At 32.6% G+C, this 144,179-nt stretch overlaps 3 protein-coding genes across 4 annotated transcripts; all 3 read left to right on the top strand.

Moving 5' to 3' along the window:
• The first annotated feature begins 27,376 nt into the window (after positions 1-27,376).
• LOC134699843 (4-galactosyl-N-acetylglucosaminide 3-alpha-L-fucosyltransferase 9-like) lies at positions 27,377-29,969 on the top strand. Its single transcript, XM_063561251.1, has 2 exons — positions 27,377-27,406; positions 28,867-29,969. Exon 2 carries the CDS (start codon positions 28,875-28,877, stop codon positions 29,967-29,969), a length of 1,095 nt encoding a protein of 364 aa, XP_063417321.1. The 5' UTR covers positions 27,377-27,406; positions 28,867-28,874.
• A 38,419-nt stretch (positions 29,970-68,388) lies between these two features.
• Positions 68,389-141,516, top strand: LOC134699723 (cingulin-like). Of its 2 annotated transcripts, none has more exons than XM_063561153.1 (31): positions 68,389-68,524; positions 78,332-78,549; positions 80,281-80,566; positions 83,617-83,867; positions 86,571-86,615; positions 95,458-95,508; positions 96,233-96,346; positions 98,354-98,427; positions 99,182-99,231; positions 99,597-99,636; positions 102,436-102,497; positions 105,459-105,566; positions 106,643-106,746; positions 118,908-119,018; positions 119,859-120,054; positions 123,083-123,156; positions 123,991-124,054; positions 124,620-124,723; positions 125,567-125,697; positions 129,085-129,274; positions 130,142-130,196; positions 131,059-131,201; positions 131,957-132,079; positions 132,326-132,408; positions 133,361-133,448; positions 133,691-133,804; positions 137,673-137,775; positions 138,668-138,842; positions 139,224-139,455; positions 140,294-140,382; positions 141,142-141,516. In XM_063561153.1, exons 1-31 carry the CDS (start codon positions 68,470-68,472, stop codon positions 141,236-141,238), a joined length of 3,630 nt encoding a protein of 1,209 aa, XP_063417223.1. In that variant the 5' UTR covers positions 68,389-68,469; the 3' UTR covers positions 141,239-141,516. The 2 variants fall into 2 exon arrangements, with proteins under 2 accessions (XP_063417223.1, XP_063417222.1); XM_063561152.1 differs by lacking the exon at positions 99,597-99,636 and adding an exon at positions 99,378-99,417.
• Positions 90,427-93,020, top strand: LOC134699791 (uncharacterized). Its single transcript, XM_063561206.1, has 3 exons — positions 90,427-90,920; positions 91,457-91,698; positions 91,836-93,020. The coding sequence occupies exons 1-3, from the start codon at positions 90,427-90,429 to the stop codon at positions 92,522-92,524; spliced, it is 1,425 nt and encodes a 474-aa protein (XP_063417276.1). The 3' UTR covers positions 92,525-93,020.
• Positions 141,517-144,179: the final 2,663 nt, after the last annotated feature.

The raw sequence follows: 144,179 nt of genomic DNA, 5'->3' as shown, positions 1-144,179 counted from the left end.
CTTGGAAAAAATCGTCCCTTTGAATATCATAAAGAGGGCATTCTAATAAAACATGAAGATCATCTTCAACTTTACCGAGTGAGCAATTAGAGTGTGTTCTTAACATACTGGCATAAAGAACTCATTGATTGGTCAAAATTTGGTAATTCAATCTCTCTCTGAATATAATCCCTTCTTTCAAACTTTCCAGTCTATGACAATATTTTAACATTGATAAAATAATAGTAAAATACATAGGAAATCTACCAATCTCTGACATTACAGCTATATTACTTGACTTTCTGTTTACACCAAGAATATATTTCACATGACCTTTTTCAGAAGAATCCTGACCAAAAAATTGTTCCTTAAGAACGTTCTATACTATAGTAGATACATATATATAATATTCAGACAACAAGGGATCCTGGTAGACTGCGAAGGGGTCCTGTAGAACGTCCTTTAGTGTATACATGATAAACAAACAATATAAGGGATCCTATAGAAAGTTCTGTAGTAGATATATAAGGTTCAGACAACAGGGAATCATGTAGAACGGCCAAGGGAGCCTGTAGAACGCCCTAACAGTAGCTTTATTACAAACAAGTAACAATGGTTCCTATAGAACGTTTAGCTATAGTAGAATGGTCAGACAACAGGGATCAGATTACAGATTCGTTTCTTTAAACGCAGACCAGTTTAAACATCCTCTCACACTCATGTAAAGCCTTAGTACGTGTAATAAGTTTAAACGGATAATAAAAATATTATCGAATCCATAGTATATCCAAGGCCATGGGACCACGTGCATGTGACATTTGCAGGTCTTTAATTAACATAATTAAGGCACTAAGTAATATACTGTTTATCATATCTATATGACATGTATCATGTGTATTTTAGAAAGGAATCTGTATATATATAATTTTGCACAATGATATATGCTACTGTAATGCGGTACATTTTCCTTTTTTTTCATGTGATGAAAAAATAAATAAAGCAAATTCATCGTGTTACATGAAAGTTAATGATTTTGAATCGTTTTTTTTTTTTATAGTTGTACATGTTGAGAATATTCTATTTTTAGAATAAGTATTTTCAGAATCGTTTATAAATAGCCTATAAATAGAATATGCATAATTCATGAATCGTGACGTAGGGCGGTCTACGGGATCCCTTCTTCCGCTTTATATTACGTTATGTCGATGTTGTCACAACGTCATACTTCAACGTTGTGGTGACGTAAAATCACGTTTTAACAACGTTATTCCTGACATTACAACAACGTTAATATCTCATTATGTCGAAGTAATCTATATGCTATATAATTGGTCCAAAATTATCATATGTATATACACACATAGTATCAGCTGTGTTTGGGTCCATGACGTGACCTCTAGATGATACCTGTTTGTGCTACTCTCTGAAGGAATTCATATATTCTGCATCATTTTTTTGTAGCTTTAATCGAGTAACTGTTTCAGTAATTGTGACATAACAGAAATGAATCCTGGGTCCATCCATAGCTGATCGAGTCGCTGCCTATTCATATGCAGTTCTTGATAGTTATTGCTTGTAAAAATAATATGCATATATCATATATGTTTCTCTATAAGGGGGGTGTTCCCCCTGTCTCTTCTAACTCATCTTTAATTGATGCCTATATGATATGTAATTCGACCATTATTGAAGGCCGTACAGTGATCTCTATACCTCTATAGTTAATTTCTGTGACTGGTATCTTGTGGAGAGTCTCATTGTCAATCATACCACATCTTCTTTTTTATACTAGTATCTAATTTATTTCATCGTAGTATACATTTCTCATTTAGCATGTTCACGTTCTAGATATAATACCCACCAAGGCCATGAAAATTTTATAAAAAAAAGTTTATGACAAGTAAATTATGCCTGTATATAAAAAAAATGAAGATTTGATCATCGTTAACTTTGTTTATTTTAAATGTTCTCCTGTGTCCTTCGTAGTGGTATAAAGGCCGGATCTGCTGGAATAAGCCTCTTAGCAATTGGTTCCTGCAATGACAATACAAAAACTTATTAGTACACATAATTTATATATTCAGTTCTATTTAATGTTACACTTTATTGTCGCAAAGGAGTATCTTGATCTTCACAATGCTAGTTACAAATACATATCTTTAATAACAATTTAGTACTGAATTAAAAAAAATATCAACATAGACGAATACAAACAATAATAATTTTGGTAAATATAAATCCAAGATAGGTTGTACTATACTGGGGAAATAAGAGTATTCTTACCTTATCATGCTTATAGCGTGTTCCGCCTGGTTTTGAGGGTGCATGTTTTAGGGTTTCCCCAATCAATTCTTCATGTAAGACTCTACAAAAATTGACATTAATAAAATTTGCATCGTGATATTTAATTTAATCTAAAAATAAACCTTAGACTGCTGGGGAGCAACAATTTAATTTCAAGCTTGAAGGAGGGTCATGGTGTTTGCTTGAATCAGAATTTTTTCGTGCAAACAATTTTCTTTCATTTTTCAACGATATCACTCAAATTATTTTGTTCAAACCTAACACTATAAGGTATGGGAGGAATCGGGATTCAGAATATTTTTTGTCCTGTACTCGAACAGAATATTTTGTTTCATCAATTTAGAAATCAGAGGAAAACAATTTTAAAAATAAAGAAAAATATCCATGACCCCCCCTTTTATTAAAGTTAAATGGTGATTCCCTGATTTCAAAGACAAATTCTGGATTTTCATTAAATATTTATGATTTTGAAGAGCAGGCTACATTCATTGGACAAAAGTCAGTTACCAGTATGAGTTAAAAAAAAAAGTCCTATCATTTCAACTAAAACCGACAACTAAAACCGATATTTTTCAAAAAAATATTACGAAGTAACTGTATGAGCGATTTTCATAATATAGATACCAAAAGATGCGGAAATGTCTGAAGTTTTATTGTTTATTTGGTTATAATATTATTCATGCCCATTTTAATTTTCTGCCTGTGCCGAGATGGACACAAAGAAAAAAAATTCTTGAAAAGTTTGCTATTATTCTAACCAATTCAAAATCGTTAAAATTTGCATTTGTGTTTAACTCATCAAATAATGAAAACGAAACTCATGAAAATTATGACTAAATAAACAATAAAACTTCATGCATTTTTACATCTTTTAGTGTCTATTTTAAAAAAAAATCGCTCAAACGGGACTTGGTAATATTTTTTTGAAAAATACCGATTTTAGTTGAAATGATAGGACATTTTTTGAGTGAAAACTCACTTTTGTCCCATCACCAGTCCATGACTGTAGTATATCGTTGATTTTGCAAGATGACATAATGATTTAGTTTAAACAATATTCATTAATAAACAATTTCAAGACAAATATTACAATGTTACATAAAGTACAAATATGGGATTCGGAAACAAGTTTGGAAAAACTTTTATGATTTATAAATCCGTCTCCCTAATGATTTTATTAATTATCAAATTTAAAAATGCATAGCTCCTTATTTGTTATTGTTAATTTCTACATTATGACAATGACTGATTTATCTTTTTAAACTTCACAAAAAAAACCGTAAAAATAACAAATTCACAGTATTTTTATACTAAGCTAGCTTTTAATCGAGATATTTTAATCATATCATAACTACTGTTTCACCGGCAAAATAGCCACTGCCAAAATATATATATAAAAAATATCATTGAAAATTATGATCAGTAAATCTACGTTTTACATATTTGACATATATATATATTCCAGACCATATGAGTATTTGGACCGCACGAGTACGGTCCGACCCGTTTAAGTATACGATGTGGATTCGTACGGTCCGACCATACGTGTGCGGGCGGACCGTATGAGTAAACGCATATGGTCCAGTACGAGCTGACCATACATGTATTTGGATCATATGGTTTACATTTAGACCACCATTATCACAATCTTTATTTTTAGTATTACAAATTGTTATTATTACAGTCAGATGGACGTAAGTTTCATGCTCTAAACACAAAATCCTGTATTTTGACATTTACCCGCCGCTTGCAACAACTTTTGACAATACCTTTTCCATTGTGGCGTTCCTTTATAATAGAAACTATAAAAAGTAAAAAGAAAAAACAACAGTTATAAAGAATACAGATAAATGTACTTACATTTAAACTAAGTGGTGGCTTGGTGAATGGCGTTGACTTTGAATATGACGTCATCACTGAAATAGCGTCACAACTAAAAGCCCTAACAACGAACCAAAATCGGAAACGTTACGGTATTTCCGTATCTTTTTTTAACATGTTTGAATCAAAAGACTTCGTTCCCTTTCACACTGACAGGTAATGCCTGCCTCATATCAAATATCGTTCATTAGTTCTATCAATAGAAACAAGACAAATTAAAACTAAATTCAGTGCATAATAAAAAATAATCTTGCTATTGTAAATTTTCGGAACGTCGGTAAATTACGTTGCAACAACGTTTTAATTACGTGATTTATTTGATCGATGTACAGTACATATTGCAATTATTTATTTTTTATTTTTTTATTATCACGATGTATTATTGATTACAAAAACATATATTAATAGCTTAAAATCAACTTAATACTGTAACAACCAAAAATATGACGACGTTGCTATAACGTCACACATACGTGACGGATGCGTCGCAATATGACATTGCAACAACGTAATATAAACGTTATTAAAAACAATAATAACGTTGTCCTGACGTCGGTTCTACGTCGTATCTGACGTGACGTAAAATAACTTTCTCACAACGTTGCAACAACGTCGTACTTACGTAACGTCAGTCACGACCTTCAAGCGACCAATACATAACGTCGCAAGGACGTCATGTGTTTCCTGGGTAGATATCGAATATGACAATATTCTGGGAAATCCTTCAAATACAGCCTTTATATATACAGAGTCTATGATTTTTTCAATTTTATGGACATTGAAAGACCCTCACCCTCATTTAAGCGGTCTTAGGTAGGTTTTCACTATATATTTTAAATATCCAACTGGCACTTTGGGCGCTCAGTAAGCATGAAAGACAGGAAGTGTACCTAAATTCTTTTAAGTCACGTTTGTATCTACCTGTTGACTAAATGTCTGTCAAATATTAGGCAGATTGAGAGATCAGGGAGCTAACGCTATAGCCCTGTGCCCTTTGTTCTAAAATTTTGATAATTTTTAGCTGAAAAGTGACAATATAAGCCCTCATTAGATATCTAATATGACAATATTCTGGGAAATCAGGCAAAGCCCTGTGCCCTTTGTCCTAAAAATTTGAATTTGTTTAGCTGATAAGTGACAATATAAGCCCTCCATAGATATCGAATATGACAATATTCTGGGAAATCCTTCTAATACAACTTTAATATATACAGAGTCTAAGATTTTATTCTATTTTATGGACATTGAAAGACCAGGGGCGTCTCACTCGCATTTAAGCGGTCTCAGGTAGGTTTTCACTATACATTTTGAATATCCAACTGGCACTTTGGGCGCTCCGCAAAAATGAAAGACAGGAAGTGTACCCAAATTCCTTTTAGTCACGTTGGTATTTACCAATTGACTAAATGTCTGCTTAATATTAGGTAGATTAAGAGATCAGGGCACTATCGCCATAGCCCTGTGCCCTTTGTCCTAAAATTTTGATAATTTTTAGCTGAAAAGTGACAATATAAGCCCTCTATAGATATCGAATATGACAATATTCTTGGAAATCCTTCTAATACAACCTTTATATATACAGAGTCTATAATTTTTTCAATGTTATGGACATTGAAAGACCAGAGGGGTCTCACCCTATCTTAAGCGGCCTCGGGTTAGTTTTCACTATATATTTTGAATATCCAACTGGCACTTTGGGAGCTCAGTAAACATGAAAGACAGGATGTGTACCAAAATTTCTTTTAGTCATGTTTATATCTACCTGTTGACTAAATGTCTGCTTAATATTAGGCAGATTGAGAGATCAGGGAGCTTTCGCCATAGCCCAATGCTCTTTGTCCTAAAGTTTTGATAATTTTTATCTGAAAAGTGACAATATAAGCCCTCCATAGATATCGAATATGACAATATTCTGGGAAATCCTTCTAATGCAACCTTTATATATACAAAGTCTATGATTTTATTCTATTTTATGGACATTGAAAGACCAGGAGGTCTCACCCTCATGTAAGCGGTCTCAGGTAGGTTTCACTATATATTTTGAATATCCAACTGGCACTTTGGGCGCTCCGTAAACATGAAAGACAGAAAGTTTACCTAAATTCCATTTAGTCACGTTTGTATCTACCTGTTGACTAAATGTCTGTTTAATATTAGGCAGATTGAGAGATCAGGGGGGCTATCGCCATAGCCCTGTGCCCTTTGTCCTAAAATTTTGATAATTTTAAGCTGAAAAGTGACAATATAAGCCCTCCATAGATATCGAATATGATAATATTCTGGGAAATCCTTCTAATACAACCTTTATATAAACAGAGTTTATGATTTTAATCAATTTTATGGACATTGAAAGACCAGGGGGGTCTCACCCTCATTTAAGCGGTCTCAGGTAGGTTTTCACTATATATTTTGAATATCCAACTGGCAATTTGGGCGCTCAGTAAACATGAAAGACAGGATCTGTACCCAAATTCCTTTAAGTTACGTTTGTATCTACCTGCTGACTAAATGTCTGCTTAATATTAGGCAGATTGAGAGATCAGGGAGCTTTCGCCATAGCCCTATGCCCTTTGTCCTAAAGTTTTGATAATTTTTATCTGAAAAGTGACAATATAAGCCCTCCATAGATATCGAATATGACAATATTCTGGGAAATCCTTCTAATGCAACCTTTATATATACAAAGTCTATGATTTTATTCTATTTTATGGACATTGAAAGACCAGGAGGTCTCACCTTCAATTATGCGGTCTCAGGTAGGTTTTCACTATATATTTTGAATATTCAATATTCGTACCGTAAACATGAAAGACCGGAAGTGTACTCAAATTCCCTTTAGTCACGTTTGTATCTACCTGTTGACTAAATGTTTGCTTAATATTAGGCAGATTGAGAGATCCGGGGGCTATCGCCATAGCCCTGTGCCCTGTGTCCCAAAATTTTGATAATTTTTAGCTGAAAAGTGACAATATAAGCCCTCCATAGATATCGAATATGACAATATTCTGGGAATTCCTTCTAATACAACCTTTATATATACAGAGTCTATGATTTAATTCAATGTTATGGACATTGAAAGACCAGGGGGGTCTCACCCTCATTTAAGCGGTCTCAGGTAGGTTTTCACTATATATTTTGAATATCCAACTGGCACTTTGGGCGCTCCGTAAACATGAAAGACAGGAAATGTACACAAATTCCTTTTAGTCACGTTTGTATCTACCTGTAGACTTAATGTCTGCTTAATATTAGGCAGAATGAGCGATCAGGGGGCTATCGATATAGCCCTATGCCCTTTGTCCTAAAATTTTGATAATTTTTAACTGAAAAGTGACAATATAAGCCCTCATTAGATATCGAATATGACAATTTTCTGGGAAATCCTTCAAAGACAACCTTTATATATACAGAGTCTATGATTTTTTTCTTCAATTTTATGGACATTGAAAGACCAGGGGGGTCTCACCCTCATTTAAGCGGTCTCAGGTAGGTATTAACTATATATTTTGAATATCCAACTGGCACTTTGGGCGCTCCGTAAACATGAAAGACGGGTAGTGTACCCAAATTCCTTTTAGTCACGTTTTTATCTACCTGTTGACTAAATGTCTGCCTAATATTAGGCCGATTGAGAGATCAGGGGGCTATCGCCATAGCCCTGTGCCCTTTGTCCTAAAATTGTGATAATTTTTAGCTGAAAAGTGACAATATAAGCCCTCCATAGATATCGAATATGACAATATTCTGGGAAATCCTTCTAATACAACCTTTATATATACAGAGCCTATGATTTTTTTTCAATTTCATTGACGTTGAAAGACCAGGGGTCTCACCTTCAATTATGCGGTCTCAGGTAGGTTTTCACTATATATTTTGAATATTCAACTGGCATTTTAGGCGTACCGTAAACATGAAAGACCGGAAGTGTACTCAAATTCCCTTTAGTCACGTTTGTATCTACCTGTTGACTAAATGTTTGCTTAATATTAGGCAGATTGAGAGATCCGGGGGCTATCGCCATAGCCCTGTGCCCTGTGTCCCAAAATTTTGATAATTTTTAGCTGAAAAGTGACAATATAAGCCCTCCATAGATATCGAATATGACAATATTCTGGGAATTCCTTCTAATACAACCTTTATATATACAGAGTCTATGATTTAATTCAATGTTATGGACATTGAAAGACCAGGGGGGTCTCACCCTCATTTAAGCGGTCTCAGGTAGGTTTTCACTATATATTTTGAATATCCAACTGGCACTTTGGGCGCTCCGTAAACATGAAAGACAGGAAATGTACACAAATTCCTTTTAGTCACGTTTGTATCTACCTGTAGACTTAATGTCTGCTTAATATTAGGCAGAATGAGCGATCAGGGGGCTATCGGTATAGCCCTATGCCCTTTGTCCTAAAATTTTGATAATTTTTAACTGAAAAGTGACAATATAAGCCCTCATTAGATATCGAATATGACAATTTTCTGGGAAATCCTTCAAAGACAACCTTTATATATACAGAGTCTATGATTTCATTTAATTTTATGGACATTGAAAGACCAGGGGGGTCTCACCCTCATTTAAGCGGTCTCAGGTAGGTATTCACTATATATTTTGAATATCCATTTGGCACTTTGGGCGCTCCGTAAACATGAAAGACGGGAAGTGTACCCAAATTCCTTTTAGTCACGTTTTTATCTACCTGTTGACTAAATGTCTGCCTAATATTAGGCCGATTGAGAGATCAGGGGGCTATCGATATAGCCCTATGCCCTTTGTCCTAAAATTTTGATAATTTTTAACTGAAAAGTGACAATATAAGCCCTCATTAGATATCGAATATGACAATTTTCTGGGAAATCCTTCAAAGACAACCTTTATATATACAGAGTCTATGATTTCATTTAATTTTATGGACATTGAAAGACCAGGGGGGTCTCACCCTCATTTAAGCGGTCTCAGGTAGGTATTCACTATATATTTTGAATATCCAACTGGCACTTTGGGCGCTCCGTAAACATGAAAGACGGGAAGTGTACCCAAATTCCTTTTAGTCACGTTTTTATCTACCTGTTGACTAAATGTCTGCCTAATATTAGGCCGATTGAGAGATCAGGGGGCTATCGCCATAGCCCTGTGCCCTTTGTCCTAAAATTGTGATAATTTTTAGCTGAAAAGTGACAATATAAGCCCTCCATAGATATCGAATATGACAATATTCTGGGAAATCCTTCTAATACAATCTTTATATATACAGAGCCTATGATTTTTTTTCAATTTCATTGACGTTGAAAGACCAGGGGGGTCTCACCTTTATTTAAGCGGTCTCAGGTAGGTTTTCACTATATATTTTGAATATCCAACTGGCACTTTGGGCGCTCTGTGAACATGAAAGAAAGGAAGTGTACCCAAATTCCTTTTAGTCACATTTGTATCTACTTGTTGACTAAATGTCTGCTTAATATTAGGCCGATTGAGAGATCAGGGGGCTATCGCCATAGCCCTGTGCCCTTTGTCCTAAAATTTTGATAATTTTTAGCTGAAAAGTGACAATATAAGCCCTCATTAGATATCAAATATGATAATATTCTGGGAAATCCTTCTAATACAACCTTTATATATACAGAGCCTATGATTTTTTTTCAATTTCATTGACGTTGAAAGACCAGGGGGTCTCACCTTTATTTAAGCGGTCTCAGGTAGGTTTTCACTATATATTTTGAATATCCAACTGGCACTTTGGGCGCTCTGTAAACTTTAAAGAAAGGAAGTGTACCCAAATTCCTTTTAGTCACATTTGTATCTACTTGTTGACTAAATGTCTGCTTAATATTAGGCCGATTGAGAGATCAGGGGGGCTATCGCCATAGCCCTGTGCCCTTTTTCCTAAAATTGTGATAATTTTTAGCTGAAAAGTGACAATATAAGCCCTCATTAGATATCAAATATGATAATATTCTGGGAAATCCTTCTAATACAACCTTTATATATACAGAGCCTATGATTTTTTTTCAATTTCATTGACGTTGAAAGACCAGGGGGTCTCACCTTTATTTAAGCGGTCTCAGGTAGGTTTTCACTATATATTTTGAATATCCAACTGGCACTTTGGGCGCTCTGTAAACTTTAAAGAAAGGAAGTGTACCCAAATTCCTTTTAGTCACATTTGTATCTACTTGTTGACTAAATGTCTGCTTAATATTAGGCCGATTGAGAGATCAGGGGGGCTATCGCCATAGCCCTGTGCCCTTTGTCCTAAAATTTTGATAATTTTTAGCTGAAAAGTGACAATATAAGCCCTCATTAGATATCAAATATGATAATATTCTGGGAAATCCTTCTAATACAACCTTTATATATACAGAGTCTATGATTTTAATTAGTTTTATGGACATTGAAAGACCAGGGGGGTCTCACCCTCATTTAAGCGGTCTCAGGTAGGTTTTCACTATATATTTTGAATATCCAACTGGCACTTTGGGCGCTCCGTAAACATGAAAGACGGGTAGTGTACCCAAATTCCTTTTAGTCATGTTTGTATCTACCTGTTGACTAATTGTCTGCCAAATATTAGGCAGATTGAGAGATTAGGGGGCTATCGCCATAGCCTTGTGCCATTTGTCCTAATTTTTTTATAATTTTTAGCTAAAAAGTGACAACATAACCCCTCCATAGATATCGATTATGACAATATTCTGGGAAATCCTTCTAACACAATGCTTTATATATACAGAGTTTATAATTTTATTCAATTTTATGGACATTGAAAGACCAGGGGGTCTCACCCTCATTTAAGCGGTCTCAGGTAGGTATTCACTATATATATTTTTCTTTTTTGGGCTTTCCATAAATATTTCTATTTATATTTCTTAATGATTTCTAGAGTAAGCGGATTTTCTTTTTGTTTTAAGAAATATCATGTTTAAAAGCAAATCTTTGAACCTTTTCTTTTGACAACAATCTATATTATATAAAGACAAATATGCATCTTAGCCGAAAAGGGTTTATATTCTCGGACAACGAGAACTTACAACAGCTTGAAGAGGTCATTTTTACGATTTCCTACGTATCTTATCAGTCCTCTTAACTATGAAAATCATGTTTTTAATGTTATCAAGTATTTCTTTTTTTATGATTTTAAACAAAATTTTGAATATCCAACCGACAGCTAGCAGCCGGTTGGATAATTGAATATCGAATATCGAATAACGAATGAGGGGGGCAAGGGGTTTAACTGTTATGCTGTTATGGGGCATTTTAATTCTTTGTTATCTGTTATTCTAAAAATATATTTACTGTTAGCTGTTATTGTCTTATTCTTTGTGAGCTGTTATAGGACTATTATCTATTTTGTTATCTGTTATTGTGAGAATCTATTTGCTGTTAACTGTTATTGAAAATTGGAATGTTAGCATTTTGACAGCCAATCTTCCGTAGAAATTAAAAATAATTGAAAATTGTGATTATAATGGATAATAGTCTCATTGGCTCGCTTACCATATCTTCTTACAATGTATATCTATTGGGGTCTTTCTATTGGTAATGTTTGTACAAACTATAATTCACTTATTACTTGTACAATAACTTATAGACTGTATTTTGTTATAAAAAAAAGCATTGGTACACCCTATAGATTTATTTATTCAATGACCACATAATAATCTTTATGTTGTACTATTACACCACTGTCCCTGATTAGTGGAGATTGGACACCAACTAGCATTCTTAAGTTGACGCAGTCACATTATGTATGTGCCTATTTCCAAGTCAGGAGCTTGGATTCAGTAGTTGTAGTTTTTTTACTGTGTTACTAAGTTTCTCGTTCACTATTTTGTGGATAAATTAGGCAGTTAGTTTTCTCCTTTGAATTGTTTTACATTACTAAGTGGTGTGGGTTTGAATAAAGGCTTTTTCTTTTAGAGTCTTTACTATATGTGATATTCCCTCTCTTTTCATTTACATGAAAGAGAACCCTATAACCACCATATTTTAAAAGCTTTTTTAACTGCTTGACATGGCAATCGAAAATTGAAGCTCAGAAACAATTCATGCAAATACAGATGTGTTTTCGGTTTAATTTTTCGACAAATAGATATAGGAAGATGTGGTGTGAGTGCCAATGAGACAACTCTCCATTCAAATAACAATTTAAAAATAAGTAAACCATTATAGGTCAATGTACGGCCTACAACACGGAGCCTTGGCTCACACCGAACAATAAGCTATAAAGGGCCCCAAAATTACTAGTGGAAAACCATTCAAACGGGAAAACCAACGGTCTAATCTATATAAAAAAACGAGAAATACCCTTTTTAAAATCCTACAGCTTCTCCAATGCTGTACCCAAATTTTCCATATTCTGTAATTTCACAAAAGATACATGATTGTTGTTTCACTTGGTGTCATCCAAATTTTTGCTAGGTTCAATTTCTATTTTACTATCAGAATTGTCACTTGAGTCAATTTCTATTATCAGAATAACCATTACTGGCATGCGTGTTTCAGTTACATGTCCTGTCTCCACTCATCTGGGTATTTTTGTATTTTATAAGTAAGTTTTATCATGAGGTCATTAAATAAAAAAAATATACTGTGCAACAGTGTTTTTTTTTTATTACTTGTAAAGTATATATATATTTTCAGGAAAAAAATCTAAAACTCAAATTGATATCTAGTGACACTGGCTGCACTTTTTTCAAAAATTAAATAAAAAAAACCTAAAGCATAAAAAATTGATCCCTCAAATGCCCTAGATTAAAAATTTCCCTATATCAAAAACAGAAACTAGTAATTTCGTTCAGAAAAATTCAACTTCCATACTATAACTTATTGTACAAGTAACGGGAAAAAATCAACCAAGGCAGAACTGTCTCAACGGCCGAAACATCTTGTTTACACAAATTTCTATTTTCTAGGTCCATACCACAAGTTATATACTAAGATCTACGGGTCATCTACTGAATTGGTCCTGGACAGATTTATTTTCATATTTCATTTACTGTTATCTGTTATTATCCCTTTTCAATTCCTTGTTATCTGTTTTTCACCAAATCAATTCACTGTTTTGCTGTTATGGGGACCCCCCTTGCCTCCCCCCAACGAACCGGCTGCTAACTTCACGTACATCTTTAATGAATGTATTTCTTTCTTTTTCTTTCTTTATGCATAGAAAGAGATAAATAAAACGATATAATTTTTCTCTCCATAGTGTCGCTTGTCTTTTTATTTCCCGTCTTATTATACCATTAATCTTAAACACAATACTCCAGATATGTTTACATTATTTTAGACTTTTATTGACAAATTTCATTTCATTAATGTTTACGTTCGTATTTTTTAACCGAATAATTCGTTTTTCAAAAATATTCGAACAAACTTTAACATATTTTATCAAAAAACACTTTATATACCTTCTTGCATGGATTGTACCATATCGATTTAAGTGGGTACATGTATGCAGACTTGTAACTGTAATCGTTAATCAGCTGTAAATCTGATTACAAATTGAGTCCAATTTTTCAATTAATCATTGACATCAGGGGCGGATTTAGGCGGGGGCGTGGCGGGCGTGCGCCCCCCTAAAATTTGCAAAGCATGGGTTGACCTCAACATATTTGAGCATCAGAAGAGACCATTCAATCTTTTTTAACATTCAAAGTATATATAGAACAGTCAGTTTCACAGAATCAAAGTGATTACTAATTAACTGACCTACGCTTTATCAAAGTTCTATAAATAATTTGAAAGGAATGTGTCAAACGCGGACCTGCGTTTGATGACAGATATAATAGGTTTTTAGCTGTTAAAGTAAAAACAGCTAAAACATTGTGTTTACGGTTTTTATAATCAATTTGTTTGATAATCGAAGTTCCAAAACATCCCTAAATCACTTTCACAATTTCATCATGACACGGTCCAGAAAACAGTCGGCAGGTGAGATTCTTTTATAATATCCGTAATGAAAGGTAGAAATACTGTTTTAAGCGAAAGGTTAGTTTATTAATTTGTATCTCTGTGTCTATATTTATTTCTCCCTTGCAACCTAAATATTTTGCCGAATTCTGTACCGTATTACCGTATGCTTGGGATCCCAAGTAAATAAAAATATCTGCGTAAATGCATCTCATTCTGATTTTAGTTGTTTGTGGCGAACACAGTGAAGTCTGGCACGACCTCCGAAAATCGAAAAAGTAAAAAACAGATAGTATGAAAGGACAATTAAAAATCGCTGGTAAAAGGAGAACTTTTCGTTTGAAAAATATATTGGTTAGGTGAGCAATTGTGATCTGTCTCGTCTCACTTTGCGTCCGTCTGTCCGCCCGTCTATCTGTAGATTGTTGTCAGGTGTGGATTAAGGCTGTTTCAGCTTTAAACTTGAATTCCTCGCTTATTTCAACACACAATAGTTCGAGCTATCTACATTTCACTCCTTAAGAAGAATATTTCAATAATTTTACCTAAAAAAAACTCAATTTTTTTTTCGCCTCGATCCGCTAACTGAAAATACTGGATCCGCCCCTGATTGTAATCAGTAATCAGCCATCAATCTGATTACATATAATTTTATTAAATTAATCACTTTTCAATATACCCTGTAATCCGGATTACTTTTTGATAACATTCTAATTACATTGAGAAATATCTTAAACTGTGTTTATGGTCATATTTAGCATGTTAAAATATTTTTGTTTACTTTAAGCATGTTAATTGATTTGTATACTTCAGTGAAAAAATAAGCTCATTTCGTGTTACAAACTATATTAAACAATAGTATCAAAATTATACTTAGTTTTAAAATGGTAACTTATATTCATTAACATTTTAACTTCCAGAAACTGCACCTTGTGAATTTAATATTTTAACTTCCAGAAACTTCACCTTGAAATACTTGGTTTAATCAGGTTGAAGTTAGAATCAAATGAAGCGTTTGTACTAACAATCGACAAACTGCAGACTTATTTTTAGCGTGTGCATAGGTTGTTAAAGCTTATGTAAACTTTGCAAACGTATGTTTGAAAGAAAGGATCAAAATATGTGCCCGCTTAGCCGTTTGCATCGTTTGTGTTAGAAAGAAATGCACTCTATTTACCAATAATTGTTTCAAAAATATTTTTAAAAAAACAGCGTACAAGTTTTTCTATTATATTTCAAAAACCAAGCATGAAATAATTAAGGTACATGTATTCAAGGAAAATCAGATAGGTTTTATTTAGAGTGCATTTCTGTCTAACACAAACGGTGCAAACGGCTAAGCGTGCACATGTTTTTTATCATTTGTTTCTAACATACGTTTGCAAAGTTTAAATAAATTTTGAATACATTTCTTTCTAACAAAAACGACACAAACTGCGAAACGCGCACACGTTTTGATCATTTGTTTCTAGCATGCGATTGCAACAGATGTCAAGTTGGTTCAATATTCCACATTCAATATTCATTTTTTTTGGTGATGCATTTCAACATTCAACATCCCATTACAGCATCCAATTTTCGACATTCAATTTCGTTTTCAACAATCGATTTTCAACTTAAAACATTCGTTTTCAACATTCGGTTTACCACAATTAACATTCATTTTCAACATTCGTTTTCAACATTCGATTTCCAACATTTAACATTCGTTTTCAACTTTCAACATTCGTTTTCAACATTAAATTGTCCTCTTTCAACATTCGTTTTCAACATTCAACATTCGTTTTACAAATTCAACATTCGTTTTCAGCATAAGGACTTCGTTTTCGTTAATATTTGTTTTCAACACTCATCATTCGTTTTGAACATTCAGTTTTCAACGTTAAACATTCCATTTCAACATTCGACATTCGTTTTCAACATTCGACATTCGTTTTCAACATTTAACATTCGTTTTCAACATTCAATTTTCCAATTTCAACATTCGTTTTCATCTTTAAACATTCGTTTTCAACATCCAACATTCAACAATCGTTTTCAATATTCGCATTCGTTTTCAGCTTTCAACATTCGTTTTCAACTTTCAATATTCGTTTTGAACTTTCAGCATTCGTTTAAATTTTTAACTTTCAACATTTAACATTCGTTTTCAACATTCAACATTCGTTTTCAACATTCAACATTTTTTCTTATCATGCACCATTCGTTTTTAACAATCGATTTTCAACATTCAACATTCGTTTTAACCTTCAACAATCGTTTCTAATATTCAACATTCGTTTTCAACTTCAATTTTCTACTTTCAACATACGTTTTCACCAACTCTCGACATTCGTTTTCAACATTCGATTTTCAATATTCAACATTCGTTTTCAACATTCAACATTCGTTTTCAACATTCGTCATTCGTTTTCAACATTCGTCATTCTCAATTAATTTTGGAGCACTACCCAAAGGGTATAGTTTGGGCAACTATGTACACATTAAAACATAGGGAAACAATTAATTATATACAGATGACTGAATTTAGTTATAATGATCACTAAATAAAAGAAATCATAATTAATTCTTAGGATTGTCATCATAAAGTTTTTAAAAAAATTATAATTATTCATATGTGCTGGGGTGTAGGAAAATGTTAGGAAACAACTGCATATATTTACAAATAAGAATTAAAATGGTCAAAAATTAAAATTACTTATAATTATTAGTTGAGAGTGCTATACATACATCAGGAAAAATAATGAAAATTTTTCTTATAAGACTTATGTAAAATGGTTGGGGTTTGGACAAAATTTAAGCTATAATATGTACAAAAATTTTCTTCACAGTTTAATTTCTATATGGAGGTCTTGTCATTACTCTTTAAAATATAACTGATATCTTACAATTTTAAAAGGAGCATTTATGATTTATTAAACATTCAACATTCGTTTTAAATTTTCAACAATTGTTTTCAACATTCAATATTAGTTTTCAACATTCAATATTAGTTTTCAACATTCAAATTTCAACTTTCGTATTCAATGCGTTTTAAGCGATCTGGAGCTTGGTCTGACTCAATCGACAATAATGTTCGGGGTGGTGTACCCTGGTCTTCATCGGTCTGACGTTCTTCCCGTGAGTTTTTGACATGTCGAAATCATTTCCGAGTAAGGATCCAGAAGTCAGTTACTCGCCAATAGATCGAAAATTTGTCGAGTAGCGATCGAATTGATCGGGACAGAAAGATCGAGTCTGGTCGGGATACAAATAATTTACCGATCAGTACGCGATCTTTTCGATCTTTTCTCGACTGATCGATATCCGATTATTTCTCGATCAACGCCAACCTGTTCGATATGTGGTCCAGATAAACGCAGCCAGTGGCATATCGCTCCATAGTCACTGCGACTTCTATATGTTTTTCATCCCAGACAATTTACCAATACCCGATCCTTACGCGACCACATTCGATCACTCTTCGATCTCTACTTGGCCATACACGATTCTCTAAACATGTGTGCATCTCTGATAAAGCTAGGTTCACACTGCCGATCAGACCAACTCGAACAAGACAAATTAAGTGATCGGGACACCATGATTTGAATCAATCGACAATAATGTTCGAGGAAGTCTACCTTGGTCGTCATTGATCTGACTTTCTACTCGAGAGTTTTTGACATTTCAAAAACATTCAAGTAAATCCAGGTTCACAGTGCCGATCAGATCAACTCGATCAAGCCCGTTCAAGACAAATTAAGTGATCGGGCAACTGGTCTGATTCAATCGACAAGGATGTTCGGCATGGTCTACCTTAAAATAGGTTCACACTGCCGATCAGATCAACTCGATCAAGCCCGATCAAGACAAATAACGTGATCGGGATTCCTGAACTGATTCAATCTACAAGGATGTTCGGGATGGTCTACTTTACTCTACCCGAGAGTTTTTTTTTGAAATGTCAAAAACAATCGAGAAAGGACCGAAAAGCAAGCCACTCGATTGTTTTTGACATGTCAAAACCTCTAGGGTAGAAAGTCAGATCGATGACGAGAAAGGTAGACTATTCCGAACATCCTTGTCGATTGAATCAGACCAGTGTCCCGATCACGTAATTTGTCTTGATCGGGCTTGATCGAGTTAATCTGATCGGCAGTGTGAACCTAGCTTAAAGACTGAGAAGCCAGTCACTCGAGAAGACATTGAAAATTCGTCGAGTGGCGGTCGAATTGATCGGGAAATGCTCGTGTAGAGATTTTGGTCGGAATAAAAATAGTTTAGGTAGCAATACACAGTTAGAAGTTTAGTTTCGCATTATGGCCCCTGTGAATTTTTTAAATATGAAAGTTTTTGTACAATAAAATTGATTTTTAGATGATTGAAGAATAATATACCCTTCTTAGTGGGTTTATATGAACATTTAGATTGATTTTAACATGTTTCAATGATTGACAGTCCGTATTTTCCTATCCGTACCGTTCATAGGTCCACAAATTATTGTAGTGTTTATCAACAAAGATTTTGCGCTCGATCTTTTCAATTCAATTTTATGGAAAAACGAGCAGGTAGACACATGATTTTTTTTGGACCACTTGATAGATATAAACCTATGGATTCAGGAAAGGTATCACTGTAATTCATTGAAATTTTCCTTTAGACCAAATTTTGGAGACTTTTGTGACATGTTTACCCCCCTTTTTTGCTATATTTTGTATCTAAGAAAGTAGAGTTAAAGGATATTGCTAACTTCTTATCTTTCTTCCTAAGAAGTTCCTGCATGAAGTCAGCCTCATAATAATAAAGAAACAAGTCAGCAAGTAGAGGGGCACAGTTTGTTCCCATTGGGATGCCGACAGTCTGTTGAAAAACACGTCCTCCGAACGTAACAAATATGTTGTCAATCAAGAAATCAAGCATCTTGATAATATCGGTTTCAGAGAATTTTTTGTTTGAATCAGAGTGATTCTTTACAAAGTAGGATTTATCCCTCCCTAAGACAAGATACTTGTATCTACGTTGGCCATTCTTTTTTATGAAGCAAAGTAATACCAACTCTTTTAATTTGTCTTTAAGTTTGGAATGTGGAATACTTGTGTAAAGAGTAGAGAAGTCAAATGTTTTAATACTGTTACAAGATGAAAGAGAGTTAGATTGTATGTACTCTAAAAGATCTTTGGAATTTTTAAGTATCCACATCTGATTCACGCCACCTCTAGAATAGGCAGTTTCACAATAACTTTGAAGCCCGTCTTTGATTGCTGATAAAATGGATGTTAATAATTTAGAAAGAGGTTTTGTGGAGCACTTGGAAGACCCAGCAATATACCGCTGTTTGTAAGGACACTTATGTAGTTTAGGTATCCAATACAGTGATGGAAGATCCAGTTCTTCATCTTTGGTTGAAATACCAAAGGAACAAAGAACAGACCTATGATTATCCAGGATTTCCTCTTTGGTAAGTGTCGTGAGGGTATATGTTGAGTTTCCAAGTGAATTGTCTATACCTAATTCGTTTATCAAGCAATTAATGTAATGACTTTTACAGAAAAAAACGATGTTATTTGGGGCTTTGTCTGCGGGGACAACAACATATTTATCATGGAAGTCGGATAGGTGTTTAGCAACATTTGGGTCTTTAAAGATTGACGTAGCATGGGCATTGATGGACCCATTCAGTTTCTTAATTCTGATTTGTATTAAGGATCTCTCTGCCTTTATCCATTCAGATAGAGTGTCTACGTCTTCCTTCTCGCGCTTAGCCCATTGCCTGGCATAATCCTCGACTGAATCCATCAAAATTTTAAAGTTGTATTTCCAATTGATGGATTTAGGCTCACGATATTTCGGACCTTTCGATAACACGTTTCGTAGAGAAGTGTTATTAACAATGTTAAGGTCATCGGTAATAACGTGGCCAGCGGGATTATATGTGAATTGGGAACTAGCACAAGTGCAATCAGGAGGTTTAGACTTGAAGTCGTCAATATCGAGATCCTGCAAAACGCGTTTGTAATTGAAAATTTTAGTTGCAATAGGTTTGGTATAGGTATAAGAAATTATTGGTACAGACTGGTCTTTAAAATAAGGAGGTATTTTCGATTGAATAAATTATGATGAAGGATATTGCCAAGGTTGACGCCATCGAGACCTTTGTTGGCAAAGGAAAGATTTAGAAAAGATCTTTTTCTTTTTCATCTTTTCCAATGCGAACTGGCTTGAAAAGTCTGTGACTTGCAATATCCGAAATTATAGCTTGAAGTTTGTACTGGTTTGAATGAGGGTTTGTAACAGTGGATTCCAAACATAAATTGAACAGAGAATGAAGTTTTGAAAGGGGTAATGAATAAAGTTTCGTGCGAATGAGATGAATACCAACCGGTTCAATACGCTAAAACCGCGCCTCGTCCGCACAAGACCCACCAGTGACGCCCAGATATAAAACATGTAAAAAATCGAAAGTGAAAAAAGTACAAAGTTGTACAGCAATGAAGATCAATAGTTGAAAAAAGACCAACACAGAATAGACACACCCGACACAGTCTAGTACTCAACCGTTTAAATCATAAAAATGACGTCACATACGAAGTAGTGAAAAGACACATTTGACGTTATGAAATTTCTGAGAATGTGAAACAGCTAAAAAATGACGTCACATATCTCAAAAATAAGATAGAATTAGGATTGATTTAAGATTACAATAGAACTAAATAATGATATTACATTTAAACACAACGCATATTGCAATACTTATTAATAGCAATTAACTATAATATATACATATATACATATATATAATATATATGTCCAGTTTGTTATTAATCCTACGTCAAACGTAAATTATCGTACTGATGACGTTGAACAAAATCAAATCTAATAAATGAAGGCGGTGATTAAATTTTCTTTCCATAACACATACATACAATAAAAAAGACGTCAACACATTTGACAAAATCCGATGAAAATTACAAATTTAACATTAAACATTTAAACTAAATACATGAATTTGGGATAGACAAGTACCGTAACACGTCTTAAAGTAATGCGAATTCACACTCAGCAAAACAGTCATAGTCGGGAATAAGCCACGTTTGGTAAATAAAAGATTAGACGACATAATGAAAAACCACAATCTACCATATGGTAAAAACGTCCTTAGCTAGTTTGGTCAAAGACACATCGTATGGATCCACCAATTCGTAATGGTGTCCATTAAATTTACGGAGTGTCAATTTTATTCTGTCCTCCTCATAACTTTGTTGGAGCAGTTTCTGCGTAAGGAGCACACTCTTGTATATGAAATCCGTATAGTGTGAACAAGCACGTGAATAACGTATCAATTGTGATATGTAAACACCATTCGAAGGGGCAGAGGGTATGTTACTGCTGAGAAATGGGAAATTATTAATTGGGAAGTTGAAATCGTCCCGTTTATCATAGATTTTCGTTTGAAGTCGTCCATGTACGTCAATATTGCGAAAAAGATCAAGGTATGAAGCAGTCCTTCTAGTATCAGTTGTATTCTTAATTTCAAGTTCACTGGGATATATGAGATGTAAGTATTGGCTGAAATATGGGTAATTCAATGATAGAACATCATCAATATATCGGAAAGTAAAATGAAAGATTTTCGCAAGGTGCTTTTTCTTTTTGTCCTTTAGAAGGTTTTGAATGAATTCTGCTTCATACGAGTACAAAAACAAATCAGCCAGCAGGGGCGCACAATTAGTACCCCCCAAGGGTGACTGGGGAATAGAAATATGGTCACTTGGTCTTCTCCCGACCGGCAGTAAAACGCTTGCCGAAGTGGGGCGTCCGTTTGGCTGTGCGGGATGTATCAAGTTCGCAGTCACGTCCGGTCAGAAGGGGGACGTTAAATCCGATGCCTCGTGTAAGGAGAGTGCCACGCTCTTTGCACGTTAAGAACCCTTGCGACAACTCTTTGAGGGGTCCGTAGGTGGCCTGTTGCAAGGCAAAATTTCTGTCCCTATCCAATATACCCTCATTTTCCAGTGGCAGTCCAAATTTCCCCGACCATCATCCTAGATGGCCTCTATTACAACAACCTACCTATTGTATTTATTGTTAACTTGTTCTCGTCCTGAATATGCATGAAATGTTTGCCACTGGACGTTAAGCAACCAACAATCAATCAATCAATCAATTAGTACCAATTGGAATACCGACTGTCTGTTGAAATATAAATCCTCTAAACTCAACAAATATATTGTTGATCAAAAAGTCTAGCATTTTGATAATATCATCTTCTGTATATTTTCTTGAAGATCCAGTGTTTCTTCACAAAATATGAATTATTGTAACCCAAACAAGAAATTTGTATCTACGATTCCCATTTTTATAGAAAAAGCTCTGTTTTATGAGATGGTGAAGTCGATCTTTCAACTGAGCATGGGGAATAGTAGTATATAGCATAGACAAATCAAAAAATTGTGATGGAAGGTTAAGCAGTAGATCTTTCGAATTTTTGAGAATCCACATCTGGTTAACACCACTGGCAGAATATATCTCCTCACAATATTTTTAAGCCCATCTTTAACGGTAGAAAGAATAGTAGTCAATACTTTAAAAAGATGTTTAGTCGAACATTTTGAAGACCCAGCTATGTATCGTTCTTTATATGGAGTTTTGTGTAATTTAGGTATCCAGCATAATGAGGGCAATTTTTCTTCGTTTTCTTTGATGTTGATACCAAAAGAAAGAACGACAGATTTATGATTTTGTAAAATTTCGTCCTTGGTAAAGGATGTTAATGAATATGTAGGATTACCAGTAGTTTTATCAATTCCAAACTCTGTAGTGAGTCATTGCAAATAACGTTTTTTACATGTGAAGACAATATTATTGGAGGCTTTATCTGCTTAAACAACGACATATTTGCATAGAGGATAAAGCAACCACAACCTCCGGATTCTTGAAAGGGTTAGAAACTCTAGTACTCATATTACATCGTAGTTTTTGTAGAGTGGCCGAATAGTAATAACTATTCGATATCATACGCAAAAAAATATATAAGCGACATCTTGCGATGACTTTCTTCTTCCACTACTTCCGGTTTTCGCAAGGTCTTTTCCGGTTGTCATTTTGAAAGTCATATGTCACCCAACCTTTCGTTAAGGTCATATGGCTATATAATGAACCAAGTTGAAGTAATAATCAATTAATCTTATAATTAATCATTTCAGGAACAGTAACTTAAGGGTTATACTGTTAACGGTTTATGAGTTAATAACACATACCGATCAATCTAGTAAAAATGATAGACAATTGCATAAATTATATCTTTCTCGTTATATCTGGTATAGGTTGAGTTCTTTACATAATCCAAACAAAGTAGAATTGCTTATAATGGCTATGAGGATGAACGTATATGTCTAAGTTTTAAAAATGAGAGACCTTTTCAATGTATCTTTAGAAAAATACATATTCTCTCGTTATGATTTATTAAGAATCAAAGGAAACAGAAGAAAAACTTTTAATCGATTTTCGTGCATCTATATTATGCTCATCACGTTATAAAATAGAGACATTAAAAATAACACAGCTTGAGTGTAACATGTGTAAATACACGTAAAATACACTGAATTCTGTAAATGACTAGATAGTAATTATCCATCAATTTTATAATTACACAGTGGACCATACCTTTGTTTATATAGAGGTATGTATTTACTTTTATTGTTATGCTCAAAGCAACAGACAATTCTGAGGTATCTATTCTATTGGTTATTTTTTAACAAGATCGGCAATTCAATAAAAATACAGTCCTAGATTATGAAACTTCTTAGGAAGAAAGATAAGAAGTTAGCAATATCCTTTAACTCTACTTTTCGCTATATAGATGACGTTCTTTCACTAAACAATTCAAAATTTGGTGACTATGTGGAACGCATCTATCCCATCGAATTGGAGATAAAGGATACTACAGATACAGTTAAGTCAGCTTCATATCTTGACTTACATCTAGAAATTGACAATGAGGGTCGGTTGAAGACCAAACTTTACGACAAAAGAGATGATTTCAGCTTTTCAATTGTGAACTTTCCATTTCTAAGTAGCAACATTCCAGCAGCACCTGCATACGGGGTATATATCTCTCAATTGATACGATATTCCCGTGCTTGCATTTCCTATCATGATTTTCTTGATAGAGGGTTACTGCTCACAAGGAAGCTATTAAATCGAGAGTTCCATATGGTGAAGTTGAAATTATCCCTTCGTAAATTTTACGGACGCCATCACGAGTTGGTTGACCGTTATGGAATAACCGTTTCACAAATGATATCGGATATGTTCCTTACGTCGTAACTACAATCCCCTTCCCTTTCATGAATTTGACCTACCGAATTAGACTATTTACCGGATTTGTAATCACATAAGCAACACGACGGGTGCCGCATGTGGAGCAGGATCTGCTTACCCTTCCGGAGCACCTGAGATCACCCCTAGTTTTTGGTGGGGTTCGTGCTGCTTATTCTTTAGTTTTCTATGTTGTGTCATGTGTACTATTGTTTTTCTGTTTGTCTTTTTCATTTTTAGCCATGGCGTTGTCAGTTTGTTTTAGATTTATGAGTTTGACTGTCCCTTTGGTATCTTTCGTCCCTCTTTTTTTCCAAGTGTCACAAAATCATAATTTTGTTGGCAAAAAATCACATAATTTTTTTTAACAAGATCGGCAATTAAATAAAAATACAGTCCTAGATTATTAAATAATGAAATAATCATTAAATATTTGGTCTGGTAATCATAAATTCAACCGCAAAAATAATTCACATAGTCAAACACCTTATGAGCAGGATCGTTTCTGTTTGTATTATGTGCTTTTTATTCACAAATCCGTAGCACATCATTTTATACTACATCGTGTACTATACTGGTTTTTTTTAAACTGACGAAAACATTATGTTGCAAAATTCTGAATACCCTTCCTGAGTAACTTCGATCATCATCAGTTTAAGGTTTACAAATAAGTGTTCATACATTTCAATGTAGTGTTTCGAGGATATTGGTTTTTGTGCTACTTTTTCGCTTTGGGCATGGTGTTATTTGTGATTCTTCGGCTATATAATGGTACTACCTCCTTGTTATCTTCTGGCAAAGAAACGATAACCGTTCAAAATTTAGTGAATGAATGAAATCACAGCAGACCTTAATACACAGATAGCGATGTGTATATGTGCGCGTTTGATTAGCCTGAAATATGAACAAAAATCACTGAACTCTGAAGAAAACCCAAAACTGAAATTCCTTATCAAATAGCAAATCAAAATCTCAAACATTCAAATAAATGGACACAACTGACTAGGAACAGGCAGTTTTTTTATGCAAAAAATGGCAGATAAAACCTGGTATTACAGCTAGCTTAAACTCTTTACATAAATAAAAATTTCCTACAATTTTCTATCTAAATGTTTAAGCTGAAGAATACTTTATTGCGATCAAATATACATAAATTAACATTTCGCACAACTGTCTATTTAAATGTTTATAAAGCTTTAACATATTTCATTGTGATCAAATACGTTAAAATAAACATAAATAAACATTTCGCACAACTGCTTTTTTATATGTTTTTAGCTTAAGCATATATCATTTTGATCAACTATACATAAATATTTCTCGCTACATTGAAGACCTGTTGGTGACCTTCTGTTGTTGTTTTTTCTATGTTCGGATTGTTGTCTCTCTGATACATTCCCCATTACCGTTCTTTATTTGATTTCCACGACTGTTTGTCTGAAAGTTGCAGCTTTAGAATATTTCATTGTAATCAAATATACCCTAGTTCTAAATGTATTCGATGAAGCTTTCAATATGTCAATTTATACCCAATGCTTGACAATACATCTGTTTAAATAAAACTCTCTCTGAATAGAATATGAATGGAAATTGGTAATATACGAAAGAGACAACAACCCGACCAATGAGCAGAAAGTGCCGAAGGCCACTAATGAATGGGTCTTCAACGCAGCGAGAAAATTCCGCATCCAGAATCAGGGCTTAGCTGACCTCTAAATAAAAATGTGTACTAGTTCAGTAAAAATTAACGTCATATAAAATTCCAAAACATATAAATAAATGACAATAAAAAAAATTACAAGACTAACAAAGGTCAGAGGCTCTCTTTAATGAGAATATTAGGTGGCGCCTTCGCCATAAAATGTTTAAGCAAAATCATGACAAAACACATATGATCAAAATTTGTCCAACTTTTGTCCAAATACATAATTAACTCAGTTTCCAAATATGTTTAGTGCATGTAGTGTAGCTGTGGTAAGCGGCAATATCGAATATGCTATGTTTTGTCGGCGATTTTTTGCATAATAAATTTCTCATTAAAGCATGTACCTTAATTGTGTTTATCATCTCTTTTTGCATTTTTTGAATTTGTATTCCATCAAGCTAATAGTATTGACAACATACATGCATTAACGTGAAACAGACGAAATGCATTTTATTTTGGGCAGAATGTGTTTCTGATTGACTAAATGATTCGCAAGAAACGTGATTGCAGTAATTTCAAAAGCTAGCAATTATTTTTTTTTATCTTTTAGACACCCTTACTTTAGATATTTTAATATTTATGCTTACTTGTTTGGAAACATTTGTGTTACATGATAAATTTAGACGGTGTGTGTGAATGAATAATTAATCAAATTAACATATAACAGATATACAACTTTTTGGGATTTTGGGGTCCTCAATGCTCTTCAACTTTATACTTGTTTGGCTTGCTATCTATTTTGACCTGATCGTCACTGATGAGTCTTGTGTAGACGAAACGTTCGTCTGACGTATCAAAGTATAAATATAGAAAAAGAAGATGTGGTATGATTGCCAATTAGAAAACTCTCCACATGAGACCAAATGACACAGATATTAACAACTATAGGTCACAGTACGGCCTTAAATAATGAGCAAAGCCCCAATCCGCATGTAAAACAATTCAAGAGATAAAAAATGACGGCCTTTACTATGTACAAAAATGGAACGAAAAACAAACTAAATTACAGGCTCCTGACTTGACAGGCACCTGCATACAGAATGTGGCGGTGTTAACATGTTAGCGGGATCCTGGGAGAGTGGTATAACAGAACAACATAAGAATGAACTTTAAATTTAAAATAAGTTGAAAAAGGCTTAAATCATCAGATGGACAAAAAGATAAGCCTAGTACCTATAACTATATACATATCTTCTATTTCTTGTGTCAATTAATTAGTTTGTTTGTTTTGACAAAGCTCAATAAACCCGAAAGATTATTTTACAAATTTTGTCTTAATTTGTTTTTAAGTTAGTCAGCGATGCTGCTTACATTAGTCACTAGATACAGTTTAGGTAAGTTTGTTAAATTCTTATTTTGCATTATCGCTATATTATCCATATTTCCTTTGATATTTTTTTGTGATACTTTTTCATATCATGCTACTCGCTAGAACTGGTAATTATCACAAGAAACTAAGGAGCCACGTGGCATTGCTAATGAAATTGACATGAAATTGACAACGTCGTCATTGGTAAAATAGCGATATACAGTTTTTGGCTTATATCTCTGAATCTAAAACATATCTAACCAGGAATGCATATGTTCATCAGGTCAAGACCTATCTGACATGAAATTTTCAGACGCATCAGACAACATGTTAATGGTTTGCTGTCTCAAAATTAGTAATTTTATAGAAATTTTACAGTTTTTTGGTTATTATCTAGCAAAGTCAGATCTAAAAATAAACCACGTGATCAAAATAGGCAATTGACCCCTTTAGGACGTTTAATCCTTCATAGTAACTTTCTTTATAGTACAAAATATCTTAAAGTGGAACGTAAGGGTACAAAGCAAGTGGTGTCTATGATATTTTGAACCGTTATAAAAGAGAAGATGTGGTATGATCACCAATGAGCTAACTCTCCACAACAGACTAAAATGACACAGAAATTAACAACTATAGGTCACCATACGGCCTTTAATAATGGGAAAAAACCAACCGAATAGTAAGCTATTAAAGGCCACAAAATGACGATGTAAAACAATTCAAACGAAAAAAGTAACGGCTTAATGTATGTACAAAAAATGAACGAAAAGCAAATATGCAACACATAAACAAACGACTTGGGACAGACACATGCATAAAGAATATGGCGGGGTTAAACATAATAGCGGGATCCCAACCATCACTCTAACCTGGACGGTGGTGTTACAGTACAACATAAAAGTGAACTCTAAAAATCAGTTGAAAAAGGCTTTACTCATCAGATGTCTTGTTTATAGCTTATTGAATTTAGAGTAATAAACTTTAAATTCAGACGAACAGGGCGGGGGATAGTTTAAGTTGCCAGGAAACTGTTGTTCTTAACGAGTGTAAATATATATAGAAATTATCGTAATACTTGCATCATGATGGTACGATGATTAAAAGGGTATGGAGAGTTGTCTCATTGGAACTCACGCCACATCTTCCTATATCTATGAATTGAGGGGAGACGTCTATCAATTCTTTAATTTTCTCTCATTACTATTTTTAATCTGTTAACAAAACCGCTACTTTGTAAGTATTTGATACCTGTATATATTCTGGAAACTGAACCTGTCTTTGATCTGTCTATGATTAACCAATACTTTGTTTTAGCATTTGTTATTTATATTTAAGCACCCAATTATTCTTTATTCTTTATTTTGACCATTTTTCTCTTTTCTCTTACTAGTATATCGTTGCCCATTCTACTATTTTCAGTAAACATCATCCACATCCTTATATATGACCATTCAAATACTTCAATGGTATTCTCTTCTATTTTAGCCAAGAATATGTGCATAGGCGTTATAACATTTTTATTTGGGACATGGATACTTTTTACCTTAGGATCAATCAGCTATTTTGGAGGACCATATTTCAATACTGTAAAAAAACAACTACAACCTTTAAGGAAAAATGCGTCTGAAAAGCAATTTACCATTTTATTTCATGCTATACCTACCTGGTTTGATCCTAAAACGTTCAATGTTGATGATTGTAGTTACAAAAACTGCAAATTAATAACAGACAAAAAGCTACTTTTAACAAGTGAAGCTGTCATCTTTCATCACAATTCATTCTCAACATTGCCTGATAAGCCAAGTGGTCAAATATGGATATTTGCTACTCTCGAGAGTCCATATCATACTCGTGAGTCTAAAAAATTGCAGATGAAATTTAATTGGACAATGACATACCGAAGAGATTCAGAAGGATTTTCACCGTATGGATTTCTGAGGAAACAACTCCACAAACCTGTAAAAAATTACAACGCTATATTCATGAATAAAACAAAAAGTATTGCTTGGGTCGTGAGCAACTGTCGATCTCCTTCAAAGCGACATGCTTATGTGAAAGAATTATCGAAATATATTGATGTTGATATTTACGGAGGATGTGGGAAACCTTGCTTATTCGAAGGAGAAGATTGTAAAATACATCTAAGTAAAAGTTACAGGTTCTATCTTTCTTTTGAAAATTCATTATGCAAGGACTATATGAGTGAAAAAATCTTTAGAATGTACAGTGATAGTATAGATTTTATTCCAATCGTTCGAGGTGCTCCTAATGCGAAAGACTATTTGCCACAAAAGACATATATTTCAACGTCTGATTTTCAGTCACCACAAAAACTGGCGGCATTTCTTAAAACTATAAGCAGAGATAAAACACGCTATATTTCATATTTAAAAGAAAAACACAAATATTTGGCAGATAAAAAAGAGATCTTTTACTTGGGATTATGTGATATATGTTATCATTTAAATGTTAAAAAACAAAAGTCTAAAACCATCGATCTACATAAATGGCTATGGAAAAATCAGTGCCATATGCCAAATGACATACATGCAGAGATGGGTCTGATTACTTTCAATGTAATTCATTAAATTATATAATTACTTTGTCCTTTGTACGATTAAAATAAATCAATGATTACATCATTCCTCAAAGTATCTGATTTAATTAATGATTACATTGGCAAAGTAATCATGATTACATCTGATTACAATGAATTATTTAAAAAAAATCAGCAACATTTGAATGATGTGGATAAATAAATGTTTAATATAACTATACCATTTTTGAAATAGGATTTTATTTGATATATGATAAAATATCTAACTTCAAACTTCATCTTTTTAATAAACCATAAAAATTCACAACACATAAACATGAACATTGTGTAACTGGTTATGGCCTGTTACTCTTTATCAGAATTGAATTATTTTTACTTCAATTGAATAAAGGTATATAAAGAGTTTTGTGAGTGTGTTCTGTCAACACTAAAAAGTATTTCAAGGTGAAGTTTCTGGAAGTTAAAATATTAAATTCACAAGGTGCAGTTTCTGGAAGTTAAAATGTTAATGAATATATGTTACCATTTTAAAACTAAGTATAATTTTGATAGTATTGTTTAATATAATTTGTAAGCACGAAATGAGCTTATTTTTTCACTGAAGTATACAAATCAATTAACATGCTTAAAGTTAACAAAAATATTTTAACATGCTAAATATGACCATAAACACAGTTTAAGATATTTCTCAATGTAATTAGAATGTTATCAAAAAGTAATCCGGATTACAGGGTATATTGAAAAGTGATTAATTTAATAAAATTATATGTAATCAGATTGATGGCTGATTACTGATTACAATCAGGGGCGGATCCAGTATTTTCAGTTAGCGGATCGAGGCGAAAAAAAAATTGATGTTTTTTTACGTAAAATTATTGAAATATTCTTCTTAAGGAGTGAAATGTAGATAGCTCGAACTATTGTGTGTTGAAATAAGCGAGGAATTCAAGTTTAAAGCTGAAACAGCCTTAATCCACACCTGACAACAATCTACAGATAGACGGGCGGACAGACGGACGCAAAGTGAGACGAGACAGATCACAATTGCTCACCTAACCAATATATTTTTCAAACGAAAAGTTCTACTTTTACCAGCGATTTTTAATTGTCCTTTCATACTATCTGTTTTTTACTTTTTCGATTTTCGGAGGTCGTGCCAGACTTCACTGTGTTCGCCACAAACAACTAAAATCAGAATGAGATGCATTTACGCAGATATTTTTATTTACTTGGGATCACAAGCATACGGTAATACGGTACAGAATTCGGCTAAATATTTAGGTTGCAATGGAGAAATAAATATAGACACAGAGATACAAATAAATAAACTAACCTTTCGCTTAAAACAGTATTTCTATCTTTCATTACGGATATTATAAAAGAATCTCACCTGCCGACTGTTTTCTGGACCGTGTCATGATGAAATTGTGAAAGTGATTTAGGGATGTTTTGGAACTTCGATTATCAAACAAATTGATTATAAAAACCGTAAACACAATGTTATAGCTGTTTTTACTTTAACAGCTAAAAACCTATTATATCTGTCATTAACGCAGCTCCGCGTTTGACACATTCCTTTCAAATTATTGTTAGAAGTTTAATAAAGCGTAGGTCAGTTGATTAGTAATCACGTTGATTCTGTGAAACTGACTGTTTTATATATACTTTGAATGTTAAAAAAGATTGAATGGTCTCTTTTGATACTCAAATATGTTGAGGTCAACCCATGCTTTGCAAATTTTAGGGGGGCGCACGCCCGCCACGACCCCGCCTAAATCCGCCCCTGATGTCAATGATTAATTGAAAAATTGGACTCAATTTGTAATCAGATTTACAGCTGATTAACGATTACAGTTACAAGTCTGCATACATGTACCCACTTAAATCGATATGGTACAATCCATGCAAGAAGGTATATAAAGTGTTTTTTGATAAAATATGTTATAGTTTGTTCGAATATTTTTGAAAAACGAATTATTCGGTTAAAAAATACGAACGTAAACATTAATGAAATGATCAATAATGTCTTTAATTTGTCAATAAAAGTCTAAAATAATGTAAACATATCTGGAATAATGTGTTTAAGATAAATGGTATAATAAGACGGGAAATAAAAAGACAAGCGACACTATGGAGAGAAAAATTATATCGTTTTATTTATCTCTTTCTATGCATAAAGAAAGAAAAAGAAAGAAATACATCAGTTAAAGGTACGACAAAATGATAAAATGAAAAAAAATACATCTTCTTGTGTCTTGGAAATTGAATTGACGTTATGTTAAGTTAATATTATACAGTGAAACATGACTTAACCGAATCCTGCATAAACCAAAAACCTGCAAAAAAAAAAACCCAACATGTTCTTAAGCACCATCATATCAAATTGTATGCGATGATGAACCTGATAAAACATAACATCGGCCAAAACCGAACAAAATCTTAAGTCCCGAATAGGTTCGATTTAGCAAGTTTTCACTGTATAAACCAACTTTATCAAATTACATTGTTTTCTACTGAATTGAACACAATCAAGTGACAAGTTGAGACATTTCAACTTTACAATGGAAAAATGAATTAAAAGAAGTAAATAATTCGGCAAAATCTATACAATAAAATAAAGAATAAACAAGGGTGAGAAAGGTGGGTGGTGTGTAACCATGGGTATGTATATGTGAGTATTTATCATAGCTTAATTGAGTGAGGGAATCAACGGATGTATATAAATCATAAGTCTGCTAACGATAATCATGCTCACTTTTCAGAATTAAGGTAATGTTTTCGTTTTTGTACCTTTCTGCATGGATTGGCTCATATACTATGTAAGAATATACAGTTAATAGTTATCAAAGGTACCTTTCGTCTATATATTAAGACTCATCAGTGACGCACATATCAAAATATTTATAAAGCCAAACAAGTACAATGTTGACGAGTAATGAGGATCCAAAATTCCAAAAAGTTGTGCCAAATACGGCTAAGGTAATCTATGTTGGGGTAAGAAAATCCTTAGTTTTTCGAAAATTCAAATTTTTGTAACAGGAAATTTATAAAAATGACCACATTATTGATATTCATGTCAACACCGAAATGTTGACTACTGGGCTGGTGATACCCTTCGGGACGAAACGTTTACCAGCAGTGACATCGACCCAGTCGTGTAAATAGTTATCAAAGGTATCAGGATTATGATTTCGTACGCCAGACGCGCGTTTCGTCTACATAAGACTCATCAGTGACGCTAATATCAAAATATTTATAAAGCCAAACAAGTACAATGTTGAAGTTAAACCTGACTAACCCGAATCCTGCATAAACCGAAAAACCTGTATATACAAAACATGTTCTGAAGTACCGTCATATCAAATTGTATGCGATGTGAACCTGACAAAACCGAACATAATCTTAAGGTTCGGTTTAGCCAGGTTTCATTGTATTTGAAATTTGTTAAATTTCATGATTTTAAAAGATAACCTTTTAAATGTTTATAAATCCTTCTGTATTGCTAATGATAAATTATTTTCAGAAAGTAATTATTGAATATGTAGTAGAACATCAAACTTCATATGTTTGATATTTTCATCTGAAATCTAGGATCTGTTATTTCTGTATATGATATCCATAAATGAACCAGACTTATCATGTCTGAAAATTGAATAAGTTTTGAAATCTAATGACAATCATTTCATGCTAAAAGAGAAAATACAAAAGCATGTTAATAAAATCTATTAGTTATTTGTGTATTTTTTTTTATAACGGCATTTTTCATAGGATTAATAGTCACTTATCATTGATATTATGGTGATAGTCCTAAATAAAAAGCTTTATTACAACTGTCACATAAACTTAACATTAGCCAATAAAACTTAACATTGACCAATGAACCATGAAAATGAGGTTAAGGTCAGATGAACCATGATTATAGAAAAACAGACAAAAAACACAATAAACTGTTATCACAGAGATATGTCTCGCCTTTTTGTAATTTTGGTAATGTTTGATCTATTGCTTATAGTATTTGATATATGGACCTGACCACTAAAACTTAACCTTGTTCACTTTTGAGAAGTTAGCTAACACCGCCGCCGCCGCCGGATAACCCTCCCTATGTCGCGCTTTCTGCAACTTAAGACGCAGGCTCGACAAATAAACTATTTGTGTCGACTTTTTTTTTAAAAGGAATGAGTTATCCTTTCTTTAGGATTATTTGCAATAGGAGATACAGACTTACCTACATAACCTTACCCTTAATTTCTCATCCATAAAAACCTCGATCACTCATCCACGAAATGAGGACAAGGTCAGGTAAATCCTGCTTGGTTGACATAGAACTTGAAAATTTCTCATTTACCAGATATAGTAACAGTGAAACCTGACTTAACTCATTGGCCCCTAAGAGATTTCTGGAAAATCAGGCAATTTCGAAAATTTGCAATAATATGCAAATTATATGCAAATTAGCAGACTCTTGGTGCTGTAACTGCTGCTCATCTATTGAACTATGTATTGAAATTTGGGGGCGGATGGCATGGGTGGGGGTTGGGGGGGGGGGGGGGGGAGGTGGAAGATTTTCTCGTGGGTTTGAACCCACCCCCACTGAAAAATTGTCAATTTCCGTCTATTTTCCGATTTTAAAACGACCTTGAGAGGTGAACATTAACCAGACTGTGTTTCTTTGTCATTCAAGTATTACCCTATAGTTACAGCAATCCATGCATGCTAACTGGGAGTATATGGGACTTCAGTGTCTTGATGGCGAATTATTATCGTCAAGTCAGGTCTGCCTAAATGTCCGTTTTTACGGATTTTTTACAAAACGGTGACCTAGATTTTACAGACTATATTCCTATTGGCCATATTATACCTCTTTGTGTTCCTATACCACCTTTGCATGCATTTACGTTAATAGTGTATACCTACAATGACTACCAGTTAAGAAGGGGCCATCAAAAGATGCCCACCTCACCTGATTTTGGCTACTTTTCACGTTTTTCCGATTTTGAACTCTTAAACGGCTTTCAAAGTGCCATATTTTCATAAACAGACGTCTGAGAAGAGTTAATGGACCATGAACTGCTTGGTTGAAGTCCCTGCTATCATGACAGTTAAAGTTGGGCAATTCAAAAAAGGTATGGAGGGTCATACGGGCCATCAAAGAATAGTTGTCGCCATGACGCCTATATGCGTCATTGGGGGTTAATGGGTTAAACGAATCCTGCATAAACCGAAAACCTGTAAACAAAACCAAACATGTTCTGAAGCGCCGCTTATCAAATTGTATGTATTGTGAGCCTGATAAAACTGAACATCGATCAAATATAATAAATAAATTTCACAGGACCCCCCCCCCCCCCAAAAAAAAAACATCTTTTTTTTCCAAACAGACACTCACTCATGGAAATGAGGTCTAAGAAAATGGACAAAAAACAAACAGAACTTCGTTACATAGGGCATTTGCATACAAGATATGACACATCATGGTTTTCAACCTTTTCAAATTGAAAGCTATTAGTACCGTGAAACCTGGCTAAACCGAATCCTGCATAAACAGCAGACCTATAAAAAAGAAACATGTTCTTCAGCAACGTTATTGTATGCGTTGTGAACCCGATAAAATCGAACATTGGCCAAAACCGAATAAAATCTTAAGTCCGGAGAGGTTCGGTTTAGCCAGGTGTCACTGTATATATGAATAGTAAAGTCAGTTGATCATGACTGTTTTCCCTTTGTGCTGCACTCTAAAACATTCATCACAGAAGAGACAATAAAAACATCAAGTCATTGTAGCAAAACTTAGGGGTACATGAACCTCAAATGCATGGTTGCTAATGCAAGTTATATCAAACGCGCGTCTGGCGTATTAAATTATAATCCTGGTACTTTTGATAACTATTTACACCACTGGGTCGATGCCACTGCTGGTGGACGTTTAGTCCCCGAGGGTATCACCAGCCCAGTAGTCAGCACTTCGGTGTTGACATGAATATCAATTATATGGTCATTTTTATAAATTTTCTGTTTTCAAAACTTTGAATTTTTCGAAAAACTAAGGATTTTCTTACCCCAGGAGTAGATTACCTTAGCCGTATTTGGCACAATTTTTTGGAATTTTGGATCCTCAATGCTCTTCAACTTCGTATTTATTTGGCTTTTTAACTATTTTGATCTGAGCGTCACTGATGAGTCTTATGTAGACGAAACGCGCGTCTGGCGTATTAAATTATAATCCTGGTACTTTTGATAACTATATATATCAATGATATAAGGAAATAAAGTTTGATTGATAAACATAACTTATCAGAAAAAGAATATTTGAACACTGGATAAAATACATCAAAGTCGCTGATACAGGAAGAAAAGGCATGCTTCATTTTCTTAAAATGAAAGGATTCAAAAGAATATAAAAAACCTAAAGTTTTGTTTCGTTTTTTACCCCGTTTCTCTGTTTTTTTTGTGTGTTTTTTTCATGTTACTTCTTCATTGTTTAACTCCTATCGGTTGATTATTATTATTATCTTTTTATCTATTTTTCATTTAAAAAAAAAAAAAAAAAAACTTTTTTCTTTTCACCTATGTAATAGAAAATGTGAAATATTCTAAATTATGATTATTAATAATAATGACATTGTATATATCTTTCATGCTTTATATTGTATGTATGTCATGTATATGTTTTAAATGTTGGAAATAAAATAAATCAAAAGTAAAACAAAAAACAAAAAACGCAAGTCCAGATTAAGTTCTTTTCTATCAATAAATAATTTAATTGTGGATGTAACGTGTGTTCTGATTGGCTGACAAGTGTTTTGTTTATCATCTCATAGACATAATTATGTCATGTGACTGTGAAATGATTAATGTTTTTCCATGACTTACGCCAGTTTAAAATGGAATTTAGAATTAAATTATAAGAAATGACTTATATTTTTCTGTTAATGAAGAAATAACATAAATTAACTGTTATTACAGAAATATGTCTCGCTTTTTTGTAATTTCAATAATGCAAATGTTGAAATTAAAATAGCAACACTTTCAACAGATAAGATTTGCAAACAATCAAAGTCAATGAACCATGACTGAAGGAACAATGCTAAACAATCTCCATGGAAATGTGATGTGCCAATACTAATACAACTGCATACCAAATACCATTGACAAATCTTTACACAAACTAAAGCTTTGACCTTGACCATATTTTCTTTTTTTGGACCAAGGACCTCAAATCAAATGACCCCAGGTCTCTATCACTTATGGGTTACCATTAACAATTACAATTAACTTATTTTAAATGCAGAAGGGGTAAAAACTCTCATATGGATTGTCCAGACCGCTTCGGTCAAAATTATTTTTAAGAACCTGAGGATATAACAAGCAAAGCGAAGGAGATTTGTACACAAGGAAACAGTGTTTGGGGAGATAACTCTTACAATAAAATATGTTCGGCCTAACAGGGTCAGTTTTAAATAAAGGCAACAGTAGTATACCGCTGTTCAAAACTCATAAATCCATGGACGAAAAACAAAATCGGAGTAACAAACTAAAACCGAGGGAAACGCATTAAATATAAGAGGGTGGACTTTTTTATCAACAATATATTTGTTGAGTTTGGAGGATTTATATTTCAACAGACAGTCGGTATTCCAATTGGTACTAATAAAGTATATAAAAAAAAATAAAAAGTATTGCAATATGCGTTGTGTTTAAATGTAATATCATTATTTAGTTCTATTGTAATCTTAAATCAATCCTAATTCTATCTTTCTTTTGAGATATGTGACGTCATTTTTGTGCTGTTTCACATTTTCAGATATTTCATAAAGTCAAATGTGCCTTTTCACTACTTCGTATGTGACGTCATTTTTATGATTTATTGCGTTGAGTCCTAGACTGTTTCGGGTGTGTCTATTCTGTGTTGGTCTTTGCATTATGTATTCGTGTTTTGTTTTCTGTAATTAGTTAATACTTCAGTTTCATTATGTATATCTTTTAAATATATTTTATAAAAATTTCCTGTTTGCAATAGCATTAATTGTTTTAAATAATAAGGATGTTCTTATCCCAAGCATAAAACATAGCCGTATTTGACGCAACCTTTTTTCAACTATTGATCTTCATTGCTGTACAACTTTGTACTTTTTTTCACTTTCGATCTTTTACATGTTTTTTATCTTGGCGTCACTGGTGGGTCTTGTGCGGACGAGGCGCGGTTTTAGCGTATTGAATTTTAAACCTGATGCTTTTTGTTATCTATTAATCATGTGTTTCTCTGTGTAAAACGTTCACCTATTTATTTGTATTGTAGTCCTGTAATATTATGTTGTCATTAATGTTATAATAACATTGCCATTAAAGTACGAGGTTTGGCATGCCACAAAACCAGGTTCAACCCACCACTTTTATTCCCCTTTAGAAATGTCCTGTACCAAGTCAGGAATATGGCCATTGTTTTATTATTGTCCGTTTCTGTGTGTGTTACATTTTAATGTTGCGTCGTTGTTCCCCTCTTATATTTAATGCTTTTCCCTCGGTTTTAGTTTGTTACTCCGATTTTGTTTTTCGTCCATGGATTTATGAGTTTTGAACAGCGGTATACTACTGTTGCCTTTATTTAAAACTGACCCTGTTAGGCCGAACATATTTTATTGTAAGAGTTATCTCCCCAAACACTGTTTCCTTGTGTACAAATCTCCTTCGCTTTGCTTGTTATATCCTCAGGTTCTTAAAAATAATTTTGACCGAAGCGGTCTGGACAATCCATATGAGAGTTTTTACCCCTTCTGCATTTAAAATAAGTTAATTGTAATTGTTAATGGTAACCCATAAGTGATAGAGACCTGGGGTCATTTGATTTGAGGTCCTTGGTCCAAAAAAAGAAAATATGGTCAAGGTCAAAGCTTTAGTTTGTGTAAAGATTTGTCAATGGTATTTGGTATGCAGTTGTATTAGTATTGGCACATCACATTTCCATGGAGATTGTTTAGCGTTGTTCCTTCAGTCATGGTTCATTGACTTTGATTGTTTGCAAATCTTACCTGTTGAAAGTGTTGCTATTTTAATTTCAACATTTGCATTATTGAAATTACAAAAAAGCGAGACATATTTCTGTAATAACAGTTAATTTATGTTATTTCTTCATTAACAGAAAAATATAAGTCATTTCTTATAATTTAATTCTAAATTCCATTTTAAACTGGCGTAAGTCATGGAAAAACATTAATCATTTCACAGTCACATGACATAATTATGTCTATGAGATGATAAACAAAACACTTGTCAGCCAATCAGAACACACGTTACATCCACAATTAAATTATTTATTGATAGAAAAGAACTTAATCTGGACTTGCGTTTTTTGTTTTTTGTTTTACTTTTGATTTATTTTATTTCCAACATTTAAAACATATACATGACATACATACAATATAAAGCATGAAAGATATATACAATGTCATTATTATTAATAATCATAATTTAGAATATTTCACATTTTCTATTACATAGGTGAAAAGAAAAAAGTTTTTTTTTTTTTTTTTTTAAATGAAAAATAGATAAAAAGATAATAATAATAATCAACCGATAGGAGTTAAACAATGAAGAAGTAACATGAAAAAAACACACCAAAAAAACAGAGAAACGGGGTAAAAAACGAAACAAAACTTTAGGTTTTTTATATTCTTTTGAATCCTTTCATATTAAGAAAATGAAGCTTGCCTTTTCTTCTTGTATCAGCGACTTTGATGTATTTTATCCAGTGTTCAAATATTCTTTTTCTGATAAGTTATGTTTATCAATCAAACTTTATTTCCTTATATCATTGATATATATAGTTATCAAAAGTACCAGGATTATAATTTAATACGCCAGACGCGCGTTTCGTCTACATAAGACTCATCAGTGACGCTCAGATCAAAATAGTTAAAAAGCCAAATAAATACGAAGTTGAAGAGCATTGAGGATCCAAAATTCCAAAAAATTGTGCCAAATACGGCTAAGGTAATCTACTCCTGGGGTAAGAAAATCCTTAGTTTTTCGAAAAATTCAAAGTTTTGAAAACAGAAAATTTATAAAAATGACCATATAATTGATATTCATGTCAACACCGAAGTGCTGACTACTGGGCTGGTGATACCCTCGGGGACGAAACGTCCACCAGCAGTGGCATCGACCCAGTGGTGTAAATAGTTATCAAAAGTACCAGGATTATAATTTAATACGCCAGACGCGCGTTTGATATAACTTGCATTAGCAACCATGCATTTGAGGTTCATGTACCCCTAAGTTTTGCTACAATGACTTGATGTTTTTATTGTCTCTTCTGTGATGAATGTTTTAGAGTGCAGCACAAAGGGAAAACAGTCATGATCAACTGACTCTACTATTCATATATACAGTGACACCTGGCTAAACCGAACCTCTCCGGACTTAAGATTTTATTCGGTTTTGGCCAATGTTCGATTTTATCGGGTTCACAACGCATACAATAACGTTGCTGAAGAACATGTTTCTTTTTTATAGGTCTGCTGTTTATGCAGGATTAGGTTTAGCCAGGTTTCACGGTACTAATAGCTTTCAATTTGAAAAGGTTGAAAACCATGATGTGTCATATCTTGTATGCAAATGCCCTATGTAACGAAGTTCTGTTTGTTTTTTGTCCATTTTCTTAGACCTCATTTCCATGAGTGAGTGTCTGTTTGGAAAAAAAAGATGTTTTTTTTTTTTTGGGGGGGGGGGGGGGGTCCTGTGAAATTTATTTATTATATTTGTTCGATGTTCAGTTTTATCAGGCTCACAATACATACAATTTGATAAGCGGCGCTTCAGAACATGTTTGGTTTTGTTTACAGGTTTTCGGTTTATGCAGGATTCGTTTAACCCATTAACCCCAATGACGCATATAGGCGTCATGGCGACAACTATTCTTTGATGGCCCGTTTGACCCTCCATACCTTTTTTGAATTGCCCAACTTTAACTGTCATGATAGCAGGGACTTCAACCAAGCAGTTCATGGTCCATTAACTCTTCTCAGACGTCTGTTTATGAAAATATGGCACTTTGAAAGCCGTTTAAGAGTTCAAAATCGGAAAAACGTGAAAAGTAGCCAAAATCAGGTGAGGTGGGCATCTTTTGATGGCCACTACTTAACTGGTAGTCATTGTAGGTATACACTATTAACGTAAATGCATGCAAAGGTGGTATAGGAACACAAAGAGGTATAATATGGCCAATAGGAATATAGTCTGTAAAATCTAGGTCACCGTTTTGTAAAAAATCCGTAAAAACGGACATTTAGGCAGACCTGACTTGACGATAATAATTCGCCATCAAGACACTTAAGTCCCATATACTCCCAGTTAGCATGCATGGATTGCTGTAACTATAGGGTAATACTTGAATGACAAAGAAACACAGTCTGGTTAATGTTCACCTCTCAAGGTCGTTTTAAAATCGGAAAATAGACGGAAAATGACAATTTTTCAGTGGGGGTGGGTTCAAACCCACGAGAAAATCTTCCACCTCCCCCTCCCCCCCAACCCACACCCATGCCATCCGCCCCCAAATTTCAATACATAGTTCAATAGATGAGCAGCAGTTACAGCACCAAGAGTCTGCTAATTTGCATATAATTTGCATATTATTGCAAATTTTCGAAATTGCCTGATTTTCCAGAAATCTCTTAGGGGCCAATGAGTTAAGTCAGGTTTCACTGTTACTATATCTGGTAAATGAGAAATTTTCAAGTTCTATGTCAACCAAGCAGGATTTACATGACCTTGTCCTCATTTCGTGGATGAGTGATCGAGGTTTTTATGGATGAGAAATTAAGGGTAAGGTTATGTAGGTAAGTCTGTATCTCCTATTGCAAATAATCCTAAAGAAAGGATAACTCATTCCTTTTAAAAAAAAAGTCGACACAAATAGTTTATTTGTCGAGCCTGCGTCTTAAGTTGCAGAAAGCGCGACATAGGGAGGGTTATCCGGCGGCGGCGGCGGTGTTAGCTAACTTCTCAAAAGTGAACAAGGTTAAGTTTTAGTGGTCAGGTCCATATATCAAATACTATAAGCAATAGATCAAACATTACCAAAATTACAAAAAGGCGAGACATATCTCTGTGATAACAGTTTATTGTGTTTTTTGTCTGTTTTTCTATAATCATGGTTCATCTGACCTTAACCTCATTTTCATGGTTCATTGGTCAATGTTAAGTTTTATTGGCTAATGTTAAGTTTATGTGACAGTTGTAATAAAGCTTTTTATTTAGGACTATCACCATAATATCAATGATAAGTGACTATTAATCCTATGAAAAATGCCGTTATAAAAAAAAATACACAAATAACTAATAGATTTTATTAACATGCTTTTGTATTTTCTCTTTTAGCATGAAATGATTGTCATTAGATTTCAAAACGTATTCAATTTTCAGACATGATAAGTCTGGTTCATTTATGGATATCATATACAGAAATAACAGATCCTAGATTTCAGATGAAAATATCAAACATATGAAGTTTGATGTTCTACTACATATTCAATAATTACTTTCTGAAAATAATTTATCATTAGCAATACAGAAGGATTTATAAACATTTAAAAGGTTATCTTTTAAAATCATGAAATTTAACAAATTTCAAATACAATGAAACCTGGCTAAACCGAACCTTAAGATTTTGTTCGGTTTTGTCAGGTTCACATCGCATACAATTTGATATGACGGTACTTCAGAACATGTTTTGTTTATACAGGTTTTTCGGTTTATGCAGGATTCGGGTTAGTCAGGTTTAACTTCAACATTGTACTTGTTTGGCTTTATAAATATTTTGATATTAGCGTCACTGATGAGTCTTATGTAGACGAAACGCGCGTCTGGGGTACTAAATCATAATCCTGATACCTTTGATAACTATTTACACCACTGGGTCGATGTCACTGCTGGTAAACGTTTCGTCCCGAAGGGTATCACCAGCCCAGTAGTCAACATTTCGGTGTTGACATGAATATCAATAATGTGGTCATTTTTATAAATTTCCTGTTACAAAAATTTGAATTTTCGAAAAACTAAGGATTTTCTTACCCCAACATAGATTACCTTAGCCGTATTTGGCACAACTTTTTGGAATTTTGGATCCTCATTACTCGTCAACATTGTACTTGTTTGGCTTTATAAATATTTTGATATGTGCGTCACTGATGAGTCTTAATATGTAGACGAAAGGTACCTTTGATAACTATTAACTGTATATTCTTACATAGTATATGAGCCAATCCATGCAGAAAGGTACAAAAACGAAAACATTACCTTAATTCTGAAAAGTGAGCATGATTATCGTTAGCAGACTTATGATTTATATACATCCGTTGATTCCCTCACTCAATTAAGCTATGATAAATACTCACATATACATACCCATGGTTACACACCACCCACCTTTCTCACCCTTGTTTATTCTTTATTTTATTGTATAGATTTTGCCGAATTATTTACTTCTTTTAATTCATTTTTCCATTGTAAAGTTGAAATGTCTCAACTTGTCACTTGATTGTGTTCAATTCAGTAGAAAACAATGTAATTTGATAAAGTTGGTTTATACAGTGAAAACTGGCTAAATCGAACCTATTCGGGACTTAAGATTTTGTTCGGTTTTGGCCGATGTTATGTTTTATCAGGTTCATCATCGCATACAATTTGATATGATGGTGCTTAAGAACATGTTGGTTTTTTTTTTACAGGTTTTCGGTTTATGCAGGATTCGGTTAAGTCATGTTTCACTGTATAATATTAACTTAACATAACGTCAATTCAATTTCCAAGACACAAGAAGATGTATTTTTTTTCATTTTATCATTTTGTCGTACCTTTAACTGATGTATTTCTTTCTTTTTCTTTCTTTATGCATAGAAAGAGATAAATAAAACGATATAATTTTTCTCTCCATAGTGTCGCTTGTCTTTTTATTTCCCGTCTTATTATACCATTAATCTTAAACACATTACTCCAGATATGTTTACATTATTTTAGACTTTTATTGACAAATTAAAGACATTATTGATCATTTCATTAATGTTTACGTTCGTATTTTTTAACCGAATAATTCGTTTTTCAAAAATATTCGAACAAACTTTAACATATTTTATCAAAAAACACTTTATATACCTTCTTGCATGGATTGTACCATATCGATTTAAGTGGGTACATGTATGCAGACTTGTAACTGTAATCGTTAATCAGCTGTAAATCTGATTACAAATTGAGTCCAATTTTTCAATTAATCATTGACATCAGGGGCGGATTTAGGTGGGGTCGTGGCGGGCGTGCGCCCCCCTAAAATTTGACAAACATGGGTTGACCTCAACATATTTGAGTATCAAAAGAGACCATTCAATCTTTTTTAACATTCAAAGTATATATAAAACAGTCAGTTTCACAGAATCAACGTGATTACTAATCAACTGACCTACGCTTTATTAAACTTCTAACAATAATTTGAAAGGAATGTGTCAAACGCGGAGCTGCGTTAATGACAGATATAATAGGTTTTTAGCTGTTAAAGTAAAAACAGCTATAACATTGTGTTTACGGTTTTTATAATCAATTTGTTTGATAATCGAAGTTCCAAAACATCCCTAAATCACTTTCACAATTTCATCATGACACGGTCCAGAAAACAGTCGGCAGGTGAGATTCTTTTATAATATCCGTAATGAAAGATAGAAATACTGTTTTAAGCGAAAGGTTAGTTTATTTATTTGTATCTCTGTGTCTATATTTATTTCTCCATTGCAACCTAAATATTTAGCCGAATTCTGTACCGTATTACCGTATGCTTGTGATCCCAAGTAAATAAAAATATCTGCGTAAATGCATCTCATTCTGATTTTAGTTGTTTGTGGCGAACACAGTGAAGTCTGGCACGACCTCCGAAAATCGAAAAAGTAAAAAAACAGATAGTATGAAAGGACAATTAAAAATCGCTGGTAAAAGTAGAACTTTTCGTTTGAAAAATATATCGGTTAGGTGAGCAATTGTGATCTGTCTCGTCTCACTTTGCGTCCGTCTGTCCGCCCGTCTATCTGTAGATTGTTGTCAGGTGTGGATTAAGGCTGTTTCAGCTTTAAACTTGAATTCCTCGCTTATTTCAACACACAATAGTTCGAGCTATCTACATTTCACTCCTTAAGAAGAATATTTCAATAATTTTACCTAAAAAAAACTCAATTTTTTTTTCGCCTCGATCCGCTAACTGAAAATACTGGATCCGCCTCTGATTGTAATCAGTAATCAGCCATCAATCTGATTACATATAATTTTATTAAATTAATCACTTTTCAATATATCCTGTAATCCGGATTACTTTTTGATAACATTCTAATTACATTGAGAAATATCTTAAACTGTGTTTATGGTCATATTTAGCATGTTAAAATATTTTTGTTTACTTTAAGCATGTTAATTGATTTGTATACTTCAGTGAAAAAATAAGCTCATTTTGTGCTTACAAATTATATTAAACAATACTATCAAAATTATACTTAGTTTTAAAATGGTAACTTATATTCATTAACATTTTAACTTCCAGAAACTGCACCTTGTGAATTTAATATTTTAACTTCCAGAAACTTCACCTTGAAATACTTTTTAGTGTTGACAGAACACACTCACCAAACTCTTTATATACCTTTATTCAATTGAAGTAAAAATAATTCAATTCTGATAAAGAGTAACAGGCCATAACCAGTTACACAATGTTCATGTTTATGTGTTGTGAACTTTTATGGTTTATTAAAAAGATGAAGTTTGAAGTTAGATATTTTATCATATATCAAATAAAATCCTATTTCAAAAATGGTATAGTTATATTAAACATTTATTTATCCACATCATTCAAATGTTGCTGATTTTTTTTAAATAATTCATTGTAATCAGATGTAATCATGATTACTTTGCCAATGTAATCATTAATTAAATCAGATACTTTGAGGAATGATGTAATCATTGATTTATTTTAATCGTACAAAGGACAAAGTAATTATATAATTTAATGAATTACATTGAAAGTAATCAGACCCATCTCTGCATGTATGTCATTAGGTATATGGCACTGATTTTTCCATAGCCATTTATGTAGATCGATGGTTTTAGACTTTTGTTTTTTAACATTTAAATGATAACATATATCACATAATCCCAAGTAAAAGCTCTTTTTTTTATCTTCCAAATATTTGTGTTTTTCTTTTAAATATGAAATATAGCGTGTTTTATCTCTGCTAATAATTTTAAGAAATGCCGCCAGTTTTTGTGGTGACTGAAAATCAGACGTTGAAATATATGTCTTTTGTGGCAAATAGTCTTTCGCATTAGGAGCACCTCGAACGATTGGAATAAAATCTATACTATCACTGTACATTCTAAAGATTTTTTCACTCATATAGTCCTTGCATAATGAATTTTCAAAAGAAAGAAAGAACCTGTAATTTTTACTTAGATGTATTTTACAATCTTCTCCTTCGAATAAGCAAGGTTTCCCACATCCTCCGTAAATATCAACATCAATATATTTCGATAATTCTTTCACATAAGCATGTCGCTTTGAAGGAGATCGACAGTTGCTCACGACCCAAGCAATACTTTTTGTTTTATTCATGTATATAGCGTTGTAATTTTTTACAGGTTTGTGGAGTTGTTTCCTCAGAAATCCATACGGTGAAAATCCTTCTGAATCTCTTCGGTATGTCATTGTCCAATTAAATTTCATCTGCAATTTTTTAGACTCACGAGTATGATATGGACTCTCGAGAGTAGAAAATATCCATATTTGACCACTTGGCTTATCAGGCAATGTTGAGAATGAATTGTGATGAAAGATGACAGCTTCACTTGTTAAATGTAGCTTTTTGTCTGTTATTAATTTGCAGTTTTTGTAACTACAATCATCAAAATTGAACGTTTTAGGATCAAACCAGGTAGGTATAGCATGAAATAAAATGGTAAATTGCTTTTCAGACGCATTTTTCCTTAAAGGTTGTAGTTGTTTTTTTACAGTATTGAAATATGGTCCTCCAAAATAGCTGATTGATCCTAAGGTAAAAAGTATCCATGTCCCAAATAAAAATGTTATAACGCCTATGCTCATATTCTTGGCTAAAATAGAAGAGAATACCATTGAAGTATTTGAATGGTCATATATAAGGATGTGGATGATGTTTACTGAAAATAGTAGAATGGGCAACGATATACTTGTAAGAGAAAAGAGAAAAATGGTCAAAATAAAGAATAAAGAATAATTGGGTGCTTAAATATAAATAACAAATGCTAAAACAAAGTATTGGTTAAACATAGACAGATCAAAGACAGGTTCAGTTTCCAGAATATATACAGGTATCAAATACTTACAAAGTAGCGGTTTTGTTAACAGATTAAAAATAGTAATGAGAGAAAATTAAAGAATTGATAGACGTCTCCCCTCAATTCATAGATATAGGAAGATGTGGCGTGAGTGCCAATGAGACAACTCTCCATACCCTTTTAATCATCGTACCATCATGATGCAAGTATTACGATAATTTCTATATATATTTACACTCGTTAAGAACAACAGTTTCCTGGCAACTTAAACTATCCCCGCCCTGTTCGTCTGAATTTAAAGTTTATTACTCTAAATTCAATAAGCTATAAACAAGACATCTGATGAGTAAATCCTTTTTCAACTGATTTTTAGAGTTCGTTTTTATGTTGTACTGTAACACCACCGTCCAGGTTAGAGTGATGGTTGGGATCCCGCTATTATGTTTAACCCCGCCATATTCTTTATGCATGTGTCTGTCCCAAGTCGTTTGTTTATGTGTTGCATATTTGCTTTTCGTTCATTTTTTGTACATACATTAAGCCGTTACTTTTTTCGTTTGAATTGTTTTACATCGTCATTTTGGGGCCTTTAATAGCTTACTATTCGGTTGTTTTTTTCCCATTATTAAAGGCCGTATGGTGACCTATAGTTGTTAATTTCTGTGTCATTTTAGTCTGTTGTGGAGAGTTAGCTCATTGGTGATCATACCACATCTTCTCTTTTATAACGGTTCAAAATATCATAGACACAACTTGCTTTGTACCCTTACGTTCCACTTTAAGAGATTTTGTACTATAAAGAAAGTTACTATGAAGGATTAAACGTCCTAAAGGGGTCAATTGCCTATTTTGATCACGTGGTTTATTTTTAGATCTGACTTTGCTAGATAATAACCAAAAAACTGTAAAATTTCTATAAAATTACTAATTTTGAGACAGCAAACCATTAACATGTTGTCTGATGCGTCTGAAAATTTCATGTCAGATAGGTCTTGACCTGACGAACATATGCATTCCTAGTTAGATATGTTTTAGATTCAGAGATATAAGCCAAAAACTGTTTATCGCTATTTTACCAATGACGACGTTGTCAATTTCATGTCAATTTCATTAGCAATGCCACGTGGCTCCTTAGTTTCTTGTGATAATTACCAGTTCTAGCGAGTAGCATGATATGAAAAAGTATCACAAAAAAATATCAAAGGAAATATGGATAATATAGCGATAATGCAAAATAAGAATTTAACAAACTTACCTAAACTGTATCTAGTGACTAATGTAAGCAGCATCGCTGACTAACTTAAAAACAAATTAAGACAAAATTTGTAAAATAATCTTTCGGGTTTATTGAGCTTTGTCAAAACAAACAAACAAATTAATTGACACAAGAAATAGAAGATATGTATATAGTTATAGGTACTAGGCTTATCTTTTTGTCCATCTGATGATTTAAGCCTTTTTCAACTTAATTTTATAGTTCATTCTTATGTTGTTCTGTTATACCACTCTCCCAGGATCCCGCTAACATGTTTAACACCGCCACATTATGTATGCAGGTGCCTGTCAAGTCAGGAACCTGTAATTTAGTTTGTTTTTCGTTCCATTTTTGTACATAAAAAAGGCCGTCATTTTTTATCTCTTGAATTGTTTTACATGCGGATTGGGGCTTTGCTCATTATTGAAGGCCGTACTGTGACCTATAGTTTTTAATATCTGTGTCATTTGGTCTCATGTGGAGAGTTTTCTAATTGGCAATCATACCACATCTTCTTTTTCTATATTTATACTTTGATACGTCAGACGAACGTTTCGTCTACACAAGACTCATCAGTGACGCTCAGATCAAAATAGTTAGCAAGCCAAACAAGTATAAAGTTGAAGAGCATTGAGGACCCCAAAATCCCAAAAAGTTGTATATCTGTTATATGTTAATTTGATTAATTATTCATTCACACACACCGTCTAAATTTATCATGTAACACAAATGTTTCCAAACAAGTAAGCATAAATATTAAAATATCTAAAGTAAGGGTGTCTAAAAGATAAAAAAAAAAAATAATTGCTAGCTTTTGAAATTACTGCAATCACGTTTCTTGCGAATCATTTAGTCAATCAGAAACACATTTTGCCCAAAATAAAATGCATTTCGTCTGTTTCACGTTAATGCATGTATGTTGTCAATACTATTAGCTTGATGGAATACAAATTCAAAAAATGCAAAAAGAGATGATCAACGCAATTAAGGTACATGCTTTAATGAGAAATTTATTAAGCAACAAATCGCCGACAAAACATAGCATATTCGATATTGCCGCTTACCACAGCTACACTACATGCACTAAACATATTTGGAAACTGAGTTAATTATGTATTTGGACAAAAGTTGGACAAATTTTGATCATATGTGTTTTGTCATGATTTTGCTTAAACATTTTATGGCGAAGGCGCCACCTAATATTCTCATTAAAGAGAGCCTCTGACCTTTGTTAGTCTTGTAATTTTTTTTATTGTCATTTATTTATATGTTTTGGAATTTTATATGACGTTAATTTTTACTGAACTAGTACACATTTTTATTTAGAGGTCAGCTAAGCCCTGATTCTGGATGCGGAATTTTCTCGCTGCGTTGAAGACCCATTCATTAGTGGCCTTCGGCACTTTCTGCTCATTGGTCGGGTTGTTGTCTCTTTCGTATATTACCAATTTCCATTCATATTCTATTCAGAGAGAGTTTTATTTAAACAGATGTATTGTCAAGCATTGGGTATAAATTGACATATTGAAAGCTTCATCGAATACATTTAGAACTAGGGTATATTTGATTACAATGAAATATTCTAAAGCTGCAACTTTCAGACAAACAGTCGTGGAAATCAAATAAAGAACGGTAATGGGGAATGTATCAGAGAGACAACAATCTGAACATAGAAAAAACAACAACAGAAGGTCACCAACAGGTCTTCAATGTAGCGAGAAATATTTATGTATAGTTGATCAAAATGATATATGTTAAGCTAAAAACATATAAAAAGGCAGTTGTGCGAAATGTTTATTTATGTTTATTTTAAAGTATTTGATCACAATGAAATATGTTAAAGCTTTATAAACATTTAAATAAACAGTTGTGCGAAATGTTAATTTATGTATATTTGATCGCAATAAAGTATTCTTCAGCTTAAACATTTAGATAGAAAATTGTAGGAAATTTTTATTTATGTAAAGAGTTTAAGCTAGCTATAATACCAGGTTTTATCTGCCATTTTTTGCATAAAAAAACTGCCTGTTCCTAGTCAGTTGTGTCCATTTATTTGAATGTTTGAGATTTTGATTTGCTATTTGATAAGGAATTTCAGTTTTGGGTTTTCTTCAGAGTTCAGTGATTTTTGTTCATATTTCAGGCTAATCAAACGCGCACATATACACATCGCTATCTGTGTATTAAGGTCTGCTGTGATTTCATTCATTCACTAAATTTTGAACGGTTATCGTTTCTTTGCAAGAAGATAACAAGGAGGTAGTACCATTATATAGCCGAAGAATCACAAATAACACCATGCCCAAAGCGAAAAAGTAGCACAAAAACCAATATCCTCGAAACACTACATTGAAATGTATGAACACTTATTTGTAAACCTTAAACTGATGATGATCGAAGTTGCTCAGGAAGGGTATTCAGAATTTTGCAACATAATGTTTTCGTTAGTTTAAAAAAAACCAGTATAGTACACGATGTAGTATAAAATGATGTGCTACGGATTTGTGAATAAAAAGCACATAATACAAACAGAAACGATCCTGCTCATAAGGTGTTTGACAATGTGAATTATTTTTGCGGTTGAATTTATGATTACCAGACCAAATATTTAATGATTATTTCATTATTTAATAATCTAGGACTGTATTTTTATTTAATTGCCGATCTTGTTAAAAAAAATTATGTGATTTTTTGCCAACAAAATTATGATTTTGTGACACTTGGGGAAAAAAAGAGGGACGAAAAATACCAAAGGGACAGTCAAACTCATAAATCTAAAACAAACTGACAACGCCATGGCTAAAAATGAAAAAGACAAACAGAAAAACAATAGTACACATGACACAACATAGAAAACTAAAGAATAAGAAACACGAACCCCACCAAAAACTAGGGGTGATCTCAGGTGCTCCGGAAGGGTAAGCAGATCCTGCTCCACATGCGGCACCCGTCGTGTTGCTTATGTGATTACAAATCCGGTAAATAGTCTAATTCGGTAGGTCAAATTCATGAAAGGGAAGGGGATTGTAGTTACGACGTAAGGAACATATCCGATATCATTTGTGAAACGGTTATTCCATAACGGTCAACCAACTCGTGATGGCGTCCGTAAAATTTACGAAGGGATAATTTCAACTTCACCATATGGAACTCTCGATTTAATAGCTTCCTTGTGAGCAGTAACCCTCTATCAAGAAAATCATGATAGGAAATGCAAGCACGGGAATATCGTATCAATTGAGAGATATATACCCCGTATGTAGGTGCTGCTGGAATGTTGCTACTTAGAAATGGAAAGTTCACAATTGGAAAGCTGAAATCATCTCTTTTGTCGTAAAGTTTGGTCTTCAACCGACCCTCATTGTCAATTTCTAGATGTAAGTCAAGATATGAAGCTGACTAACTGTATCTGTAGTATCCTTTATCTCCAATTCGATGGGATAGATGCGTTCCACATAGTCACCAAATTTTGAATTGTTTAGTGAAAGAACGTCATCTATATAGCGAAAAGTAGAGTTAAAGGATATTGCTAACTTCTTATCTTTCTTCCTAAGAAGTTTCATAATCTAGGACTGTATTTTTATTTTTATTTAATTGCCGATCTTGTTAAAAAATAACCAATAGAATAGATACCTCAGAATTGTCTGTTGCTTTGAGCATAACAATAAAAGTAAATACATACCTCTATATTAACAAAAGTATGGTCCACTGTGTAATTATAAAATTGATGGATAATTACTATCTAGTCTTTACGTGTATTTACACATGTTACACTCAAGCTGTGTTATTTTTAATGTCTCTATTTTATAACGTGATGAGCATAATATAGATGCACGAAAATCGATTAAAAGTTTTTCTTCTGTTTCCTTTGATTCTTAATAAATCATAACGAGAGAATATGTATTTTTCTAAAGATACATTGAAAAGGTCTCTCATTTTTAAAACTTAGACATATACGTTCATCCTCATAGCCATTATAAGCAATTCTACTTTGTTTGGATTATGTAAAGAACTCAACCTATACCAGATATAACGAGAAAGATATAATTTATGCAATTGTCTATCATTTTTACTAGATTGATCGGTATGTGTTATTAACTCATAAACCGTTAACAGAATAACCCTTAAGTCACTGTTCCTGAAATGTTTAATTATAAGATTAATTGATTATTACTTCAACTTGGTTCATTATATAGCCATATGACCTTAACGAAAGGTTGGGTGACATATGACTTTCAAAATGACAACCGGAAAAGACCTTGCGAAAACCGGAAGTAGTGGAAGAAGAAAGTCATCGCAAGATGTCGCTTATATATTTTTTTGCGTATGATATCGAATAGTTATTACTATTCGGCCACTCTACAAAAACTACGATGTAATATGAGTACTAGAGTTTCTAACCCTTTCAAGAATCCGGAGGTTGTGGTTGCTTTATCCTCTATGCAAATATGTCGTTGTTTAAGCAGATAAAGCCTCCAATAATATTGTCTTCACATGTAAAAAACGTTATTTGCAATGACTCACTACAGAGTTTGGAATTGATAAAACTACTGGTAATCCTACATATTCTTTAACATCCTTTACCAAGGACGAAATTTTACAAAATCATAAATCTGTCGTTCTTTCTTTTGGTATCAACATCAAAGAAAACGAAGAAAAATTGCCCTCATTATGCTGGATACCTAAATTACACAAAACTCCATATAAAGAACGATACATAGCTGGGTCTTCAAAATGTTCGACTAAACATCTTTTTAAAGTATTGACTACTATTCTTTCTACCGTTAAAGATGGGCTTCAAAAATATTGTGAGGAGATATATTCTGCCAGTGGTGTTAACCAGATGTGGATTCTCAAAAAATCGAAAGATCTACTGCTTAACCTTCCATCACAATTTTTTGATTTGTCTATGCTATATACTACTATTCCCCATGCTCAGTTGAAAGATCAACTTCACCATCTCATAAAACAGAGCTTTTTCTATAAAAATGGGAATCGTAGATACAAATTTCTTGTTTGGGTTACAATAATTCATATTTTGTGAAGAAACACTGGATCTTCAAGAAAATATACAGAAGATGATATTATCAAAATGCTAGACTTTTTGATCAACAATATATTTGTTGAGTTTAGAGGATTTATATTTCAACAGACAGTCGGTATTCCAATTGGTACTAATTGATTGATTGATTGATTGTTGGTTGCTTAACGTCCAGTGGCAAACATTGCATGCATATTCAGGACGAGAACAAGTTAACAATAAATACAATAGGTAGGTTGTTGTAATAGAGGCCATCTAGGATGATGGTCGGGGAAATTTGGACTGCCACTGGAAAATGAGGGTATATTGGATAGGGACAGAAATTTTGCCTTGCAACAGGCCACCTACGGACCCCTCAAAGAGTTGTCGCAAGGGTTCTTAACGTGCAAATAGCGTGGCACTCTCCTTACACGAGGCATCGGATTTAACGTCCCCCTTCTGACCGGACGTGACTGCGAACTTGATACATCCCGCACAGCCAAACGGACGCCCCACTTCGGCAAGCGTTTTACTGCCGGTCGGGAGAAGACCAAGTGACCATATTTCTATTCCCCAGTCACCCTTGGGGGGTACTAATTGTGCGCCCCTGCTGGCTGATTTGTTTTTGTACTCGTAGGAAGCAGAATTCATTCAAAACCTTCTAAAGGACAAAAAGAAAAAGCACCTTGCGAAAATCTTTCATTTTACTTTCCGATATATTGATGATGTTCTATCATTGAATTACCCATATTTCAGCCAATACTTACATCTCATATATCCCAGTGAACTTGAAATTAAGAATACAACTGATACTAGAAGGACTGCTTCATACCTTGATCTTTTTCGCAATATTGACGTACATGGACGACTTCAAACGAAAATCTATGATAAACGGAACGATTTCAACTTCCCAATTAATAATTTCCCATTTCTCAGCAGTAACATACCCTCTGCCCCTTCGAATTGTGTTTACATATCACAATTGATACGTTATTCACGTGCTTGTTCACACTATACGGATGTCATATACAAGAGTGTGCTCCTTACGCAGAAACTGCTCCAACAAAGTTATGAGGAGGACAGAATAAAATTGACACTCCGTAAATTTTATGGACACCATTACGAATTGGTGGATCCATACGATGTGTCTTTGACCAAACTAGCTAAGGACGTTTTTACCATATGGTAGATTGTGGTTTTTCATTATGTCGTCTAATCTTTTATTTACCAAACGTGGCTTATTCCCGACTATGACTGTTTTGCTGAGTGTGAATTCGCATTACTTTAAGACGTGTTACGGTACTTGTCTATCCCAAATTCATGTATTTAGTTTAAATGTTTAATGTTAAATTTGTAATTTTCATCGGATTTTGTCAAATGTGTTGACGTCTTTTTTATTGTATGTATGTGTTATGGAAAGAAAATTTAATCACCGCCTTCATTTATTAGATTTGATTTTGTTCAACGTCATCAGTACGATAATTTACGTTTGACGTAGGATTAATAACAAACTGGACATATATATATATATATGTATAAAGTAAAAACACAAAAATACCGAACTCCGAGGAAAATTCAAAAAGGAAAATCAAAAATCAAAAGGCAAAATCAAAAGTCCAAACACATCAAACGAATGGGTAACAACTGTCATATTCCTGACTTGGTACAGGCATTTTCTAATGTAGAAAATGGTGGATTGAACCTGGTTTTATAGCTAGCTAAACCTCTCACTTATATGACAGTCGCATCAAATTCCATTAAATTGTCAACGATGCATGAACAAAACAAACATACTCAAAGAGTAAAAATGTCAAAAATAGGGGTACAACAGTCAATATTGTGTTATCATCTTAATATCTCTACATAAACAACAAATGTAACAAAGAAGCACAAAAAGGCATACATTAATTTAACATTCTCATTTTGCTTTTCTTATACGGCTGAATTTATCTATGTAAAGTCTACCCATAATGATAGAAGGTTTCATTACTGGTTTAAAAATGCGCGTATGAAATTCGCACAGGTAGACATAAAAATAATTTTGTCGTATGACGGCATATATAAATGAAGACTTACGTAAAGTTTATATAACAAAAACAGACTTAAAAGTAAAAGTAATAATAATAAATAAAATAATGGTGTGCTTTAAAGTATGACGGGATACATAAGTACAGTTTCACGTCAAATACGCTGAATTTATCTATGTAAAGTCTACCCATAAATGATAGAAGGTTTTCATTACTGGTGTAAAATAACGCGTTTGAAATTCGCACAGGTAGACATAAAAATAATTTTGTCGTATGTCGGCATACATAAATACAGACTCACGTAAAGTAGATATACCAAAAACCAGACTTAACAGTAAAAGTAGTAATAATAAATAAAATAATGGTGTGGTATATATATGTATATATTATAGTTAATTGCTATTAATAAGTATTGCAATATGCGTTGTGTTTAAATGTAATATCATTATTTAGTTCTATTGTAATCTTAAATCAATCCTAATTCTATCTTATTTTTGAGATATGTGACGTCATTTTTTAGCTGTTTCACATTTCAGAAATTTCATAACGTCAAATGTGTCTTTTCACTACTTGGTATGTGACGTCATTTTTATGATTTAAACGGTTGAGTACTAGACTGTGTCGGGTGTGTCTATTCTGTGTTGGTCTTTTTTCAACTATTGATCTTCATTGCTGTACAACTTTGTACTTTTTTCACTTTCGATTTTTTACATGTTTTTTATCTGGGCGTCACTGGTGGGTCTTGTGCGGACGAGGCGCGGTTTTAGCGTATTGAACCGGTTGGTATTCATCTCATTCGCACGAAACTTTATTCATTACCCCTTTCAAAACTTCATTCTCTGTTCAATTTATGTTTGGAATCCACTGTTACAAACCCTCATTCAAACCAGTACAAACTTCAAGCTATAATTTCGGATATTGCAAGTCACAGACTTTTCAAGCCAGTTCGCATTGGAAAAGATGAAAAAGAGAAAAGATCTTTTCTAAATCTTTCCTTTGCCAACAAAGGTCTCGATGGCGTCAACCTTGGCGATATCCTTCATCATAATTTATTCAATCGAAAATACCTCCTTATTTTAAAGACCAGTCTGTACCAATAATTTCTTATACCTATACCAAACCTATTGCAACTAAAATTTTCAATTACAAACGCGTTTTGCAGGATCTCGATATTGACGACTTCAAGTCTAAACCTCCTGATTGCACTTGTGCTAGTTCCCAATTCACATATAATCCCGCTGGCCACGTTATTACCGGTGACCTTAACATTGTTAATAACACTTCTCTACGAAACGTGTTATCGAAAGGTCCGAAATATCGTGAGCCTAAATCCATCAATTGGAAATACAACTTTAAAATTTTGATGGATTCAGTCGAGGATTATGCCAGGCAATGGGCTAAGCGCGAGAAGGAAGACGTAGACACTCTATCTGAATGGATAAAGGCAGTGAGGTCCTTAATACAAATCAGAATTAAGAAACTGAATGGGTCCATCAATGCCCATGCTACGTCAATCTTAGTAGCAATAAACAGTTAGGAAAAAATACTAAAATTTGCCCTTATGAATTTTACCATTCCCTTTTCATTGCTTTCTTGCAATATGAAGCTTACTGTTTGTGTCATATATGGGCATATGTATGTAATCAGAATCTTCCATAGATTTTATTTCCAGTATATAAAATGGTAAAATATAATTTCTTTTTGGTGTATCCATGGCAACAATCTGCATTTATTTGTTATAAAATATTGCAAAAAGGGGGGGAAAGATGTCACATATTTCCCCAAAAATTTACTAAAAGTAGAATTTCAATTGCTTGAAGTAATACCTTTTCTGAAACTGTGTACATATATCATTCAGCAAATCCAATGAAAATCATATGTCTTTCATCTCATTTTTTTGTAAAATTGCGTCAAAAACTTCGTGTAGAAAAAGAGTTTTTGTAAACAGTACATTAATTTCTGGACCGATGGCCGGTCTAGCTATGAAAATACGGACTGTCAAACAGAAAACAGCCCATAAAACATGTAAAAAATAATCTTGATGCTCTTATAAACCACATTTGAAGGCTAAATTAGCACTCATCTGTCTAAAAATGAATTTTATTTCACAATAACTTTCCTTTTTGAAAAATCCACAGGGGCCATAATGCGAAACTAAACTCCTAACTGTGTATTGCTACCTTAATAGTAAATATTTTTTTCAAATTCTCCCTTTTAACTTATTTTCTGAGTTCTGCTAGCTAAAACGAGTAAATTGGCCTTTTATTTTTGAAAATTGGTTGAGTAATGAATATTTTATGAAGGTTAGCAGTTGACACTGAAACGCAAAAAAAACTGATTTTAAGAAAGGTGCCAAGTCAAAGTGTAGAATCTTGTCTCTACCTCAATTTTTAGCCAAATCTTAAAACTTGTACCTCTTTTGTCAGTTTTTTAATGTTGAATATCATAATAAGATCTCTGATGATGCACCATTGTACAAATTTGAGCAATTTTAAGCATAAAAATGTTAATCTTTATGCTTATTGCATACCAAAGACTTGATTAAAAAACTTGGTGATAGGGAATCAATTTCTTACATCTGATTTAACTATACATCTAATATATGCCAAAATGTAACATGAAATCTTGATAAAAACAATAATATGATATATTCGCAAGAAAAAAACCAACGCGTTCAATACTTGGGCTACTACATGCAGCCCAATCCATCAGAAGCAAGCGTTAAGCCGATAGAGAACAAATAAAAGCCTAGTGTCAAAATGTCTAATTTTGGTTGCTAAGGACTGTAAACAATAAAATTGACACATATTGTCATTGTTAAACACTTAATTTACTCAGAAGTTGATTTTGAATCTAAATATCAATAGATTTGTGGCATGAAAAGTCTTAAATTATACAATTCTGAGCTTGGTAAGTATGCCATAAGGTAGCAATAAACAGTTAGGAAAAAATACTAAAATTTGCCCTTATGAATTTTACCATTCCCTTTTCATTGCTTTCTTGCAATATGAAGCTTACTGTTTGTGTCATATATGGGCATATGTATGTAATCAGAATCTTCCATAGATTTTATTTCCAGTATATAAAATGGTAAAATATAATTTCTTTTTGGTGTATCCATGGCAACAATCTGCATTTATTTGTTATAAAATATTGCAAAAAGGGGGGGAAAGATGTCACATATTTCCCCAAAAATTTACTAAAAGTAGAATTTCAATTGCTTGAAGTAATACCTTTTCTGAAACTGTGTACATATATCATTCAGCAAATCCAATGAAAATCATATGTCTTTCATCTCATTTTTTTGTAAAATTGCGTCAAAAACTTCGTGTAGAAAAAGAGTTTTTGTAAACAGTACATTAATTTCTGGACCGATGGCCGGTCTAGCTATGAAAATACGGACTGTCAAACAGAAAACAGCCCATAAAACATGTAAAAAATAATCTTGATGCTCTTATAAACCACATTTGAAGGCTAAATTAGCACTCATCTGTCTAAAAATGAATTTTATTTCACAATAACTTTCCTTTTTGAAAAATCCACAGGGGCCATAATGCGAAACTAAACTCCTAACTGTGTATTGCTACCTTAATAGTAAATATTTTTTTCAAATTCTCCCTTTTAACTTATTTTCTGAGTTCTGCTAGCTAAAACGAGTAAATTGGCCTTTTATTTTTGAAAATTGGTTGAGTAATGAATATTTTATGAAGGTTAGCAGTTGACACTGAAACGCAAAAAAAACTGATTTTAAGAAAGGTGCCAAGTCAAAGTGTAGAATCTTGTCTCTACCTCAATTTTTAGCCAAATCTTAAAACTTGTACCTCTTTTGTCAGTTTTTTAATGTTGAATATCATAATAAGATCTCTGATGATGCACCATTGTACAAATTTGAGCAATTTTAAGCATAAAAATGTTAATCTTTATGCTTATTGCATACCAAAGACTTGATTAAAAAACTTGGTGATAGGGAATCAATTTCTTACATCTGATTTAACTATACATCTAATATATGCCAAAATGTAACATGAAATCTTGATAAAAACAATAATATGATATATTCGCAAGAAAAAAACCAACGCGTTCAATACTTGGGCTACTACATGCAGCCCAATCCATCAGAAGCAAGCGTTAAGCCGATAGAGAACAAATAAAAGCCTAGTGTCAAAATGTCTAATTTTGGTTGCTAAGGACTGTAAACAATAAAATTGACACATATTGTCATTGTTAAACACTTAATTTACTCAGAAGTTGATTTTGAATCTAAATATCAATAGATTTGTGGCATGAAAAGTCTTAAATTATACAATTCTGAGCTTGGTAAGTATGCCATAAGGTAGCAATAAACAGTTAGGAAAAAATACTAAAATTTGCCCTTATGAATTTTACCATTCCCTTTTCATTGCTTTCTTGCAATATGAAGCTTACTGTTTGTGTCATATATGGGCATATGTATGTAATCAGAATCTTCCATAGATTTTATTTCCAGTATATAAAATGGTAAAATATAATTTCTTTTTGGTGTATCCATGGCAACAATCTGCATTTATTTGTTATAAAATATTGCAAAAAGGGGGGGAAAGATGTCACATATTTCCCCAAAAATTTACTAAAAGTAGAATTTCAATTGCTTGAAGTAATACCTTTTCTGAAACTGTGTACATATATCATTCAGCAAATCCAATGAAAATCATATGTCTTTCATCTCATTTTTTTGTAAAATTGCGTCAAAAACTTCGTGTAGAAAAAGAGTTTTTGTAAACAGTACATTAATTTCTGGACCGATGGCCGGTCTAGCTATGAAAATACGGACTGTCAAACAGAAAACAGCCCATAAAACATGTAAAAAATAATCTTGATGCTCTTATAAACCACATTTGAAGGCTAAATTAGCACTCATCTGTCTAAAAAAGAATTTTATTTCACAATAACTTTCCTTTTTGAAAAATCCACAGGGGCCATAATGCGAAACTAAACTCCTAACTGTGTATTGCTACCTAAAGACCCAAATGTTGCTAAACACCTATCCGACTTCCATGATAAATATGTTGTTGTCCCCGCAGACAAAGCCCCAAATAACATCGTTTTTGTCTGTAAAAGTCATTACATTAATTGCTTGATAAACGAATTAGGTATAGACAATTCACTTGGAAACTCAACATATACCCTCACGACACTTACCAAAGAGGAAATCCTGGATAATCATAGGTCTGTTCTTTGTTCCTTTGGTATTTCAACCAAAGATGAAGAACTGGATCTTCCATCACTGTATTGGATACCTAAACTACATAAGTGTCCTTACAAACAGCGGTATATTGCTGGGTCTTCCAAGTGCTCCACAAAACCTCTTTCTAAATTATTAACATCCATTTTATCAGCAATCAAAGACGGGCTTCAAAGTTATTGTGAAACTGCCTATTCTAGAGGTGGCGTGAATCAGATGTGGATACTTAAAAATTCCAAAGATCTTTTAGAGTACATACAATCTAACTCTCTTTCATCTTGTAACAGTATTAAAACATTTGACTTCTCTACTCTTTACACAAGTATTCCACATTCCAAACTTAAAGACAAATTAAAAGAGTTGGTATTACTTTGCTTCATAAAAAAGAATGGCCAACGTAGATACAAGTATCTTGTCTTAGGGAGGGATAAATCCTACTTTGTAAAGAATCACTCTGATTCAAACAAAAAATTCTCTGAAACCGATATTATCAAGATGCTTGATTTCTTGATTGACAACATATTTGTTACGTTCGGAGGACGTGTTTTTCAACAGACTGTCGGCATCCCAATGGGAACAAACTGTGCCCCTCTACTTGCTGACTTGTTTCTTTATTATTATGAGGCTGACTTCATGCAGGAACTTCTTAGGAAGAAAGATAAGAAGTTAGCAATATCCTTTAACTCTACTTTCTTAGATACAAAATATAGCAAAAAAGGGGGGTAAACATGTCACAAAAGTCTCCAAAATTTGGTCTAAAGGAAAATTTCAATGAATTACAGTGATACCTTTCCTGAATCCATAGGTTTATATCTATCAAGTGGTCCAAAAAAAATCATGTGTCTTCCTGCTCGTTTTTCCATAAAATTGAATTGAAAAGATCGAGCGCAAAATCTTTGTTGATAAACACTACAATAATTTGTGGACCTATGAACGGTACGGATAGGGAAATACGGACTGTCAATCATTGAAACATGTTAAAATCAATCTAAATGTTCATATAAACCCACTAAGAAGGCTATATTATTCTTCAATTATCTAAAAATCAATTTTATTGTACAAAAACTTTCATATTTAAAAAATTCACAGGGGCCATAATGCGAAACTAAACTTCTAACTGTGTATTGCTACCTAAACTATTTTTATTCCGACCAAAATCTCTACACGAGCATTTCCCGATCAATTCGACCGCCACTCGACGAATTTTCAATGTCTTCTCGAGTGACTGGCTTCTCAATCTTTAAGCTAGGTTCACACTGCCGATCAGATTAACTCGATCAAGCCCGATCAAGACAAATTACGTGATCGGGACACTGGTCTGATTCAATCGACAAGGATGTTCGGAATAGTCTACCTTTCTCGTCATCGATCTGACTTTCTACCCTAGAGTTTTTGACATGTCAAAAACAATCGGGTGGCTTGCTTTTCGGTCCTTTCTCGATTGTTTTTGACATTTCAAAAAAAAACTCTCGGGTAGAGTAAGGTAGACCATCCCGAACATCCTTGTAGATTGAATCAGACCAGTCTCCCAATCACGTTATTTGTCTTGATCGGGCTTGATCGAGTTGATCTGATCGGCAGTGTGAACCTATTTTAAGGTAGACCATCCCGAACATCCTTGTCGATTGAATCAGACCAGTTGCCCGATCACTTAATTTGTCTTGAACGGGCTTGATCGAGTTGATCTGATCGGCACTGTGAACCTGGATTTACTTGAATGTTTTTGAAATGTCAAAAACTCTCGAGTAGAAAGTCAGATCAATGACGACCAAGGTAGACTTCCTCGAACATTATTGTCGATTGATTCAAATCATGGTGTCCCGATCACTTAATTTGTCTTGTTCGAGTTGGTCTGATCGGCAGTGTGAACCTAGCTTTATCAGAGCTGCACACATGTTTAGAGAATCGTGTATGGCCAAGTAGAGATCGAAGAATGATCGAATGTGGTCGCGTAAGGATCGGGTATTGGTAAATTGTCTGGGATGAAAAACATATAGAAGTCGCGATATGCCACTGGCTGCGTTTATCTGGACCACATATCGAACAGGTTGGCGTTGATCGAGAAATAATCGGATATCGATCAGTCGAGAAAAGATCGAAAAGATCGCGTACTGATCGGTAAATTATTTGTATTCCGACCAGACTCGATCTTTCTGTCCAGATCAATTCGATCGCTACTCGACAAATTTTCGATCTATTGGCGAGTAACTGACTTCTGGATCCTTACTCGGAAATGATTTCGACATGTCAAAAACTCACGGGAAGAACGTCAGACCGATGAAGACCAGGGTACACCACCCCGAACATTATTGTCGATTGAGTCAGACCAAGCTCCAGATCGCTTAAAACGCATTGAATACGAAAGTTGAAATTTGAATGTTGAAAACTAATATTGAATGTTGAAAACTAATATTGAATGTTGAAAACAATTGTTGAAAATTTAAAACGAATGTTGAATGTTTAATAAATCATTAATGCTCCCTTTAAAATTGTAAGATATCAGTTATATTTTAAAGAGTAATGACAAGACCTCCATATAGAAATTAAACTGTGAAGAAAATTTTTGTACATATTATAGCTTAAATTTTGTCCAAACCCCAACCATTTTACATAAGTCTTATAAGAAAAATTTTCATTATTTTTCCTGATGTATGTATAGCACTCTCAACTAATAATTATAAGTAATTTTAATTTTTGACCATTTTAATTCTTATTTGTAAATATATGCAGTTGTTTCCTAACATTTTCCTACACCCCAGCACATATGAATAATTATAATTTTTTTTAAAACTTTATGATGACAATCCTAAGAATTAATTATGATTTCTTTTATTTAGTGATCATTATAACTAAATTCAGTCATCTGTATATAATTAATTGTTTCCCTATGTTTTAATGTGTACATAGTTGCCCAAACTATACCCTTTGGGTAGTGCTCCAAAATTAATTGAGAATGACGAATGTTGAAAACGAATGACGAATGTTGAAAACGAATGTTGAATGTTGAAAACGAATGTTGAATATTGAAAATCGAATGTTGAAAACGAATGTCGAGTGTTGGTGAAAACGTATGTTGAAAGTAGAAAATTGAAGTTGAAAACGAATGTTGAATATTAGAAACGATTGCTGAAGGTTAAAACGAATGTTGAATGTTGAAAATCGATTGTTAAAAACGAATGGTGCATGATAAGAAAAAATGTTGAATGTTGAAAACGAATGTTGAATGTTGAAAACGAATGTTAAATGTTGAAAGTTAAAAATTTAAACGAATGCTGAAAGTTCAAAACGAATATTGAAAGTTGAAAACGAATGTTGAAAGCTGAAAACGAATGCGAATATTGAAAACGATTGTTGAATGTTGGATGTTGAAAACGAATGTTTAAAGATGAAAACGAATGTTGAAATTGGAAAATTGAATGTTGAAATTGGAAAATTGAATGTTGAAAACGAATGTTAAATGTTGAAAACGAATGTCGAATGTTGAAAACGAATGTCGAATGTTGAAATGGAATGTTTAACGTTGAAAACTGAATGTTCAAAACGAATGTTGAGTGTTGAAAACAAATATTAACGAAAACGAAGTCCGAATGCTGAAAACGAATGTTGAATTTGTAAAACGAATGTTGAATGTTGAAAACGAATGTTGAAAGAGGACAATTTAATGTTGAAAACGAATGTTGAAAGTTGAAAACGAATGTTAAATGTTGGAAATCGAATGTTGAAAACGAATGTTGAAAATGAATGTTAATTGTGGTAAACCGAATGTTGAAAACGAATGTTTTAAGTTGAAAATCGATTGTTGAAAACGAAATTGAATGTCGAAAATTGGATGCTGTAATGGGATGTTGAATGTTGAAATGCATCACCAAAAAAAATGAATATTGAATGTGGAATATTGAACCAACTTGACATCTGTTGCAATCGCATGCTAGAAACAAATGATCAAAACGTGTGCGCGTTTCGCAGTTTGTGTCGTTTTTGTTAGAAAGAAATGTATTCAAAATTTATTTAAACTTTGCAAACGTATGTTAGAAACAAATGATAAAAAACATGTGCACGCTTAGCCGTTTGCACCGTTTGTGTTAGACAGAAATGCACTCTAAATAAAACCTATCTGATTTTCCTTGAATACATGTACCTTAATTATTTCATGCTTGGTTTTTGAAATATAATAGAAAAACTTGTACGCTGTTTTTTTAAAAATATTTTTGAAACAATTATTGGTAAATAGAGTGCATTTCTTTCTAACACAAACGATGCAAACGGCTAAGCGGGCACATATTTTGATCCTTTCTTTCAAACATACGTTTGCAAAGTTTACATAAGCTTTAACAACCTATGCACACGCTAAAAATAAGTCTGCAGTTTGTCGATTGTTAGTACAAACGCTTCATTTGATTCTAACTTCAACCTGATTAAACCAAGTATTTGTTTCTACGTTTGTAAAAAAAGTATGTTTACCAAAAACATGTGTATGCATTACTGAAAGTCCAAACAGGGCCAGTGAAGACTTATTAAATGATGTATTTGTTTCTACTTATGCATCGTTTAGAAAACAACAAAAAACGCGACACAATGTTTACAAAATTATGGTTAGAAACAAATAATTGGTAGACTGAGTGACCCATATTCGCCACATACGTCTTTCATCCGACCTACTTTCGAATATTTGGAACTTGACAATGTTATAAAATTGAGAATGGAAATGGGGAATGTGTGAAAGAGACAACAACCCGACCATAGAACAAACAATAGTAGAAGGTCACCAATAGGTCTCCATATATATAGCGAGAAATTCCCGCACCCGGATCACGTTTCAGAAATTTTACTATAAGAAAAAATGTTTGATAAAGGAATTATCTTTTCAAAAAAAATTTGCTAATTGTTCCGTAGTAAAATTAAATGCAAACTCTTCAGGGAATCAAGATAGATGTTTGAGAACCATAGGAACACATTTTTGCCGCAATGTATGGTAGGACTATCCTTATTATCATAATGAATGTTGCAATTACATGAATTAGCTTGAGAGATCATTCCTATAATAATATGATTTTTCTCATGCACAAATATATATTTTCTCTATGAACAAATACAATTGAATACAAATTAACACAATATAACAAAAAAGGTTGATTCAATGAATATGTTAATATATATATATATGTTACAGTAAATAGGTGAAATTAGGAATTACATATCAACCCCTAGCTGGAGATGGGTTATCGATGTATTAAGCTATTAAAATTGTAAGGGTTTTGCAGAACAAATAGTCTCGGCTACTTTTGGTGTTAATCGCAGGCTCAACAAAAATGAGGAAAAAATATTAAAATTTTCCTCTAGATACTATCGTTTGACTAGTACTGTAAGAAGCTTCAGTCAAAATTAGATAAAAATCCAGGATGGTTTATAAAATCTAATGTTTTAAAAACTTTAACTACAGAATGTTTGAAATGTTAACTGGGGGAAAAACTAGTCCAATTATAATTAAGTAATATACGAAATTCTTTTTACAAACTTTACTTTTGGATATTATCTTATGATCATAAACATCTAGCTTCTGTCCAAGTTCGGTAGAAATCCAAGATATTTGAAGAAAGTTTTTTTTTAAGTTTTAAACCACAGTGCATGATGGCGATTTTAGTTAGATTTTGGATTGATATCATTGTCTTGCATACACATATTTACGGAGTTTCAAAACCTATAAAACAACCATTTTCCAGATTCAATTCACAAACACTAAAGAGCATGTACTTTTGGTGTGCATTATATTCCTACATCCTCAAGTTAGCTCCCATAAAATCCCCATTAGTGGCAAGGTTTCGGTGCAAAATATTATAGTTAACATGCATTTTGTGTCCGGACAAATGGACACAACGATAAATTACAAATATTGAATATACTGAGTAATTCAGTTTAAATGCTTGGTTTAATATAAATGACCTAAATGACAAATGACACAATTGAAAAGTCAATCAGATTCAATTTTCTTAAGTATAAATTATACTGCAAATTTCTTTTTGCATTGTGTTAAAAGAAAGATATTGCGTTGTGTCCACTTATGTCCGCCTGTGTCCCCTCATTTCTAGAAGTTTTATATTGAAAAAGCACTGTGTCCAGCTGTGTCCATCTGTAGCCAGCAGATTTTATAAGTTTTAAATATAAATTGCGTTGTGTCCACTTGTGACCACCTGTAGCCCCCCCCCCCCCCCCCATATTAAGAAGTTTTATATAGGAATAGTACTGTGTCCAGCTGTTTATATGGTTACATACATACGTGTCCATATATCCCCGGGCACAAAATGCAAGCTAACTATATTTTGCACCGAAAATAGGACATACATGTATCTATCTGGCGTTGATGACGTCGTCCTGAGACACGGATGACTGTACATTTATCCGGGTGGAAACACATTTGCCACTCCTTTTCTAATTTTTCCAGCGAGGTTAGGTCTTTTTGCAGCAAGTCTGCATCTTCTGTATTCCTAATGTTGCGGAAGAGTAGACAGTCATCAGAAAACAGTCTAGTGCTTGATGTTGTTGCTTCAGGGAGGTCATTGGAGAAGGCCAGAAAGAATAATGGGCCCATAATAGACACAGTGCCCTGAGGTACTCCAGATACCACGTCAAGACGGTCCGACTTATGGTTTTCAAGAATCACAGCTGACTGAGTTCTGTTAGACAGAAACTGTTTAATCCAACCGAGCTGGGAACCTCTTATCCTCTAATAATCCATTTTACGAAGAATTCTGGCATGTGGTACCTTATCAAAGGCCTTGGCGGAGTCTATAAACAGGATGATGTCTGTCTGGTCGCCGTCTGGGCGGTCCTCCATAAGTTCTCAGCTATTTCATGTATAGTTATTACCAGCTGAGACTCGCATGACCGTTTGGTTTTAAACCCATGTTGTTCATCGCAGAGACTCAGTATGTTATGCCTACCCATGTTAAAACTACAATAAATAAAGTATACATGGTATAACCTGCATTAGCTGCGGTATCGTAGCTCTTTAGGTCCTTTTGGTTTTTTTTTGACTATTTGCGGACCCCGGTCCAGACCATGTGTTGTGTGTTGTTATATTTGTTTGTCTATTAACTCTGAGTAGTCAGGTCAAGACCATGTGTTGTTAGTTGTTATATTTGTTAGTCTATTTACTCTGAGTAGTCAGGTCGAGACCATGTGTTGTGTGTTGTTATATTTGTTTGTCTATTAACTCTGAGTAGTCAGGTCGAGACCATGTGTTATGTCCGCAAATAGTAAAAAAAAAAAAAAAAAGGACCTAAAGAGCTACGATACCGCAGCTAAACCTGCATCAGTTATTTCTTGAATAAACAACAGTCCGCTTAAAGAACTACAACGAAATGTAACAATTTCATTAAAGACAAATCACTTGAGTTTTTGCGTTTTAAAATGTTTTACATTTACGCAGCCCTCCGATTGCCGATGTTCAAATGTAAATTTCATTATTCTACTATAACATGTATAAGGCCGAATCGATTTTGGGACGAAACTGCAGGGGGCGGGATCGCTTTCGGACCACGTTACGCACGCACACGGTAACCGGATTTCACGTCGGATCGTTCCGAGATCGTTTTTTATAAGACAATTATTTATGACGTCGAGCCATCACGTGTAACCAAGGAAGTCTCTTTTTTGAGAATATGGGCTGATATGGTCATGAAAAACTCAAAGCAAACCTATATAAAACGAAGAAGACCAACGAAAGGTAGACAATAACAATCATTTTTAGAAAAACTTTGTACAGTAAGCAGTATAATTAAGACAGAACTAACGTTTAATAGAGGTAAACAGATTGGACATATTTTTATCACAGGCGCTTGGGCAAAAATGTGGGTATAAAATACAATTTTTTTTTGTTGTTGATTAAAATATTCAATTTTCTATATTTATAATGCATATATCTATCACTTATGTGCATGTCTCACCTATAGTTTCGAGTGATTTAAACGATTTAGTGAAAATACCAAATTTTACTATCCATACTAAGAAACAAAATTGTGCTGAGTAAATCAAGATGAATTGCAATTAATCCTGCATAGCTATCAAGCAGCAAATTGTCAAATATATTTGAGTCAAAAGGCCATGGCAGGGTCATAACTAGCCTCTTTTAAAAGTGAGGCAAAATATGTGAAGCTTTGAAAAAAATGACACTAAAACGCAATTAAATTGAATTATATTTTTCCACAATATTCTGGTCTCAAATCAAAATATATAGATTCCTATAATTTAAGACCTTTAGGTCATTGTAGATCTAATTTCAAATAGTCTTACAATTTAATGTAGTTTTTAGCTCAATGTTCGAAAGGGAACGGTTAGCTTTAGCCATCACTTGGTTGTCGTGGTCCATGATCTGGTGTAAACTATTTCAAACATCTTCTCCTCTGAAACAACTGAACCAATTCCAACCAAACTTAAGCTGAATGATCCTTAGGGTATCTAGAATAAAGTTTGTTTTTTTATTATCCGATTCGTTAAAAAAGATGGCAACAATGGCTAAAAATAGAACATAAGAATAAAATAAAATTTTTGGCTTATATTTCAAAAACCAAAGCAGTTACAGCAAATCTGACATTGGGTAAAAGTGTTAATAAGGTAATGTTCTATCAGCCCTGAAATTTTCAGATGAATCTTATAACCCATTGTTGGGTTGCTGCCACTAAACTGGTAATTTTAAGGAAATTTTGCAGTTTTGGGTTATTATCTTGAATAGTATAAAATGATGAAGATAATTAAAAGCTGTAAGCAGCAAATATCTTCAGCAAAGTCAGATCTACAAATAAGTTTATATGACCAAAATTGTCAATTGACCCCTTAATTTGGCTTAAAGAGTTATTGTCCACACAATTTATTTTTTATGTTTTCAAACTTTAAAAAATCTTCTCCTTTGAAACTACTGATTCGAACCGATTCAAAGCAATCTAAATAACTATAATGAAATTGAACACTTAAACTCTTAAACAAAAGATAAATGCCAAAATATCAAGGTGAGTGATTTAGGCTCTTAAGAGCCTCTTGTTTAATAAGATTGAAGGTCCATCAGTATTAGAAAGCAAAATTACTTAATACAAATGAAAATTAACACTTACATTGTAAGACTAGGCCTAAATTAGAATATTGTTTGTTTCCCTAATCCCGACCCTGCCAAGCCTTGTGTGGGCAGGTAGGTAGGGAAATCATTTTATTTTTCCAAAAAGCTTGAACATTATCAGATGATCCTGCAAGCCTGAAAATCCAAAATGAATAAAATAATATTTGACTTAATTTTGACAATAAAATTTTATGAGTAGCACCATTTTTGCAGGGTCGGTTGGGATTGGGGAAACAAACAATATTTTATTTTAGGCCCTATAGTCACAAAGTTGGACAATAAATGAACAAAAGGCAAATTGGGGTACAGATAAGACACATAACTACAAACAATAGACCACCAACACTGAAAGCTGAAAGTAAATAAGAAACATGGATCACAAATAATATGCAGAAGTGAAGTCAGAGAGTGAGGAGAAGCTTTTGTTTCAACTTTTCTTTTTGAAATTTGCAACATGAGACATTCAATGCCTCATTTGTCTCCATGTAGTTACGGCCATATGATATGTTTAATAAAATTTAGCATTGAAACACAAAATGGCCTGGGCTGGTATATAATCCTTAACCAAAACATAAAACAAACCTATCTAAGTTTATCCATGACTTTTCGGGGTTCAAAGTTACAGGTCAAGTGAGCTTTACTCATCACTTGGCGTCTGTCGTCTGTCGCCTTGCGTCCGTCATCCGTAAACTTTTACAAAAATCTTCTCCTCTGAAACTACTGGGCCAAATTCTACCAAACTTGGCCACAATCATCCTTGGGGTATTTAGTTAAAAAAATATGTGGCGTGACCTGGCCGACCAACCAAGATGGCCACCATGGCTAAAAATAGAACACAGGGGTAAAATGTATATTTTGGCTTATGTCTTTGTAACCAAAGCATTTAGAGCAAATCTGACAAGGGATAAAATTGTTGATCAGGTCAAGATCTATCTGCCCTGAAATTTTCAGATGAATCCGACATCCTGTTGTTGGGTTGATGCCCCTGAAATGGTTATTTTAAGGAAATTTTGGAGTTTTTGGTTATTATCTTGAATACTATTATAGATAGAGATAAACTGTAAACAGCAATAATTATGTTCAGCAAAGTAAGACCTACAAAAAAGTCAACATGACCAAAATTGTCAGTCAACCCCTTAAGGAGTTATTGCCCTTTACAGTCAATTTTTAACAACTTTTCGTCATTTTTTGTAACTTTTCTAAAAATCTTCTTCTCAAAAACTACTTTACCAAATTTAACCAAACTTGGCCACAATTATCATTGTGGTTTATAGTTTAAAAAATGTGTCCGATGGCCCATCCTATCAAACAAAATGGCCAACATGGCTTAAATTAAAACATAGTGGTAAAATGCAGTTTTTGCTTTATATCTTTGAAACTAAGACATTTAGGGCAAATCTTTCAAGATTAAAATTTCCATCAGAATAAAATATATCTCCTCACAAATTTTCAGATGAATCTGTCAACCTGTTGTTGGATAGCTGCCCTAAAATTGGTAATTTTAAGGAAATTTTGCAGTTTTTGGTTATTAACTTGATTACTATTATAGATAGAGATAAACTGTAAACAGCAATAATGTTCAGCAAAGTAAGATCTACAAATAAGTCAGCATGATCAAAATTGTTAGAGGACCCCTTAAGGAGTTATTGCCCTTTATAGTCAATATTGAACAACTTTTGGTCATTTTTGTAACTTGTATAAAAATCTTTTCTAAAACTACTTGGCCAAAGGAGTATGTTCGATAAGGTCCTAAAATGGCCCCCTTTTTTAGCGTAAATTTAAATTTCGGATTTATCAACCAATATCAAAATAAATTATAGCTAACATATTGACTAGCTAGGATATAAACCATTTTGTTGAAAATTGAACGTTTCTACGTTTCATTATTACGTCACAAGTTGTACTCATATTGATTTTTCACGAAAAAATCAATAAAAATGGGTGAATTTCCATAGATTATTGGACAGGAAACATAGAGCGCATTAGTCGACAACAAAAATCTTTTAATATAATGTTTGTGAAAACATTTCACATGTCTTATTTGAATATTAAGCTTGTCGATGCCTGCGCTCTATGTTTCCTGGTCCTTTATTTGGTTGAAATCAAGCTGATTTTGTCAAATTTCATCAAAATCCCTTATCTTGACCTTTTTTGGATGTAAAAATCAACGTGTTAGAATTAAATTTTGACAAAAACAGTTCTGTTTAACTTTCTTACATGTCTTTAAAGCAACTTAAAACATTTATTGTCTTGTAACTATGAACTTTATAATTACCGAACTTACTCCTTTAACCAAACTTGGCCACAATCATAATACTAGGGTATCTATTTAAAAAAAAAGTGTCTAATGACCCCACCTACCAACCAAGATGGATGACATTAGTAAATACAGTACAGCCAAAATCAGTTAAATGGGACCATAGCAATTACCAAAACGGCGAGAATCAGCCTAACACTTTCACAGTTATAACTTATTTTTTTTCAAAGCGGTATATTTCAACTTCTTATTTCTTGATTATGAGCACCAAATAGTCTCATTTTATATTTTTTTCAGCAACTCATTTGAACCATGTTATTACGTGTTGTGAATTACGTTACTTGCTCTGCTCTAATCTTTCAAAAGAAATTACCAATATGACAATCCGAGATAACCATAAATCGAGATATTAAAAACTTCAATCACATATAAGTTTTCGAAAAACATCGATCTTTGTAGACATTTTGCATCTCTAATTTTTTTCCCAGGTTTTTTTCCGATGTCATAATAAATTATCTTCGGATGTTTTTCTAGAAATTAAAATACATATTTTTCACGTTTGAATATATAATATATAATCGCAATTGAATGCTAGAAATATTTTTTCAAATCAATATAAGTACATATTTTATTCCATTTAAAAAAAAAAATCTGTCCATAATTTCATTGCATTAACTGAACTTTTCTGCATTGGAACAGCATCAATCAGGTAACGTAATTCACTCGAATACTAAAATGTTTTTAAAATGCAATGTTTGACTTAAATGAAGTATATATATATATGTAGCAATATATTATGAAGTTTGATTCTTTGTTTTATGAATACATAATGATTAGTCGGTGTCTGGAATGTGTTCTGGTTTTACAGTATCATATATGAATAAACAAATAGTATTCTAATTTGATTTAATCAACAAAATTCAAGAAATAAACTTTATATCAACAATTAAAATATGAAATTCATAACGTAATAAGATAGAATTTGAATATTTAAACCATTTAACATATATATTATCTATATTATACGACAAATGCACAGAAACAATATTCATGAGTCAGTGGTAACGTAATTCACTCAAATTCAATTAGACAACATAGTAAAAAAATCAGCAAAAACGCCAAATATCTCAACGTATATAGGGATAAATTTGATAAATGGTCGATATTACACTTAATCTAACATTCATAAATGAACAGATAATCATTAACATTCACTTTTTGTGAATTACGTTACCACAAATTCATGAATAAAGCACATGTAATGTTTGTTTTTATAAAAGACTTTCAATTTTATTTACATCATCCGGCAATAATTTGTACATTCGGACAGGTTTTCTGCCTACTGGAGCCGGGTTGTTGACCTGACAAATGATGTCTGTCTCTGTAACCCACAGTTCTTCAGGTCTTGTTGGCCACTTCATGGTGTGGGATACAGGATTGCTCTTAGTCATGAATGCCAATTGATATTCATTATCATTGTTGTCAAAATCAAGCACCTTACAAATGTACCAAACATTGTCATATACACTTGCCACAAACGTGTCCTTTTGGTAGCTCTGCTCAAACACTATTGGCGGTTGCGCTTGTAATGACTCTCCTCCTTCTACGTGTCGCTCTACTTCTTCTTCCTGTGGTTCATTTGCTTGTAATTCAATCTCGTTGGTTCCAGTCCCAGGTGCATTTCTTTTTTGTTTTCCCTCCAGAGAAACAGACCGCCAGCCGTCACAAGCAGGATGAAAGCGTCCGTCACTAAAACAAAGTAGACAGAATCATGAGGTGTTTCTTATGCTAATTACATTTCTTGTAATAGGAACAACAGCATGTAATTCCATGGTGCCTTTCACTGCAACAGCATTCCATTCTTTCATTTCGTTGTTTGCGCTCTGACATTTGGATTTAGGAACGAAAACGTAAGTTATGTTACTTGTTTCTTGAGACTTCCCCCAGTTGAAGAAATCTACTGGTGTTTGGATTACAACCTTTTTTTGTCTTACGGCCATGTCTGCAAGTCGTTTTGCCGTTCCACCTACCCCGTCGCAGGGTCCCTTTCCGTGTCCAGCTTCGAAGTAATGCCAAGAGGCTGTGATTCCATCAAACAACATACCATGTAACGTTACTAAATGAAAAATATATTTGTTCCTGTATTGTGATGTTGGCGAATCTGTGATGTAGTGTACAGCTTTAGTTCCAGGAGCTATTTGCAAAATCTTTGGTATCAAGTCCTTTATGAATGCATATACCGTTGATGAATTGTGACCTGGTTCGTCGGAAACGAACACGAATGATTTATGATGAAGATTAATATCGCCGTCAACTTTATAGTATAAAACAACCGGATGTAATGTAACGGAAGCTTTGTCGAAATAAGCGGATTGAACTTCATCTGCATGCACGCATGAATAATTTTCCGCGAAGTCCATTTGACATATGACATTATATTTTGGTAAGTTCTCCTTTAGTGTTCGTATTTGTTCATATTGAGTTTGTACCCTGTATAAATGAGCTCGAAACTCATTTAACGATGTTCTGATCAGTGTGCCGAATTCCTGTTTATTTGCCTCACATTGCACAACATTCATTCTCTTTTTCATCATTCCCTTCTCCTCTACATCAACCCTTTTCCATTCAGAGTATTTTATTTTCTCATCTTCCAACTCAGTTATTTTTGCTAAAACTTCCTCATCTGTCAGCTGTCTTATAAGTTGATCTGGGTTTGATGTAGTAGTAATATTTAGTGCTTTCAATGTTCTAACTTTTAATGCCATATTTTGATGGCGCTGACAAAGGCACGTTCTCCTGTTTCCAAAAGATGCTAATACATAATTTGCTGGCCGAAAACGTCTGAATACAGAAACACTTAATTTTGTGAGTACATTCTCTGACAAAAATTTCTGATGTAGATTGTCTAAATAGTCATTTAACACTCTTTTTTGCTTTTTCTCTTTTCCGTCTTTTTTGTTGTCTCTTTTTCCCGGAAGACAAGTACTGTTATCGTCCCTCTGGAGAAAGACTATTACTTTTGAACGAAGATCTTCTCTTGCAGCCTTCATGCGGGTTTTCTTTTTTTCCTTATCTTTTTTTGATTTTATTTTCATCAGCTGTTTCCGGTTTACCTTGTTGTCATAGCTTAGCCTTCTAATGCATTTATGATCTCGTATGGCCTTTCCTGTTATAACTTGTAGTACAGGGAATTTGTTTTTCTCGTGGCTTACTGATTCTTTAATTTCTGATATAAGGCAGTTGTGATACGTAAGTTTCTTTTGAAGGTCCGGATATTTGGTCGGAGAAAGATTAGCTTCTCTCAAATCTTGATTTGCTTTACGCATAGGGCTTGAAATCGTTTTTATTTCCAGATTGTTCTTATCATCTTTATTTTCTCTTGTCATTCTTCTTTGTAATCTTTTTGTAATAGTCCAGTTGCGTCTTTTCAACTCTTGAATTTTCTGTGTCATTTTATTCATTTTATAATTAGCTTTGGCAACTGCTCGACTTGTTCTCTTTCTCGTCTGAATTTTGCTTCTTGACTTCAAAGGAAAATTTAGCTTAACTAGCATTTGAGGTTGTTGATGTTGTTGTTGTTGTGTGTTAGATCTTGTTGAGCACTCTGGTACTTCGTCTTTGTCATTTTGTGGGACTCTATCTTTAGCTCTCTTTTTTGCCATGCACTGTCGTATTTTCGTCCTTCTCTGTTCTAGTTTTTTCTTTGATAGAGCGGATGTATCAACATAATAACGTTTTACTCTTTCTCTCTCTTTCTGGAGATACGCATTTCCATCATTTTCCTTTTTGCGATCTCTGTAGGCTTTTTGGATTTCGGCTCTGCTTTTCCCCATTTCAAGCAAATCTAAAAGGAAAAATATATATATAAAGTTCTTTTTTGTCTATATGTTAAATATGATTACTCATGAAAGACTTATCGTTAATGTATAAAAAAAAAATATGCACTTATTTTCATATCACTTATGTATTGTATTGCATATATGTATGTGTATGTATGTATGTTTACATATGGTATTTACTTTGAAGTGAGCAATATTCAAGCTATATCATGAAAAGAACAAGGTGTAATAAATGCAAGTATCCGCCATTGTATAGGACTTGCATATGCACCCTCTTTTATAAATCATTGTGTGTAAACAATTGTGTTTTTAATGAATGGGGATAGCAAAACCGTTGTTTCTTTTATTTCGATACTCCCGTTACATTACAATAACATTATCTCATAGATAAAATCACTGAATATCCTTACTTAATTTAAGTGAATTACGTTATAAGAAGTGTGAATTACGTTTTCTCGATAAATGAATACGACCCATCACCTTACAGAACTTTCAGTGCTTTGATTTTTAATGCATGTAAGTTTGACATATTTTTTAACCCCTATAATAGGTTTTGAATCTTTCATGTCAAATTTATGACTTATTTATGTCAATTTTAATATTTACCTACCACAGAAAGTAAATACACTTTTGTTTAATGGTGTGTTTTTGCATTTTCCCAAAGCACAAAATTCGTCTGCTACAGTTTCCGGTTGTGAGTTATGAATAAAGGAAAGAGTTTTGCACAAAACACAAGGTTAAAAGAAAGATTTTGTTTTGACATGGTAACGAAGTTCACATCACGTATTTCACATTTTATGATGGAACAAGATTTTTTCCATGAATAATTGCCTCCAACAATGTCAACCATACATATTTTTTATTAGGCTTATGGTATTGTTAAAATACTGGGTTCGTTTTATGTCTTGTGAATACCTTATTATGAAATATTGGCGTAACGTAGTTCACATTCTTAAATAAATAAATAAAAAATGTTAAAATAAGTTTGTTTATATATAGACACATATCTATATTACAAATTAAATGATACACATGTTTTTAAAAGGGTAAATGGCTATTATTTTATTCTTTTTAGACACATGTTCTCGGCAATATTAGATGGTAGACATGAATTCTACATGTCCGTAACGTAATTCACATAAAATGACTGGACATTCGATAAAAATTTATTTTTGATGGAATTTTAACTTATACACCTACCTTGCTATTTTTATCTGATTCTGTAACTGTAGAAAGGTAAACAGCACGCAAATTGTACCGCTATCGATCATATTTTGATACATAAAATGCAATGTCCTTTTTTGCAACCGCTCTTGGACACAGCGTTTTGAGTTGGCCTTCAAACTTCAAAATATCATAACTTTTTAGTCTGTCATCAGAATATCACATAATTTGAGGACTTTTTTGTATTTTTTTATTTTATAAGAATACACGCCGTTGTTAGACCAACTAGTTTTTTATATGATCTAAAGCATCAATGAGATGCGCTGGACTCGTTTATGTGGTATTGGTTCCATTTAACTGATTTTGGCTGAGTAACAGGTGAGCGACACAGGCTCTTGAGAGCCTCTAGTTATATAAATTAGCACACCCTTAAAATCCTTTGATTATGTGGTTCTTTCTTTTGTTACACAATAAGTACTTTAAAAATTTAAATCTGTTTATACATTTACCAGTAATAACTTCGTATTTTGTACACTATATTTTATCAGTCTCTTCTTTCCAACATATTGTCCAATAAGCACAAAAAGTTAAGTTCATGCTGTAACTTGATGAAAATACAAACATGTTTAAATATATATGACTACAGAGAGATTTTTATTATGCACGACTGATATATATGACCTCCTCAATTTAAAGCACATAAGGGATATTATCCAATGTTATCAGGTTTTGAATTTATAGGAAGTTGACACTTTTTCTGTGTCGGTATATCTCTTTATCTAGATGTCTCAGGTTATTTTTAAAGTTGGGTTGACGTCTCAATTAAAGTTAACCCTTTAAAATTGTATTCTTTTATTCATACACTTGATTAAGATTAGGTTTCAAATAAAATATTGTTTGTTTCCCCAATCCTGACTGTTCCTGCAAGAATGGTGTGACTTACAAAGCTAAGTCAAATATCATTTTATTCATTTCTCATTTTCAGGTTTGCCGGATCAACTGATATAGTTCCAGCTTTTTAAAATAATTTCCCTACCTTAATACCAACCCACACCTGGCTTGGCAGGGTTGGGAATGGGGGAAACAAACAATATATTAATCTAGGCCTTTATTACAAAATTTGTAATTAACTTTTTTAAACATTAAATGTATTTATTCCTGCAGGATGGAGAAAACGTGTGAGATTTGCTGATGAAAAGAAAACTCCGGATTCTGAAAGGTCTAATGAGACACCAGAAGCTGATGGAAAATCATCTTCAAAATGGAAAAGAATACAGAAAAAAGTCAAATCAGCTAAGCCTCCAGACACTTCTCAGCCCTCAAAGCCAAATTTTTCTTCAATAATAGACAATGCCATTGCTAATGCACCAACATTTAAAAAGGTTTGTTGCATGTACCCAGGTACATTTTAAAGTCCCCTTGGCTGATTGGTCAATATAAGTTACATCGGCCCTCAATAGTTCAGTTGCATTTAGTAGGAATGGTTGTAGAGTGTGTTTCTAGAATGTATTTTTATCATACAGTGTTTGCTGTATGCCCTGTGCAATGTATGCTGTTTTTGACCTTGGAAAAGCTAAACACAACAGTATTTGCGTGGAAACTGAGAAAATTCAAATTTAAATTAATATAGCTGACTATATATGTGGTATGAATTTTGCTCATTGTTGAGGGTGACCTATAGTTGTTAATTTCTGCGCCATTTGGTTGCTTGTGGAGAAATGTCTCATTGGCAGTAACCAACATACAATTTTTTTGTATATATATATAATATGTCATAATGATTAAGTTTTTTTAATCACAAATCCTTAAAAATGTTCCATTGATGATCTATTTTATATATTACATATGGATTAGGTAATAGATGTGTAATAATATGGTTTTAGGCCACACTTCAAAACATTTTGGTTTGCCCAAACCCTTACCCATAGCCATAGGTAGTTAGTGAAAGTGGGTATAGGTAGGTACATGTATGCATTTTCCGTTTTTTTTTCAGCAAAGAGTAATTGAAGTGTCGGATGTACGGATGTATTAAGTATTCATGCTATCTAATTAAAAGAAAAACAACTTTTTCACATCAGTACAATAATAGATTTTGAGTAGGCAGCTATTTCTTAGTTTGTCCGTCAAACATATTCTCTTTAATGACCTTAATTGAGATCTCAATGGTTACGCTTGCTTAGAATTTCAGAGACACAAACCATTGATAATTCAAAAGTGCTGAAAATGGGGCAGCAAAGGAAGCTTGGACCTACACAAGGTTATAGTGACTAAGATGTAGTTCACTCACATTGAATTTCTCAAGCATTCTTGCCTTGGTGAAAAAATCACTGTTTTAAGTGAATTTTAAGTGAATTCCTTAAATTTGTTGTACTGGTGTATCATAGTGCCACCATTCAAGTTAGTTAACAACTTAGATGTAAACATTTAAATGTTTGCAAAAAAATAGAATGTCTGAATGCTGCTGGATTAATTATTATTTTATTTTATGTCCCAACAACTTGACAAAATTCCGTCCATGACTAATTAACCATCCTTAACAGAAAACCACTCCTCTTTGTACTTGCATACAAAATTTTCAACGATCATTAAAGTATGGACATAAAATCGTGTATTTTTACATTCAGCCTTCCATTTATTTATGATACTCTTCGAAAAACTTTCACAGAATCAGCTGCAGTGCCATCTTGAATCGCAGTGGCTTGAGAAAGTAATGTGATTTCCAGCAGATGAAAACATTAGTAATAAAACAATTTTCCTGGGCATGAAAATGTTTAGATTTAACTGCTATAGATATATAGGAAGATGTGGTATGAGTTCCAATGAGACAACTCTACGTCCAACCGGTAACAATTTATAAAAGTACACCATTATAGGTCAAGGTAAGGCCTTCAACTTGGAGCTTTGGCTAACATCCAACAGCAAGGGCCCCCAAAAATTAATGGGACTAGTGTAAAACCATTCAAACAGGAAAACCAACGGTCTAGAAACTGATGAACCATAAAAACAGACAACAACCACTGTACCTCAGATTTCTGACTGAGGACATGATATGACATGACATTTATAGCTATTCTTGTTGGTTTAACTGAATATCATAAATAATTTATTTTTAGAAAAGCAAATGGAGAACAGATGCCCTAAAGAAATTAAGAAAACCACCAAAGAAAACAGTAATTTTACTACAGCCACTTTCTCCTTCACCAAGATATCAGACAGGTCCTACTGTAATTAAACGACCTTGGCCTTTAGGGCAGACGACACCATCACCTTCATCATCTGTAAAGTTGCCTTTAATCAAGAAATTGTTGGAGGGAAAATCACAATATACGGAGTATAAGGATATTATACCTGTTCAAAGTCTGAAGAATAATAATCAAAACATGCAAGCGGTAGAAAAAGGTAAAACAATGGTGTCTTTATAACATAGATGAAGAGATGGGGTATGATTGCCTATGAGACAACTCTCTGCACCCAAGTTGCAATGATTAAAAAGTAAACAATTATTGGTTATAAGTATGGTCTTTAACAAGGAGCTTAGGCTCACACAGAAAAGCAAGCTGTATAACAGGCCCCAAAATGACGCGTAAAACAATTCAAACAGGTTAACCAACAGTCTAATCTATATAAAAAATGATAATTGTCAGATATTCATTCGCATACAGTTGATTTTTGTCAGATGCAGCTCATTTGTTCCAGTGGAAATAGCATTCCAAAATTTTTCTTCCTTATGGACTTTTATTACAAGAAACTTATATTTGATGACTTACAAAAGTTCTTATTTCACAGATACATTTTTTAGCTCACCTGGCCCAAAGGGCCAAGTGAGCTTTTCCGATCACCTTGTGTCCGTCGTCCGTCGTCGTTGTTAACTTTTAGAAAAATCTTCTCCTCTGAAACTACTGGGCCAAATTAAACCAAACTTGGCCACAATCATCATTGGGTATCTAATTTAAAAAATGTGTCCGGTGACCCGGCCAACCAACCAAGATGGCCGCCATGGCTAAAAATAGAACATAGGGGTAAAATGCAGTTTTTGGCTTATAACTCAAAAACCAAAGCATTTAGAGCAAATCTGACATGGGTAAAACTGTTTATCAGGTCAAGATCTATCTGCCCTGAAATTGTCAGATGAATCACACAACCTGTTGTTGGGTTGCTGTCCCTGAATCGGTAATTTTAAGGGAAATTTTTCTTATTTTGGTATTATCTTGAATACTATTATAGATAGAGATAAACTGTAAACAGCAATAATGTTCAGCAAAGTAAGATTTACAAATAAGTCTGATGACCGAAATGGTCAACTGACCCCCTAAGGAGTTATTGTCTTTTTAAATATAGTCAATTTTTAACAATTTTCATAAAATTTGTAAATTTTTATTAACATTTTCCACTGAAACTACTGGGCCAAGTTCATTATAGATAGAGATAATTGTATGCAGCAAGTAAGATGTACAAACACATCACCATCACCAAAGCACAATTTTGTCATGAATCCATCTGCTTCCTTTGTTTAATATTCACATAGACCAAGGTGAGCGACACAGGCTCTTTAGAGCCTCTAGTTTTGTGTTGAGCCTGTCCTTGCCTCTTTTTTTAGCCAATGGCCAAGTGAGCTTTTCTCATTACTTGGCATCTGTTGTCTTTTGTTTTTCTTTTCAATAATCTTCTCCTCTGAAACTAATGTGCCAAATTTAACCAAACTTGACCACAATCATTATTGGGGTATCTTATTATTAAAAGCATGTCTGACGACTCCCACTGCAAACCAATATGGCCAACATGGCTAAAAATTGAACATAGGGGTAAACAAAGTTTTCAGCTAATATCTCTGAAACTCTATTTCTCCTGTTAGTTCAACAGAAAAAAAGTACCTTATCAAAAATGCATGCTTCTCCCAAAGGTAGATTGTGAGCATTGGCGGAACCAGAAAGGGGCGGGAGGGATTGTGTTCCGTGGGTTGGAATCCCCCTTTTTAGCTCACCTGGCCCGAAGGGCCAAGTGAGCTTTTCCCATCACTTTGCGTCCGGCGTCCGGCGTCCGGCGTCCGGCGTCGTTGTTTACTTTTACAAAAATCTTCTCCTCTGAAACTACTGGGCCAAATTGAACCAAACTTGGCCACAATCATCATTGGGGTATCTAGTTTAAAAAATGTGTGGCGTGACCCGGTCAACCAACCAAGATGGCCGCCACGGCTAAAAATAGAACATAGGGGTCAAATGCAGTTTTTGGCTTATAACTCAAAAACCAAAGCATTTAGAGCAAATCTGACATGGGGAAATATTGTTTATCAGGTCAAGATCTATCTGCCCTGAAATTTTCAGATGAATCAGACAACCTGTTGTTGGGTTACTGCCCCTGAATTGGTAATTTTAAAGAAATTTTGCTGTTTTTGGTTATTATCTTTAATATTATTATAGATAGAGATAAACTGTAAACAGCAATAATGTTCAGCAAAGTAAGATTTACAAATCAGTCAACATGACGGAAATGGTCAGTTGACCCCTTTAGGAGTTATTGCCCTTTATAGTCAATTTTTAACCATTTTCGTAAATCTTAGTAATCTTTTACAAAAATCTTCTCCTCTGAAACTACTGGGCCAAATACTTCCAAACTTTAACTGAATGTTCCTTAGGGTATTTAGTTTGTAAATTGTATCCAAAGTTATGATCTATCAACAAACATGGTCGCCATTGCTAAAAATAGAACATAGCGGTCAAATGCAGTTTTTGGCTTATTACTCAAAAACCAAAGCATTTAAAGCAAATCTGACGTTGGGTAATATTGTTTATCAGGTCAGGATCTATCTGCCCTGAAAATTTCAGATGAATCAGACAACCTGTTGTTGGGTTGCTGCCCCTGAATTGATAATTTTAAGGAAATTTTGCTGTTTTTGTTTATTATCTTGATTATAATTATAGATAGAAATAAACTGTAAACAGCAATAATGTTCAGCAAAGTAAGATCTACAATTAAGTCAATTTGACCAAAATTGTCAATTGACCCCTTAAGGAGTTATTGCCCTTTAAAGACTTTTTTCACAATTTGTTCATCATGTTGACTTACTTTAAAAAATCTTCTCCTTTGAAACTGCTGTATCAATTTCAGCCAAACTTAGGCTAAATGAGTTTCAGAGTATCTAGTATAAATTCTATATTTTATTTCCTTGTATGTCAAGAAACATAGCTCCTATGGCTAAAATAGAACATAGGAGAAAATGATTATTTTTTTGGGTTTTTGAAGAAAATAGGACGATCCAAAAAACATTTAAATAAATTGAAAATCCAAAATAATCATTGATGAGAGATTTAACCAAAAGAATTAAGGTGAGCGATTCAGGCTCTTGAGAGCCTCTAGTTTTCTTTCTATTAAGTATATGAAAAAGATAATTTATAGGGGAAAAAAGTGAGATCATATATTTATTTAAAATTGCAAAATAATTTTTTTTTCAGAAGAAAAGGTTTTTGATCTGCACACAGGGATGTCATGGCCAGGATTGAAGAATAACGAAATAGAGGATGACGGTCTGTCCACATATTCATATTCTGATGAAAGAATACATGGCTTAAAATGTGGATCTGAAACTTCTCTGATTAACCCTGGAGTAATGGGTGTTCTAGAGCGTTTGAAGGAGTTCAAGGGTACTAGATTACAGTCAGATCTTCATCATGAATTACAAGAAATTCGTCGCAGAGTCAATCAGGTAAACAGTAGAGGCAGATCCAGAAGGGGTTCAAAGGGTTGGAACCAACCCCCCTTCCTTCCCCTTTTTGTTTGACAACTAATTATTTTGTATGGGGACATATGATTGAAACTCCCCTACACACACGACCGACCATTCAAGGGCTGTATATCCATCAAAGACGTTTAAAAACTTCCATCATTACACACACTTCTTGATATGACTTGCATGTGTTGGAACCTACCCTTTTATAAATTGCTGGACCCACATGTCCTGAACAATTTGTCAACTGTTGATTTTTTTAGTTTCCAGATATGATTAAGAACAATAATGGAACTATAAAACTAGGGTCAAATCCAAATTCTTGTTTAATTTCATGTTAATTTACTGCACTAGAAAGTCAAAATCTGACAGAGACAAACATGCTCAGAAATTCAATGAATTACTGTGGGTTAACTTAATTTATTTTCGTGGGTACCAATTTTCGTGGATTGAGGAAAACTTGCATATTTGTGGATATCTAATTTCGTGGTTTTAACAAAGTCTGCATACATTCTTTTAGAAAATTGGTAATTTCTTGAACATTTAAATTCATGGTTCCCCTGTACCCAAGAAATCCATGAATATTAATGAATCCACAGTACTGTGACTTGATTGTAAATGTTGCTCACTATCTATGAGGGTTTGGATGGGGTTCAATGATTAAAGAATAATGCCCTTAAAAAATGAAGATTAGAGAATAACGGGCCAAAAAAATGAAGATTAGAGAAAAAAGGGGTTCATTTTTTGAAGATTAGAGAAAAAAGGGGTTAATTTTTTAAAGATTAGAGAAAAAAAGGGTAAAAATTAAATGTTTACAGAATTTATAACAGACCCCCCCCCCATCCAGACCCTCTTCTATTGGCAGTTCATTCTTCTTTTTTATGCCCCACCTACGATACCACCTATCCCAAATTTGACTATTTTCCCTAAAGATATATATTGAGATATTCAACAGTATGTTTATAGTATATATTGAGATATTCAGCAGTATGTTTATAGTATATATATTGAGATATTTAACAGTATGTTTATAGTATATATTGGGATATTCGACAGTATGTTTATAGTATATATTGAGATATTCGACAGTATGTTTATAGTACATGTATATATTGAGATATTCGACAGTATGTTTATAGTATATATTGAGATATTCAACAGTATGTTTATAGTATATATTGAGATATTCAACAGTATGTTTATAGTATATATTGAGATATTCGACAGTATGTTTATAGTGAGATATTCAACAGTATGTTTATAGTATATATTGAGATATTTTTATAGTATATATTGAGATATTCAACAGTATGTTTATAGTATATTATACAAATACAGCCTTTGTATGAGGTCGATACAAGGATATATTGACCTGAAAGAAGTATATTGACTGAGGACGAAGTCCGAGGTCGATATACTTCTTTGGGTCGATATATCCTGTATTGACCTCATACAAAGGCTATATTTGTTATATTATTAATTTCCGACCATATTTGTATCTAACTCGTCATTTAGGTTTGTTTGAATTTTATAAATATTACAATTTGTCTCCTTGACAATAACAACATATTAGTTGTTATTTAATTTACTTTTTTTTTTTTTTTTAAATCTTATGTATTTGAAGATTTTTTCCGTCAAATTATTGATCACAGATATCATGTGTTTCAAAACGTTAAACAATATCATGAAATTCATTACATGACGTCACAAAGTATATCGGTTTTTAGATATTCTAAAAATAACCGTGCCATATGCATTTTGCCGGTCAATATGCTTTTTGCTATACGCCGTTTTCTCTCTACCTTCGAAAATATAGTTTAACATGTGAATTTGCCTAAACGAATCAAATTTGTTAAATAATACAAATTAATAATATATTGAGATATTCAACAGTATGTTTATAGTATTTATACTATATTTAGTACAAAATACAGCTATTTTGTATATCTAATAAAGGCTCTTTTTCCCAGTCTGTATCACCTACCCTGTATTGTATACCCCGTATCGCATGGCTAAACCCGTATCGCATGGCTAAACCTGTATCGCATACCCCGTATCGCATGGTAAAACCCGTATCGCATACCTTTTTTTTTTCTTTTTTTTTTTTTTAAACTAAAGTCAGTTTTTTTTTGTTTTTTTTTTTGCTTAAGAATTTTTTTTCTAAAAATAGGTAATTTTTTTTGAATGACGTCATTGTTTGGTATGTAACGTCACGAACATCAAGTTTTTACAACATTTTTTTGGCACACTAAATGCAACTATAAAAAATACAAAACACTCAAATATATACAATAATAAAAAAAATATTTTCAAAACAACAGATTGTAAGGTAACCTATGTGCTTCGTATAAATAATTGAGTAGTTATTTTAAAGCTTTGAAACAAGACAAAAGCAGAACTGAAGGTAACTCAGCGCTATGGATCAGAAAACAGTTCATATAATATAAAACTCTTCTGTTGAAATATATGATAAAGCGTATAATACATGGCAAAATCCGTATCGCATGCCGTATCACCCTCGACCAATATCATCCTTCGGGCCTAAAGGCCCTCGGGCTGATATTGATGTCTCGGGATGATACGACATATGATACGGATTTTGCCATGTATTATTCTCTATATATTGAGATATTCAACAGTATGTTTATAGTATATATATCATATTTATATTTATCTTTGTAGGCTCTGAAGAATGTGGATTTTATGTTTGAAGATATAGACGATAAGGTATTGCTTAATTAACTTGGTTTTTAATTTCTTTGTGTAATTTATACAAAATATTTGAATTTTCAAGTCTGCCCATGCATATAAAAGTATTGGGCCAAAAATTGGGCCTTTTAAAAATCTTTTTCATAATTCTAGGTATCTATATATAAATTTATATATATATAAAATTTGACCTTTGGTGTAGGACTAATTCTGATAAGTTAATGTTCACTTTGTTATGTCTGATCTTGTTCACAACAAATCTTATTAAATCTTATTAAGGTGGTACGGTACTCCGTATAACACTTTCACTAAAATTAATTTGGCTCTTTTTGTTTTCATAAAATTGTGTCAAAGTATTTACTTTGACACTTTAACAAAAATATAAGATTTTTTTTTTTTTTTAACCAACCGTTTTGTCAGAAAAATTACACAGGTAATATATATATATCAGTAAGCAATTTTGACAACCACCAATTTTGATCATTGAGAAGCTTAATATTCCTTTTACAACACAATGTAATTAAAACATTTAGCTGACTTTACAGATTTATCTCCCTGTAGTGTTAGGTACCACCTTAATGGAGAAATGTTTCAGGGCCTGTCCATTAAAATGGGACATCAAAGTTATATTTTAGAATATGACACAGGTAAAAAAAAAAATGTTTCAGAAAGAGGGTATATCAAATCATCTAGAAAAAAACACAACAGAAGATAGTTTGTCTTATTTGTCTATACAATTACCAATGATAAGGATATGGAGACATGAATAGAAATCTATACACAAAGAAAAGGTCATAATGATTTATTTGCAAGCAGTGAACAATCAATTATCAAAAACACAACAATAAACAGATTCCTTCCAATATTTTTTTTTAATAATGTGATATCATTCAAATAGAAAGGCAAAATTGGTACTAATATAATAAACATATTACATTTTGAAATCTCCTAATCTGAGTTTCACATTCCATCACATGTATGGTTTGACCTGACTATAAAATTAATTTTCAACACATTCTGTTACCAATGAATATTTGTAAAATATGTGACATGTCAGATATTTATTTTAATAAATATTAAATATAAGTTATGAAATCTTCTTCACTTTGAATGCAGTATCAACAACGATAAGAAACAAAAGTAGATGTTATTCAAATTCAAACAATTAACCAAATGAAGATGAAACAATGATTTTTATACGACCGCAAATTTTGAAAAATTTTCGTCGTATATTGCTATCACGTTGGCGTCGTCGTCGTCCGAATACTTTTAGTTTTCGCACTCTAACTTTAGTAAAAGTTAATAGAAATCTATGAAATTTTAACACAAGGTTTATGACCACAAAAGAAAGGTTGGTATCGATTTTGGGAGTTTTGGTCCCAACATTTAAGGAATTAGGGGCCAAAAAGGGCCCAAATAAGCATTTTCTTGGTTTTCGCACTATAACTTTAGTTTAAGTTAATAGAAATCAATGAAATTTTGACACAAGGTTTATGACCACAAAAGAAAGGTCGGGATTGATTTTGGGAGTTTTGGTTTCAACAGTTTAGGAATTAGGGGCCAAAAAAGGGCCCAAATAAGCATTATTCTTGGTTTTCGCACAATAACTTTAGTTTAAGTTAATAGAAATCAATGACATTTAAACACAATGTTTATGACCACAAAAGGAAGGTTGGTATTGATTTTGGGAGTTTAGGTCCAAACAGTTTAGGAATTAGGGGCCAAAAAGGGACCCAAATAAGCATTTTTCTTGGTTTTTGCACCATAACTTTAGTATAAGTTAATAGGAATCTATGAAATTTAAACACAAGGTTTATGACCATAAAAGGAAGGTTGGTATTGATTTTGGGAGTTTTGGTCCTAACAGTTTAGGAAAAAGGGACCCAAAGGGTCCAAAATTAAACTTTGTTTGATTTCATCAAGAATTGAATAATTGGGGTTCTTTGATATGCGGAATCTAACTGTGAATGTAGATTCTTAATTTTTGGTCCCATTTTCAAATTGGTCTACATTAAGGTCCAAAGGGTCCAACATTAAACTTAGTTTGATTTTGACAAAAAATTAATCGGTTGGGTTCTTTGATATGCTGAATCTAAAAATGTATTTAGATTCTTGATTATTGGCCCAGTTTTCAAGTTGATCCAAATCAGGGTCCAAAATTAAACTTTGTTTGATTTCATCAAAAATTGAATAAATGGGGTTCTTTGATATGCCAAGTCTAACTGTGTATGTAGATTCTTCATTTTTGGTCCTGTTTTCAAATTGGTCTACATTAAAGTCCAAAGGGTCCAAAATTAAACTTAGTTTTATTTTAACAAAAATTGAAATTTTGGGGTTCTTTGATATGCTGAATCCAAACATGTACTTAGATTTTTGATTATGGGCCCAGTTTTCAAGTTGGTCCAAATCAGGATCTAAAATATTATATTAAGTATTGTGCAATAGCAAGTCTTTTCAATTGCACAGTATTGCACAATGGCAAGAAATATCTAATTGCACAATATTGTGAAATAGCAATATTTTTTTTTAATTAGAGTTATCTTTCTTTGTCCAGAATAGTAAGCAAGAAATATCTAATTGCACAATATTGTGAAATAGCAATATTTTTTTTTAATTGAAGTTATCTTTCTTTGTCCAGAATCAACTCAAATCTTTGTTATATACAATGTATATTAACTTTTTACTACCAACTGATAAATTAAAATAATCTTTACCATTCAGTGATAACAAGCAGTTTTTTTACATCTTAATATTTTATGATGTATTTAAATGAGTAGTTATTGTTGCAAACTCCATTAGAAATTTAATTGAGATTAGTTTTGGAATAAGGGAAAGGGGGATGTGATAAAAAAAAAATTGGGTTCAATTTTCTCATTTGAAATGAAATTTCATAAATAAAATAAAAATTTCTTCAAACATTTTTTTGAGAGGATTAATATTCAACAGCATAGTGAATTGCTCTAAGAGAAAACAAAAATTTTAAGTTCATTAGAACACATTCATTCTGTGTCAGTAACCTATGCTGTGTCAATTATTTAATCACAATCCAAATTTAGAGCTGAATCCAGCCTGAATGTTGTGTCCATACTTGCCCCAACAGTTCAGGGTTCAACCTCTGCGGTCGTATAAAGCTAGAGCATCTGTTTTTTTTTTACTTTGTTAACATTTGTGACTGAAATTTTGTCAATTGATTTATAATTTGTTAAAAAATTCTCTCAAAGTATTGCCATAAAGTGACAATTTATATTTTACAAATGTGCAGGAAATTATATATGTAACACATCTATAATACTAAAATTACGAGGTCCAATTTGTCAGCCGTCATCACGTAAAAACGACGAATCAAAGACTTCAATTTTATATATAACTAATATAGTACAAAGGTGTAGATTAAAAATTACACCACTCCAGTCCCTTTTGTTTTCCGCGTTATTAAAATTGCGAATAATTTGGAAGTTCCGGGTCGAGTCCAATACCGACACCAATAGTATATTCACCTGTTACCTAGCTATTGCCTTATCTGTATGTTCTGCATCTGACAGGCGCACCTAGACTTGCTTCAATTCCCTTTCTATTATTTTTCTCTCACTAATTTATATGTTTACTGATAAGTGCTAGCCTACTGATTGCCCTTGGAGAAAGGGACTTGTATAATAACATTTTATACCGACCAGATACTGGTCGGTATATCTGGTCGGTAAGAGGTTATAATTTCACATCTGTTGATAATAGATAATTAAGCTGTCATGTGTATATATCCCATGCTGTTCTCCCATATTTTATCTCAAGTAGATTACAATTTTACTTTTCTTATGATTCCAACATCAAAATGGATACAGATGTCATATCTGCTGCAATAGATTTTGGATTACAAAAGTTGTCATTTACTGAAATCAAAATTAACCAGAGAAAAGTTGTAGAAAGCTTTTTGGCAGGCAAAGATGTATTTTTTTGTTCACCAACTGGAAGTGGCAAATCACTAACTTTTGAAATAGCACCTTTTGTATTTAAATATTTACAGAAGAATGATATGTGCATTGTACTTGTTATTTCGCCTCTAACATCTTTAATGCGAACACAGACTCAAGCATTGAATAGAAAAGGGATTAAAGCAGTATATTTGAAGGACATTACCTCACCATCTAATTTTGAAGACAGCCTAACAAATCTTTCCTTAGGAGATGTGAAGGAAGGAAAAATTGACATTATTTTCTCCAGTCCAGAGGCACTTATTGGACACGAAAGAAAATTACTGTTGGATTTGGCAAAGAAAAGTTTTATCAAGACAGTATTTGTAGATGAAGCTCACTGCATAAAAAAGTTGTAAGTATTTATTTTTGTACATATAACAAACAAAAAAAGTATAATACTAATAATAATAATCTGAATCGCTCTAACATAAGATATAACATACATGACATACATAAGAATAAATATGTATATCTTGAAAATAGTACATGCATACAAAAGAACATCATATATTTATAAATGTATATATAATATATATCTGTACATGCACTAACTATTTAATGTTTATTTATTCAAAACATTCTCATTTAATTTTACTTTTAATATTAATCACCCTTTTAATTGAATATTTCTGTTACTATTATGAAAGATTATTCTGCCAATGGTGTCAAATTAAAAACTTTCAATTCATATTGTGATGTTTTGAAAGATGTATGAAATATTTGCTACTGGACAGTTGGATATCTACAATAATTAAGATTATATAAATATGTTTTCTATGGTGCTTACATAATTTTTCTAATGAATACTTCTTTGTAAAGCTAAAGCATTTTTATGAGACCTATGCAGATTTATATTGCAATATGATTAATTAATTTTATTTTTTTCAGTGGGCTTCCAGATAAAAAGAAGAAGAAATTGGCATATAGACCATGTTATGGCCGACTTGACGAAATTCGTTCACTTGTTGGGGGTCATGTACCAGTAGTGGCTCTAACAGCAACAGCTACAGAGGAAACCAAAGCTGTCATTAAAAAGCAACTTTGTATGGATAACTGCTCTGAGATTATGGTAAATCCTGACAAAAAGAATGTGACATACTGGGTACATAATTTACCTTCAGATGATATTTGCACCAATTTCAGATGGTTAGAAAATTTATTAAGAGGATATAAGCAGGCCACTTCAAGGATGATTATATTCTTTAGGCAAATCAAACACATGGCAGACATATACGAATATCTTGAAACATCCCTGATGCTTACATAGACTTCAAAGAGGGAGGACCAAATGATAACAGAAATTATCGCCTTTTTGACATGTTCCACATGAAAACCGATGATGACGTAAAAGATTTTATTTGTACATCCTACATGAATCCAAATGGTAATATTAGAGTTGTTCTATGTTCAACATCCTTTAGCATGGGTCTAGATGTAAAAGGAGTGGATACAGTTATACATTATGGTCCAGCTAATGATGTTGATGACTATGTACAAGAATCTGGTCGTGCTGGTAGGGAACTTTCGCAACTGTTACAATGCAATGCTATTCTACTAACTTACAAAAGATGTTTAGGAAGTCAAAATATATTCCTATCTATGAAAGAATATGTTAAATCTAAAACCTGTAGACGGGCATTTATTCTAAATATATTTAAAACAATTGTTGAACATGCACATATACCTCACTTTTGTTGTGATATTTTTCGTCTCTCATGCAAATGTGCATGCAGTTGTGAAGATGAATGTGTATGTACAAACACTTGCAATCAAGTTCTCCCTAAAATAAACACAGCTATTATGTCAAATGAGGACAATGATGATAGTGATGATAACGATGACAATGACATTACCGATTTCGATGATATGTTTTCAAGTGATAGTGACAGTGATGTTTTAGAATCGTCAACAAGAAAACCACAAGTCATTTACAGTTCAGATGACGAAATGTTTTGAAACAATAAAATTGTTCTGCTAATAGAAATGTTTGTTTTGAAACTTTTTTTAAACTAGCACCAATCCAGTCTCTAACAAACTCCATGTCTAGCTCTGTAAGGGGATTTTCCTTCATGTTTGGATAGGCATAATGTGATCGGCCAGGAATGAAATCGAATAAATTACATGCCTGGAATTGTCTGACCAAAGTTAAAATGTCTATTTCCTTGTCACATGTTTTATGTCGTCCTGATGGAACATGCACTTTACACATTTTGTCAAACTGTTTGATAATTTCGTGGACTTTCATAGCACTCTTACTGACTCTCGAAACCACTTTCTCAGTAAAAACACCTCTGTAACTATGGGCAGAATCTTTAAACACCTTATTACAATGTTCAACATCTAAATCATTTGGATGATTTGTATTTGCGTCCCCCTTATGGTTTACAGTTCTGTTCCATATCAGTCTGTGTGCATGGCGTTCTGTTAACAAAACTTCAGTTTGGGCTATAGTTTCCAAGGTACCAAAGGCGTATTTTGTACAATGACAATATTTATAGTACAAAACCAGGAACTGGTCAATTCTTAACATCCTTGTTCCATCACCCATATGAATTGCATCGTTGTGATCCATTCTTAATAAACCCAATGTTAAAACCAACTTTGTGTACGCACTAACTCCATCAGATTCGTTTTTGTGTCAGTTTCAGTGTCAATATTGAATTCGGAGTCTTCTTCTTTTTCCTCATCTCTAGGAAACAATGATTTCCTACTATTAACAGTTGCACTACCATCCTCGGAAAACTGTCTTTTGAATGAAACCGAGTTATGTCCATGTGTTTCACGTAGTTTTGCCAAAGTATTCTGATAAGACGATTTAAATGTTGTGAAAACATTGTCAATTTTTTGCAGTTCTCTAACACATTTTCTACATGCAGTATCTGCATGTGTCTCTTCTGTAATATTTATTTCCAGATATTTTTCAATAAGAATACAGTATTCAGATTTGATGCTGCCATGAAATAATTTTCTCCTGTAATCACTTTTTTCAATTCTGTTTCCACAAATTACACACAGAGTTTTTTTAGTTGTCGGAGTAAATTTTATAAATCTGAAAAACTTTTTTGGAGTAGAACTTTCTGCCATTGGAACAACATAAACTCTGACAATGATGTGATGTTTGATCATATGTATAAGTTCAGTGACCTTATCTTTCTAGTAAGTTATACAATGAAAATAAATAACAGTATTTGCACAACACTGGAATATCAAGTTTCACTTCCCAACTGTGTTATCTGAAATTCTTATCAATAAATGTCAATCTTAATTACTCTAAGATTAACAGTTTGGTCAAGCCTCAGACAAACTTTACAAGTCCCTTCCTCCTGCAGATGTCAGTATAATTGTAATCTCCTAGTTATAGCAGTAAAACTATTAAAGGGGCAAAATTGAAAAAAAGAAATAAAAACATAATTAGGAAGGGACATGTAGCAAGTCTAAGGCGCACCACCAAACGGTGTATTTAGAATTTTGCTGTATACTATTGAATAAATAATATTCCATTCCAGGCTCTTTTGTTTTCCAAATTATTAATATTACCAATAATTGATAGGTTCCAGGTTGACGGATTCAAACAGAAAGATTTAGAAAGCAGAGAAAACTGTGCATTTTATAATCGGCATTGGGCGGATGACAATACCAATACTAAAATAAGGCATACGCATAGTTATATACTTTAATTCAGTCACAGACCCGCGATATCATGGGTGTGTTCTAGTGTTTAATAAAATTATGAAGGAAGAAGGAAAAAAAGCTATATAATTTCCAACATATGTGACTTAACATTTTGACATCTGATGTAACATATGTGATTTTCTAGATTTAAATTAATTGTAAACGCTTGTTAATTAAGTTTTGATATTTATCCTGGGATTTATAGTTTCAAATCAATATTAAGGTGGTGCCCAACACTTTAAATAAAATTTATTTTGGCTCGTTTAATTTTCATAAAATTTTGTCAAAGTATTAACTTTCACTCCTTAACGAAAACATAAAAATTTCAAAAATTTTGAACCAACCGTTTTGTCAGAAAAATTACATTGGTTACATAGCAGTTTGACAAACACCAATTTTGATCATTGAGAAGCTTAATATTCCCTTTACAACACAACATAATTAAAACGTTCAGCTGGTTTTACAGAGTTATCTCCCTGTAGTGTTAGGTACCACCTTAAATGCATATTTATCATCTTCTAGTATATTTGTTATTACAGCTGAAGACATTTATAATGTTCCACCTCCATCTGCAGTATGATAAAAACCCATTTTGAATTTGATGAATTGAGTAAAAACCAAAACAAATCAATGCAATTGAAACCTGATGCAGGGATGAGGCCAAATAAAAATATATGTGTGGTTTCAGTTACCCTACCTTCCCTACTTTATCGTCTTAAAAATAGCCTACCCTAAAGATTTTATTGTATTTTTGTTAAGCACTGTTAAAGTCAGAATGTTACTACCATAGACTCTGACAATATAAAAAAAAAAACATAGAATTAAAAAAAATCCCTACCTACCTATCCTAACTTTTTTTCAGATGTAACTGGAACCACACATACTTTTTTATTTGGCCTGATGTACAAATGTAACAGTTGAGCTTTGTATGCAATGAACTTAATGTACATTATTCTAATCAGTGTAAAAGTTTTTGGTCAAGGTTACTGTAGTTTTTGATGAAGTTGAAGTCCAATCAACTTGAAACTTAGTACACATGTTCCCAATGATATGATCTTTCTAATTTTAATGTCAAATTAGATTTTTATGCCCCACCTACTATAGTAGAGGGTCATTATGTTTTCTGGTCTGTGCGTCCGTTCAATTATGTTGTAGCTAATGTAAACAAAAATGTTAATTGATGACCTTTATACCAAATGTTTATATTTGTCATTTAGAAAGACGAAACCAAGTTTCCATCCATAGTTGAAGATATACAAAGTCGTGAGGTAAATTCAGGGTTTAGTTCAATATCCTAGTAGTTAAGTAGCTGCTATCAATATCTATGAACACACATGGGGCCACTTTCATTTAAGACAGAAACTAGCTTCCTTAAATTTAAATAAAATGCTAAAATTATGAAGATTTCAGTAATTTAGCATATTTTATTGGTGTTCATTCTTAAAATTGAATTAAAAGTTGTATTTGATAAAAATACATAATATATATAAAGGTTGAGGATGAACACTAATGCGGCCACTTTCATTTTTGACAAAAACCATCTGAAAAGTGACATTTTTTGGCATATTTGATGGATTTTTCATTTATAAGCTTGAATCGGAGCATTTTAATGAGTAAATCAGTCTTAATCTTTCACAAACACTAATTGAATCAACTGAAATAGACAATTTTGTAGATCTTTTTTAAAGAGACTTTTTAATTTCATGGTCAATCACACAATGCCACATGAATATTCATTTCATTAATTAACAATACTGAAAATTCAGAAATAAAGGCGTTTATAAACTTTTGAAAAACCCCTAATTACTAATAAAAATGTGAAAACCACTTTTAAATTCACTGCAAAATTTTCTGAATGTTCATCATTTCTAAAATTATGAATGCAAGTCTTTTATCATTGTGAAACCTGATACTGTCTCATTATCCGCATTAATTAAAAGGAATATCACATAATTTCTGAACTAAAAGAAATATTTATTGGTTCTGTTGCAGCTTGAACGTCAGAAAGAGGTCAATGAACTTATCTCTGGAATGGTAGAAGGGTCGGCCATTACACAAGGACTCTTAGCCGATGTGGATGAATGGTTTCAGGAAGTCCAAAGCATGGTGTGTATGATAATTATGGTGACTGTAGTAGTGAACCTGAGCAAGGCAAAGTATCAAGACAAAAAGATTAACAAAACCTAGATTTTTATGCCCCGCCTACAATAGTAGAGGGGCATTATGTTTTCTGGTTTCTGCTTCTGTTAGTCAATCTATCCCACTTCAGGTTTAAGTTTTTGGTCAAGGTAGTTTCTAATGAAGTTGAAGTCCAATCAACAGTCAACTTGAAACTCAGTAAATATGTTCCATATGATTTGATCTATTTATTTTGAATGGCAAATTAGAATTTTTACCCCTATTTCACTGTCCACTGAACAAAGAAAAAGATAGTGCTGACAGGGCATCTGTGTACTGGGGACACATTCTTGTTTTTGAACTATTTTTTAGATGGGGAAAATTCTATCGTTTTCTGTAATAGTTACTCACAAGCAAGACACAGGATTCATATTGGAAGTCATAACCTGAAAATTGTTGGGTTGCTGAACATATTATGCTGATAATTTGTTAAAAGTTTATGATTAACAGATTAATAACCTTAACATAAAGTGGTAACATTTGGTCAAAGTAATTAATATACATGTTATACATATTTGCTCAAATTATACAACATAATGTAAAAACAGCTAATGTCTCAAGTATACATGGAATGTTAGAAAATTCAGGATAAAAATACACAGATGTGGCAACATAAGTCCAGAACATGTGTTCAGTATATTCATAATTTTATATTTTCCCTCAGTCTGAAAGTCAGCTGGTTTTTAAAAGTTTTACTGTAATTATAACTTCATTTGTGATAAGACATGATTATTTATTTCTAAAATCTGCCAGGCTTGGAACCCCTTCAAAATCAAACAGTTGTCAGCTGACATATCACGAATCTGATTTTGTTAAAATATAATATGATAAACGGATCAATGCATGGTAAAATCTGGTTCGCATGCTGACTTACATCACCACTCAACCAATCTCAGGACTTAATATATTTTGCCATGTATTATTCCTTATCGTACCTCCTAAGATTTATGGGGATATGATTGGTTTACGGACTACATGTGGTGTCTATATATATTTGGTATAGGGTGCCCTTAACAATACATATGATGATAAGTTACCATATAAGGGTTAGCAACCATATGGGGTTAGTAAGGAGTTACTTCCCTTTCAAAACAAAAAAGCAATCTGAAAGATTTAAACAGACGAAGAAACTGGTAATGAACAATTGAAATTCATTCATGAAACAAATTTAAAGCTAACATGCTGTTTTTGTTGGCATTTGTTTTTTGAATAGAAAAATGGAAGTATGTTCAGTGATATTGTTTGCCTTAAATTACTGGAGAATACAGGCTTTTCCCCCTGGAATTTGTAAAAAAAATGGCTCAAAAATATTCCCAAAAAGACAACTTTTTTTCCCAAACAATGCAGCCTCAGTAGTAATTGTGCACTCATTTAAACATTTTTTAGGCCTAAAAATGACTATATGTGCAGATTTGAGGGTCTTTTATGTATCATTACTGACAATAAGGGGTCTGAGTGTTTCAAATGAAGGTTTACCTCTTGAAAGGGGGTCTGCAAATTGAAGTTCCAGTCAAATTCATGGTTTATTATAAATTTCCCAATTTGATACAAAGGACACATATTTTCCCAATAAAAAAGGGTAGAGATAGTTTTGAAAAAAGCCAACAATATCACTGAGGTTCTTAAACATGTTAAAACTAAGTATTGAAGACTTAATCACTTTGATAGACCAATAATCTAAATAACACATGTGAAGTCAGTCAGTAAGATAAATTCTTTACTCGGTGTGCGTGCGCTAGTGATCTTAGACGATATTTATAAGGTCAGTAAATTCCAAATAGGGATTTATTTGGCCTTACATGAAGATTGATTTAAATTTCTCACCGTTTATTTCTCCATTTAGAACAAATTTAAGTAAATAAAATGAGATGGGGTAATTAAGCATCTACATATGACCTTCAACAATAGATAATATATTTTTTTACTATATTTCAGGCACTGGATAAAGGTATGGATGCAGAATTTGAAAAATTTGTCAAATCAACTGACGTCACTAAGATTGATGTTATGTAAGTATTAAGCATAGTCTCTACTTAAAAAGTACAAAAGGATCCATGATATTATAGTTTTCCTTATTTTATTTGGTCAAAAATGAGAATTGATTTTCTTGATTCCCATATTATTTCATATCAAGACTTAAATAACTTTTACTTTACATTATGGGTTTTGCTAATTGTGGAGGGCATACTATGCTTATAGTTACTTACCATTTCCATGCTATGCACTTTTGTACATGTACATAATGTCAGAAGACCAATTTTCATAAATTTTGTAAAATATTACAAAATATTTTAACTTCTGGGCCAAGTTCATTATAGATAGAGATAATTGTAAGCAGTAAGAATGTTCAGAAAAGTAAGATCTTCAAACACATCACTATCACCAAAACACAATTTTGTCTTGAATCCATCTGTGACCTTGGTTTATGATATGCAGATAGACCAAGGTGAGCAACACAGGCTCTTTAGAGCCTCTAGTTATTTCACCCCACAATGCATACATTTTAGATTGGATCTTTCATTTACATGTTCAAGCAATCTTAAATTTACCACCACCCATTAAATTTTAATAAAAATTGCCTTTCTTTCCCCCATACAATTAATTCTGGAAAAGCTCTATTAAGATGAAAGAAGGACGAAAGATACCAGAAGGACAGTCAAGCTCATAGATTGAAAATAAACTGAAAGAGTCTTGATAAAAACTTATTTTGTGTATAAAAAAAATTTGGTAAACAGTCAGTGAATTATAGTTCTTGTTTTGCAGGAAATCTTTGACAGAGTTTGGTGATGCCAGTAAAAAGATGGTTAAACTAGGTAACAAAGTCTTGAAAGAAGCTGGTAATATAATAAAAGAGTAAGTGATACAAGGGTTCATAGGTCAAACTAGGTAGCAGAGTCTTGAAAGAAGCTGGTAATATAATAAAAGAGTAAGTGATACAAGGGTTCTTATGTCAAACTAGGTAACAGAGTCTTGAAAGAAGCTGGTAATATAATAAAAGAGTAAGTGATACAAGGGTTCTTATGTCAAACTAGGTAACAGAGTCTTGAAAGAAGCTGGTAATATAATAAAAGAGTAAGTGATACAAGGGTTCTTATGTCAAACTAGGTAACAGAGTCTTGAAAGAAGCTGGTAATATAATAAAAGAGTAAGTGATACAAGGGTTCATAGGTCAAACTAGGTAACAGAGTCTTGAAAGAAGCTGGTAATATAATAAAAGAGTAAGTGATACAAGGGGTCATAGGTCAAACTAGGTAACAGAGTCTTAAAAGAAGCTGGTAATATAATAAAAGAGTAAGTGATAACTAGGGTCAAAGGTCAAACTAGGTAACAGAGTCTATTGGGCATACGATACAGTTACAGGGGAGGTAATGATGTTGCTAACGTAAAATGTTATTTTCGCGACGTCAAACTGTGACATATCGGGAAAAGATGCATTTTTCGACTGATTTTTATCATTTAAACTGATTTAATTTAAAAACGAGTTCATGGACCCCTATTTTTCAAAACAGCAATTTGTTTCATTTTGCAGGGAGATTATGTGACCAAAATTTTATTAAACTGTAAATAGAGGATTTTTTTACATTTTGATAAACATGCAGCAAAAAATGACGTATTTTCCTCAATTCATGAACATTTGATAATTATGAGTTATTTCTGTATAAAACATGCATAATTTTTTAGGATACTTAAAAAATACAGAAATTACCCATTATTTAACAAAAAACAATTTGTGTTTATCTTTTATAACAAAAAAGTTATGTCTTTCTTTCGAAAAAGAAATTTCGGCCACAAATTTTAATTTTGAGCAAATATACAAAATTTCAACCTCATTTTACTCAAAAAGTAGCACATGAAGGTATATTTTTTATTACATATTTGATTTAATCAGGTAAAAAATAGCCTATATGCAAATTTTCACGAACTTGTAAATACAGAATCAAAACTGTATCGTATGCCCTTAAAAGAAGCTGGTAATATAATAAAAGAGTAAGTGATACAAGGGGTCATAGGTCAAACTAGGAAACAGAGTCTTAAAAGAAGCTGGTAATATAATAAAAGAGTAAATTATAACTGGGGTTAGAGGTCAAACTAGATAACAGAGTCTTGAAAGAAGTTTGTAATATAATAAAAGAGTAAGTGATAATAAGGGTCAAAGTTTAAACTATAGTGAACACGGTCTTTAAAGATGCGACTAATATAATGAAAGAGTAATTCTAATGCAATTTTTTATGTAACAATTATTTTTCATTGGCTTAAAGTTATTGTCAAATCCACTGTTGACCAGTATTAACTAAGGGAGGGCACCATTTAAATTAACTTGATCAACACATGTATGATGACTACAGTATTATTGAAAATAATACAACACCTACCATAAAAACAGTTCTGATGTGATTTTATCCCAATTTGCATAGAAGAGGTAAGGTAATAAATAACCTTCAGTTAGTAAGTTTTTATTTGTACGACGTCACATTTAGCCATCACACCTTTGCGCCAAAATCATTCGTAAAGTTTCGCTATATTTTATTTTATTTAAAATTTATATATTTTCTTGCTCTAACACATTATTATTATTATACCCCTGCTTTAAAAAAGGGGGGTATACTGTTTTACCTCTGTCTGTCAGTCAGTCCGTCCGTCAGTCGTACCGTCCGTCAGTCCGTCTGTCCATCAGTCAGTCAGTCCCACAAAACTTTCGTCACATTTTTCTCAGGAACTACACATCCACCCTTTCTGTAATTTGGTATCAACATTTATATATGTCAGCCATACTGTGTGATGCGTTTTCAGATTCATCACTTGACAACTTCCTGTTTACCAAACACTTGTATGATTTTACACATGATAGCCAAGTTGAAAATTTTCGTCACATTTTTCTCAAGAACTACAATACAAGGATTTCTGAAATTTGGTTTCAGGATTTATATAAGTCAGCTATACCGTGTGATGCGTTTTCAGATTCATCATTCGACAACTTCCTGTTTACCGAACTCTTGTATGATTTTTCACATGAAAGCCAAGTTGAAAATTTTCGTCACATTTTTCTCAGGAACTACAATACAAGGATTTCTGAAATTTGGTTTCAGGATTTTATATAAGTCAGCTATACCCTGTGTTGCGTTTTCAGATTCATCATTCGACAACTTCCTGTTTACCGAACACTTGCATATTTTTACACTATTAATATTATCCACTTGCGGCGGGGGTATCATCAGTGAGCAGTAGCTCGCAGTTTCACTTGTTTCTGTTTGTAACGCACTAGAATTGGAATAACAGTAATGTAGATGAAGAGTAACCACCATCAATTTTGATTTGATGGTTGCAAATTTTTGCTTTACTGTCTCCACTACATGTTGCCAGCAAAACTTCATTTGTAACCATCAAAGCACCAATTGACAGTGGCAACTCTCCAACTACAGTACTGTTATTCCATAAGTGTTAACAGGAGTTAAAGGTCAAACGAAGAATCAGAGTATGTGCTAGATAAATAGAAGAGGCCTTCAAATGTTAAGAGAGTTAAAAAACTGAGTTGTAATGAAACTCCTTTTTTCTAATTGTCTCTTCGGGGAGCGTACTTCATTGAATGAAGATAAATGTTTAATTTATTTCTTTAAAACTTCTATGTAATATTTTTGTCATACCTCTACCTCATTATATACCCGCTGTAAAAAAGTAAGGGTAAACTGTTTTACCTCGGTCTGTGTGTCTGTATGTCCCATGAATATTTTTTCGGTGCATCTTTCTTTCAGGATTTACATCATTTTGATTTCTTAAATTTGGTTTCAAGGTTTATAAGTCTGCTATTCTGTGTGATGCGTTTTCAGACTCATCACTCATCAACTTCTTGGTCTGCTAAGGCAACGGTATCATCAGTGAGTCTAAGTAGCTCGGAGTTTCACTTGTTGTTGACTGCTTTAACAGCTTGTACTTATACACAAAGTGCTGTCTTAATACTTGAAGTTTAATTTTAGTTTGACATTAGTTGAGAATCTAACATACTAACATTGTGTTTTCAGGAATGAAACTGAGGCAAAGAAAATGAAGTTGAAAGCAAAAGAAAAAATAATCATTTATGATGGTAAGTTTGAGGGTCAAACAAAGAAGAGAAATAAAAACAAGATTTTTAATGGCAAATGCATTATGCCAGGGTTTTTTAATTTGTTGGTTTATGGATTTTCCCCATGAAAAAGTCAGGTCGGTCGATCGGGACAAAAAAAAAAAGATATATATCCTTCTCTAATTCTATGGAAATTTATCCCTTTTCGAACCCATTGTATAAAAAAATTTAATCAACGTGTGGTTGCTGGTGATCTCAGAAGATCATTGGATGATTGTAAGGGTCATGACCTGTTTGGCTGACTGGATGAACCAAAATATGATAACAGGTGTTAATGAAATTGACAACTTCGTGCAATGTGAAAGGCACTCGAAGAGGATTTTCGGTAAACAAAAAAAGAAATTGTCTTTTTAATCATTAGAGAAACAGATTCTTACATAGTTACTCATGGATTATGGGATTTATCCAATCTCGATAGTTAAATCATAAATTTTAAAGTACTCGCCGAGGCGGCTCGAACTTTAAAATTGACAATTTAACTATCTCGATTGGATAAATCCGATAATCCACTGGTATCAATGTAAGAATCTATATTTCTAGACAGAAAAAATGCAAAATAAATATATATTTCATCTTTCTAACAATATGTTTGTAATGCATTTTTGTCATCCTTTCTTATGAAATATGAAATATTATTTCTAAGCTATAATAAACATTGCATGAAACTGTCTTATAAAATTTCCCGTAAAAAAAGGGGGTTCACAAAACACAAAAAGTGACAAAGACAAAAATAAATCATCATTTTACAAACGAGAAAAACAGATTTGTGTAGCACTTAATCCATTCCACACAACTTGGTGAATAATGATCTTCAAGCATGAAAACTGATAAAGAAAAAATGTAAAAACGTTGTACGTGTTGCGTCGCCACCACAGGCGTGTATCTCCGGTCAGCGCATTGACGATAAATATATACTTCTAAAAAGGGGTTCGTTCTGCTGATATAATTCTAACTGTTTAGGCTTCACAGAGACATAAAACTGATAAAAGTTCACACCCTGTTTATTTCAGTAGTAAGGCACAACATGAATTTATGCAGTTTGACAATAGTACATAATTATACTATATAAACTTATATGATATCTATATATAAACAGAAGGAGTCCCCAGAGGATACATAAAACTTAAAATGGTATGAGATTTATCACTCTCATAGCTAATTTGCTATATTTCCGATGAGGTGCATAAACACCTGAGGTTCAATTGCACCTAAGGTTTAGGTTACGGTATATAAATGAGGTGCGGTTGCACCAAGGTTCAATTAAGGTACATGAAATAAATGAGGTGCGATTGCACCAAGGTTCAGTTACACCCAAAGTTCCTGTGCACCCGAGGTTCAAGTGACAGTATAAAAACGAGGTGCTGTTGCACCAAGGTTTACAATTTAGTTATTTTTAGTTATAAATGGTCATCTCTAATCAAGGTGCATTGCCGTTATACAGTGCAGGGACACCTAAAATAGATGTGGTGCGCCAAATCCAAACTTGGAAGCACCGCTAAATTTGACTGCCGCTATAAACGGATTAAATGTATTAACAGAATCAGTTGATTGGTAAAATCATCTAAATATAAAATATAATTTATATTCATAACGTTTCTATAAAGGATCAATAATCCACGGAAGCTTTTAGATTAATATTGATGCACCCAGTGCAACTTAGTTTGACTCTCGGTGCCAATGAAATAAAAGAATGGTTTCTTTTAATAGAAACACTCAAATAAAGATACCTAAAAAGGCATAATTATATTAAACTATTACGCGAACGTACCATAGCTACATCTGATGCAATATTCTGCTGCGACATAATGAGAAATACTTTAAAAGTTAAACTTCAAGCGAATAAAATGAACGTGTCTCAAGAAAGTGAACTGAGAAGAGTGACGTCACGAGTACGCTGACGTCGCTTTATATATAGAATAATATTAACCAATCAAATAATTCGGTTTACTATCTCCGGGCAAACGTGCTCATTTGCGCAAAGATGGTGGTTCTAAGTATCCTCTGGGCACTTATGTACAATATTACAAATAATTCAGACTTCACAAAGGATTCACACCTAACTAGATGGATAAATAAATGTATTAAAAAGTTCGTAATGCAGGATGAAAGTCGTGACATAATATAAAGTAAGTGAAATTCCATACTGAAGTGGTTCGTGTCCCGACAAAAATGGACATTCTGAACGACAAGTTAAAAGTGAAAGTAGACTAAAAATTACAGTATGAGAGCTAATACATATATAAATAAGTATGCAAACAATATAGAAGGGCACAATTCTATGATTCCTACAACATCAAGTCATAATTATTACATAACAAGCGTAAACTACTAATTTCGGGGTCCCTTCAACATGTATAAACGACATGTAAACAATCAATTTCCGGTGACATTCCAGAAATGTACTTTAACATCAGATGTAAACAAACGGATAATTACAATGGAACCAGATGGAGTTTAACAGGGATGTGAATAACGAAATATCCTAACAACAATAAATAATAACAATATAACATTTAAGACCATTTTAACTCATGAATGGATCATAAAAAGGACATATATGTACATACTGTATGAGGTACATGTAAAAAGGAACCAATTTCTGGCCGGCACAACATACGAAACACATGTGTCAAAAACGCAATAGACTCGTTCACTGGGAAAACGAGAATTATCAATATCTTATTGAATTATTATTAAAGAAAACTGAATTTGATTATTGAAAAAAAATCAAACATATTTAGTGTCATGCTGAAGCACCCCTCCAGATGCAGGAACTTCTCACTGATTTAAGACCTATTGGTGAACTGTTCACTGATTTTATACCAATTGGTGAACTTCAGCTGTTTTCTGCTCTTTGGTCAGGTTGTTGTCTCTTTGTCACATTCACCATTTCCATTTTCAAGTTTATGTTTATTTAAACAGAACATGAGTTAATGCATGATGCAGCAAAATGGGACAGAGCAGTGAAGATGATTATAAATACATTTGAAGATGCTTTGAAATCTACCAGGAATGCTGCTTATAAGTCAAGTAAGTACAGCCAAATACCTGCCAACTGTCACTATTTGTGGGGGATTTCCCCCATGGAGGCTCCTCATTGGAAATTTTGAATAGCAGTTTTGTCCACAATACTTTAAATTCAGAAATTGATTGCGATGTTTTATTATTTTGACAAATGAGATAGGGTTTAACTTTATATGAATTGAACAGGATTTTTCTCAGTTATGCAAAAATTTAGATTGCATTCTAGTCTGAAATAAAAAAATAGCAGTAATAAATGCACCGTTATAATTTCTGAATTTACAATATGAAACAAAACAATCAATTTTACCATTAGTATAGCATCTTATAAGCAAGGAGAAGAAAATAAACAATATTGAAATAATTTTGAAGGCCCCTTTAAAGGTTTTGTAGAACTTTGACATCATCTTCCACGTAAAACACTGATGGGCATTTTGAAACGTTGGCAGGTATACAGACACTCCATCATTCAACATACAACCACTTATATATTAAAACACAAAATGTTCACACTTTAAAATTCAATTATCTAAAAGATAATCTATTAAATTTTCAAAGTTTTGACAACTTTATTTGAATTTGACCTCTGCATGTTATAAAACTTGAAAACTGCAACTTTTGCAAATTTTTTTGGGAACCAGCAATTTAAGCCTTTGGTTTTTCTTTTAATGACGCCTTTTGACGCCTGTGAAGTACCTAAGTTGAAACACTTTGACTACAAAATGTCTGCATCAGAATTAAAAAAAAATTGTATCCAATATGAAAAGGACATTCATAAGAATATCTGACTTGAATTTCATTGATGAAATATTCGTTTTCACACTGCATTAATACTTTAAACCTGGTGGGTTTTTTTATTGAAAAAATCCTATGTGAATCAAGTATGTGAGGAAAAAAAATCCATGGAGGAAAGGGTTAACAGATAATAAATTAGATTGATTCATTGTCCTACTTTTGGTTCTCTGACCTTTATTTGGTTCTCTGACCTTTGTTTGGTTTTCTGACCTATATTTGGTTCTCACTTGTATTTACTTGAACTGTGTTTTTGCTTTTAAAAAAAATAATGAAAAAGTTTAATGTTTCAGCATACACAAAAGCACAGAAACAGTTCAGAAACTTAGCTTCAGCTATGTCTAAAAAGATCCAGGATTTGAATGCAAAACAGAGGGAAATCAACGATTTAAAAAAGGTTGGTTTTATTCTATTTCAAGGAATTAGAAAAATTTTCAATTGTGTTCATATTTATGTGTCATATATCACTAAATATGTGAAAGCCAAGGGTGTCTTGCTAAAGTGAATGGTCTAAAATATGGAAAGTTGTTAACCTTTACAAAATCTTCTCCTCTGAAACTACTGGGCCAAATTTAACCAACAAAACTTGGCCACAATCATCATTGGGGTATCTTGTTTAAAAAATGTGTGGCGTGACCTGTCCAAACAACCAAGATGGTTGCCCTGGCTAAAAATAGAACATAGGGTTAAAATGTTGATTTTGGCTTATAACTCTGAAACCAAAGCATTTAGAGCAAATCTGATATGGGGGTGAAATTGTTAATCAGGTCAAGATCTATCTGCCCTTAAATTTTCAGACGATTGGGACAACCTGTTGTTGGGTTGCTGCCATTGAATTGGCAATTTTAAGGAAATTAATCCATTTTTTGGCTATTAACTCGAATATTATTATTGATAGATATTAACTGCAAACAGCAATAATGTTCAGTAAAGTAAGATCTACAAATAAGTTAATATGACTAAATTGGTCGGTTGACCCCTTTATCCTTTCCCATTCAGGCATTTTAGACCTTTACTTATGGAAAAGACGTTATCAAAGTTTAAATGAATACTGCATTCGCATCAATGGTCATACATACGTCATGTTGGGCTCGAATGAAAGATAATTGGTAAAATATTTTAAAAAATAAAGTTTGAAGATAATTTGTCATTTTTTGGTCACATGGTATATTTCCAAAAGTCATGTGACTGTTGGAGAAAAAGTTAAAAATACGAAATCCTGGTGCAAAAAGTCGTGCAGAGACATATTGGTATGCTAATAGGGTTAGGTTTTGGTGGAAACAAATCGAGACTATTGAAGCCATATAAGTTATCATAGTGGTATAAAAAGACGCATAACGTGCTATAGGCCTTGAAATATAGTTACGCTCTTTTTGTCCGATTTCAAACTTGGACCCTAGTTATTTGTCTAATTCGTTTTCAATCAATCAGCAGCCTAAATTTGTTTTTATAAAGGGAAAATTCATTGAATTACCAATGCTAGCTTGATCTGGGACACCTTTTACCGAGACCGATGGAGCAAAGGGGGTAAAAAAGGAGGGGGGGGGGGGCCAATTTGGCAAACACCTTCTTTAAAAAAAAAATAGTAGGTTTTCTTTTTGAAATTGAAAGTAAAGTTAAGTTAAGTTACATTTAATATAGGAAATTATTTTTCCAACTCCGGCAGTGGGTTTCGAACTCTCAATCTCATTGCCTTGGGATAGATCAGCGTACCACTGCGCCACTGGCATTGTAATGAATTTATTGAAATTTAAGTACTTAAGTCTAATACTACTGAAGAAATTAAAAAAAAATAATAATATAAAGATTCTCACCCAGTTTGTTTCCTTTTTGGAATTGTGTGTTCGGAGGATAATTTCTTATTGCCAAATGCATGATTTTTACGCAAATCTAGGAGGAATCCGCTCTTTAAATTGTCAATTTTTCATTGAAATATACAATAATGTTCCTTTATTCAAACAAAAGTATTTTCAACTTTATCATACCGCAACACTTACGAAACCATGTTTTGTGACATCTATTTCAACTTTGCAAAAAAAATTTCAGAATATTTTAGTCGTTTTTGTCTCTTTTCTCATAATATTATGGGACTTTAAGAAATGACTTCTGATTTTTAGCGCATTTCAAGATTTTGTGATTGCACTGCTACACTAAAAATTACATTTGCAACAAGTGTACAAGTTAGAACTATTGGTTTAATACTATTCTTCAAAAACTCACAGCACAGTTATCGAAAAAAGTCATAAATCGTCTTAAAAGAGCAGTTTTCTTTGAACTTCTTTTTGAGAATATTCCTCAAATTTCGAAGAAAAATAAATGGTTTTTACAGAAAAATTACACATCAGTTAGGGGCGTCTGGTTTATTAACTAATAATGATAGAGGTTTGATACACATTAAATCGCATTACTGGTTATCTGCGGATTAATTTAAGCCCTTCACCACACCTGTACGTCGTCAAATGGCAATGGAACAAGTCTAAACGCCCAAAAAAGCTGTACCGGTGTGAATGGGAGAGGGTTAAGGAGTTATTGCCCTCTATAGTCATTTTTCGTATTTTTTTGTAATTTTTTACATAAATCTTCTTCTCTAAAACTACTGGTCCAAATTTAACCATACTTGGCAACAATCATCATTAGGGTGTCTTGTTTAAAAATTGTGTGTGATGTCCCTGCCAACCAACCAAGATGGCTGCCATGGCTAAAAATAGAACATAGGGGTAAAATAAAGATTTTGGCTTAAAACTCTGAAACCAAAACATTAAAAGTAATTCAGACATGGGATGACATTGTTTTGCAAGTCAGGATCTAACTGCACTGAAATTTTAAGATGAATCTGACAACTCGTTGTTGGGTTGCTGCCCCTGAATTGGAAATTTTTAAGGAAATTTTGCTGTTTTTGGTTATTATCTTGAATTTTATTATAGATAGAGATAAACTGTAAAGAACAATAATGTTCAGCAAAGTAAGACCTTAAAATAAGTCATAAAATTAAGAATTGAAATGGGGAATGTGTCAAAGAGACAACAACCTGACCATAGATAAAACAACAGCAGAAGGTCACAAACAGGTCTTCAATGTAGCGAGAAATTCCTGCACCAGGAGGGGTCCTTCAGCTGGCCCCATAACAAATATATACTAGTTCAGTGATTATGAACGCCATACTAATTTCCAAAGTGTACACAAGAAACTAGAATTAAAATAATACAAGACTAACAAAGGCCAGAGGCTCTTGACTTGGGACAGGCGCAAAAATGCAGCGGGGTTAAACATGTTTATGAGATCTCATCCCTCCCCCTATACCTCTAGCCAATGTAGAAAAGTAAACACATAATATTCCTACCAAAATGGTCAATTTACCCCCTAAGGAGTTATTGCCCTTCATAGTCAATTTTTGACAATTTTCATTAAATTTGTAGATTTTCACTCACATATCTACACTGAAACTATCTACTAGGCCAAGTTCATTATAAAAAGAGATAATTGTAAGCAGCAAGAATGTTTAGTAAAGTAAGATCTACAAACAAATCAAAATCACCAAAACACAATTTTGTCATGAATCCATCTGTGTCCTTTGTTTAATATTTACATAGGCCAATAATTTGTTCTTATGTTGTACTATAACAAAATGTACACCACTGTCCCAGGTTATTGGAAGATTGATGTGCCTTCAAACTATTTAAACCCCAGCACAATCTGTATGTGCCTGTATTAAGTCATGAGCCTATAATTCAGTGGTTGTCATTTGTTGATGTTTATTTTGTTGTGTTTTGTTAATTATTTAGTACATATATCAGGCTGTTACTGTTCTCATTTGTATTGTTTACATTTGTTATTTCAGACTTTTATAACGGACTATGCAGTATTGATTTTACTCATTGTTGATGACTGTACTGTGACCTTTAGTTGTTAATTAATGTGTCATTTTGGTTTTCCAATAATGACAAAATAATGACAGTTGTCTTTTAGACACAACCATATACAATTTAACAGTATTGTTTTCCTTCATGCAGTATTTGTGGTACTGTGTTTATGCATATAAAGCAATTCCAACTATACAGTATGATTTTTTTTCATTGTTGAAGACTGTACGTTTGCCTTCAATTACTTACATCCACTTCATTTTAGTTTTGGTGGATAATTGCCTCATTGACAATCGTTCATGACATCTCCTTAAAATGCTATATGTTTATACTGTTACCAGAAGTAAACACTAGAGATTTTATACATATATACAGACTTTTAATTGCAAAATGAAAAGATGACAATTCAGATTTTATAAACAAAAGCTGTTTTAAATGATTCACTATCATCCTTATCAACCTTTGTTTCACTAGATAATATCATAATTCCTGATTCTCTGTGGATGTCTATTGCATACAGAGATTTGATTCCGTCAGCCTCTGATAGTACTGTTTTACATGTTTTACCATCTGGTGATACTACTATAACTCTATCGTTGAACATAGAAACTACATAAACAAAGCCATTCTTGTCTAATGTTAGTCCAGTTGGATAAACTATATCATCATGCATAAATGTCCAGAGAACTTCTCCAGAATGTGTATAGCAACATACTTTGTTAAAGTCTGAGATACTAGTATATATATTTCCTTTAAATAATGCAACGAATGGTCCCACAACTTCTTTTAAGGTTGTTACAGACATATTATTCAGATTCACTTTTGTACTTGCATAATTAGTGCTAACGACTAAAATTTGACCATCACTTGCTACTGAATTACCCATTTCACAGTTCTGATAAAGGTTAATTGACATCAAAATTTTATTTTTTTCTATATCCACAAATGCTGTCCGACTTTGATATTGTGACATGACAGCAACTGTATTATTTCTAACAAAGCAAGTATCCCATGAGGGTTCTGCATATTTCACTACTCTCATAAACATTCCATCTTTGGCGAACAGCAGCAAGTAACTTTGACTATAGTCGCTTTTAAGAATTAAATATTTACCATCAGGTAATATTCTACAGGCATATATACCAGTAGGCTTCATATCTTGTGGAAATGTCAGCTGTCTTAAGAAGGAAGGTTTAATTTGTTCAAGGGTAGTAATAGTTGGAACTAGGTACTGTGCTTGATCTTTTCTTCCTGCCTTAAGTTGAAGAGTAAATGGGCGGGTATTGATATTGACATCTCCAAATGATTTAACATCTTTTAGAATTGATTGTAGTACAGAAGAGATGGTCAGTTGTAGGTTAACTTCATCCAAATGGCTTCCACTTTTTAAGTCCTCTATGTATTTTGCTGCTTCAGATGAAGTTTTCTCAATTTCTTTCAGACCAACATACATTTGTAGCTCAGTTGCATATTGTGTCATCTTTGAAAATTCACTTTGTAATTGGCTCATCTGATTGGCTTGTGTTTTCAGTTGTTGTAGTAAAGTGTTCATCTGAGATTTCAGCTTTGATTGTTTTGTTTCAAGGTCATCAAGAATTTCTTGCTCTAATTTGTTTAAGAAATCATCTATCGACTTCCTCATAGATCGGATTTGTTCAACAGCTTTTGTTTTCTGACCTTTACTTGTATTAATCCTACTGTTTAAATGCTTTATAATCTCGTCTAAGTTTACCTTCACATCCTTCAAATCTTTTTCAAAAAGTTGAACAGAGGCAGACGATTTTACTTCCTTTAGGATATCTGACAGCGGTTTCATTTCTTGACATTTTTTGTGTTTGTCTGTGACGCAAGTGACACAGCAGGGACTGGCATGGAAAGAACAGTACAGTTCATACTTCTTCTGGTGATCTCTGCATTGGCTACTTATTTCTTTCATGAATTTGGGTAAATTGTGGTAGTCTTTTATAGGCATTGTATTGTGGACTTTAGACATTCTCAACTTCTTGTGATGTTTTTCACAATCTGTACAAAGGAAAACCTCACATTCTATGCACCACGTGACAGCTTCTGTAGATGTTCCATCATCCTTACAGAGTGTGCAGCAGTCCCTATCTGATGAGGCCATATTCTCTCTTTATTTCTGAAATTTGAAATTTAGAAAAATTAGTGATTTTGAAAATTAAGATAACCATGAAATGAAACTTGTGCATGTAACAATAACCATTTGACCAAGAGGGAAAACATGATAAAAAGTGGTAACATAATACATGTGTTTACAACAAAAAAAGCATGACTTAATTAGAATTTAAGACTTATAATGGCTATATTCAGACTCTTGATTATAAATTTTGACATGCTATATTTTGATATAATCCATGTAAACTTATATATTCTTTGAATAAATGTATCCTTAAAATTATAAAGATAAGAAGATTTGGTATAATTACTAATGAGACAACTCTTCTCCAGAGACCAAATAATATAGCTGTTAACAACATGGTTATAGGTCAGTCACCATATATATGGCCTTAAACAAAAAGATTTTTTGGTGTATTATTAACCCTTTTCTTCATGGACTGTTTTTTTCAACACACTTGATTCGCATAGGATTTTTTCAGTAAAAAACTAAAAATAAATATTTCATCAATGAAATTCAAGTCAGATATCCTCATGAATCTCCTTTTTATATTGACATTTTGTAGTCAAATTAAGCCTTTCAACTGAGGTACCACACAGGTGTCAAAAGGCGTCATTATTGAGTAAAGGGGGTGGCGTCAAAAGGCGTCATTATGAAGGAAATTAAGGATTAATAAGATTTATAAGATTTTTGAATCTATAAATATCTTTATTGGTGGTAACTTTTTACATCTCTTGGATGAATTACAACATAATTATAAAATATTATAAAATATGTATTGCTATACAATAATGAACACTTATAGTCCAAGACTATACTTGGTCAATAGTTCAATGTTTACATTTCATAAGGGGATTTTTTTCTCACAGTTACACAGAATCAGTTGGATAGGCATATAGTTATTCATCCTAGAGAGTTTTCACTTTGCTGGCTGTTTGTACATATATTGAAGGTGTGCATCATCATGGTCAGGGTTTTGAATTTTGATAATATTTGCTCATTTGGGAGAACGTTGAACTTTGTCATTTTACGGTGTATATATATAAGCTGTTAAATGTTAATAGTTATTTTAAAATAAAACATTGCATCTGCCAATGCATCAATTGTGTCTGAATACCTGACAATAATATCTCAAAGAAAGTTCTACATTGACTTTGTTATAATACAGTTACTTTAGAGTGCAGGGGGCATCACTTTGTCTTAAGTTTCTATTATTATATTTAGTCTTAGGAACATGATATGATTATAAAGTTAGCTTTTTGATTTCTCTTTGATATTCATATTTTGTGTGTAGCACCAATCTGCTAAGTCATGCCCTTTCAAACTGATTTCACAGTTCTTATGCCGTGCTACAAAACTGCTGGCCCAAGGGTTGGTTGAGCACTCTGAAACATCACCACACACACATGATCCAAGTTAGGAGTGTTTATAATTGTCATTGAATGCTGTCTTTTATTTTATGTAACCGTTATTGTTTTTAGGCATACATCATCAATGTTCTCATTTGACTTGTTTTACATTTTGTTTTGACAGGGCCTTTTATAGCGTAAATACTTAGATATAGGAAGATGTGGTGTGAGTGCCAATGAGACAAGTCTCCATCCAAATAACAATTTATTAAAACAACAAAAACAACAAGCAATAAAGGGCCCCAAAATTACTAATGTAAAATGGGAAAACCAATGGTCTAAGGCAGATTCCATGTAAGAAAGTGAAACAACTCCCATAAGCATGTTAGGCAAAAATCATAAGCAATGAACTTCTGTTTTTGAATAAATGCTTTACTAATAAAGATAAAGACAATTTGACCAAAAAAAAAATTATCGGCATCATCCTTTTTAAATAAACGAAGCCTTAAATGTTATGTTTCTGACATAAGATTTGACAGACTTTATTATTTCTGACATAAGATTTGACAGAATTTATTATTTCTGACATAAGATTTGACAGACTTAATTATTTCTGACATAAGATTTGACAGACTTTATTTTTTCATACATAAGATTTGACAGACTTTATTTTTTCATACATAAGATTTGACAGACTTTACTTTTTCATACATAAGATTTGACAGACTTTAATTTTTCTAACATAAGATTTGACAGACAAATTGAGTTTCTGACATAAGATTTTGACAGACTTGATTCTGACATAAGATTTTTCATACATAAAATATTTTGACAGACAATATATATTTGTTTTTTTTTACTGACATTGGAAATCAAATCCTAGTTGAAAGTCATTTTTAAAACCCCTGGAAAATACTGCAGCCTAACATTTCACAAGATTTCACCTCAGGTCAAATAACTTTAACTGTTAGCGATTTCAAATGTTTCAGACATAAGAAAACAAGTTTGACAGATCTTATGTATGAAACATATAAGTTAAAAATAGTGCTTGAATAAAGTTAAATGAAAGAATCAACATGTGTTTTTTCTTATGCACTTCATGATTTAAAGTTTTAAATGGCATATATTGGAACCAACAATGATTTTGAAAGTTTTTACAGTGATGTTCCTGACATAAGATTTATTGACAGACACTGAGCTTTAAAGCAAGATATTTGAAAGTGAAAAAAATATATATCACAGATGTTTTTGACTAAAAAAAGTAACAGATTTGGAAACAGGGATGTTTGAATAACATGACTACACTAGTAAATACCAGTATACAAGTGTCAACATAAAGCATTGCAACACATAAACATTGTGTAAAAAAATGGGAGTTTATTCTGTCAAAATTTTTGCATTTTTTCAACTTGTTTTAATAATTCCTTCTTTAAACAGAAACTATCATATTCAAAAATTATTTTTATAATTTCATCTATCATCATTATTCATCAAAACATTCACAGATTATCTTTCACATAACAGTAATTATTATTTTTATTTATTTATTCATTTTGACAGACATTTCCATTTCTTACATGGAATCTGCCCTAATCTATATAAAAAAACAAGAAACAAGAAACACATATAAGAAGTTACATAAACAAACGACAACAGTTACTACTGTACATCAGATTCCTGACTTAGGACAGGTGCAAACATTTGCAGCGGGATTAAACTTTTTAATGGATCCAAACCTTCTCCCTTTTTCTGAAACAATAGCATAACATCACAACATAGAAAACCACTTGATAAAATATCAATTGGCAGGCTTAACTCAATCAAAAAACGTAAATTAATACACTATGATGCTTAAACTGTATGGGTTTTGGTAATCATTGAAAGCCATATTTATTCTCTTTATTCACAGTATGACCCTCAACTCCTTAAACCTTATTAATGTATTAAAAAAAATTGACAGCACATTTAACTTATGACTGTAAGTGTAATAGCAATTAATAAAGGGTCATTACTTAATGACAGCAAAAGTGAAAGAGAATAATATTATCTAACTCCAGAATATTTTTTACTGTTTTTGCAATAAAAGGAACCAGATAATGGCTCCTATGACACCTCTTCTTTCAAAGGAAGAAATGTCAGTGATATATTGCTAATTTTTCGATTGAATTCCCCATAATTTTTATGAAAGTACATTTACAGTTGATTATGCATATTACTATACCGCCACGGGGTAATTATTCTCTTTAAAAAAGGTTTACCACAAATCAACTTTTGTTATAAATTCCACCAGTATTTTTTTCATTACTTGATTCAGAGATTGATATAGTAGATAGTAGACATTTGCTTTTCTGTGATTGAAGATCAAATGTTATCCTGCAGAAGCACTTGTTTGTGATGTTGGATTGCTGTCTCATTATTTTATACCCTTAATTTTACAATATTCTTACCCCTTAATTTCTGGTGCTCTAGAAAAGGAATTTCGACAGGGAAGTAAAATGTCCAAAAACTAGTACACTTATTGTTACCTAGCTAGTATTATAGATTTAAATTAAAGGTTAACTTTTGAATGGATCGTTGGATACATTCCAATTTAGAATATTTTTAGACTTCATTCAATTTAAAGATTTTTCAAGGTTGAATTATTGTGATATTATGATAACATCTTGAGTGACAAAGAGTCATTCATGAATCATAACTGCATGCAGTCTGAGCATGCAGTGCATACCGAAACAATACTAAGTTGATATTTACTTTGAATTTTGTTTGAAAAATTATTGGCCTATTTATATGGACTTATATTTAAGTCAGTAATCTGCAGTTTGAAGTTTTCATTTAATTTATTAAGACAAGATCTATGAATGAGTCAAACATGATTGAATTTGATAGTTTATATTCTTTCTACAGTTACTTCCCTTTAATGGTGATTTAATTTCTCAATTTTAATCATTTTGAAAGAAATGGACATTCACTTAACCAAAAAATTGCAGGACTAGATCTACAAATCATGACTGAAACATGACCAAAATTGTCAGTTGACTCCTTAATGAGATTTATTTCCCTTTATTGGAGATTTTGACAATCTGTATTTTTTTGTGTGTTTGCCTTCAAAACTAAAAAAGTTAGATAGAACCTTTAAAAAGGAAAAATAATCAGCGGGACAAAATCTGCACATGTATTAAAAAGACTGAAATTGTCAGTTTACTTTTCTAGAGTTATTGCCCTTTTATATTAGTTATTGTTTACTGTAAATTCAGAAATTATTGCGTGCATTTATTATTGCGATTTTGTAATTTTAGACTACAATGCGATTTTAATTTTTGTGCCATTGAGAAAAATCCTGTTTATTTCATATAAAAAATTTCAAAATGCGATTTTAAAATATTGCGATTATAACCCTGTCACATTTTTCACAATAATAAAACCATCGCAATAATTTCTGAATTTACCCTAGCCTGTGACAAAAATTGCAGAATTGCTGACAGGGATTACAATTTGGCGGTGGGGCAGCAGTGGTGATGTCATAAGTTATTTGTACAAAATATTTAAGAATGTACGTAGAAGAACTTAATACTTCATACCTTGTTATCAGATACCTTATGTTACAAATTAGAGATTTCATCTGTCATTTAATATGACCATTGTTCTTGACCTCATTTTCATGGTTCAGTTACTGCTTGAAAATAAATCGTAGTTTTTGGTCAAATGAAATACTGACTTCATTTGAGTATTGAGTAATAGGATTATCATATTTGAAATAATTGGTTTCTTTGCAATGTTTGCATGTCTGAGTTTGAAAAGTGATCAAAGTTAACGTTACATGATCAAGTCAGGATCTCAGATACTATAAGCATTAATAGTGCTCAGCCGGTCAACTATATTTATTGTATAAAATTATTGTAAGATGTACATGTCTGACTGGCAGGACACATCTGACCTTGACCTCCATTCCATGATTCATTGAACAATGTGGGGTTTCTTTTTGGTTTCAACTTTGGCCTATTTCTCATATACTGTACAAGAAGTTTAAGCAACAGATGCAGGGTCACTATATTTGATATATGGAATGATTATGAGATGTACATATTATCTGTCGGTTTTATTTGACCTTGAACTCAATTTCAGGGTTAAGTAGGTAATGTTAAGTTTTTGTCTTTTAAAGTCTCTTCCTCTGATATATTAAACAATAGGTCAGTTATATTTGGTGTATGGAACAATTGTAAGTTGTCCATGTTGGTCTGGCAAGGTTCATTGATTGGCCTCATTTTCATGGTTCATTGGCCAATGATAAACTTTTCGTAATTTTGTTAGTTTACTAGATATCATTAGCTCTGAATTTCCTAACATGTGGTGAAAAAAACAAGTATGCCTGAAAACTTCACATAGAAAAAACACATTTTTTGGCATATCATTGGAAGGATCTTCAGAAATAGTCTTTCACAACTTATCAAATCTCAAGCACTGTTCCATTGCTTCATTCTCCATTTCTGTAAATGGAAGCGACTAAAGTCATAACTTGAATTACACCTTAGCAATTAACAAAAGTACTTGTAATGTTTGTTTTCTAATAACCTTTCAGTAAGACATGATAGACAAAATAGCTGTTCTCTACAGCAATTGAGCCTCATATTTTAAATATTCAAATTTAACTATTTTGAGCACAAACAAATTGTAAACACTTGATGTACCCTTACCAAAAAGTGCTAACATGTTGAATTTACAGGAAGTACATGACTAGGCACATGTCATTTTAAAAAAACTCATATGAGCATTATGATGTAGGTTAGTTTTGAATGGTTAGAAGAATGGAAAAACTTTTCAAAGTACAAAACTAACATAAAACTAACATGGATGATAAAAGCTCACCTGAGGTTTTAATTGCACATGTGAGCATTATGTTAGATTTTTGTGGGCACATATGAACTACCTAACTGCACATATGAGCAACCTGATTTGCATACAAATCTTACTTGCACCTCATGTGCTTCACATGTGAAACTTATGTGCTTTTGTTAGCAATTTCTGTACAGGTATTGGTAGTATCTATATTTATCTGTATTATTTATAGAAATTGTTAGATATCAAAGCAGCTGTACATAAAGAAATCTTATCAAAAGTGTGGACCCTCACCCCTTACCTTTATGTGTTGGCCTGATGGGGAAAAAAACATGATTACTTCATAAAAGAAATTTTTATAACTATATTATTATTTTAGAAACTATTGGATTCCAAAGCAGCTGTAGAGAAGAAGCACCAAGAAGTTGAAGAACTGAAGAAAAATATCCGAAGAATGTCAAGAGAAGTGGAAGAAAAATCTAGGTTAATTGTAAGTTAAACATTAGAAATGGAAGAAAAATCTAGGTCAATTGTAAAATAAACATTAAAAGAAAAAGCTAGGTTAATTGTAAGTTAAGAAATGAAAGAAAAACTAAGTTTATTGTTAGTTGAGTAGAAGAAATGGAAGAAAAGCTAAGTTAATTGTAAGTTAAGCATAGAAGTGGCAGAAAGACTTAGTTAATTGTAAGTTTAACATAGAAGTGGAAGAAAAAGCTAAGTTAATTGTAAGTTAAACATAGAAATGGAAGAAAAATTTAGGTTAATTGTACTTATATTGAGTTAAACATTAAAGTGGAAGAAAAATCTAGGTTAATTGTACTAGTTAAACATTAAAGTGGAAGAAAAATCTAGGTTAATTGTACTAGTTAAACATTAAAGTGGAAGAAAAAGTTAGGTTAATTGTAAGTTAAGAAATGAAATATAAACTAAGTTTATTGTTAGTTGAGTAGAAGAAATGGAAGAAAAGCTAAGTTAATTGTAAGTTAAGCAAAGAAGTGGTAGAAAGACCTACTATATAGGTAATTGTAACATAGAAGTGGAAGAAAAAACTAGGTTAATTGTAAGTTAAAAAAAATTGCACTTTTTGTTGGTAACTTATCACAAGGTCAGAAATAAATAAACAAAATTCTTATGCAAATTATGAATTCCGAATTGTGTCATTATGTGCACTCATGAAAATGGAGGAATATAATTGCTGTATTTGCTGAGTTCTCAATCCATATTTCTTGATAGTTTTGGAGTATAATTATGAACTACCTTTTATTTAAAGAATGCATTTGCAGCTTAGGTGCAGCTTAGATACCTTTTGATTATAAAACATTTTTTTTAGGAATCGCAAGAAAAAAGAAATCAAGAATTGACAAAGAAACTGATGGGTGCTGAACAGAAAACAAAGGGCATGGAGAAAGAAATACTGGACAAAGAAATGTCTGCTAAACAAGAATTATTGAAGAAGGAAGCAGAACTGGCTTTGGCTAAGGCAGCTGAACCACCTCCTCCTCCTCCTGATGTTCCTCCTAAAAAAGGTAACCTCCATCCCACCTCCTGATATTCCTCATAAGAAAGGTTACCTCCACACCACCTCCTGTTATTCCTCCTAAGAAAGGTTACCTCCACCCCACCTTCTGATGTTCCTCCTAAGAGAGGTGACCTCTACCTCACACTCTGGTTTTCCTCCTAAGAAAGGTGACCTCCATCCCACATTTTGATGTTCCTCCTAAGAAAGGTTAGGTCTACCTCACCTCCTGATGTTCCTCCTAAGAAAGGTGACCTCTTCCTTACCTCCTGATGTTCCTCCTAAGAAAGGTAACCTCCACCCCACCTTCTGATGTTCCTCCTAAAAAAGATAACCTCTACCTCATCTTTTGATATTCCTCTAAGGAAAGTAATCACCACCCTCAGCACTTCTGATATTCTTCCTAAGGAAGTTATTCTCCACCTCCTTATTTCTACAAAAGAAAGGTATGTACCTATCCTCTTGATATTTCACAAAGAAACGTAATATACAACAACTGTCCTTATATTTAGCCTCCACATCCACATTTTTCCCCTCCAATATAAGTTATATGGTTTGTTACTGACTCCTTACGAATCCATAGAGGGTTAGTAAAATTGATAGGGGGTGAGGCCAAATCCTCTATAAATTTAATTCACCCTCTATAGATCCGTAGGGGGTCAGTAGTTAATCGTATAACAAATTTATCGCTGGACTTTTCTGCTGCGTTTTGTAGAAAAATAAGCAATGAAAAACAACAACATTAAAAGATGACGTCAACCATACACGCATCAGTAACCCCCATGAAATATACTAATCCCCTATGGTCTCATAGGGGGTCATTCATGCCTCGTTCACATTTAATTCAAATTGAATTCGAATCGAATGGAAATCAAATTCACTTCACGCACTCTTCTTTTTAATTCTAATTGATTCGAATTTGCTAATTCGAATTATCCAATTCGCATTTGAAATACGCTTTTGTGAATTCAAATTAAAAGTTAATGTCGTTTGGACATATAGGGAACTTGACACGCATTTTAATTCTAATTAGAATTGACGTTAGGATGTAAAATGTTTCGAATGTGAATTAAAGTAATTCGAAATTTGTTAATGCCAGTCGAATTTCAATTACATGTGAACTCAGCATTAATCTCCCCTTCTGATATTCCTCCTAAAACAGGTTAACTCCCCCTCCCTTCTTCTGATATTAATCCTGATAAAGGTAACCTAAGCTCAAACTTTTCTTGATATTTGTTCAAAGAAAGGTAACCCCCCACACCATCTTATTCTATCCAAAGGAAAGTAACATTGGCCATTAGGTCAGATATTTCTACAAAATATGTAATATCAATAATACAAACTGTTTCACCACTTTTTAACTTGAGGGATTTCCTTTCCCTTTATGTCCCATTAATGAAATAATTGTATAGTGCATGTTTTAGTGCGTGCGCAAAGTTTTCATGTAGCAAATGTGCGAGATTTCTCCAAAATAAAAATACATGAAATATGTTGTCAAAATAGGCATGAAAATGAGTGAATCTTGCGCTAATGATTATCAGGCGACTTGGCATCCCTGTTGTTTGGATTTTGTGAGAAATTTCCCATATCAATTCTCCTTTTAGTCCAGTCAATCTAGCATAAATTTTACCCTAACCTTGAAGTAATTGCAACAGAAAATTTTAAAGTTTTAATCTTTAGCATTATACTCCAAATAAACAGAGAAAAAGTCCCATAAAATCTAACTTTAAGAAAACTAAAAAATCTTGATTTAAAAATTCCTATGTAGTTTTGTATGATATTGGAGATAACTCTGCAAAAAGGCAGAAATATCAAGAAAAATTGATACAAAATTATAACTTTACAATTCTATTCAACAGAATGTATTGATTCTTGATATTTTGACTGTCTTTAGAGTATATCAAAGAACTCTTTCGGTGTTTTCATATCTTTTATCAAGCTACAACCTAGATTGCATAAATCATTAGTAGACCTTTTATTAGATTTTTTAGCATGTCGAAATAAAGAATCTCAAATCGAATAAAACAATTTAAGCATATATTCTCCTTTTGTTGTTTAAAGTTTAGAAAAGGTAGATTCTGAACAAATATAATTTCCAGATATAAACAATACCAAATATTCACATTATTTTTTCAAAATGGTCACATAGCCAAAAAATTGCAATTTCTTTAATGAAAAATGTGCTAAAAAAAAAAAATACCCATAACACCTCAATTTCGTATATTTCATGAGCAAAAGATTATATAAGATAGTCCACTACCAACATATAACCCCATCAAAGTATCATATTTTACATGAATTTTAAGAAAATCTACCAAAATTGACAAAAATTACTTATGTTTGCATTTATCTCGCTTTCCAATGTTAATTTCCAAAAGAAATTAAAAATGCAAAATTTGAGTTTTCTTCAAGGTAGATTTTATGGGACTTTTTTCTGTGTAGATAATATAGATTACTGTAAAACAACTTATTTTTTGCGAGTGATTTATTTTCACGACTTTCTCGAGTAGAAAAATACTGCGAATATAAATCGTCGCCAAGATGTCAAAATTAAATTTTTCCTCATTTATATTCATCGAGAAAATTTAAGAATCACGAAATTAAATTGCTGCAAAATGGGTTAGAAAGGGCTAAACGCGAAATAAGGTATCCGCGAAAATAAGTTGGTTTACAGTAGAACTAAAACATTTTCTGTTCCAATTAGTTTGAGGTTCAATATTAGTTTGACTGGACTATTTAATTTTCCTCAGTGTATGCCAGTTTTGCTGATTGCATTCTTATATATAAAGGAAGATTAATAAATACTCAATTTTAAAAAAAATAATATGTATTATAATGTTTATTTTTAATGTGAGTCCATGTCGTTTAAAGTAGAAAATCTAATATTTTTTTGGTGTGTTTTTCTTTCCTTACTAGTGCCAAGTAGCTTGGCTTTTCATCATACACTGATATAGTTGTTTTGGAATCAATATATATTTTATAATTGGAATTGCAGTTGTTGTGTTAAAAATATTTACAATTTTCTTGTTCTTTAACAGTTATTATAAAAGTTGTTGATCCTGAACTAGTGCAGAAGGTCAAAGATACAGAGGAACAATTAGAGAGGTCAAAGGTAGATTTTTTATCCATCAAAGTGTAAACTTTTCATTCAAATTTAGGAAAGAATTGAAAAATGATAGTCTTCTGATATTATTATAAGTAAATTTGAACAGTTTTGTTTGAACAGGTGTAGGAAATTGAGTATCAATTTAACTTAATTGTGATGTTCTGCCCAAAACTTAAACTATTTTTCGAGCAAACATTATAAAAGACCTTTTTTGTCAATATGGATCAGATCCCGTATTATTATGGAACAATAAGGTTCGCCTACATTAGATATAAGAAGATGTTGTATGAGCGCCAATAAGACAATTCTCCATCCAAGTCACAATTTGTAAAAGAAAACTGACCATATATATACAGCAAGCTATAAAGGTCCCCAAAAATGACTAGTTTAAAACCAATCTAAAGGGAAAACCAACTGACTTCTCTATATAGATAGAAAAACTAGAATCCAGAAACACTTATAAACCACATCAACAAACGACACACACTAAACATCAGGTTCCTGACTTATAAAGGACAGTTGCAAACAAATTCAGTGTGTTAAAAACTTTTTTAAATAGGTATCAACCTTCACCCTTACTTGAAACAAGAGTGTAACATCACAACATAAAAAAAAACCAACTAAAGTATCAATTGTTAAGAAAGATATTTATTTTGATTGAAAAAAAATATTTTTGGGGGTAAGTATTTTATATCATTGACGTTAAATATGTTTCTGTTCATGAAATTTTGATTGTAGAAATAACCTGAGTTTAAAGGCCAACTCATTTCAGATTTTTGTATCATTTGAAGATGTCACTACATCATGCTTTAATTTTTTTTACAACACATTTTCTCTTAGGTTCAAATTTCCAACAATGTTGAAAGAATCAAGGATTTGGAAAGACAGATGATTAAAGAAAAAGGTACTATCATGATAGAAAAAGTATATTAAACTTCTACTCTAAACTCTATTTTCTGATAATAAACATGTACAGCATTAACTGTAAATTCAGAAATTATTGCGTGCATTTATTATTGCGTTTTTGCGATTTTAGACTAAAATGCGATTTTAATTTTTAGGATTTTGAGAAAATATTGTTAAATTCATATAAAATGTTTCAAAATGCGATTTTAAATTATTGCAATGCGCAATAATAAAAACCTCGCATTAATTTCTCAATTTACAGTAATTGGAATCGGTAGATAATGGTTTGCTCAATGTAAATAACAGTATCTTTTTTGAAAAATATCTGCAGACCAATTTTATGGTTCAACTAACAGCCTTCAGCTTTTTGATCTTATTTATTTTATTCTACAATAAGATTTAGAATAGAAATGGGGAATATGGGAAAGAGACAACAACCCAAGCCATTAGGAGATAACAGCTGAAAATACTGTAACTTTTTGTCCTTGTATAACACACCAATATTTAGTTTGACATATATATTGCTTGTTTCTTGTTATGTAAAATACAAATAAAAATTGTAGAAAAGATAAAGCAACTGAAAGAGGACCTTGAGAAAGCAGAAAAAGAAGCAGAAGAAGCTGCTATGACAATAAATATAGCAGAACCTGTCATTGAAATACCTGAGGTAAGAGTTATTCCCCTTTCTTAGCTTCTTAAAAGATGATAATAATAGCAGAACTTGTCATTGAAATATTTGAGGTAAGAGTTATCTCCCTAGTTTCTTATGACAATAAATAAAGCAGAAACTGTCATTGACTTACCTGGATAGGAATTATTCCCACCTTTATGACAATAAATATACAAGACCTATCATTGAAATACCTGATGTATGAATTATCTCCCCTTTTATGACAATAAACATACCAGACCTCTCATTGAAATACTTGATGTAGAAATGATATCCCCTTTTATGACAATAAATATGTCAGACCTATCATTGAAATACCTGAGGTTTGAATAACCTCCCCTTTTATGACAATAACTAACCAGCAGGTCATTGAAAATTACTAAGGTACAAATTATCTCCCCTTTTATGACAATTACCATTGAAAATTACCTAAAAAATAGTTGCTGTACATCTAATTATAACCAATGTAAAAAAAAGTGCCAAAATATTCCATGCAAAGCCTGTTTTTACATGGAAGTTAAGGTTAAAGTTTTGGTTGAAGTTTTGGGTCAAGGTACTTTTTGATGAAGTTGAAGTCACATCAACTTGAAACTTAGTACACATAATCCCTGTGATATGATCTTTCTAATTGTAATTGCAAATTAAAGCTTTGACCCCAATTTCACAGTTCACTGATAATGGAAAATGATAGTGCGAGTGGGTCATCCGTGTACTATGGACACATGTTTGTTTCCAACTGTTTATAACACCAAAAAGACTGCTGTTTAGTCTGAAAGTTTTAAAGTTAGGCAAACATTATACAAATTAAGTTATTTCGATTATAATTGGTACACTTTGTAGATGCAAACAACAGATTCAGCTCCAGCAGATAAAGACTCGACTTACTTTAAGAAACTGTTGACAGGAATGAAGAGGGAATTTTCACAGGAACTGGATAAACTAAAAGCTCACTTACGGAAAGAAAAACAAAGGTAAGAACCTAGACATCAGCTTGATTATTTTATTAGCTTGCTTTAACAGAGAATTTTTATAATTCCTTGGTTTATGTGTGGTTCATGACTAGTATTTTCAACCAGAGAGGTCAAGTTTCATATTGACAATTTACAGTCTTACCATTTAGGAGTTATGGCCCTTGATTGAAAAATGACACTTTATGTTGGTTTGTTGCAATTACTTTCAAACTGATCAACCAATTCTTTTCAAATTTTCACATGTTATTACTGATAACAAAAATGGAGGTTTGAATTGTCATTTTGGTCGTTAAGATCAATGATAGATGTGAAACAGGCACATATAAAAGGAGGTGAAAGAAGCCTGTTAGTACATTTCTTAAAAATACAGAAAACCAAGTTTGCTTATAATTTGACCAACTCATTTCTTGTTTTATCCTGTATTGATCGATGAACATGATTTTTGGGTATTTGTTTAAAGTCACAATAATTGTTTACTGGTAACTGAGAACATTATTTTTTCATTTTATATATCTTAGGCATCAATGTATATTGTTGATATACATGAAGAAAATTATATTAAAATAATGTGTGCATAAGAAATTTCTGATATATTGCAAGATTGAATTGATTTATTACTATTACTGGAATGTTGATTATTTGAGAATGCATATAAATGTTTGTCTCGCCTATAAGGGAAGGCATGGAAATGAGACTTATAGGTCTGCTGTTTCAAGTGTTATCACTAGCATTAACAATTGTTAAAGTTTGCTATAAGTTACACAGTTAAGACAGATTGATGTCTGTGTTTACATTTTATTTGGTTTTTAACGAAGTATGTTTTTTTAAAACAGTGGTTCAAATTAGTGTGAGTGAGGTTTCAGAACCTGTGTTTTCTAGGAGAGGACTTTGTTTTAATTACAAATGTCAAGGATCTTATAAAGGACCGTTTGTCTGAAATTGCAAATGGTTTTTGAACCTTTTATTTTTATAAAGCAAATTTGAAACCCTTTTATGAATGAGGCTTAAATTAAAATATTGTTTGTTTGCCTTTTACCGACCGACCCAATCAATTTGTTCCGCCTGAAAATCTTTAATTTGTATTTACCAGCAAGATTTTATTTTATTTTATTTTTTCGTTCCTACCAAAAATCTTATATTTGTATTTCCCGCTCAAAACTTTTTTACCGGAATCCTCCGGATATATCTTTAACGTATAAGGTCTAGTCCGTTTGGTATCACCTGAGCATTTGACATGAAGTTTCAAAGCATTTGTTTGAAATCGACGTTGAAGATTGTTGAACACTTCCTGAAATCATGATATGACGTACGTTACTCTGTACCTTTATACTTAAAGAGCAGGGTTCATTTACAAAAAAAGTTCGTTTGATACAAAATTATCAACGTTTGTACAAACTTATTTGTAAACGGACATTGTGTTCTATGTAGGATCATGTAGGGATTGCCTTTTGTGATCCGCAGATCAGGATGATTATGTGAACAATGCCGCTATTTTATCTGACATGAACCAAAAGTGACAAAACCCTGCAAAGTGGAGAATATCTGGCAGTAAAATCGCCAAGTTTTCCACACAGATAATTAATAAATGCGATGTAAAATACGTGCCAAATGAGTTTTAACCCTTACCATGCGGAATTGTTTTTAGAAAATGTCTAATTTTCGTTTATTTGCAAAAATATGCAAATTATATGCAAATGAGCTTAGCCCTGTTGCTGTAGCATATTGCTTTCTTTAAATCTAATATAGGTGATCACGGGGTGGGGTGGTTGGGTTGAGGAGGCGGAAATTTTTTGGCGTGAATTTGCCCCAAAGTGGGTCAACAGGTGCAAAAAGCGTCAATTTTGCCGATTTTTCACCCCTTCTCTTGACCCAGAAGACCCAGGGTTGCTGGTTAAGGTATCTAACTGTAGTCTGCGTGTAGAGTGGACCCTAGTGAACAAATTGACCCCAACAGTTGTTAGGTCGGAGTGAATCTGATCTTGATTCATCAGTCTACAGAAGGTCGTTTGGACCCAAAATTTCACGATTTTTGCCGATTTTTGACTTCGAATGGACCCAAAACCGGAAGTAGTTGTTTCCTATGCGTATTTCAATAATAATTATGATCAGCAGTTATATGGCTGTGGGTTTGCACTATCTTTGCCAGTTTTATGCCTCTGAACTTCTTGTGTAAGATACAGATGTGAAGCCTACCATTCCAGAAAATCGAGTTTTAGCCAATTTCAATTTTTCCAAGTCCGTATTTGTGCTCAAAATGCTACTTATACATGAGAAACGTGAATATGGATAGCCTCAGGTTGACGGAACATGCATAACTTTTAAAATAAGTATCATCAAGTGGACTTCTAAAAGTATGGAACGCCATTGGAGCCAAATAACGGTTATTTGGGTCCGCCCGTCAAAAGACGGGTACCGCATGGTAAGGGTTAAGTCTTGCAGCATTTTTATTGGAAACAAAGGCACACAGGAATTTTAACACTTTAGGGACTTTTTCTACTAGTAATGTATGTCTTCCTGGACATTTCTTACCAGTACAAAGTTATCTCTGACAGAAAACCTTTAGGTAATCGTACAAGGTACGTAGTACAGAATATGAGTGCAAGTTCAAACTCTTCAAAGTTCCAGGCATATAAACGTTGAAAATATGCGGCACATGTCTATATCTGATATTTGAAAACAAAAAAGTAGTGCATATGAATTAGCTTCACATTCTACGTGATATTATTTTTTTCAAAACTAATAGTCCCAGAAAACTTATTTGCCATAACAAAACTGACAAAAATGACATTATGCAGATTTTGTTTCTTAAGAATTGAATGCTTCTTTTTGTAAATTTATTGGGGTGTAAAAGCGTTGACCGAAGTACATTTTGTATGAAGCGCGGAAGCGCTTCATTCTAAAAATGTACGCACGGTCAACGCTTTTACAACCCTATAAAGTTACAAAAAGAAGCATTCAATACTTATAATTACATTTTTTAGCTAGGATTATAAAAACACGATTTTCATGAAGTTAAATTTTTAAATTCACCTGTGCACTTTATTGTGGGACCTCGTGTCATCATGAATGAAATGTTATTGTCTCATGCAACTGCTTACGGAATAACATGTGATGTGCAATTAGCCAATCAGAATAACGTATTATAATGTAACATACATCTAATGTAATTATTATAAAATAAAATAGTAAACCCACCTGCCTACCTATGACAAATAATATGCCCAGCCAAGTTATTTTATTGGAGAAAAAAATAAAATATTTTACCTACCTACCTACCCTGTTTCAAAACATAGGGTCGGAAAAGGGCAAACAAACAATATTTTAATTTAGGCCTGATCAATGAAAAGCTTGTGAAATGTGAACTGCAATGAATTTCTTATAATTTAGGAGCACAGCTGCTGTCAAAAGGTGTGATAATGCACATAAAGACCATCTAAGTGCGATACAGAAGGATGTTATACGTGTATTGAGGGCCATCATGCACTTCCGGGATCATATGTGTACATTGATGGAGAAAGAGAACCTAAAAGATCTGGTGTATTCTTTACATAAGCTCAAGAACCTGATACCAGACCAGGTATAAAATCATTATCTTAAGGTGGTACCCAACACTTTCACTAAAATGTATTTGGCTCATTTAATTTTCATAAAATTTTGACAAAGTATTTACTTTGACCCTTTAACAAAAACAAAAAAAAATCTAAAAATTTGAACCAAGCGTTTTATCAGAAAAATTACACTGGTTATATAGCAGTTCGACAAACACTTTTTTTGATCATTGAGAAGCTTTATATTGCCTTCACAACGCAACGTAATTAAAACATTTAGCTGATATTACAGAGTTATCTCCCTGTAGTGTTAGGTACCACCTTAATCTGTGTTCTAGCTCCCCAGATATTTTATTTTAGCATCCTGGGTAACAGGGGAAATTGAAATACCATCATGTAAAAATTATAGCATCACATCAATAACACAACCTATAAGAGAATCACTTCAGATAGCATCACATTTAAGATTATAGCATCACTTTGTCATGATGCTAAAAGGCCCTGGAGAGAACACTGCCTTAATTATGAGCTGGTTATGTGTCTTCTCTACCATATAAAGGGGTTTTATAAGAAACAGTGCTTAATGAATTCTTCTTTTATAATATCTTTTTTATGCAGTTAACTGTTAACAATCATGCGGTAAAATGACAAGATATAATTTTATTAGTAAAATACTAGTATTTTGATTTGGTGCTAGTTTCATGCTCTAAAATCAATTGTCCCTTTAAGGAAAGAAATTAAATATCTTTCTGGATGAAGTGCAGATAACATGTTTTTGATGCATAGGGAAAATTTAAATCAGGAAAAATATTTTATCTTTTTCTGTTCTGTTTTGTAAGTTTGAATTTCTCAAAGAAAAAAGTAAAAATGATTACTGATTTTTCACTTTTTTCCAGCTTGCACCAGATCCAAAAGAACTATTGGCAATGCTTGTGGCTAATGTAGTTGAATGTAAGTATGCATTTTGTAGAATCTTCTTACTATGCATTAAAAGCAGTGTTGGTAGCTTTATGCATGATGAATACAAAATATAGACTGTTATTAAAGTGAGAGGGTTAGCGCTATAGAACCAGGTTTATGTGCATACCTGTCAAGCTCAATATCAGAAAGTTCATGACCTTTCTTTAGGAAGATATTGTCAAGCCTTAAATTTTTTTTTGGTTCTAATTTCAATCATTTAAAGGCCAGTTTTATTTTTAAACATACCTGGTATCTTAATCCTTAATCTGGGTTAAGTATGCTGGGGAACAATTGTACAAGACAGCAAATTAATGGTTGGGAGGTAGAATCTGGATCTGATTCCTACAGAGGATTATGCTCCGTGGGAATATGATCCACATTTGACTTTCCCACCATTTGTGATCTTGTGTTATTGCTCCTTTTGATTGTAATCCATTGACATATTTTTGGATTGGGAAACAAGGTGTGATTACAGTTTCTGTAACATGTTTATAAATATTTAGTGTTCATTACTTGAAAAAACTTTGTTTATTAAAAAAAGTGTATTGGTTAAAAATTATTATTTGATAGAATGTCACTTTTACATATTAAATAAACATAGAGGTTATCTTTGAGGTTCTGGATTTGGGTTTAACGAACAGAAAATAATGGGCAAAGAATGCAGAATAAAATGCAAAATTATAAGAGAATAAAGAAAAGAAAAATCTTCAACAAAACTACAATTCAACTTGCTTTGAGTTGTGTGAATGGTTTATTGTAATATGTAAATACAATGTATACGTTTGCCTAAATTCACCTGTTTTCTGCTCTTTGACACATTCCCAATTTTTCTTCTCAATTTTTTTTTCTTCAGATATGCATAACATGGAACTAATTATATCTAATGCCTTCCTGGCAATGAGGATGATGATAAAAGGAACAATGCACAACCAGTATGACCAGTCCAGAATGTCCGACAAACAAACGGAAATCAGGGTCAAGGTCAAAGACGCAGAAGTAGGTCATGTCATTAGTTGACTATTTACAAGTTAGTAGCACATCCATTAGATAATCAGCAAATGCAAGTTTAGAATGAAAAATACTTAAATCAAAGGCAAAAGTCTTAAACTTGATTAATGAAAAGTGAGCACATCTCTACAATATCTACAGTTCTGCATAGCCAAGCTAGCCAAAGATACAGTGTAATGTCAAAATTCAGTAACTGTCTATATTTTTATGCCCCATTTAAGGGCATTATGTTTTCGGGTCTGTCCGTCCGTCCATTCATCTGTACCACTTCAGGTTGAAGTTTTTGGTTGAGGCCAATCAACTTGAAACTTAGTACTCTGTATACCCTATAATATGACCTTTCTAATTTTAATTCCAAATTAGTGATTTTCCCCCATTTTGACAGTCCACTGAAGATAGAGCATGATAGTGTGGATTTCTGTGTACTGGGGACACATTCTTGTTCATCTAGCAAAGTTCAGATTTTATCAGAATTATGCCCCTTTTACAAAAGGAAAAAAAGGTGAATAAGTTTGCCTGATCCTGAATCAAATGTTATGAAACTTATACACAATAGTAATTACTACAAAACTCAGATCAGTTAAGAATTTTGGTAGCATCACTTTTACTGTTCTTCAGATATATGTCCCTTTATAACTTGATATCATATGCGGGGGGATCATCTGTCCCATGGACACATTCCGTAATTATTATTATCTGCCATCACTTGATATTGGTATGTAAGATACTTTTCTGTTTTACAGACCAGAATGAAAACAATGGACACTGCTAAAACTGAGACTATATACATAGCCCGGAGACTGCAAGCGGCAAAAGAAAGAATGGAGAAGTTTGAACAGATGTCACTTACTGAAGACCAAGCCAAGGTTATCATTTAAGATATATTCCATGCAAGCCATACATATTTTAGAAAATTTTCACATTGTGTGGGTCATTGTTATCTGACCAATAGCTTTTAGGATAAAGTTTATGAATACCGGTAATGGGTATTCAACAATAAACATTTTCAATTTTATTTTTTTGGCCAAGTCATTGAATTCTTAAAAAATGTTTTTGAAAGAGTTATGATCTTTTGTTTTGAAATGATATAAATTTTCAACTTTTTGTTGTAGGACAAGAAATATCATGGTCTGTTAAATAGATATCACATGGTTTGGCAGATGTACAACAAACTTCAGAAAGATATGGATATATTGTATGTATACACTTTGAAATATGTAATTGATCATGTGATAACTGAAAAGTCCCATAATGTAATTGATCTTGTGATAACTAGAAAGTGCCAGGATGTAATTGATCATGTGATAACTAGAAAGTCCCATAATGTAATTGATCATGTGATAACTAGAAAGTGCCTGGATGTAATTGATCATGTGATTACTAGAAAGTCCCAAGATGAAATTGATCATGTGATTACTTGAAAGTCTAAAGATGAAATTGATCATGTGATTACTAGAAAGTCCCAAGATGAAATTGATCATGTGATAACTAGAAAGTCCCAAGATGAAATTGATCATGTGATTACTAGAAAATGGCAGGATGTAAATTGACATAAAATTTCTTTCTTTTAAAAACTTGAGATCTCCTTGTATTTGATGGTTGAGCACTATAATGCATGCTCATACAAACTAACTTGTTGTTCAATGAAAAAGAAGAATAGCAAATATTACACAATGTTTACCTATAAAGAGCTAAGAAAAACTAAATTTATTTCTGACAGCTTTTTATAGTAAATTTGCTTTAAATGTACAACTAGAGATGAAGAGTACTAAGTGTTCAAGCATGAAATGATATCTGAGGAACTTTCTGCATCAAACTCACCCAGCTTGGTGCTCTGTTAATATTCTTTAACAGATCATTAAATGTAATGCTATTGAAGTACTTATCTGTAATCTCATAATATGAGAGCTGCTAGGACTTAATCAAATTTATTTCAAATATAGAAAATGGTTTTAGGGATTTCAAGATAATGTAAAATACTTGAACTCATATCTTGTGCTAATAGTTTGTATGGATTATTAATATAGATTCAAAGACCTCAATCATATTTGATGCATTAATTAACCCCAGTTGCAAAAATTTTGCATTAATAACCACTAAAAAAAAACCAAACAACTGTAGTTGAAATGCTGTTTTTTTTTATTTAGACAAGGAGATTTCCAGACCAGCATTGAAGAGAAGATTAAGGAACAAGATGATTTAATTATTCCCAATATTAAATTGGAACTCAAACAGGTTTGTCTAACATTGATAATTAACATGTAAAGGGGCACAAAGAAGGGGAATTTTATATATTTTAATAATAACTTTCATTTAAAGGAGCACAAAGATGGAGATTTTATATGTTTTGAAATTAATAACACAATTTCAATGAAAATACATGATGGGGTAATGAACAGATGATTCTTTTAAATTAATTAGTCATTTTATGTTGATCTGAATTCGAAGATGGCTATATTGACTGACATGTTTTTCAGAGAAAAGCTGATCCTGAAATTGAATTGAAGCTGACTCTGGCAGACCAAAAACAAAATTTACAGATTTTAGAGAAGTCTTATGAGGAAAATAAAATATCTAAAGATTTGTATATGGTAAGTTATTGTCAATTCATTTATGTGTCAATTATAATGGAATCAGGAGAAAATTAAATGTTTATACATGTACTTTACTTATTTTGTTGTTTTAAAAAATGCTGCATACAATCATTGCATTTGGTGAAACTCTTAAATTTGATGCTTATTGTCAAAACAAGAGGGCATACCTGTCAACCTCTGAAAATGAAAAGTCAGGTCATGACCTGCATTGAGAAAAAAAATCTCAGGTCATAACGCGTACGACATTTTGCGGGCTCAATTGAAGAACAAAAATATGTTTACATATAATTTGTATAGTCAATATGTATATGAAACAGTTAGAACATGTACAATGTATACAAGTTTATTTCAGACTATTGTAATATTCCATAGTAGCAGACTTGGCATTCTTTAAAAGAACTGAACTTGGTTTCAGTTCATAGCAATGCAAATGTGTATTCATTTTACAAGAAAGAAGAGCACACAGTGTATCCTTATTAAGATCAGCCCTAAACTCTGTAGCTATTTTCTTTACTAAAGAAATTCCCTCTCACTGTCTGCATTGCTGTTTGGCAAAACCAGTAATGTTTTAGCAAGTTTTGACAAAACAAAAAATCTTGGCTTGTTAAGAAAAATGTCATGCAACTTGGACATTTCTCCCCAAAATGTACCAATGTCAGTTTCAGGGGAAGTGCAAAGTGGAAGTTCATCTAATGGGGTCAACTGATAGTCACTGAACTCATCTTGTAGCTTGTTGAAAATATCGTTACGTAGCTCAGGTAAACAGTCCTACATTTTGACTTTTGGTTACATTGAAAAAGACCGATAAAACCGAAGGTCGTATTACTTCTAAATACCGGAAACAATTCCGGTCAGAAATCCGGGTGAAACGGGTAATGTTAGAAATTCCCGGGACCCGCCGGGTAAAGAAAAACTCCCGGGTGAGAGGTGAAAATAACGGGTGTCACCCGCAAAAAACGGGTGAGTTGACAGGTATGAGAGGGACCGACTCGTATCTTCATATCTTTATTTTATGGGGATTAAGAAAGTGTTTCAGTTTAAATGAAAGTTTTATGCAGTCAACACTTAAAGTCAAATAAAAAAAAATGAAGCATACATTTTTTATAACAAAATGAATAGGTTTCATTATAAAACTTATGTACATATACTTTTTTCTGAAGAAAATTCTTTAATTTGTCCACATTCAAAAGTTTTTTAAATACTTGCTTCAAGGAAGCAATTTGAGTACAAATTTTCCGTATAAAAGTAACCATAGTGTGACCCTTCTCGTAAAAATGATTGCAATACGCATGGATCTGTCACTGAAATAAATTATTATCTGATTGCACATGTTAAACACATGCTCAATATCCATGCTTTGTTGTTGATTGTTGACAAACAGGTAACAATTGTTAAACTTCCACTTCAAAACAAGAACTTTAATTACCTGCCATATTTTCACAACAACACTGACCGATTGAAAAAAAAATGATAAAATCGTGCACAATAATTAGTTAGATATATAGTCTAGTAAATCTAGCATAAATTTGACCCTAACCTAAAAGTAATTGCAACAGAAGATTTTTAAGTTTTAATCTTTAGCATTATATCCCAAATATACACACACAAAAAGTCCCACAAAATCTAAAAAAAATCACCATTTAAAATTCCTAAAGAGATTTTCATTTGAAAGGGAGATAACTCTTGCAAAAAAGGCAGAAATATCAAAAAAAAATTATACAAAAATATTACTTTACCACTTATATTCATCAGAATGTATTGATTCTTGATTTTTTAGCGGTCTTTAAAGTATAATAAACAATTCTAAAGGTGTTTTCATAACTTTTATCAAGCTATAATCTAGATTTCGTAATTCAATAGTTGACAATTTATTGAATTTTTCAACATGTCAAGGTAAAGAATATCAAAATTAATAAAAAGAATTAAAGGAGCCTGTAATTCAGTGGTTGTTGTTTGTTTATCTGTTACATATTTGTTTTTCATTCATTTTTTTACATAAATAAGGCCGTTAGTTTTCTCGTTTGAATTGTTTTACATTGTCTTATCTGGGCCTTTTATAGCTGACTATGCAGTATGGGCTTTGCTCGTTGTTGAAAGCTGTACGGTGACCTATAGTTGTTAATGTTTGTGTCATTTTGGTCTTTTGTGGATAGTTGTCTCATTGGCAATCATACCACATCTTCTTTTTTATAAGCATGTACTCTTCTTTTTGTGGTTTAAAGTTTCCTAAGATAAATAAGATGCTGAAAAAATATAATACACAGATATTAACAGATATTAACAATACCAAATTTTCACATTATTTTTTTCAACATGGTCACGAAGCTTCAAATTTGCAAATTTAATGAAAAATGCGTGAAAAAAATGAAACTACCCATAACACTTCGGTTTTGTACATTTCATGAGCAGAAGATATAATTTAGTCAAATACAAACATATTTATAACCCAATCAAAGTATCATACTTTACATAAATTTCAAGAAATTCAACCCCAAAAAAACTCATTTTTGCAGAGTTATCTCCCGTTCCAATGTTAGTTTCCATAGGAAATTAAATATGCTGATTTTGAGCTTTCCTCAAGTTAGATTTTATGGGACTTTTTTTCTGTGCATATAAAGGGCATAATGCTATAGATTAGAACTAAACATTTTCTCTTGCAATTAGTTTGAGGTTAAATCTTAGTTTGACTGGACTTATATGATTCAAGAACTGGACTATATGGTTCAAGAGTTGGATTAACATTATCTCTCACTGGTCACTCACTCGTTTTATTTTAGTGTCTATGAATTTTACATTTAATATTTCATAGAAAATTACAGAAATTATATTTCTTTCCATTTTAAAGCTTAAGTGCAGTTCTGAATGGATAAATATTTTGGTACTTATATTTCATGAATTGATTAAATATGGGGAAGTTTTCTCACAAGCCTATAAAAAAATAATACTAAGTTCATTTATTAAACTACTTGTTTACCCATTTCCACTACCCAAAAAATATAATAACTTATAACTGAATCTGCAGTATACTTTCTTTTTTTTATATATAAATATTGAATATGCATGTTTCAATTTGTTCCTAAATTGATTATTTTTAATCAAATTTTTAAGAAGTATATTTAAGTCCAGATCCACTTTCTGTTTATGGAAGTTTTTACCAAAACAACCTTTTAACTGGCTATACAGCCCTTGTACGGTCTCCTGCTGTTTAAACAATATTGACAAGCTATTTATAGATCATTTAAATTGTATACATTGAAATTGATTTGGGAAATACCTGTTTCTATTTTAAGACCAATGATTTATATATGATTTGTTTCAAATATATCCTAATTCTTTGTTTAAATTTTCAGTAAACTATATATTTTGCAACATCATTTTTATGATTAATAAATGACAAAACCAATTAATATTCAGTTGGTTATATTCATATGAGAAAGTAGTAATAAGTCTAATTACCTCCCTTTTTAATAAATTATGCAAATATCTTCAAGCTTTTTTGAGATATATGTTGTGTTAGTAGGTTATATATTACACTCAAGTATCAAAGGAATTAAGTAAGCTAGGTCCGGAAGAGCTGGGTTACCCAATATGAAATATCTCTATACCTACTTCCAGCTCAAAATTTGACCTAGTTTCTCTTTTTATTGTTATTTTTATCTCACATTATTGTATTTTGCTTATTTCATGGGAGACTCTTCCTATTTGAAAGTTAACACAGGAGTGCCAACCTTTCTTCTTTTTTCTTTAAGTCAAGCCCATTACATGATTGTCGTTATACAAAGGTATCAAAAATGTGTTTACATATATTTACATATGAGATTTTGCATGAAAATCATAGATTTATCCGAAATTAACTATTTTTTAGATGGCATCAGCTTTGCTGAAGAAAGCTCTGAGAATTCCAGGAAAAAGAATAAAGTATTTATTTGAGCAGTACATAGCATTTAGAAGTGTTCAAGATTCTAGAGGTACTTGAAAATGGAGAATTTTTGCAAGGAGTTTATTTTAGATGATTCAGTTATTTAAAAAATGAAAATTATTTATACTCCAAGAAAATATACCACTCTACAGTATTAAAAGCAGTAACATGGAGAATGCACTTTACTGTAATTACAAATGAGATTGCATTTTTTGTCAGTAATTGACATTGAGATGCATATTGCAATTGCATTTTTTTGTCAGTAATTAACAATGAGATTGCATTTTTTGTCAGTAATTGAGATTGCATTTTTTATCAGTAATTAACATTGAGATGCATATTGGAATTGCATTTTTTTTGGTCAGTAATTAACAATGAGATTGCATTTTTTGTCAGTAATTGAGATTGCATTTTTTATCAGTAATTAACATTGAGATTGCATTTTTTGTCAGTTATTAACATTGAGATTGCATTTTTTTGTTTTCAGTTATTGACATTGAAATTGCTTTTTGTTGTTGTCAGTAATTAACATTGAGATTGCATTTTTTGTCAGTAATTAACATTGAGATTGCATTTTTTGTCAGTTATTAACATTGAGATGCATTTTTTGTCAGTTATTAACATTGAAATTGCATTTTTTGTCAGTTATTAACATTGAAATTGCATTTTTTGTCAGTTATTGACATTGAAATTGCTATTTTTTCTGTCAGTTATTGACATTGAAATTGCTATTTTTTCTGTCAGTTATTGACATTGAAATTGCTATTTTTTTCTGTCAGTAATTAACATTGAGATGCATTTTCTGTCAGTTATTAACATTGAGATTGCACTTTTCTGTTAGTTAATAGTCCACTAACTACCACAAAATTGAAGCACTATGTTTCAATCTGTCTAGATTTTCAGTTCATAAATTTGCGAACCTTGTGTGTTCATTCTTTCAGAAAGATTACAGGGGATTCTAGAGGATCCAGAGTTAGCGTCTGATGTAAGACAAGATATAGAAGACTACATAAAACGTATGGAATCTAAGATGAATGTTAATATGGAAGTTTGGAATGAGAGAATGAGGAACTTAGAGGAGGAACGCAAACAAATACATCAAAATATTTGGAAACTGTGAGTTAATTGGTTCAACCTATAGAAAAGTAACTGCTTTTAGTCATTGATAAAATAACTTATTTAAATTATTCAACAAGTGATAGAAAAAACACATCTCAGGTGTTGTTTTTTGGATAAGTGTCTTTTTTTTATACATTAAAGCTAATGTTTATTTTTAGTATAAGAAAATGCATAATTCTTCAACATCCGAAGTTATAAACTTTTAACAGATGATATGACTGACTTGGAAACAATTTTTCAGATTTTTTTTTTTTTTTTGTAAACAATATTTCTATTATGAAAAATACAAGTATAAATTATAAACACATTCATAATAAGTATCCAGAAACAAGCAACAATTGCTTATATTAATCTGTCTCCTTGACTGAAACTTTTCAGATTTAATGAAGTGTTAGCAGAAACTGGTGTCCTGCTTGTGCATCCTCTCTTCCAAAGGAACAAAGTAACTGGACAGGTCTACAGTCAGATGGCCCAAACAATTAAACGTGATGCTTTAAAGAAACTTTTAAGAAAACGTCAGAGAATGACAAACTTACTAAAATTACCTCCAGTGTGTGTTGGAAGTAATATGGTGTCCAAGCTTCAACCTCAGCAGCCATCTTGGAAAGGGGTAAACAAAATTTGCTTTGTTTATAAATACAAAATAATTTAAGCATGTGAAACATTTAGTCAGTTTGAATAAAATTGAGAATGGAATTTGGGAATGTGTCTCGAAGACAACAACCTGACCAAAGAGCAGCAAACAACTGAGTTGAGGCCAACAATGGGTCTTCAACACTTGGAAAACCAATCTCCCACCCAGAGTTTAGTTAAATTGGACATCACACTGTTTATTTAGAGTAAGAGAATTTACCTCAGTATTAGAAATTGTTTGTTCAACACTTGGCTGTGAGGGAAAAGTTGTGGTTTATAAATCAGTTTTTGTTTTAAGAAAACTTGATCAAGTAACAATTTGAAGAAAAAAAATTCTGTAGATTTTTTTTAAATTTTTGTTAATATTGTGTTTTTTTTAAACTAAGTTATTAAACAAAAATTTGGTACTTAACAAATGATATCGGATATGTTCCTTATGTCGTAACTACAATCCCCTTCCCGTTCATGAATGTGACCTACCGAATTAGACTATTTACCGGATTTGTAATCACATAAGCAACACGACTGGTGCCACATGTGGAGCAGGATCTGCTTACCCTTCCGGAGCACCTGAGATCACCCCTAGTTTTTGGTGGGGTTCGTGTTGTTTATTCTTTAGTTTTCTATGTTGTGTCGTGTGTACTATTGTTTTTCTGTTTTTCTTTTTCATTTTTAGCCTTAACGTTGTCAGTTTGTTTTAGATTTATGAGTTTGACTGTCCCTTTGGTATCTTTCGTCCCTCTTTTATTAATGATATGAATATATTTTTTTTCAAAAGAATGTGAAGATAATACATGATCTGTCTTAAATTACAGGTTGGACAGGGTGACAATCCTCCTGCTAAGGTGAACACGCCCTATACTCAACACTATGATATTAACAAGTCAAGAATAGATGCTGAAAGGTATGTGTCAATGTATGTAAACAAATTACTTCCCTTTGAAATCGTAGACTGGTTCCATACTGGACAAAATTGGCCTTTGCCAATGCAAAGTATGATGAATTGAAAGTGATGTATCAGCGGTTTAACTAATATTTCATAAAAGATAATTTCTTTTGTCAAAAATATTCAGATAAACAACAAAATAATGTAATTAAAAGATTTGAAAACCTTCCAAACCACTCACATTAGGCACAGGTAAATTTGCTCTTTCTGCTAGCTCTTCATTATCAATGAAAATTAATGTCCCTCATAAGGGAGACAACTGAAAGAGGGATCTTTAATTACAGGATCAATTACGGGAATTGGCAAATAGCCCATTGATTGTGACAAATGATTTAGGGCAATTGATTTGAATGGCAATGTGTAAAATAGATCATAATGTATTTGCCATTGTAAATTATATAGCCAGTGTATATGACTTAAGGGTGCTCTTCAAAAAAAGGATCTAGACATGGTATCATCTTCTTACAAGTTTATCTAGACCAAAGTTATGTCTGGATCTGTCCATTATGACAAAGGTACCTTTCAAAATGCCTGGGTCAAATAATAAAAAGTGATCTTTTTAAGAACTGAAGCTACTGAATATAACTACTGTAAATTCATAGATAGTTTTGTGATGTCCTTCTCACATTTTCAACCATTGTTCAACAGTCACAATAATAAATGGTGAATTTATAGTAATTTTTAGCAAGTTTCTTTTTACTTTTGGTTTTGTTTCAGAATTCTGAAAGATGAACATAAAGGCAGGCATCCTTATCCTTTAGCAAAGATACAGAAATACATCATAAACCCTAGTCAAACTTCAGTTCGCACATAGTGATTCATGGATGCTTTTAAGATGTTGCTAATAAAGAATACAATTTTTGAATGCATTTATAAGTGATTAAATTTGCATATGAACACAAATGAACCTTAGAAATAATCTTTCTCACACATGTACACATGCAGATTAATAATTATGTGTGTCACCAACAGTCTGAATCATTTGCAAATTTCTTTACTTTTTAAAGAAACATTGAATAAAATATTTTTTTATTTAAATGCTTTGTCAACTGTTATGAGAGCTAGTATTCAAGAGGACATAGAAATTTAGACATTTTTTGGATATTTTTATTCTATTGAGAAAAATTGCAAAAATTACTGTTATTTTATCCCCCAAAAAAGTTTTATTCAAATGCAGTGTTTCCAGAAATTTTAATGATGAGTCTCATTTTTTAGTCCATTGTTCAATAATTATCATAAATGCAAACAAAAATTTAGAAATGTATCATGTTTTGTTATTTTGTAATATGTCTTCTTTTTTAAACCTAATACATTTTTTTTTTTATAAATTGTTGCTTTTACTTATATTTTTATTGATATATTCTATTGTTATACAATATTGTTAATTTTTGTTTAAAATAAATGAATTGGAATAATATATACTATGTAAAAGTATATGTTGTAAAAGGTGCTGAATAATGTTTACTTGTGCAATATTTTTGAATTATATATTTATTACATGTTGTTTGTTAAATTTATATATTTTTACACTTTTTAACTTTACATTGACTGAATATGCATAATTAAAATAGTTTTGATGACACAAAAGTCTTTCTTTAATATTTTATACAATGCATGTATATATAGGTACATTGATATATGGTAAAGCACAACACAGACTATACTTAAGACCCCCGACTTCACTTTAAACTGGTTCTTATTCCAAGTTTATTAATCTATGTATCAAAAAGTAAAATCGCAAAAAATACCAAACTCCAGGGAAAACTCAAAACAGAGAGTCCCCAATCAAATTGCAAAACCAAAAGATTAAGCCCATCAAACAAATAGATACCAACTGTCATATTCTGGAATTGGTACAGGCATTTTTTTATGTAGAAAATGGTAAATTAAACCTGATCTTATAGCTAGCTAAACCTCTCACTTGTATGACATTTACATCAAATTCATTAATCTTTTTATACCATCATCTGACAGTATATGTTTCATCAGTCCTTGAAGCATTCCAGATAGTGAAAATTTCACTGTATATAATTGTCTTGCAAGTCATAGGCATTGGTAATCATGAACAATTATGAAGATTGACAAAGTTGTATACAACAATATTGACCAATATTCACAGGCCAATGGCTGTACAGTATTAAAAGTAAACTAAGTTTTGAACACTCGAGCTCTATATCATGATTGGCAATATAAACCACAGAAGTAAATATGAATGCAAATTTAAGCCTCAGACAGACTTCCCATAATTGGTTTCTGTTCTCTAACTTGAGTTTGCCTCCACCAAATATTATGAAACTTATACACAATGCTTCCTACCACAAAACACAGATCAAGTTTGAATTTTGGTTGCCTCACTCTAACTGTTCTACAGTTATGCCCCTTTTATAAATAAAAAAATTGCAAAATGTTCAAAGTTTCAGTTCAGTAACTTAAGTTGCCCAAACCAACCATTATGAAACCTATACACAATACTTATAACCACAGAGCACACATCAAGTACAATTATGGGTAGCATCACTTTTATCGTTCTTAAGTTATGTCCCATTAAAATGTTGTATGCAAGCAGGGGCATCATCTGTGTCCATGGGGACACATTCTCCATTTATCTAATGTGTATCTGTACTCATACATAGGGGAAGATATTGATTGTTAGTGATAAATCCCAATCTTAGCACACACGGCTATGTCATGGCAGCTAATTTTTCTTAATAGAGGAAGCCGTAACCATGAACTTGGGTAGGAAAATTGGCAGTTTAGTCAAACCTACATTGTTCAAGAGGGTTTAAACTAACCTTTTTGACATTTTTGTGATAATTGTAGACGAGAGTGATGGACTACTTAGTCTAGTTTATTACTGTAGACAGGGAAATATAATACAAACATATGGATGAGAGCAAATTAAAGGGAATTATCATACAAACATATGGATGAGAGCAAATTAAAGGGAATTATCATACAAACATATGGATGAGAGCAAATTAAAGGGAATTATCATACAAACATATGGATGAGAGCAAATTAACAATACAAACTGGGCAAGTCCTGTTATAGAGGCTATACATGAAGAAGTCTGGGACATTTGGACTGCCATTGAAATGAGAATATATGGGACACAAACATATTGACATAGTATAATTATTACGTGACATTTTCAAGTTAATGAAAAGTACAAGGTAACAACAATGTTTGATACATATTAAACCTACTCTAAAGCAATCTTCCTAAATATGCATTTAATTTACCATTGGATGTTAAACAGCCATCCATTCATCAATGCATCTTTTTCTGGGAACATATACTGGAATTGGTTTTGCTCATTGTTAAAAGCCATGTGTTGAGTAACCTGAAATTGTTGTATAATCTAGTCTTTATGTTTTAAACAAGTTTATATGATGAACATTATACCACATCTTGAACAGTAGTAAATTATGTGTAGATTTCAACAGAGAATAAAAATTATGACTCTTTTTAGACATATTTTATTGATTTAAATCAATTCATTGACTAAGTAATTATGTTACAACACATTGTAAATTAGGTAGGTACCAGTATAATTGTAAATAAGGTAGGTACCAGTATAATTGTAAATTAGGTAGGTACCTGTCTAATTGTAAATTACCTTGGTTATACTCTAAAGGAACACACAAAATGAATATGTAATGATCAACATTGTGAGACAATCTGATTGAAGTGCACATTTAGTGTTGACGCTTCACTCTGTTCTAAAGATCTTTTCAATGTCTTCGTTTACCCTT

The sequence above is a fragment of the Mytilus trossulus genome, unplaced genomic scaffold (assembly GCF_036588685.1).
Source record: "Mytilus trossulus isolate FHL-02 unplaced genomic scaffold, PNRI_Mtr1.1.1.hap1 h1tg000085l___fragment_1__unscaffolded, whole genome shotgun sequence".
Lineage (NCBI taxonomy): Eukaryota > Metazoa > Mollusca > Bivalvia > Mytilida > Mytilidae > Mytilus > Mytilus trossulus.
This window is presented reverse-complemented; position numbering and strand designations above follow the sequence as displayed.

Coding starts and splice junctions, on each gene's coding strand:
- LOC134699843 (XM_063561251.1), top strand. CDS start 28,875: ATGTGCATAGGCGTTATAACATTTTTATTTGGGACATGGATACTTTTT.
- LOC134699723 (XM_063561153.1), top strand. CDS start 68,470: ATGGTCATGAAAAACTCAAAGCAAACCTATATAAAACGAAGAAGACCA. Junction 68,525..78,331: donor ACGAAGAAGACCAACGAAAG/GTAGACAATAAC, acceptor TTATTCCTGCAG/GATGGAGAAAACGTGTGAGA. Junction 120,055..123,082: donor TGATGTTCCTCCTAAAAAAG/GTAACCTCCATC, acceptor GTTCTTTAACAG/TTATTATAAAAGTTGTTGAT.
- LOC134699791 (XM_063561206.1), top strand. CDS start 90,427: ATGGATACAGATGTCATATCTGCTGCAATAGATTTTGGATTACAAAAG. Junction 90,921..91,456: donor GCTCACTGCATAAAAAAGTT/GTAAGTATTTAT, acceptor TATTTTTTTCAG/TGGGCTTCCAGATAAAAAGA. Junction 91,699..91,835: donor TTTACCTTCAGATGATATTT/GCACCAATTTCA, acceptor ATGCTTACATAG/ACTTCAAAGAGGGAGGACCA.